We start from the raw sequence: 144179 nt of genomic DNA, 5'->3' as shown, positions 1-144179 counted from the left end.
GTAGACACATAATGTGCAAAAGCAATGACATTTAACACTTTGCGACGAGTGACCATAGTAGCATTTGGGTCTCCAATGACAATGGTAGGAGGATGAGCTTTTTGAATCCAAGATGGTGGACCTTTCTTGTATAACCGAGAGTGAGGTGAGGACACTGTGTCTTTGCTAGTAGACTGAGGGACGGAGATGACCTCATCTTCAATTAATTCGCAGTAGGGTGAAGTTTCATTCTCGGATGAGTCCGGTTGATCTTCGCATGAAGTTATCTCAGGATTATGTTGATTCAATGGAGCCGAGGGAATTGACATACTACATGGGTCCTGAGATTCTTCCTCTCCAACTGCATCCATAGTCCGACACTTCCAAGTCATCAAACTTAACGTTCATTGATTCCATGACCGTGAAAGTTTGTTTGTTGTACACTCGATATGCTCGACCGTTAGTTGAATATCCAAGAAAGACCCCTTCATCACTCCGAGCATCAAATTTCCCAAGATGATCACGATCATTTAGGATATAGCAGTACACCCAAAGATATGTGCATGACTCGGATTAGGAGTCTTGCCCTTCCACAGTTCATATGGAGTTTGAGTAGCACCAGTTCTCAGATGAACCCGATTACAAATATAGCATGCAGTATTCACAGCTTCGGCCCAAAAACGAATTGCAACTCCCTTTGCACACAGCATAACTCTAGCCATCTCCTGAAGGGTTCTATTTTTTCGTTCCACTATCCCATTTTGCTGTGGAGTCTTTGGTGCAGAGAACTCATGACTAATGCCCATTTTATCACAAAATTGAGCAAAAATCTCATTTTCGAATTCCTTCCCATGGTCACTTCTGACTCGATAAACCTTACCTATGGTGGCATCCTTTTCGGTCTGAAGCTTTAAACAGAGAGAGGAGAAAGCCCCAAAGGTGTCAGATTTTTCTTTAAGAAAATTTACCTGTGTAAATCTAGAGAAATCATCTACACATACCATGACATATCTTTTTCCACAATGCTTGCGGTTGCATAGGACCCATCAAATCGACATGCAATAGCTCAAGCACCTTGGATGTAAGTAGAGCATTAATACGAGGATGAGAAGCCTTGATTTGTTTACCTCGTTGACATGGACCACACACTCGATCTTTTCCTACCTCGAACTCCGGTATCCTCGAACAAATTTTGATGGAGACAATTTTCTTCAAATCTCGCAGTAGGTTGAGATGCCCAAGTCTGTAGTGCCATAGGTCTGGTTTATCCAAGAATACTCTGTGACATTTCACTTGGTTGGTTAGTACATAGCAATGGTTAGCAGTTCTATTTCCTGTGAGAACTGATTTTCCTTCAGATGAGACTAAACATTGAGTCTTGGTGAAGCTCACATCATAGTTGGCATCACATAGTTGGCTGATGCTGATTAAGTTAGCTTTTAGACCTTTTACAAATATAACTCTAGTTAGGGGAAAACACTCAGAGAGATCCAAGTCACCTTGTCCCATTATTTCCCCTTTATTACCATCACCAAATGTGACAAATCCTTCTTTGGAGAAATGGAAGTTACGTAGACCATTGCAGGAACCTGTCATGTGACGAGAGCATCCACTATCAAAATACCAGCAATTATCTTTCATGGCAGACAAGGAGGTGTGAGCAACAAGAGCAAGATTTTCACGTTTGGTTTTTTTCTTCTTCGTAGGTCCATGTTGAGGGATAAATGGGAATTTATTCTGGCCAGATTTCTTGTTGATGATGTTGGTCAAGTAAGTTCGAAGCTTGTAGCATCTTGGCACGATATGACCCTTTTTATTACGAAGTGACATATTGGGACAAATCGATCACCGCTTCGACACCTAACTTTTCACTGAATTTGGACCTCTTTTATTGAGATGAGTCTTAGGTTCATCTGATTCTTTCTCAGGTTGATCATCCTTGGGAGTTGATGATGCAGATACAAACTTTATTTTGTCACTAGAGGACGGGGCAGAGTTATCATCAATAGACAGGTCATGGCCTTGATTGTATAGCAGTTTGTATCCTATAGAGGTTCTGTCTCCATAAGGTTTCTGATTTTGAAGAGCTTGATTCAAGGCAGCAGTACCCGAGGGCACATGGGAAAGGGATTGCTTGGCTCTAGAGATGGAAATTTATACCGCGGGGATGGGTAACCGCGGGGACCCGCCCCTAATGGGGTGGGGATTCCCCATCTTAGTGGTTAATGGGGCGGTGGTGGGGGACAATTTCAATACTCGAAGCGGGGATGGGGCAGGGGCGGGGATAATACTATCCGCACCATATCCGACCCCGATATAGATATATATAATTTTTTTTGTTTTTTTTTCAAACTTTGACACATATTTAGTTTTTATTTTCTATTAGGTTATGCTTTTTTTAAGTAGGTTTATTTTTTATCTTCTATGAATTATGAATGCATAATAAATATTTGTGAGAATATTGGTTTAATTTATTTTTTTCAATTATTTTAAATTAATTTGTTTTTTCATTTTACCTTAATGGATACCCGATGAGTTTCCCATAACCGATGGGTATTCTCCTACCCCGAATCCGTTGGTTATTAGACGGGGATGGGGCGGGGATGGGGGTATAAATAGGTAGCGGGGATGGGGGCGGGGATTGCATTCCCCGTAAATTAACCGACCAATTTCCATCTCTACTTGGCTCTCACAAGTTCTGCAGTGAACTTGTATATCTCACTATCTTTGGAACACAACTCCAAAGTGAGTTTCTTCAGTTTATCTTCAAGTTCACATTTGCTGTCATCAAGAGTTTTGTTCAAATCCTGTAATTCCTTCACTCTCCTAGCCATATAGGTCCATTGTGCAAACATCTCCTCATAGGCCTTATTCTTTTCATCAATAAGTGGATCTCGCATCTGAATTAAGTTCCTCACCCTCAGATTCTTCAGGGACAGACTCCCTAGCCATAAAAGCCATCACTGACTTATCCTCCTTGGATTCATCACTAGTCTCTTCTTCTTCACTGTCACTCCAGGTAACAGCTAAGGCCTTCTTTTTCTTGAGAGTATTAGCACATTCTGCCTGAATGTGGCCAAAACCCGAACATTCGTGACATTGTATTCCCTTCCCTTTCTTTTCATTTTGTTGAGACTGTCTGTTAAGACCAATGGAATTCCTCCCCGAAGAGTTCTCTTTATTGCCTGGATTAGATTTCTTGAAGTTCTTCTTTAGGAAACGAGCATAATTCTTTGCAAGAAGGGCCAGATTAGAGTCTGAAAAGGACTCGGACAGATCAATATCTTTAGAGTTCTCTTCCTTATGAATGAAAGCAACACCCATCTCGGTTTTCTCTTTCTCAGAGCTCTTGAGTTTCTTCCTTTTTTCCCATCTTTCAAGAGTTAACTCATAATTTTGGAGAGACCCAATCAATTCATCTAGATCAAGAGCTTCAATATCTCTACTTTCTTCTATCGAAGTCACTTTGGACATGAATCTCTTTGGAAGAACACCAAGAAGCTTCCTCACAAGTTTCTTGTTAGAGTAAGTCTTACCAAGAGCATACGATTCATTCGAGATGTCGCACAGCTTAGCATGAAATTCTGAGACGGATTCATCTTCCTCCATTGACAGATTCTCAAAGGATTTAGCTAACGACCGAAGACGAGCCTTTTTAACAGCATCAGTTCCCTCATTCTTGATTTTCAACTTTTCCCAAGCATCTTTAGCAACTTCACAATTCGAGATCACTTTTAATTTATTAGTGGAGACAGCATTGAATAGAGCATGCAGAGCTTTGGAGTTGAAATTTGCTCGTTCCATCTCATCAGTAGTCCATTCACTTGATTTCTTGACCTTATCTCCTTCCTCGTCAACAACAGTAGGGGGTGACCAACCTTCGGCAACAGCCATCCAGACCCTTTCATCCACTGCTTTCAAGAAAGCCCTCATCTTTGTCTTCCAGTAGGGATAGTTAGACCCCTCTAGCATGGGAGGTCTGGAAGTTGATCCTCCTTCTCTGAACATTTCCATACCCTGTTGATCTGCACACACTTAACAAGAAACTATGATGCACAACGAGATGAGACTCGCAGTGGGTCAGTTTTCCAAAAAATCGCAGAAGATTCAGATTGACAGAAGAAGGTAAATGAAGATTAGAAATTAGGACAAAACCAAGATCACAATTTCTTTACATGAAAAGTTAGCTCTGATACCAATTGAGAGTCCTAATTACTACTGATTTAGTACAAATTATCTAAATTGATTATTTCTGTGAATTAAGCAAAGAGTAAATCAAAGAACACAAAATTTACAAGCTTCCTCTGCATTGGAAACGCATTCCAACCGAGTAGTGCTTGGGTTCCCTTGAACCGGGTAAAGTAACATCCACTATAAAATCAATTCAATTACAATTACCAGTTCTGATTCTACAAATCAAACAATGTAATCTAAATTGACTTTTATACAATGTTACCTAATACTTGAACACACTCAAGTATCAAGATCTAATCACCAAAAGATCTCTGTAAACACGAACTCTGAACATTCGCAAACTCGAATCACTTTCGTGCAGATTGATCTGAACTCTCTTCAGATCAGGCAGATTCTATCTCCATCTTCGACCTCAAGAAGATCTTCGAAATAACAATCTGCACATTCAAGAAACAAACACAGAAAAAAGATGCCCTAGCAGAGCAAGAATCCAGAAGAAGATTCTAACATAAGAGAGTTAGTTAGTACAACAGTTCTCACAGTATTTATATGCTGAAGATAATAAACCTAACTAACCAAACAACCAGCAAGGTACAGCTGGCACAAACTAACAAACTTGCAGAAAGCTGACATGGCACTAAAATGAGATTAGTGAAGACAGATGCAACTAACAGCTGAAAAGATGTTAGAAAAACAAATGCAGTTTCAGAATTACCAAACAACAGTAATATCTAATTTGCCACACAAAACACGACACTTACAAAATGCATGACATGAAGTGATGAATAAGTAATAATGAGAGAGTCAAAGGTTAAAAGAAGCATCACAAATATATATATGTGCTATAAAATAGGAATAGACAACATCTAATCGAATTTAATTGAATTCAATCCATCCATTTTAATTTAATTACAAAAAAAAAATTAGATATTCAATTACAATTGAATTGAATTAAATGTTCAAAGTTAAATTCTAATTAGAACTGAATCGATTATAGGATGTTAATTAACTAAAAACTGATCCAATTCAATTACATGCTAAAAAATTATTTATATAATAAAAAATATTAAAAAAATAATATATATTATACTTTTATTGAATTTTTTTTGTATTGAATTTACAACACTAGTTGTTTTGTGTATTTATTTTCATGATGTTTTGTTCTATTTTATTACTTAACAATGTTGTTATTTTAATTATTTTAAACTTTTAATTGCATTACGTACACTTGTAAGGAATGTATCTTTATAGAGTATTAATCTTAAATAAGTGATAATATTTAATTTTTATTTATTTTTTTCTTCATATTTTTAAGTTAATATTAAAATTTAGATGTGTAATTAGATATCCAATTAAAAGAATCAATTCAATTCAATTAGTAATTGAATTATATTGAATTTTAAGATCTAACTGCATTGGATCAGATGATAATTTTCTAAATCAAATTACTAATTGGATTGGATTGGATTGAATGAAATGAGAAGAAAAATATTAAATTAGATCGAATAAGATGAAGAAAAATGTTGAATTAGATCAAATATCTAACCCCACTGTAAATATAATACATAGAGAAGAAGAAACTCATTATATATGTAAATTGCAGCAATGAAAGCATGTGAGTTTAATCACAATGATGATCATTTTATGAATTGATAGACCAAATTAAGAGACTAGAGAATCAATGCATCCTCATTCCTCAATCAAGTTCAGCTTTATCATAACACTTGAAATAATAATCGAATGTACTATTAGTACAAGATTATGGTAGAACTTAACATAAATATTCTATCAGTAAGAAAAAAAAATTGTTAATTTTATATCCAACGTTTCCAGTCCTATCAATAAATTGAGATCATTGGAGGACGTAATGGGAATTGAGGCAATTGATTTCTCTAAGGAAGAATCAAAAAATGATCTGGGTGAAGAACATGAGATTTTATCTTCCAAAGCGACTAAGAGTTTGTTGAAGAGACAATTTGAAGCTATTGGGTTCTTAGAGCTAACCCTCCACTTCAGGTTAGGAAAGAATATTTTAGAAAAAATTACGTGGTGGATAAAATTAGGATTCTGAAACATGAAATTTACATAATTCAATTTTGCACTATGGAAAGTCGAGATAAGGTGTTGAGTGGAGGATAATAGTTTTTTGATAAAAGAACCCTGATTATTAGGGATTGGGATTTAAAAAATGTTCTATTTGAGAAGAACAATTCCTGTTTAGATTCACTTGGAAAATTTGGAACAATTGTCTCTTTCGTCACCTCAAGCTCTTTCTTTGCCTTTTGGCATTATCGAGCAGGAATTTCTTCAATCATATAATATAGTTGTTGAATAAAAGTGATATAATTATAACAATACTTAGTGAGGCAACAACATCATAAGTTCATCTGATCAAGATAAATGAGACATTTATATAATATGAAGGGATGAACCATTAGAAAGGGTAAATAACAAGTTCTTTAAGAGTTTGCAACTCATTAACCCACGTACTCGTGAGTATATTGAAAGACTAAGGGATATGAGCAAAATAATAAATTGTGGTTAATAAAATAATAAATTGTTTGTTCCATGAGAAGCATTTGAGGAATGAGGACACATGTTTAACAAATATGATTTGTGAGGAGCCTTAAAAAGATAATTAGAAGAACAACTCGTTAAAATAACCACTTTCAGATAAGGACAAAAACAAGCACTATCAGTTAATTCATTTATTTCACATGTTGTAAATATGAAACGTGAAACTTTTTCACGTTTCACAAACGGTTATCTAGATAAGACTAAAAAGAAATAACTCTCATTCTTAAAAACTATGTAAATGTGGACAAGACCTATGATAATAAAATGGACAAATTAATTTGGTTCGAAGAAATCATTCCAAAAGAACAGGAGTAGAAACTCAGTATTTCATGTAGTTTATATTGATATACTTAACAAAAAAATATATATATATATATAGTTTATATTGATATTGAATATCTTGTATTTTATAAAAATTTATAACTCAGAAATAATATGAATTCGTGAATTATGTAGATTTAACTACAAAATTACGTAAAAATCATCTTGGCTTATTCATTCTATAAAAATAACTCTTTACAAATTTTTGTGTTAGCACTTCAAAATTTAAAAATTAATTTATTTATATAAAAGAATGAATTTTTTTAAAAAAATATATTATTTTGTATTTAATAAATAGAAAATACATATATTAATATTTTATATGCAAAATGCTTAAATTAATCTAGATGAGATAATATTTACCTATAATTAATATAGTTATAAATAGGTTTTAAGCATCTTAATTTTAGTTATGAACTTGTGATTAGTTTAGTTTTTCAATACTAAAAGTATTTAATAATTTAATCAAAACAATTCAATGTTTGTAAGATAATATATTAATTAGTGAAAACTCTTTCTTTCATATTTCTAAGAATATAATAACTTTATAGCTAATTAATTATTTATAGAAATGTAATTTACATTATTTATTAATTAATAAAAAATTAATACTATGTAATTTAAAACCAATCACCAAAAGTACTAGTAAGTAGGTCCAAGTAAGAAGAATATACTAAATTATTATAAAAAAGAAGTCTTTTCTCAAAAAATTAGAAAAGTGTATAAAATAGAGAAAATTAAGTAGAATACAGGGCCGGCCAGAGGGTGGGGCAGTCGGGGCCTCGGCCCCAGGCCCCATAATTTTGGAGGCCCCGAAAAAATTAAAATTGATATAATTACACATATAAAAAATATATAACATATAAATATTTAGCTTACAAAAGTATATGAAAAACACATAGCACAAATGGTAAGTGAATCATTTATTAGTAATCATTTATTACTATTAATAATATATTTATTATTATTTTTTAAAAAAAATATAGAATTTAAACACATTTTTTTCAAATGTGTTAAAATATATGGTACTTTAATAGAGATACTCTTAGTAATTAAATATTACTTGATCGAGTTAGCTTACGTTGTAAAAATTATTTATTACATAGAGATAAAGAATTAAAATTAACATTGTGTCAAAATTTAATTAAAATTTATTTTAATTTTATAAAAAAAAAAGGCCTCGTTTTAAATTTTGCCCTAGGCCTATCATCACCTTAAGACGACCCTGCTAGTATAGTATTATAACTACACCTAAACCATTAAAAGAAGCATGTGTGAGAAATCGTGTGAAAATAATTTAAGGGAAAAATAATACAGTTATGTCATGGATCCAGGGCCGGCCCTAGGCATAAGCGGGCTAGGCCCGTCCCTAGGGCCCACATTTTTCGGGGGCCCAAAATAAAAAAATAAAAAAAAATTATTAGGCTTTTATTTAAGTAAAATTAAGTGTATTATAAACAATAAATATTCGTAGCTTAGTTGGTTGAGGTGGAAGTTATAATGTTCAAGGTCATGGGTTCAAATCCCATAACACTCTTTTTTTTATATATTTTTTTTAATATATTTTTGAGGGCCCAAAATTTATTTCGTCTTGGGCCCATATATTTTTAGGGCCGGCCCTGCATGGAAGTTAGCTATACATGTGTAAAATTAGTAAGATTTCTTTTGATGGTTGCTGTTTTCTTTCTTTTTGTAACAACAATCAGGAATTATCAGCTACTAAATATATATACACATATCATATATAAATGGATAATATGTACAGTTTTGAATAATGATGGTACAAAATAGTAGTGTAATTAAAAAGGAAGAAAAGAAGAAGAAGAAGAAGAAGAAGAAAATAGAAACCGTTTGAACGTAACGGCTATATAGTAGTGATGAGGTATATACGACCAGGGCCGGCCAGAGGGTGGGGCAGCCGGGGCCCAAAATCCCATAACACTCTTTTTTTTTTATATTTTTTTTAATATATTTTTGAGGGCCCAAAATTTATTTCGTCTTGGGACCATATATTTTTAGGGCCGGCCCTGCATGGAAGTTAGCTATACATGTGTAAAATTAGTAAGATTTCTTTTGATTTGCTGTTTTCTTTCTTTTTGTAACAACAATCAGGAATTATCAGCTACTAAATATATATACACATATCATATATAAATGGATAATATGTACAGTTTTGAATAATGATGGTACAAAATAGTAGTGTAATTAAAAAGGAAGAAAAGAAGAAGAAGAAGAAAATAGAAACCGTTTGAACGTAACGGCTATATAGTATATGCAGAGGTATATACGACCGGGGCCGGCCAGAGGGTGGGCGGCCGGGGCCCAAAATCCCATAACACTCTTTTTTATTTTTTTTAATATATTTTTGAGGGCCCAAAATTTATTTCGTCTTGGGACCATATATTTTTAGGGCCGGCCCTGCATGGAAGTTAGCTATACATGTGTAAAATTAGTAAGATTTCTTTTGATGGTTGCTGTTTTCTTTCTTTTTGTAACAACAATTAGGAATTATCAGCTACTAAATATATATACACATATCATATATAAATGGATAATATGTACTGTTTTGAATAATGATGGTACAAAATAGTAGTGTAATTAAAAAGGAAGAAAAGAAGAAGAAGAAGAAAATAGAAACCGTTTGAACGTAACGGCTATATAATAGTGATGAGGTATATACGACCAGGGCCGGCCAGAGGGTGGGGCAGCCGGGGCCCAAAATCCCATAACACTCTTTTTTTTTATATTTTTTTTAATATATTTTTGAGGGCCCAAAATTTATTTCGTCTTGGGCCCATATATTTTTAGGGCCGGCCCTGCATGGAAGTTAGCTATACATGTGTAAAATTAGTAAGATTTCTTTTGATTTGCTGTTTTCTTTCTTTTTGTAACAACAATCAGGAATTATCAGCTACTAAATATATATACACATATCATATATAAATGGATAATATGTACAGTTTTGAATAATGATGGTACAAAATAGTAGTGTAATTAAAAAGGAAGAAAAGAAGAAGAAGAAGAAGAAGAAAATAGAAACCGTTTGAACGTAACGGCTATATAGTAGTGATGAGGTATATACGACCAGGATCCGGCCGTAGGTGGGCGCAAAATGGCCCAAAAATCCCATAACACTCTTTTTTTTTATATTTTTTTAATATATTTTTGAGGGCCCAAAATTTATTTCGTCTTGGGACCATATATTTTTAGGGCCGGCCCTGCATGGAAGTTAGCTATACATGTGTAAAATTAGTAAGATTTCATTTGTGATTTGCTGTTTTCTTTCTTTTTGTAACAACAATTAGGAATTATCAGCTACTAAATATATATACACATATCATATATAAATGGATAATATGTACAGTTTTGAATAATGATGGTACAAAATAGTAGTGTAATTAAAAAGGAAGAAAAGAAGAAGAAGAAGAAGAAGAAAATAGAAACCGTTTGAACGTAACGGCTATATAGTAGTGATGAGGTATATACGACCAGGGCCGGCCAGAGGGTGGGGCAGCCGGGGCCCAAAATCCCATAACACTCTTTTTTTTATATTTTTTTTAATATATTTTTGAGGGCCCAAAATTTATTTCGTCTTGGGACCATATATTTTTAGGGCCGGCCCTGCATGGAAGTTAGCTATACATGTGTAAAATTAGTAAGATTTCTTTTGATGGTTGCTGTTTTCTTTCTTTTTGTAACAACAATTAGGAATTATCAGCTACTAAATATATATACACATATTATATAAATGGATAATATGTACTATTTTGAATAATGATGGTACAAAATAGTAGTGTAATTAAAAAGGACGAAAAGAAGAAGAAGAAGAAAATAGAAACCGTTTGAACGTAACGGCTATATAATAGTGATGAGGTATATACGACCAGGGCCCGCGTAGGGTGGGCGGCGGGGCCCAAAATCCCATAACACTCTTTTTTTTATATTTTTTTTAATATATTTTTGAGGGCCCAAAATTTATTTCGTCTTGGGCCCATATATTTTTAGGGCCGGCCCTGCATGGAAGTTAGCTATACATGTGTAAAATTAGTAAGATTTCTTTTGATTTGCTGTTTTCTTTCTTTTTGTAACAACAATCAGGAATTATCAGCTACTAAATATATATACACATATCATATATAAATGGATAATATGTACAGTTTTGAATAATGATGGTACAAAATAGTAGTGTAATTAAAAAGGAAGAAAAGAAGAAGAAGAAGAAGAAGAAAATAGAAACCGTTTGAACGTAACGGCTATATAGTAGTGATGAGGTATATACGACCAGGGCCGGCCAGAGGGTGGGGCAGCCGGGGCCCAAAATCCCATAACACTCTTTTTTTTTATATTTTTTTTAATATATTTTTGAGGGCCCAAAATTTATTTCGTCTTGGGACCATATATTTTTAGGGCCGGCCCTGCATGGAAGTTAGCTATACATGTGTAAAATTAGTAAGATTTCTTTTGATGGTTGTTGTTTTCTTTCTTTTTGTAACAACAATTAGGAATTATCAGCTACTAAATATATATACACATATCATATATAAATGGATAATATGTACTGTTTTGAATAATGATGGTACAAAATAGTAGTGTAATTAAAAAGGAAGAAAAGAAGAAGAAGAAGAAAATAGAAACCGTTTGAACGTAACGGCTATATAATAGTGATGAGGTATATACGACCAGGGCCTGCCAGAGGGTGGGGCAATGTGGCCCAAAATCCCATAACACTCTTTTTTTTTATATTTTTTTAATATATTTTTGAGGGCCCAAAATTTATTTCGTCTTGGGACCATATATTTTTAGTGGCCACCGCATGGAAGTTAGCTATACATGTGTAAAATTAGTAAGATTTCATTTGTGATTTGCTGTTTTCTTTCTTTTTGTAACAACAATTAGGAATTATCAGCTACTAAATATATATACACATATCATATATAAATGGATAATATGTACAGTTTTGAATAATGATGGTACAAAATAGTAGTGTAATTAAAAAGGAAGAAAAGAAGAAGAAGAAGAAGAAAATAGAAACCGTTTGAACGTAACGGCTATATAGTAGTGATGAGGTATATACGACTGTGGCCGCCAGCAGGGTGGGCAAATGGGGCCCAAAATCCCATAACACTCTTTTTTTTTATATTTTTTTTAATATATTTTTGAGGGCCCAAAATTTATTTCGTCTTGGGACCATATATTTTTAGGGCCGGCCCTGCATGGAAGTTAGCTATACATGTGTAAAATTAGTAAGATTTCATTTGTGATTTGCTGTTTTCTTTCTTTTTGTAACAACAATTAGGAATTATCAGCTACTAAATATATATACACATATCATATATAAATGGATAATATGTACAGTTTTGAATAATGATGGTACAAAATAGTAGTGTAATTAAAAAGGAAGAAAAGAAGAAGAAGAAGAAAATAGAAACCGTTTGAACGTAACGGCTATATAGTAGTGATGAGGTATATACGACCAGGGCCGGCCAGAGGGTGGGGCAGCCGGGGCCCAAAATCCCATAACACTCTTTTTTTTTATATTTTTTTAATATATTTTTGAGGGCCCAAAATTTATTTCGTCTTGGGACCATATATTTTTAGGGCCGGCCCTGCATGGAAGTTAGCTATACATGTGTAAAATTAGTAAGATTTCATTTGTGATTTGCTGTTTTCTTTCTTTTTGTAACAACAATTAGGAATTATCAGCTACTAAATATATATACACATATCATATATAAATGGATAATATGTACTGTTTTGAATAATGATGGTACAAAATAGTAGTGTAATTAAAAAGGAAGAAGAAGAAGAAGAAGAAGAAGAAAATAGAAACCGTTTGAACGTAACGGCTATATAATAGTGATGAGGTATATACGACCAGGGCCGGCCAGAGGGTGGGGCAGCCGGGGCCCAAAATCCCATAACACTCTTTTTTTTATATTTTTTTAATATATTTTTGAGGGCCCAAAATTTATTTCGTCTTGGGCCCATATATTTTTAGGGCCGGCCCTGCATGGAAGTTAGCTATACATGTGTAAAATTAGTAAGATTTCTTTTGATTTGCTGTTATCTTTCTTTTTGTAACAACAATCAGGAATTATCAGCTACTAAATATATATACACATATCATATATAAATGGATAATATGTACAGTTTTGAATAATGATGGTACAAAATAGTAGTGTAATTAAAAAGGAAGAAAAGAAGAAGAAGAAGAAGAAGAAGAAAATAGAAACCGTTTGAACGTAACGGCTATATAGTAGTGATGAGGTATATACGACCAGGGCCGGCCGTAGGGTGGGGCAATGGGGCCCAAAATCCCATAACACTCTTTTTTTTTATATTTTTTTTAATATATTTTTGAGGGCCCAAAATTTATTTCGTCTTGGGACCATATATTTTTAGGGCCGGCCCTGCATGGAAGTTAGCTATACATGTGTAAAATTAGTAAGATTTCTTTTGATGGTTGCTGTTTTCTTTCTTTTTGTAACAACAATTAGGAATTATCAGCTACTAAATATATATACACATATCATATATAAATGGATAATATGTACTGTTTTGAATAATGATGGTACAAAATAGTAGTGTAATTAAAAAGGAAGAAAAGAAGAAGAAGAAGAAGAAAATAGAAACCGTTTGAACGTAACGGCTATATAATAGTGATGAGGTATATACGACTGTGGCCTACGTAGGGTGGGGCAGCCGGGGCCCAAAATCCCATAACACTCTTTTTTTTTATATTTTTTTTAATATATTTTTGAGGGCCCAAAATTTATTTCGTCTTGGGCCCATATATTTTTAGGGCCGGCCCTGCATGGAAGTTAGCTATACATGTGTAAAATTAGTAAGATTTCTTTTGATTTGCTGTTTTCTTTCTTTTTGTAACAACAATCAGGAATTATCAGCTACTAAATATATATACACATATCATATATAAATGGATAATATGTACAGTTTTGAATAATGATGGTACAAAATAGTAGTGTAATTAAAAAGGAAGAAAAGAAGAAGAAGAAGAAGAAAATAGAAACCGTTTGAACGTAACGGCTATATAGTAGTGATGAGGTATATACGACCAGGGCCGGCCAGAGGGTGGGGCAGCCGGGGCCTTGGCCCCAGGCCCCACAATTTTGGAGGCCCCGAAAAAATTAAAATTAATATATACATATAAAAACATATAATATATAAATATTTAACTCAATAAATTACATGAAAAGCATCTAGCACAGATGGTAAGTAGATCTCGTGTTAGCCTTAAGGTTCAAGGTTCAATCCCTACGCTAGTCATCTTTAATACTTTTTTTGAAAATACACTTTTTATTCTTTTAGTTATTTGTGAAAAGTTTTACTTAGCATTTCAAAAATAAATAAATAATAATATTATAACTTAAATATTTGTATTACACTATATAAAAAAAATATATTAAAGTACTTTTAATTTTAAAATATTCACGTACATTTTTAATGCAAAAAATTATTTATTACATAGAGATAAAAGAATTAAAATTGATATTACGTCCAAATTTATTTAAAATTTATTTTAATTTTTATTAAAAGAAAAGGCCTTATTTTAAATTTCGCCCTAAGCTTCTCATCACCTTGAGACGACCCTGGTAGAATAGGAATATTAGAGGTGGGCATTATACACCAATCACGGTTTATATGTTTAGCTTTGTCATGTGGGCTATATTGACTTTTCTTCTTCTTCTTTAATTAATTAGTCCAATTCAAGTTAGGTTTTTTGGTGGCCATGGATACTAGCTAACATCTATCTAGCTACCATTAATATTATATATATATATATATGTTTTTTATATCACACAATTATGGAGAAGAAAAGTGAATTGGCTCCACACACATCCATTTTTGTGACTTCTACAAAAAAAAATTTTACGGAGGAGTGCTATCGTCAATCTCCTATTACAATTTTTTAGTCAACCTCCACGCCTAAAAACACATGTCGAAATATTTTTTTTCAATTTTTTTTCACGGCGGTGTTCGTTATACTTACAATATCATTCCTATAAATTTTTGAAAATTTTCGAATAGTCTACAATGTTGAAAATACGTTTGAAGTTTTTTGAACACATGTGGTAAACTGGAATATCAGGAACTTTATTTTCGGTACTGTAAATTATTCAAATTTTTTCAAAAATTTATAGGAATAATACTGTAACTTTAACGAATTACTGCTATGAAAAAAAAAATGAAAAAAAATATTTCGGCATATAATTTCGGACGTAAAAGTTAATTAAAAAATTGTAATAGAAGGTTATAATTAACAATTTTATTTTTCATAAGAATGAAAAGTTTGATAATGATAAAAGATAATAATAACACCCATAATGAGGTTTTTTTTTTCCTTTTTCCTCTTTGAGGGAACAATATAGTATGTTATTACAATATTTAAGTACAAAACATATGTTATGTTAAATCTTAATTTTACATATGGATGACCTTTGAAGTACCTGAGATTTGTGTATATATTGATAATTTAATTAAAGAAGAATGAGGTATAAAATCTTTATAACTGATACACTAATTATTGATAAAAAAAAAATCTCAATTTTACAATATCTAATCTCTAAGTTGAATATTATCCACTAGTAAAAGAAATTTAATTTAGGCAATTGTATTTTGATTTTATCTAGTTTTTTTATTTTTTATGTACAATTAAGTATTAACAAATGGCTTTGTTTCCCTCCAAACTTTCCCACTCTTAATTTAGTGGGAAAGTTTGGACAATCTCTACATGTTTTTTTTTTGCTCAAAAAGGTCAAAGCCAAAAATCATATATTTTTATATAGAATCAAAACACTACATGTGCACTATTTATCAAATAAATAAAAAATAAATAAACTATACATATTCTCTTCCAATTATTTAAAAGAGCATTTTGATACTTTGCTTGATTGTCAAGGACAAAGGAGTTGAAATTGACTTACCTAGAATTAATTCAAAGATTGATGTGTATTTATTTTATATATTAATTAATTATATAATATGATATGCACTAATATATATTTTACTGTATTTATTATTTAACAATAATATATTGCTCCCTTCCCCAAACATCATTTTCTAAAACTATTTTCTTGTAATAATTATATATATAAAAAAAAAATCCATGTTGATTAGTCAAGAGTATTAAAATTATGTATCAATGATGTCAAGTATACTACTATCATGGTAATTTGTGAATAATTAATTATTAAAATAAAATATATAAAATATTTAATTATACTAATAATAATATATATAATATTATTAGTATCTTATTAGTTAAAATATATAGTGTATTTATCAATGTCTATAATTTATTAATAAATTACACATCTTCTTGCAAATCTTAAACTAAATAAATTAAAAAAAAAAAAAGAACTAAATAAAAGATCTATCATCTTAATTATAAGTAAAATTTACTCAAAACATATATAGTGCACAATAGTTGATGATTTTATTTATAGATAAATTATCTCCATATAATATGTAAATTATTGCAAGTTGTTTAGAGTAAAATTACTAAAATGACCCTCTATAGCCCCCTCACCATCACCAATATCTAGCAATTATATATATATTTTTTGAAATGTAGCAAATATTTTTTATTATTATTATTATATAATAAATAATTAAATAAATTAAGAGGTAGGACAAAATAGTACTTAGTTAGTGGCATCAAGTTGTATGCAAAATTGTAGCTTTTACAAAATTGATTGGCTACTGCAAAAATCACATGCTTATTTAATATATTTACTTAAATAGTACTTATTGATTGGATATAATGAAATATAATTTACTTATATTGTGTAATATATTTATTATTTGTATTTATTTTCTAAAGTTCTAGTGTAAATACATTAAACTTTGTATATATATTTTTCGAGAATTTTCATTATTTTTTTTTTGTTTTTTATGTTTATTTATAATTTTACAATTTAAAATTTTTATTTATAAAAGTAAAAAAACAACCTATAACTATAATACAACTATAAACAAACTATAAAAAAACAATAAAAATAGTTTATTCTTTTTACTTAAGAGGTATTTTTATAAATTAAAAAATTCAAAACATAAAAAAAAAAAAAAAAATCTGTGTAAAAATATTTTTGTAATTTTTTCTTAAATTTTGGTCAATTAGTAAATATTTCTATATTAAAATCAAGATATATAGCGCATGAACGACACTCATACACATGTTTATTTGGTTTGAAAATTTAGTTTTCTAATTCACACTTTTTTTATGCTTGATCGTTGGAGGTTTATTGATCTTTAGTCGAGATTGCTATTAGGGTTTCTTTCATTTTTATTGTAAACGGCTTGGTGAGCCTAATATTGTTAATTATACTCTATAAGATATATCCTAATCTAATGAACTTTGCCTGATTTACTAATTAATTATAAAAATTTTAATTTTCTCTCAAAAAGAATTTGATTTTTGTAATATATGAAATGAAATGATTTTCTTTTTCATTATAATACTACTGATTTTGTAATATATTCATGAAAAATATATTTTTATACAAATAGAATTAATATCATAAATCTTGATATTATCTATAGCATATACATTTAATTAACAAGAAAAAAGAGAAAAAGGAATTTTGATTTACTCTGAGAGAAAATGTACAAAAGTAAGTAAAATAAAGAAAGGAAGGGGAGCTTTATAAAGAGCTCAGCCTAAGTCGGTTACAAACAAGAAAAGAAATAAAGAACCTAACTAACTAACAGAATTCCTAACTACTTCCTTATAATCAGAGGAGTAGACTAAAGAATACAAAGGGGAAAAAGAGATATGTTGCAGCGGAGTACAGGATAGTGTATATGTATTCCTTAATACCCCCTCCTCAAGATGGAGCGTGTATGTCATAAACGGACATCTTGGAAATATGGGAACTCAAAATAGGAAAGGTGAGTGGTTTGGTAAAAGCATCCGCCAATTGGAGTTTGCTGGATATGGGAATGAGCCTGATTGTTGAATTGTTGATCTTATCTCTGATGAAGTGACAGTCAAGCTCTATGTGTTTGGTTCTTTCATGGAAGGTTGGGTTGTTTGCAATATGGATAGCTGAGTTGTTATCACAGTAGATGAAGGCCGGATGTGGTTGAGGAATGTGAAAATCGTGTAACAAGTATTGTAACCATGTTATCTCACTAGTAGTGGCAGCAAGAGCGCGATATTCGGCTTCAGCGGAGCTTTTGGAGATAGTTGGCTGCTTTTTGGTGCGCCAAGAGATAAGACAATCTCCTAAAAAAATACAAAAACCGGTCGTGGATCGCCTTGTAGTTGGGCAAGACGCCCAATCAGAATCGGAGAAGCCACGGAGGTGTAATGTTGATGATTTTGAATACAGAAGTCCCTGTCCAGGATTTCCTTTAATGTAGCGAAGCAGATGGTGCACGGCTTGGAGGTGTGGAGTGCGAGGATTTGCCATAAATTGACTAAGAGAGTTTACGGCAAAAGTGATGTCAGGTCTAGACAGAGTTAGGTACAAGAGTTTCCCAACTAGCTGTCGGTAATGAGAAGGATGTTCCAATGCTTCACCATCTTCATTGTCAAGTTTGAGTTTGGGATCCATAGGTGTCTTACTAGGCTTGCTATTGATGTACCCAGAATCTTCAAGCAATTGGAGAGTATATTTTCTTTGGGAGAGAAATAGTCCTTCTTGAGCTTGAGCCACTTCGAAGCCGAGAAAATATTTTAATTTTCCAAGTGCTTTGAGCTTGAATTTATGGTGTAAGGAAATCTGTAGCTCGTGAAGTATATTGATGTTTGGTCCAGTTATGACGATGTCATCCACGTAAACTAAGAGAGCAATGAAAGTGTCTTCGGTTCCTCTAGTGAATAAGGTGTAATCGGCTTGAGACTGTTTGAACCCTTCTTGCATTAAGGCATCGGACAACTTTTTATACCATTGTCTTGATGATTGTTTGAGGCCATATATGGACTTGTGTAGCTTGCAAACCAGATTGTTTTCTGCATTAAGAGAAGAAGGAAGGGTTAGACCTTGTGGTATGGACATGTAGACCTCTTCATTGAGGTCCCCATTGAGAAAGGCGTTGTTAACGTCTAATTGTAAAATATGCCAGTTTTTGATAGTTGCAACAGCAAGAAGCAATTTAAGAGTGACCATTTTAGCAACGGGAGAAAACGTATCAAAGAAGTCTAATCCTTCTTGTTGCGTATAGCCTTGCGCAACAAGACGAGCCTTTAACCGTTCTATACTCCCATCACTATTATACTTAATCTTGTAAACCCATCTACATCCTATGGCCCTTTTGTTAGCTGGAAGTGGTACTATGGTCCATGTTTTGTTGTCGGTTAGAGCCTTTAGCTCGCATTGCATTGCCTTCAACCAACCAACAATTTGTATAGCTTCATAATATGACCTTGGTTCTTTGATAGAGGACACTGCAAGAATGAAGGCTTTATATGTGTCAGATAAATTTGAATAAGAAATATATTTATCTATAGAATGAGGAGTAGAAGAGGTGTCTTGGATGAGTGAATAACACTCAAAATCCCTCAAATGGGATGGAGGCTTGGTCTGTCTTTGGGATCTTCGTGGTGCATCCTGGGAACCGACTTGTCTTGCTGCAATATTTTGGTTGTCGTTCAGCCGGCACTTCAAGTGAAGCAACATGGAAGTGGCATGTTTTTCGTAGTTATTCTCATCCTCTTCATGTATGCTCTGATGTGGGAGTTGAGCGGCCATTTGAACTGCAGGTACTCAAGAATATGAGTATTATTAATCACAGAATTTGGTAAGACAATTTGAGTGAAAGGATCCATATTGTTGCTGTCAGTATTAAGTTTCTTAAAAGGAAAAACGTTTTCATGAAAGATAACATTTCTTGAGATAAAACATTGATTTGTATTCAAATCATAAAGTTTGTATCCCTTGACTCCTTGGGGATATCCTATGAAAACACATGTGCGTGCTCTTGGTGAAAACTTGGTCCTATGAGCAGTTAATGTGGAAGCAAAAGCGAGGCAACCAAAAGAGCGTAGATGATGGTAATTTGGTTGTTTCTTGAATAGGAGTTCATAAGGAGTTTTGTTCTTCAGAAGAGGAGTAGGTGTCCTATTTATTAAATAGGCAGCAGTAAGGATACATTCAGACCAGAATTTAATGGGCATTTTGGCTTGGAAAAACAATGCACGGGCAACGTTTAATAAATGTCGGTGTTTCCTCTCGCCTATGGCATTTTGTTCGGGCGTTTCGACACATGAAAAATCATGCATAATTCCATGTTTTGAGAAGAGATCTTTGAATGCTAATTCCGGTGCATTATCAGATCTGAAAACCTTAAAAATAGTATTAAATTGGGTTTGAACATATGACAAAAATTGAGGAACAACAAAAGACACATCAGATTTGTGCTGCAATAAATAAATCCAAGTAAATCTAGAGCTATCATCAACCAAAGTAAGAAAATATTTGTAATTTGTGTGTGAAACAATGTGATATGGTCCCCAAATATCGCAATGGATAAGATCAAAAATTTTATCAGCAAACTTTGCTTTATTATTGAAAGGAAGTTTCTTTTGTTTAGCAATAGGACATATGTAACAAGGTTCAATTTTGTGTAAACCAGAAGTGTTACAATTAAGAACATCCTTGAGTAAATCTAATCGTTTATGGGAGAGATGGCCCAGCCGTGAGTGCCAGGTTTCTGCAGCAACAGAGAGGACTTGAGGGGCTTCATGTGCAACATCAAGAATGTATAAGTCATTGACTGCACTCCCTCTTCCAATCATCATCTTGTCATAATCGTCCCGCATAATGAAATTGTCGTAATTGAATTGAATCGAAATGGGAGCATTCTTGGTAAGGTAGCTGACCGAAATGATATTATATTTGAAAGTTGGAGCATATAAAACATTGTTAAGAATTATGTTATTACCAAGATCGATAGTTCCACTTTGATTTACCATCAAAAAAATATTATTTGGAAGAATGAGTTTAGTTGGAGGAACCTTACATATACTTTGGAATAATTTGATATTGGAGCATATATGTCTTGTTGCTCCGGTATCAATAATCCAAGAGTTGCGTAAAGGAAGCATAGATATATGAGATAAGATAATACCTGAATTTCCAGAGGAAGTACCAGGTTCGGTCACATTGTTACCACTTTGTTGTGAAGCAAGTAAGTTCAACAGCTGCTGGTATTGGACACTAGACAATTGGGGAAGTAAGGTATGCGAATCTGTGGTGCTGTTTTCCTCTTCTTTTCCAGTTTGCACCTGGTTTGCGCCTGCTTCTTTTGGTTTATTCTGCTTGTTAAAACCAGGGGGGTAGCCATGGATTTTATAGCATTTTTCTATTGTGTGTCCATGGATGTTGCAGTGTGTGCAAAAGGGCCTATTCTTCTTCGGTGGGTGAGATCTTGATGTTTGATTCTCATCTTTCTGGTTTCCCCTTTTGTCACCTTGAAAAGCAAAAGCCATAGCTTGGTTAGAGACATTAGAATTGACAGAATTGTTGGTACCTCTTTGGTGTTCTTCTTGAGTTACAAGATGAAACACCCTATTAACTTCGGGCAAAGGATCCATGAGCAAGATGCTCCCTCGAACTTGAGAATAGGAATCCGAGAGTCCCATTAAGAAGGACATGATATACTCCATGTGGTAATGGTCTTGGAGCCTCTTGACTCCACCACATGTACATCCATTGCAAGTGCAAGATGGCCTGTAATTGGTTAGTTCTTCCCATATGGTTTTAAGCTTGGTAAAATACATGCTAATGGTTTGATTTTCTTGTTTAAGGTTCATGAGATCTTTCTTTAAATTGTATATATGTGGTCCATTTTTCTGGTGAAAACGAACCCTTAAATCATTCCAAATAGCTGAAGCACATTCATCATATAGTATGCTTGAAGAAATCTCTTTTGACACAGAGTTTAAAATCCAAGAAATAACTATGTTATTATTTCTATACCAAGCATTATAAAGACTTTGATCAGAAATAGAGGGTTTAGGAATAGAACCGTCAAGAAAACCGATTTTGTTCTTCACGGATATTGCGAGCTGCATAGCTCTGCACCAGGACACGTAGTTGTCTTGCCCCGTGAGTGGTTGTGATACCAAGGCATTCCCTGGATTATCTCCATGGTGAAGGAAGTAAGGACTCGATGGATCTTCGAGAGGGTTCTTTGATAACTCAGCTTGAAAGCCTTGATTGAACCGTCCTGGAATGTTTCCAGCTTCAGTACTTGAAGTTGAAATCTCAGTTTGATCTCCATCTGTTGCCATCGCAAGAAATCAGAGTACAGACAGAAGTGGAGAAGAACCACCGTGGAAGAAAGCAGAAGACACAGCTTCGCCGGAGAAGACTACGCAGCGAGCTGGAGGGAAGGATCGGACGGGAAAACCTATGTTTCCCGCTCTGATACCATAACAAGAAAATAGAGAAAAAGGAATTTTGATTTACTCTGAGAGAAAATGTACAAAAGTAAGTAAAATAAAGAAAGGAAGGGGAGCTTTATAAAGAGCTCAGCCTAAGTCGGTTACAAACAAGAAAAGAAATAAAGAACCTAACTAACTAACAGAATTCCTAACTACTTCCTTATAATCAGAGGAGTAGACTAAAGAATACAAAGGGGAAAAAGAGATATGTTGCAGCGGAGTACAGGATAGTGTATATGTATTCCTTAATATTAATAATTAACTATCAAGTATAAAAAGATCTTCAATTTAAATTTAGTGAACCAAGTAATAGCTACCATCTTGAATGGTACATATATATTAAAAGAATTAGAAGAAAATCTTGTTCTGTCAAATTCCATTAATTAAATCGCACTAATTAATTAATGAAATTATTATAATTAATTCAAAGTGATCATCATAGGTACAATAGTGTTAAAAATGTGTTTATATTAAATGCATTTTAGTAATCAAGGTTAATTTTATATGAAGGTGAGCTTAATTCCTAACTACGATTTTTATAATAATAGATATTTCTAGAATAATGATTAAATAAAGTTGAAAGATTGAGTTTAATAAGTTTTAATTAGTGGGGTCTCAAAGAATATATATATTAATAAAAAGTCCAATATTTAACACCAATTCATGCATGTGTGTGTCTAGACTCTAGACACTACCAACACAATACCCCACATCACACCTTAGTTTGTCACTATAACAATATACAAATATATAATGTGTAATTATTTACAGCATAAATACTTAATAATTCGTGGCATAAATATTTAAAATTAATTCTCAGTTGCATATTATAATTATCTAAATTTAATTTTTAAAGGTAATAATACTTAAGTTATATTTCTGAAACATTCGTAAATAACTGACTGTTAAGTGTCAAATTATTATTCACGTATTATTTTTTTATTGGTATATTTAAATTAATTTTTAAATAAAAAATAAAAATTTAATAATTTTGACTAATCAAAAATTGTTACGTGGCTATTGACTTGACACTTAATGGTTAAAAATTTCGAAAATATAACTTAATTAATATTATTATTGTCAAAAATTAAACTTTAGTATGGGAGTTATACTTAAGTATTTATGTCGTAAATTATTCATATATAAATAGATTTTCTTAGTTATATGAGTATCATATCGGGAGTTAAACTTATGTATCTATACCGCAAATTACTCATATATAAATGAATTTTCTTAATTATACGAGTATCATTTTTGCTCTTATTATTCAGGCATTTTTATTTTTTATATAATAGTGTATATACAAAAAATATTTTAATTATTTTTAAAAATAATTTATAGTATCGAAAAATAAAATTTAAAATATTCATTTACATTTTTAAAAGAAACTATGTACAAATAATTGTTTAAATCTTATTAACTACACTAAATAATTCAGAATTATTTCTCAAAAATTAATAAGATATCTCCTTTAACAATAATATATGTTTTTTTTTTTTTTTGAAAGCAACAATAATATATTTTGTCATGTAAAGAAAATTAAGCTATAAATTTTTTCATATATATGCCAGAAATAAAAAAACATATCCCTACCTACAATAAAAATAACCACTTGGGGCTAGCTCAAGTGGCCATAGGTGGGTGTGTGAGTGTTGGAGGTCCTGGGTTCGAGTCCCAGGTAAAACATGATGTAATATATAAACGCTTGAATCAAAAAAAAAATACCTACAATAAAAATAAAAATATATAAAGCTCCTCAATAAAGTAATTTTTGTACTAGTTGTTTTATGATTATCAATTTTTTGTCACCTTTTTCTCACATTCTTTTTATTTTTATTTTCTATTCTATACTATACCTTTTGCATAATTAATTTGTCTCCCATAATAATCTAGTGGATATTCATCTACATTACCTGTCTTAAACCTTTTGACTCTTCTTGTTCCAATATTACCCTTGTACTTTGTTTTTTTTTTTCAAAGTTCATCTTATATAGTGATCATTATTACTCTGAAAATGGAAGATTTTAAGTAAATGGGATTGAAAATAATAACTAAAATTTAATGTACATATATATTATCTCCATGGAGGGTTTTTGCAAGATATATCAAATTAATGATAATTTTTCAATTACTATTATTTATAAAAATATGTAGAATTAATAGTGTACTATATACTGGTGACAAGAATTACAAGATCCATCAAAACCAATTAGTTATGAATAGAATAGTCTTTATGTCGAATAATATTATTCAATATCTTTGCGATGGTAATTATTTTTTTGCTCACTAATTTTGAACGACCTTATCACGACTAGCTCATTATAGGATATAACACTGATACCATGACAAAAATTATGAGATTTTATCTCAAAACCAATTGGTTATAAATAAAAGTAGTCCATATTCTTATATATTTTTACCTAAGACAATATTATACAATAGAAATATATATTTTAATTTGTAAGCTAATAATTACAATTCTCTCATTAAAACTTGTGACATAAAAAAGATATTGTTATATATATTGGCTCAAGAATCTGAAGAATAAGGTATATTCTGTTATATATTTATTTATTTATATGTATATATTTATATGAAAGGTATATACATAAGCTTTTGAAGCTTGTGTGAACAATATTATATGTGTATATATATGTATTATATAGAACTACCAACCAAATAAGAAGCCTATCATATGTGTGTGAAAAAAGCTGATTTGTTTTCTGTTTTTAGTTTTCTGATACATGTGATTATCATCAATGATCTTAGGACCAGAAAAAGAAAAAAAAATACATATTTTTCTCTAATATGTTTCCTCAAAAAAATAAATAAAAAGATATAGGTGAAATTATTATTAAAAAAAATAAAAATAAAAAATACATATACCTACACCAATAAAAACAAGTTGTTTGTTCTATATGTATGTCATTATGTCTGTAAAATAATATAATATTTTATTTTAAATTTATTTATATAATTATACATATATAAATTTTATTTTATTTTTACATTAGAAAATTTATCGCTCCATCTTCAATGGGATATGAGAATTAAAATTCTTAATGAGAATGAGAACGAGAGAATACTATTAATTTTCTGTCCCGTGTGCATTCCAAAATACAGCCAAATACATTTCTATTAATCTATAACCTCAAACCAACTACAAATTAGGGGTGTTCATCCGATCCAATCCGCACTTTTTTGGTCAAACAACATCCAATCCGCACTAAGTGCGGATTTCATATTTTGGATCCAATCCGATCCGCATAAGAGTTTAAATCCAATCCAATCCAATCCGCAATAATGCGGATTGGATCGGTTACTTTTTTAATAATAAATTATTTAATATTTCATAGAAAAAAAAATTAAAAAAAGACTATTGTTTCTTAATCTCCAATACTAATATCTATTTCCATCTCTATTTATATACAAATTAAACCAATATACATATATATCAATATATATATACTTATTTTTAGATTTACACTAAAATATATATGTATCTAATTACTAAAATAAATAAACTAGTATATATATATTTAAACTTTATGTGTATGTGTCTATGTGGATAAGAATTATTTTTCTCGTGTTTTTTATTACAAAATAAATAAAATGCACCAACTCAATATATTACTAAAAAAGATTAAGAAATTAGAAGTTTGTGTCTTTTTTTAATTAATATATATTACATATTATAATTTTTTAAAAATATATATAATTAAGTGCGGATTGGATTGGATCGGTTACTTTTTGAGGTCAAACAACATCCAATCCGCACAAGTGCGGATTTTAGATTTTTCAATCCAATCCAATCCGCACAAGTGCGGATATCCGCATTTTGCGGATTGGATTGGATTGGATCGTGCGGATTGGATTGGATCGAATACTTTGTGAACACCCCTACTACAAATTCAGTATACTATAGTAATAATAACCATATTAATATAACTAATATTATATGATTAAATAACAAATGTATACAATTAATTACTCATTTGCAAACATTTCATATACATATTTATTCCATTAGTTGTATTATACAAATTGATCAATAATATATAAGGTGATATAGTATAGGGCCAACAAATTGTTGCTTTATTAATTAAGTTTGGCCATTATTAAAAAAAAAAATCATTATTTTACAAGACATTGACAAATAATGATATAGATATAGGATTAACCCTATAATATACATATATATATAGCTAGGGCTTATGCTCATATATCAAATCCTAAAAACTTTTTCTAATATAGGTTATATAGGTTTACATAATTACCATAATAATTTGGAAGATGATTTTTATTTTATGTATTTATTATATATATATATTAATTGTGAAAGTTCCAAATCAATTTTCATTATTATATATGATGATGATAATAATTGACAAAGATATGCCGCAATTTACTATAAGAGAAATATATAATTGGTCAAAAGCTATTTAGGGTTTTATATGAAGTGATGAAGAAATACATATATATACACACTAAAGTTGCTTTTGATGGAAACCTTTTTATGATTTTATTTATTGATCTTTAATTATTTCAATGACCAAAGTATCCATCATTTTTTTTTCTCTTTTTAATTTGATTCCCCCCACATAAAAAAGGTTTTTCTTTTAATATTATTTCAAGAAAGAAAAAAAGACCTTTTTTTAAGAAAAAAGTGCAAAAATAATAAAATATATTAATTAATTTATTTATTATATTATTTATATTTATATATTCAATATAATCAACCAAGCACCAATTGGGGGTTGGAATATTTTATATATCTTTTTATGTGTTATTTCTTTAAGAATGAAATAATTAATTATGTACATAAAGTATTATATATATACTTTTATTTTTCAAAAAACAAAAGAGAGAGTAATGAAAATCAAAAGGCACTTTTTTTAGTAGGCCATTAACAAAAAAATTAAGATGAAGAAGCACTGACTGTGTTTCAACTTTTTTTTTTGAAAAATAAATTAATTCAAAAAAAGAAAATTAAAAGGAAAAACTTTTAGTTTTTTTTTTAATTATTATGGGCAATGAACTTTGTAAAAGAGTAGGTATGTAAATCATCATTAATTAAACAAGTTATTTTACATTATATATCCTATTATTTAAATATTTAACCCTTTTAGAAAGTTATTAATTAATTAAAGTTACAACTTTACCCCAATCAGAAAACAAATAATAGTGTTTATTGGCACATAATAATTTTAGGGTATAATACTATTGATTTTGGCATCTATTTTTCTTTGATTTCATGATTAATTTAATTAATGAGTGGTAAATAAATGAAGTTGTAATTATAATTATTTCATCTCTTATTTCACTTATAATAATAATAATCAATTGCTCAATTTAAATCACAATTATTTAAGAACATCATAATTTTTTTTAATTAGCATATAATTTGGAGATTTTATTTTATTTTATAAATTATAGGACTTTAATTCAAGGATAATAATGATATAGAATTAATGAGAAGTGGAATAATTAATATATAAAGTTGAAAAACATTCTTAAAATGTGTTCTAGATTCCAAACCAAATTATCATGGTAGTGTTATATCAGAATATTTTTAGTGTAATTATGATTGTATTTTTAATAACAAATTAAATAGTGTAGGGATATACATGTCATTTTATTATGGTATTAATAGAAGAATTAATGGACTTGAGAGGAGACAAAATATGCAAATAACAATAAATAAAAATACACAACAAAAAAGAGTGGAGTCTTTATTATTATTATTTTCCAAAACCCTAGAAAAAATTATGTCACCAAATCTAAAAAACAATTTTTTTTCTTAGAGAATGTGAAAAAAGTTTTGTAGAAAAACAAGTACGTGCATGGTGAAACGTAATTTTTTTTTTACATAATATACTTGTTTTGGGTAAAAATTAAATTAAATAATTGAGCCATGAATTTAAAAATAAAAAAAAAATGAAGTAAATAATAAATAATAATAGTCAAACGAGGATAGAAATTGAAAGTGGGACCCACTCCCACTCCCATAAAAGAAAAGAACGCATGCATAGGTAGACACGTGTACTGTGAAAGCAATGAGTGATTGTGGGCCCAACTATGGGCTCTACTCTGTCATCTCTTTCTCTGCCTCTTAATGGGCTATGGCCCATGTGTCATGTGTGCATGTGCATGTTCTTCTCACACCTTATCATCATTCATCACACATACAAAAACAATACATAACACACATTATTTGATTATTTTCTACAAATTATTTGTTAGTATTTTCTTAACACTTGTCTCTTTCATTTTATTTTATTTTTGCAAAATTTAGAACATTGAAAAAAAGTGAAATTAATAATTTTAATTTTGATAACCTTAGCCAATTTTTTGTTATGCCTAAATTTTGAGCTAATTTTTCAAGTATTATAAGATCGGAGAGACGATGAAATTTAGGGAACTCGAAATTCACTCGGTCCGGAACTTGAAAAATTCGAAAAAATTGGATGTCAATTTTAGTACACCGAGTTGGTTCGGGTGTAATCCGGTTATCTAGGCTGGATTCAAGTTTAATATTTTTGAAAACACAAAACCCAAAGCCCACCCAAAACTCGATTAGCATTTTCTTTATTTTTTATGTATATTTTTCTAGTTGTGAATTTGTGAGTGTGTGTTAAACTGTTAATATGTCAATTTATTTAATATGTATACATATAATAATATATATATTTTATAATTGTATGATTTTGTAGTTTTTTAGTTAAAAAAAATTGATATTTAGAAAGAAAAAAAAAAAAGCCTAAGCTAACTCGAAACCTGACCCAACCCACCCAAACCTGAACTTGACCCATCCGAACCCGAAACTCGAAAAAATCCGGTCTCCATATGGGTAGGTTCAGTCCCAAGATTTCAAAACTCGAACCCAAAAACTTGAAACCTGTTAAAACCCACTTAATATACACCCTGATGAAATTAGGTTAGAATATTAACATGCACTCACACATAAAGTGAAATAAGTCATGCGTGAAATGGTGTCACTCAAGTTGTGTCTTCACTAGACCAATGCAAACTTGGGTAAGCGTCGATCCTTTCTTTGGTGACATTTAAAAGTTAGCATTCATAAGAGTAGTTTCACATTATAAGGAATAACTCTAAATATAATGTCTAATGTGAAGTAATTAACTTACTCATTGACAAACTAGAAACACTATTTTACTACATATTTTAATTTAAGAATAACATGTGTAGCATATTAAGTATATTCCTTTCATACATTATAGCAAAATACAATATTTTTTTTGTGTATTAATTTGTATGTGATACTAATTAAAACACGTACACACTCTAAGTTATCTATTTTGGACTCGTTTGGTACGTCGTATTATAATGTATTGTATTGTATTGTATTAGATTGTGTTGTATTGTATTGTATTAGTATTATTTAATACAATACAATGTTTGGTATTGACTTGTATTAATTCATTGTGTAAAGTTATAATATATTTTTAGTATACTCGATCCTAACACCAACTACGGGTCCGGGGTCCGAGTCCGGGTCCAGGTCCGGGTCCGGGTCCAGGGATTGGGGTCCGGGGTCCGGGTCCGGGTCCAGGGTCCGGGGTCCGGGGTCCGGGATTCGGTTTCGGGGTCCGGGTCCGGGTCTGGGTCGGAGATTGGTGTTGACCCCAAATCCTTTGTAAATATTATAATACAAGCTAATATAGATAATTTATTATGTATTAAATAATACAACATGCATTGTATTAAAAAATTTAGTCGTATTAACTAATACAATACATTACTTAATCCAAACATTGTGTTATTTATTATTTAATACAATACGACATTTATACGACGTATTAAACGAGCCCTTTGTTTCTTATTTTGTAAGGACTGCTGTCTAATTTTAGAAGATAGGCATTTGTTCCAAAGTTCGAATCCCACTTACTTAAAAGAATTCGAGACCCTTTCGATTGAACTACCAAGCTGAAAAAAAAAAAAAAAGTGAAATTTTTTAATTAATTCACAAATCAAATAAAAAAAATAATAAAAAGGTTAAAATTTTCTAGCTATATAACCTTCAAATCAAACCAACATAACAAAATCAATATAGGCAATGCATGTTTATTAGAAAAATTTACAATGCAACCCTTAAAAGGATGTTCAGATACATTCTTATTTGTTTTGGCATTCGAAATTATTTGTTAGTCAATTTTTTTCTTATATTCATCATACGTTATAGTTATTTAAGACATTTTGAAAAATTTTAAGAAATTAAAAAAAAATTAATATGTCAAAAATAAAATTCAAATAGTATGTTACACGTGTGATTATTTTATTGTACACGTGTATAAAATAAATTATTTGAACAATACTTTTTATATTATAAATTATTCTAAATTTCTTAACATTTTATAAAGATGAAAATTTTAAATTAAAAATTATTCTAAATACCTAAACAAGTAAGGAGTGAATAAGTAAAGGGAAATTTGAATTTTTATGCTTACATTTGGTTAAATTTTTTTTTCTAAACAAATAATAACTAATATTTGTAAAATATGACAATTTTTATGATATCCCTAAAATACCCCCATTTACATCACCCCATTTACACTATCGGACCACCCATCGGACCATCCATCGGGCCACCCCATCGGGCCACCATCGGACCACCCATCGGGCCACCCATCGGACCCATCGGACTACCCATCGGACTACCATCGGACCAAATCTGCTACCAATTTTTTTTTTTATGTTTTTGTACATACAAAAGTAGCATCAGGTGACCATCGGACCCCATCGGACTACTAATTTTATTTATTTTTTTTTTTATGTTTTTGCACTAAAAAAAAAGTATGGAAAATTTGAGAGGGGTATTTTTGAGGTTTAAATAAAATGGTCATATATTTTCAATGATGATATGTATTAGTTTAGAAATAAAATATTAGGTATATGTAAGTATAGTAAATCAAATTATTTAAGATCTTAAAATTACATTATAAAAGCAATTCATGTTCATATTATCATAACAATGCATACATGATACATACACATCATAGTAATAATAATAATTAATTAATTAATTAATTTCACAATATTCTTTTTCTCAAAACAAAAATAGTAAATAAAAAGACACTTTTGTATAGACAGAAAAAATGGGTCAGTGAATATTGGTACAATTTTGAATCCCATCAATGAACACCAAACCTCATTGGATTCTCTCACTTCAATTGTTTTTTTTTTTTACCGTTGAAGTCATTTTTCTTATTTTTAATTATTTTTAATTTTATATTCATTGTAATTCGTGCATTGATTTAATTGATTTTTTTATTATTTTTTAAATAATAAATAAAAAAAAGAGCTCTCATCTCACGGTCACGGGGCTAAACTCTGTTGACTGATATAGTTATTAGTTGAAGGAATCTCTCTTTTTCTCTAATCTGATCTTTTTTCTGTCGTACACGTGTACGGTTCTGATCTAACCGCACGGGGTTTAATCATAACAGTTTCATTTCGTCATGGGCTGGGCTGGGCCTCGTGTGCGGTGACGGAGGTTTCGGTCACCTGCGTGTGAGTTTAAATAACGGCGTTAAGTTACGGCGTTAAGGCTTATTGCATGCCCATGCTGTTTTGTAATTACGAGGAAGCTCTACGACAAACATTGGGAAGAAGAAAGTTAGGCTTTTAAATTACTAAATTACCCCTGTGCTTTGTTACAATATAAATTTTTATGAACTCATAATTTTTATTTATTTATTTATTTTGAAAAAAAAACGTTTGAGCTACCAAGGTTGTCTCAAACTACAAAAGTGTAATAAAAATAAAAATTATTAATTATTTTTAATATATATTTTAAGAAGTTTAATATTATCTAAAATACTATACCTTATACCTTATCATCATTATGTATTATTAAGGTGAAAATAGGTATATAAATTATAAGTTAATTTAGATTTTTGACATTGAATTAATTTAACATGTACTAAATTATATCTTTGAATTTTTTTGACGTTAAAATTTTTCTCGAAATATTAAGATTCTTGAATTTAAAGACTTTTATCCAATTTTACTAAAAAAATTCTAATGTGAATAAAAATTTAGGAGACGTAATTCTGTACGTATTAAAGTTCGGGGATATTATTTTGTAAATATCAAGTTTAAGGGGTACGATTTAGTATATGGACAATTGCCATATTAGTAAAATCAAATAAAATTAGATTAAAATCTTTAAATCCAACAACCTCAATAGTTCAAAGAGAATTTTTAACGACCTGAAAAGTTCATGGGAAAAAAATCTTAATCAACCTAAATTAATTAAATGAAAAATAAAATTTGATGCAAATATAAAAAAAAATATACATATTGCAAGTGTTCATTGGATCACATCCAATGGATTTGGACCCAATTGATCAAATCTAATTATTTATTGAATATTGAATTTCGCCATCCGATCCAATCCAATTAAATTAAGTCATCCGATCCGATCCAATGGATGTATTGGATTAGATTGGTTCCAATCATTGGATGAATTGACTGATTTTTTATTAGATTGGATTTGATTCATCCAATCTATTTTAACTATCATTAAAGTTGATTTTATTAAAAAGAAAAATATGTATAAAGCAACATAATTTTAAACTTAATAGTCCAACATACATAATAAACATTAGTTTAGTTTAACTCAATTCTCATGATCTCATAATAAAACTGCTAAAAAATAAAATTTATTTAATACACATTGATAATTTTATTAGCGTTTTAGGAAGATGAGAATTAATATTTTAGATAATCACTGGATGATAATTGGATCGGTTTGGTCGATTACCCATTTGGATTTTCAAAATTTACATCCGATCTAATCTAATTATGATGGATATCCGTAACTATTGGATCGATTGGGATTAGATCAGTCGGTTGTAATTGGATTGGATAATTTTCTGCACACCCCTTGCACATTAGATTGACAATTTTTTCTCCATTATGATAAAAAAATATCAATTTTTTTATTTAAGTGAAAAAAATCATTTCATTTACGTGAAAATAAGCTCACAAAATAATGAAATTGGACTCAATTTTTTATTTTGTTTAATTTCTATCTCACAATTTGTTGCGTATATTAAATTTATTTTGGTGTGATTAAATTTGTATATATAAAAACTTATGTACGTGTTTCTTACATTGCTTATGTGTGAGTAATTTGTGAAATTTATATTATAGTAACTATCAAACTATAACTCCATTAGTTTTGATAATTAGATAAATATTTATTTAGTGTGAGTAAGATTTAGTAACAAATAATTGTGAGGATAATGAAATGATATATATGCTAACTCTAGTTTTAGTAACAAATATATTTTATAAAAAAATAAAGAATTTGTGTTTGAATAGAATTCTCGATTTAACAGAAAAAAAAAAAAATCTAAATTTCTCTTTGTTAAATAATATGTCACTGTGATAGTTAGCATGTTTGTTCTTATAGTTAGTTAGAATCTATTTTAGTTTCTAGTTGTACTTTAACTACTTTTAGTTAACTAAACTATGTATATAAGAGCTAATTCTCTCCTTTCGAGCTTTAATGAGAATCACACTTTTTGTTTTTCTTTTTTCTCTTTTCGTTTCTCTCAACACGGTATCGGAGCTGACATATAGGTCGAGAGCCAAGAGTTAAAGAAGCATTTTGAGCAACTAGGATGTTCAATGAAGAACTACGACCAACAGAGTAATTTGAAGAGGATGAACCAATCTGACTTGATCTTCGAATTCTTCTCTTCTCATATGTGGCATCGCTTTTTGCACGTGCATTGTGGATATGTATAGCCTATAGAATTTGTTTCGTTCATGTACTAGGAAGTCAGTTCTGATTGATGTGCTTGTGTATTTTTATGATGGTATTTTTCTAAAGGCGTTCACTTAGCTTGTTTTATAATTCTCCCTTAGTCTTTGCATTTTGACCCATTGACAACAATCGCACGTGGTGGTGCTCTTAATGGTGTTAAGATCTCGTTTTGGCAAAGGTCCTACTTAAGGTGGTCAATGGTGGTTTTGTACGTATGATTTGGGGTTTTTACCCGGCTTGGGGATGATGTTACAAACTTAATCTCTAGTGTAAATTTGACAAAATTACCTATATTTCCATTGAAATTATTATCATTATTTCTTATAGAAATATTGTTTTTGTATGTAGCTTTTCTACACCACCAATATAAAATCCTTTAATTTTATTTTATTTCGAAATTAGCTTATTATTCAAAGTAGAGAAGATGTGAGTAAGGGGTGTTCAATAAAATTTACAAACCGCCCAACCCGAATAAACCGCTCAAACCAAACCGAATAAACCGACAAAAAATACAACCCGAAATAATATAATGAAAATCCAACCCGCCCAATGAATATATTGGGTGGTTTACAAATTATTCTAAACCGCCCAATTAACCCGAATAAACCGAATTAAACCGATTTATATATTTTTTAATAAAAGTGTATATCTTATATTATATAAATAACATTTATTAGTTAAATTATTTTGTATTTAAAGTTTGGACATTTTAATTTTTAACTTAAAACTTAGATTTTATAGTTAATAATTTTTAATGTATTTGGATATTGAAGTTAAAGTTTAAAATCTACACCATATTATCACTTTTTTTTTATTATTTTATTCAATTATTTTATGTTTACTCAATTATATTTATCTTATATTAAAGTTCTTAAAATTAATTTAAACTATAGCATTATTTAGCTTGAAATATAAATAATATATTTTTATTTTTAACTTTTTTATTACTTGAATTCTAGAAACTAACAATAATAATTATAAAAAAAAAAATGAAGAACGGTTTGGACGGGTTAACCCGACCAAACCGACAAAATCATTGGGCGGGTTGAACTTTTTCTAAATTTTTATTGGGCGGGTTACGATTAAATTTTGCAACCCGATATTTATATTGGGTTAATAAAAATATGCTATAACCCGACTAAACCGACCGACGTACACCCCTAATGAAAATTGAGAACCAAACAAAGTGGGATTTTACACCTCATGCAATATTCTCTTATATCTATTATTATTAAACATAACATGTTATGCAAAGAATAAAGCTATATATACATTAACATTCTTCATTTAATTATATATCTAATTAAATTGTAATATATATGTTTTTTTATGTCACATGATTATTTTATACATAATTAGTGCATAAATAAAAACACATTAATACATGTAAAGATTGAAGATAGTTACCCTAACTAGGGCATAAACTACCTCAATTAATCATAATCCTAGTTGTCTTTATTTTCAAATTAAAAATAATTATTTATTTATTTTGGCAAAAAAAAAGTAACATATAAATATTTTCTCTGATGTTTTTGGAAAGTTGTGCCTTTTTTTTATTTCTATTTTAATTTTTTCAGATTAAAAAGGTCCTTATTTGACCATTGTTTTGAGCCTTTATAAATACTTTTCAATTTTTAATATTATAACCCATGCATGAGTTACAATATATTAAAATAAAATCAAAGCATAATTATATGCTAAATTATTATTATTATTATTATGAGATAATTTAGAATAGAGAGAAGTGGAATATAAGAATCTTTGTCTTAAAATAATATTATTTAAAAAAACATGATCGTGGATGAGACTCCACGCTGTCAGTAGATTCTTTCTACAATTAAGTTCAAAATTTCAATGTTATTAATTTTATTTTTCATATTAATTTCATTGGATTTCATGTATATTATATGTATATTTATTTATTTATACACTAATTATTAAGGATAAAAAATATGAAAATTGTATTTGAAGAATAAGGAAGAGCAGTTTATCGTGTCCAACACTTTTTATAAGTAGTACTTTATGATTGATTAATGGTATTTTCTTTTTTTTTAAAAAAAAAATTAACGATATTTTTTAAAAATTATTTTGTTATATTATATGAAAGTTGATATTTTTTTTTTTTTGCTGAAGAAACCTAAAAAAGTTTATTCAAAAGAAGAAAAGATGTTGATGAACACATAGAAATTCACCTCCCAGAAATTGAGAAAACCCTTACGATCATTGTTTACCCTTGTTTAGCCAAAACACAAACTGGGTTATTGAAAGATCTAAGCACCCATTTAATACTGTTACATTTTGCTGTATTATGAAATCTGATACTTAATTACTCTAATAATATAGTATGATATCGAGAAAGGTATTAGGCACCAATAGTAGGGGTGTTCATCAAACTGCCCAAACCGCCCGCACCGCACCACACTGCAAAAAAAAAATGCGGTTTGAAATTCTTTGCGGTGCGGTTGCGGTTTGAATTTTTCTTAAACCGCGCGGTGCGGTGCGGTTTGCGGTTTTGAATTGTTAATATGCGGTTCAAACCGCACCGCACCGTACATTATAAAAATACCAAATTTTTATTTTTATTTAGGTCCAATATGTGAATGTTCAACTCAAAGTCCACTAATTATTGTATTATTGACACTTAATTTTTTTTTTCATATTTATATTCAAGCTTTATGGTATTTTGACAAGTTTTGCTCAAAGTTTGTTGTATTTGTGATAGTTTATTTATTTAGTGATAATCCAAACCGCATAAACCACAAAAATCGCACCGCACTGCACTATTTTTTGCTGTGCGGTTTTTGCGGGTTTTTAGTTTTGCGGTGCGGGTACAGTTTGGAAAATTAGAAAAACCGCATGTACAGATTAGTTTGAAAAAATGGTCAAAAACCGCACCACCCGCACCGCGAACACCCCTAACCGATAGTACCATTTAAAAACTATCAATAATAAAGGGTGAAAAAGAACCCAATTATTCATATCAATCAATAGTCTAAGACCATATGTAATAATATCAAATAGTCAATGACCACACAAATATGTATATATGTATTTATTTATTTTTATTATAATAAATAAATACATTATTTCATTACAACTTTACAAACCCTTTAATGCCATAAATATATGTATAGATAATGACCTTTATGTCATTGTCATATACATAAATAATACACCTTTATTGAAATGAATTTTGTAATTGTTACTAAATTTTATGTTTTAATTAGTAAAAAGAGAATGAAAATTAGAAAGTGATAATTAATAATTTTGTAAGAAAAATATTATCATTATGGGAAAAAAATCATAACCTTGTAGAGTATAGTAAACTTTAGCAATAATTAACCTAAAATATATCTATCTATTTTGTAGTAAGTAACAAAAGTAATTATTCCCTTCAAGAAAAAAAAAAAAGAAGAAAAGTAATTATTCCTATAAACAAAAACAATAATAAAAGTAATTAGTGTGTTAATTATTGCATACTCTTTAAATTAATTAAGAACTTTCTTTTCTCATACTAAAGTAATTGAAATGTTTATTGTATTTATCTAGTTCATTATTATTATAAAATGTCATATTATTATAATTATAATTAAATATTTTTATTTATTAATTATTATAAAAAATACTAATTATTCATAACATCATATAGTTAGTTACTACCAATTTAAGCATAATTAGTTTATAATTAAAATTGTAAGAGAAAAAAAAAGACGAAGGGGGCAAATCTGAAATTCTAATTGAAGATAGGGGTAAAATGGTAAAACAAAGAGAATGGTGGCATTTTATATAATGAAGGGCAAAATTGGAAAAAATGAAAAAACGACACACTTAGAAAACGACAAGTGTAGGTGTTATGGAAACATTGCAAATGTTTTTCTTTCTCTTCTTTTCATTCTCTTTTTCCCTTTTTACCCCTCGTGTGTAATAAAAATCCCATTTTTAGAGAGAGAGGGAGAGAGAGAATGAGAGGTGGGTGTTTAACAAAAGTAGATGGAAAATGACAAGAAAGAGAGAGAGAGAGAGTATAAAGGATTTAATGTGAAAAGAGAGATAAAATATATATAAATTTTGACAAATTTTATTTAGATTTTAGAGTGAGAGAAAGTGGGGTGTGTGGGTGAGTGAGCATTGAGGCAGTTTTATTGGAATTTTGTGAAACCAGAGCTAAAAAAATCCAATCTTTACACCAAAGTTCATAACTTTGACCCTTTCTCTTGAGTAAGAGAGAGAGAGAGAGAGAGAGAGAGAGAGAATGGTGATGAATGTGGTTTGAGCTTCAAGTTTTTCAACTTGGGTAGTAGAGAGTGAGCTAAGCTAAGCTAATCTTCTTCTTCTTCTTCTTCTTCTTCTTCTTCTTCTTGTTTTGATCTTTTGGCTTTGAGAGTCATTTTTCCTTGGTGGGTTTTTGAAAAGATGGGAGATTTGAGTAGAAAGATGAGAAGTTTAATGGCGGTTATATGTATATGGGGTTTGGTTTCTTTCTCTTCTTCTTCCTTTGCTGCTCGGTTAAATCCATCAAGACAGAAGCTTGAGGTTCAGAAACACCTCAATCGGTTGAACAAGCCTGCCGTGAAAAGCATTGAGGTCCCCCACTTTCACTCTCTCTCTCTCTCTATCTCTCTTTTTCTCACCTTTACTTTTTACTCATTTAACTTTCTCGTGATGCTCCATAATACTACCTTTTCCCACCACCTCCTCTTGTGTTTGGTTTCTGGGAAAGTGGTGGGAAAATGAGGTTGGAATAATGATGATAGGAATTAACCCCATTTGGTAAATTTTTTGTTTAGATTTGAATGTTACAAGTTGGGTTTTTTCAGTACCCAAATGGGGTTATTTGCTCAAATGAGTCTTCTTTAGCTTTCATCCTATGTTTCCACCATTTTTTCTTCTTGGTCAATTTCATTGTTCTTCTTCTCTCTCTCTCTCTCTCTCTCTCTCTCTCTCTCTCTCTTCAATAATTTCTTTTGAGTACAGAAAGCTTTAATGAGAGTTCCTCAATAAATTTTCTTACTTCCTAAGCTAAAAAATTTAATGCTACTAGTTTTTGAGTCAAGCATTTCTCCTTATGAAAATAAAAATCAGATTTTTCAATGTACTTGATAATAACCTATTTTCTCAAATGTAAACTAATGACTGTTTTTGTACTAAAAATCTTAACTTTATTTAACTTTAATGGTAAGTGCAGAGCCCAGATGGAGACATAATAGACTGTGTTCATATCTCTCACCAGCCTGCTTTTGATCATCCTTTTCTCAAAGACCACAAGATTCAGGTTCACAAACTCTCCTATCTTTTTTTTTTTTTTAATTTTTTTCCATAATTTTTTCATTTTTATTCAAATGGGGTTTGGTTGAATTTTCAGACTAGGCCAAGTTACCATCCAGAAGGACTATTCCAAGACAATAAGGTCTCTGAAAAGGCTAAGGAAAAGACAAACCCAATGACTCAGTTATGGCATGTGAATGGTAAATGTCCTGAAGATACTATTCCTGTGAGAAGAACTAGAAAAGATGATGTTTTGAGAGCAAGTTCAGTTAAAAGATATGGTAAGAAGAAGCATAGATCTATTCCTAAGCCAAGGTCTGCAGATCCTGATCTTGTCAATGAGAGTGGTCATCAGGTAATAATTATAACAATAATAAAAATCCAATCTTTAATTCTTGTTCTTTATTATTATTATCATTATTGGGTAAGTCTATAAGTTTATTTTGGGAGACTTCTATCTATTTTGCTATTTAGTAAAGTTTTTTTTAACTCAATTGAAAAATTAGACTAAAAAGCTCATTTTAGAGGGTGTACTAAAGATTTTTCGATTATTATTTATCTCATTGTGGTTCTGATATTTGTGTTTTTTTATCTGGTTTGAATCAGCATGCAATAGCTTATGTAGAAGGAGACAAGTACTTTGGAGCAAAAGCAACTATTAATGTATGGGAACCTAAGATTCAACAACCAAATGAGTTTAGCTTGTCTCAGCTATGGATTCTTGGTGGATCTTTTGGTGAAGATCTTAACAGCATTGAAGCTGGTTGGCAGGTACTAACTTAACTAGCTTTTAAGTAACCAAAATTGAAAGTTAAAAAAGAAGTGTTTTATATTTGACTAAATTCAATTTTGATGACACAATCAATACACAAACAACAGGTCAGCCCAGATCTATATGGTGATAACAACACAAGACTTTTCACCTACTGGACTGTAAGCTTCTTCTTCTAACCCCCTTTTGATAGTTTCTTTTGTTCTCATTCCCAGCAAGATGAAAAAACCAGCCCAAGAGAACTTTCTCTCTCCAATCAAAGGTTAATTCCTTTTTCCTTTGATTACTTCGGCCCACTAAGCGAAAAGCAGCCCAATTAAATGCAACCCTAATATTCTTATGTATAAAAGATAATGATCTTTTCTAACCCTAACACTCAACCTACGGCAGCCATTATTCTTTCAAAAGAATTCAAATTCTTTCAAACCTTTTTCTCTCTATCTCTCTAACGGCAGAAGCTAAAGAAAAACCTAGGGTTAGGGTTTGTATAATTCTTTCTTCTCTTTTCTTTCTCTTCAACACAAATGGCAGCTAGGGCTTTCTAGGGTTAGGGATTATTTCTCTTCTTCTTCTCTTTGCAGCCGCACTTAGGGTTAGGGTTCTTCAATATTATATTTTTCTTCAAGCTTCTTCTTTTCTCTACTAATGGCAGCAACTAAATGGTAAGGTTTTCTATCTTTTCTTCTTCTACTTACATCAACTAAAAATTCTATGGGATCTTCTAATATTTTTCTTTTTCTTTCTTGCTACAGGTTCTAAGGTTGGGGTTCTCCAAAATGTTTCTTTTCTTCTTTGCAGCCTCTACCCGAACCAAGAGGAAACCAAAAAACCCACAAAGTTTCTACCCGAAACTATGCCTAGAAAACTCACTCACTCAAAACCGAACCCCAAAAAACCCTCTCACCATCTCTTTGGCCGAAACACAACAAACCCGAAAATCAAAGGTCAACTATTATTTCTCTAATGTGTATTTGGTCAAAGCAGAAGCCTTTGTTTCCTTCAAAGTTTCGGCCCACAAAGTATTCAGCCCAAGAAAATCAAACCCTAACAAGCCTTAACCTAATATATATATAAGGTGATGTATTTTCTAACCCTAGATGAAACACACGGCAGCCACAATCATTTCTTCACCAAAATTAAACTTTTCAAATATCTTTTCCTTCTCTTTCTCTCTAACGGCAGAGACACAAATTAGGGTTAGGGTTTCTCATCTTTTCTCTTCTTTTCCTTTAACAGCCACACTTAAGTTCTAGGGTTAGGGTTCTAAGATTTTCTTTGTTCTCTTCTACTTCTTCTCACTCTAATGGCAACAATGAAATGGTAAGGTTTTTCTATCTTTTCTTCTTCTTCTTACAGCAAGCAAACTTCTATGGGATCTTCTAATATGTTTTTCTTTTCTTGCTACAGGTTCTTGATTTTTTGCTCTTCTCTACTTACCCGAAACTACACCCAAAAAAAACACAAAGCTTCTACCTTTTATTTTCGGCAGCAGTTAGAAAAATAGTGTTCTAGGGTTTTCTAGGTTTATTTTCTTCTCTTCTAAATGTTCTACCCGAAAATACAAACCAAGAAAACCTAAGCTCTTTCTACCCGAAATAATCAACCCCAAATACCCACTCACGGCTAAATCTCACCAAACCCGAAAGTCTCAAGATCACAAATACACACAAACACAAAAATAAACAATATAGAGATTAGGGTTAGAAATACAAACAGAAATGGTAAAGATGGAGACACCAAATTTGATCTCGGAGTTCGCCCAAAACAACCAGCTACTTCTCCGTCAAGCCCTCAGCTTGATTCCACTAATCATCAAACAAAGGTTACACTTTTGATTTACAACAGTTTGTATTTCTCTCTGGCTGTGACTATTTTCTTTTGTTGTATCTCTTATTTTGCTTTGTATCTTATTTCTATAGCCGAAATACAAGGGTTAGGGTTCTAACAAGCTCTCTTATTTTTCTCTTCAAATGGCAGAAACGAAATGGTAAGGTTTTCTATGGTTTTGATTTCTTAAAGCTTCTTCTTTTCAATTTAATGGCAGCAAGAGTTTTATGGGTTATTCTAATATTTTCTTTCCTTTCTTTGCAGCTACAACCCGAGACAAGAACAACCCAAAAAACTCACTCACTAATGGCTTTACTCACTCAAAACCGAACCCCCAAAAATCCCCTTTAACTTTCGGCCAAAACACATCAAACCCGAAAACTCAAGAACATGAACACATACACAAATACAAATATTGTCGTTTTTATAAATATGTGCTTATCGAAATGTGTCGTTTTTATAAATATTGTCGTTTTAGTTTTCCCGTGTTTAAATTAATATATAGTTTTGTTAAACAAGTGTCGTTTTTGAAAATAATGCTAGTTTATTTTGTTTTCTTTGAAATTTGTCGTTTTTTCCGAATAATGTCGTTTATGGAAACGATTTCTTAGTTTATGTCGTTTATCGGAAATAATGCCTTAATTTATGTTGTTTTCTGAGAAAATTGTCGTTTTTTATAAATATTGTCGTTTTGGTTTTCCGTGTTTAAATGAATATGTCGTTTAAGAAGTGTCGTTTTTTGAAGATAATGCTAGTTTGTTTCGTTTTCTTGGAAATTTGTCGTTTTTTTTGAATAATGTCGTTTCTAGAAATGATTTCTTACTTTATGTCGTTTTCTCTGAAACCTGTCGTTTAATGAATAATGTCGTTAATCGGAAATCATGTCTTAATTTAATGTCGTTTTCTAGAAAAGATGTAATTTTTCTAAAACATTGTCGCTTCCGTTAAAAAATGTCGTTTTATTTAAAACATGTCGTTTATCCGAAAAAAGTCATTTCTCCGAAATGGTGTTGTTTTAATGAAAAGATGTCGTTTTCTGAATAATGTCATTTTTACGAAAAATTATCGTTTTCCGAAAACAAGTTATTTCTCCGAAATGATGTCGTTTTCTTTAAAAAATGTCGTTTATTACGAAAAATTGTCGTTTTCTTGAAAAACTGTCGTTTTTTTATAAACCTGTAATATATCAGTTAAATTTTATTGTAAGCAAAGAAACTCTAAGAGGAGAAACGAACAATTAAATTAAAGGGCAAAATAACAACAACGAGGAAACAAGGAAAGAGTTTTCATACAATTATAGATGGCAAAAACATATATACACTCTTTATGAAAGTAGGTAGAGAGGAGAGAGGAGAGAGGAGTGTATATAAGTTATAGGAGTTTGTATTGGGAAAACTACAAGAAACCTCTGCCTTCTTATATACACTCCTCTAACTCATTCGAACCAGTAAATACAAACTCATTCGCCTACTTATATACACTCCTCTAACTCATTCGAACCAGTAAATACAAACTCATTCGCCTACTTATATACACTCCTCTAACTCATTCGAACCAGTAAATACAAATTCATTCGAACCAGTAAATACAAACTCTAACTGCATACCTCCACAGCTCTAACGCGACGATCACCAATATGAGTCGATCTTCATTCTCTGATTTATAGAGAAGTCTAAGCATGACTAGAGCTTCATTCTCTGATCTAAGGAGGAGGACTCTAAGTACAAGGAGGTCATCCTTTTCTGATGGTGTACCAACAACTGTAAGTACAAGGAGGTCGTCCTTCTCCGATGTACCAACAAGGAGGTCGTCTTTCTCCGATATGCCAAAATCTCAAAGTATGAGATATGCAGCGACATCACCAAAGTTTACTGATGTTCGAAGACGAGAGGCCAAAAGAAGAAAGGCGCTCTAAAAGAAATGAAAGGAGCTCTTAATAAGATCTTCAAAGGTCTTTTTAAGAGTAAAAAAAACACCTTTCCGAGAAAGCGGAGACGGGAATTCCAAGAGCGCCCGCAAATTCAGAGGCAAGTGATCACGATCCTATCCCCGATAATATAACGGAAGAAGAAGAGAGTTTCGTTACACCTAGGAATAGCTTTGAATTTGTTATTCCTAGGAATCTTGAGATTGAAGAGCATCCTAGGAATAACAAATTCAAAGCTATTCCTAGGTGTAACGAAACTCTCTTCTTCTTCCGTTATATTATCGGGGATAGGATCGTGATCACTTGCCTCTGAATTTGCGGGCGCTCTTGGAATTCCCGTCTCCGCTTTCTCGGAAAGGTGTTTTTTTTACTCTTAAAAAGACCTTTGAAGATCTTATTAAGAGCTCCTTTCATTTCTTTTAGAGCGCCTTTCTTCTTTTGGCCTCTTGGCCTTTGAACATCAGTAAACTTTGGTGATGTCGCTGCATATCTCATACTTTGAGATCTTGGCATATCGGAGAAAGACGACCTCCTTGTTGGTACATCGGAGAAGGACGACCTCCTTGTACTTACAGTTGTTGGTACATCATCAGAAAAGGATGACCTCCTTGTACTTAGAATCCTCCTCCTTAGATCAGAAAATGAAGCTCTAGTCATGCTTAGACTTCTTTTTAAATCAGAGAATGAAGATCGACTCATATTGGTGATCGTCGCGTTAGAGCTGTGGAGGTATGCAGTTAGAGTTTGTATTTACTGGTTCGAATGAGTTTGTATTTACTGGTTCGAATGAGTTAGAGGAGTGTATATAAGTAGGCGAATGAGTTTGTATTTACTGGTTCGAATGAGTTAGAGGAGTGTATATAAGTAGGCGAATGAGTTTGTATTTACTGGTTCGAATGAGTTAGAGGAGTGTATATAAGTAGGCAGAGGTTTCTTGTAGTTTTCCCAATACAAACTCCTATAACTTATATACACTCCTCTCTCCTCTCTCCTCTCTACCTACTTTCATAAAGAGTGTATATATGTTTTTGCCATCTATAATTGTATGAAAACTCTTTCCTTGTTTCCTCGTTGTTGTTATTTTGCCCTTTAATTTAATTGTTCGTTTCTCCTCTTAGAGTTTCTTTGCTTACAATAAAGTTTAACTGATATATTACAGGTTTATAAAAAAACGACAGTTTTTCAAGAAAACGACAATTTTTCGTAATAAACGACATTTTTTAAAGAAAACGACATCATTTCGGAGAAATAACATGTTTTCGGAAAACGATAATTTTTCGTAAAAATGACATTATTCAGAAAACGACATCTTTTCATTAAAACGACACCATTTCGGAGAAATGACTTTTTTCGGATAAACGACATGTTTTAAATAAAACGACATTTTTTAACGGAAGCGACAATGTTTTAGAGAAATTACATCTTTTCTAGAAAACGACATTAAATTAAGACATGATTTCCGATTAACGACATTATTCATTAAACGACAGGTTTCAGAGGAAACGACATAAAGTAAGAAATCATTTCTAGAAACGACATTATTCAAAAAAAACGACAAATTTCCAAGAAAACGAAACAAACTAGCATTATCTTCAAAAAACGACACTTCTTAAACGACATATTCATTTAAACACGGAAAACCAAAACGACAATATTTATAAAAAACGACAATTTTCTCAGAAAACGACATAAATTAAGGCATTATTTCCGATAAACGACATAAACTAAGAAATCGTTTCCATAAACGACATTATTCGGAAAAAACGACAAATTTCAAAGAAAACAAAATAAACTAGCATTATTTTCAAAAACGACACTTGTTTAACAAAACTATATATTAATTTAAACACGGGAAAACTAAAACGACAATATTTATAAAAACGACACATTTCGATAAGCACACCATTAGAGAAAAAGAACAATTTATGTGAAATCTCTCTCTGTAAGCCCTAATTGTACAATTCACAATCTGCAAAATTATTATTTTTGGATTGAAATTAAGCTTATTTTTGTTTAGGATTAGTGAATTAAGCTTATTTTATATAAAAAGAAAGATACATTAATTCAACCTTAGAACAAGATTAATCAAATTACTAATACTTCATTAATTAGATAAAACAGTAATAATAATTAACAACATGAGCTAAACTAATCTAATAATCATCCATTGGATTCAACAACAACAAAAAAAATAAAAAAAACAATGATCTAAAAGCAATTACAGAAGAGAAATGCAAAACCCTAAGCTCTCTCACCTCTAATCCTACGAGCCAACTGAATATCCTTTGGCATGATTGTAACTCTCTTAGCGTGGATCGCACAGAGATTAGTATCTTCAAACACACCGACCAAGTAAGCCTCCGCAGCCTCTTGAAGAGCAGACACAGCGCTGGATTGGAATCGAAGATCGGTCTTGAAATCCTAAGCGATTTCTCTCACCAATCTCTGGAACGGAAGCTTTCGGATCAAAAGCTCAGTACTCTTCTGGTACTTTCTGATCTCTCTCAATGCAACGGTTCCTGGCCTGAATCGATGTGGCTTTTTCACTCCTCCGGTGGCTGGAGCAGACTTTCTTGCCGCCTTGGTTGCCAGTTGCTTCCTTGGAGCCTTTCCTCCGGTGGATTTTCTTGCTGTTTGCTTGGTACGAGCCATTGAGGGGATGAAATTGAGTTGTTTGTTTCTCGGGAAAATTGAAAGAGAAAATGGAGTTTGTTGTGGAAAGTGTGGGATTTGAGTTTGGTATTTATAGTAGTGGTGAAATGAAGAGGATGAATCTTGAGCGTTGATTTATTCTTAATGGACGGTGTAGATTCATTTTAGTGTGTTCATGCGGATCTTCAATCAAATTAAAAGTTTTGGCGGGTTTTCAAATTTTTTGTTTAAGCGCGCTAAAATTTGTAATTTCTGATTTTAAAAATATATAGGAAAGGAGGAAAATACATGCAAATGTATTAACATTTTTTTTTTTGAAGGATGTAATAGTAATACTAATTTTTTTATTTAAGCAAATATATTAAATATTTAAAATAACAACAACAAAAATTAGTGATATAAAAACCTAATTATAGTTCAATTACATAAATATTTAAATATAATTTTTAACGGTAATAATAATTAAGTTATATTTTTTTAGAATTTTTGTAAGTACCTAACTATTAAGTATAAGTCAATAGTCACATGGCAGTCCTTGATTTATTTAAAAATTAATTTTAATATACTAATAAGAAAATGACACGTAAATAATGACTTGCACTCTGGTTATAAATCTAATTTATGATGATGATGTTTTGTTATGATTTATGTATGAATTTATGTGTCGAGATATATATGAGAGAGAGCTATGGAAAGTAATAGATAAGATGAACAAGTAAGTTTTGTCACAAAGCAGAACAACTCAAAACAACAGTAGAACACCAGTAAAACACCAGTGAAAACTTAACACAGTATACTGCAGTATGAAACTTATAAAAAAATACAGTAAAAAAGTAAAAAATACCGTCTGACAATATTTTTGTAAAAAAATAACAAAAGTTAGTATACTATCTAAATTTCCTAAAGATTTTTGACATTCAACTCATACACTAAAAAAAAATTCAGCCAAAAAAAATAATAATAATAAAAAATCTTAAATTAAAATTGTTAAGATATATAGTAAGTTCAGAAAAAAACAAAAGGCATATACTTTTAAAATAAAAGAAATATACATTAACAATAATGTTAAAACTAAACTTCTTTATTTCAATTTTCCAAGTTGACATTAAAATTGAAATTATGAAACTTGGTAAGGTAAATATTGATGATCTAAATCATAATTTACGTTCCTCTACTTCTTTTTCCAAATTGAAAATCAGAGAGTTTTCCAGAGCTGATGCAGAGCCCTGTGCCTCATTCACGAAAATAGGCAAATTCACCAAATGCTCTTTATCACCATCAATACCAGAAATAGGAACTCAGATCGAGACTTAGGGAATTCTTCTTAGAGCTCAAGGATCCATGCTCACGCAAGGTCACCATCGGCCGACCAGCATGGGGAACCCCCAATCCTTTCAATGGAGCAAGAAAAGAACACGCGACTTCACTCCTCGATTCATGCCCATATATATAATCAAAAAACACTACATATGTTATGCAAAGAATAAAGCTATATATACATTAACATTCTTCATTTAATTATATATCTAATTAAATTGTAATGTATATGTTTTTTTATGTCACATGATTATTTTATACATAATTAGTACTTCAATAAAATGGTAAATACCATTTTCGACCCTGTGTTTTGCAAAAGTTACAGATTGGACTCTGTGTTTTGTTAAATGACAAAATGGACCATGTATTTTCTAAAATAGTAAAAGTAGGACCCTGAGTTTAATTTTTGACAATTTAATACAACCAACTTGAAGACAATGCTTAATACAAACAAATACAAAAAATGTAAACAATTTGGTCATAACACTTTTAGATCGGATTATAATTAAACTTTATTTTGACAAAAAATTAATTCAGAGTCTTATTTGTACTATTTTAGAAAATACATGGTCCATTTTGTCATTTAACAAAACACAAGGTCCAATTGATAACTTTTGTAAAACAGAAGGTCTAAAATAGTATTTACCCTAAATAAAAACACATTAATACATGTAAAGATTGAAGATAATTACCCTAACTAAGGCATAAACTACCTCAATTAATCATAATCCTAGTTGTCTTTATTTTCAAATTAACAATAATTATTTATTTATTTTGGCAACAAAAAAGTAACATATATATATAAGGATATGACTTTGTCGCGTGATGTACTTTCACGAAATGTATTCCGTGGTCATTAGATGGGTCTCAAGGTACATTAAATGAGTATCAGGGTACGTTTTTACTTTTTAACCCTAATTACCCCTAAATCAATCTCAATCGTCAGATCAAATAACTCCTTGACGGCTGTCATACATCACGAATTACAATCTGTGAAAGTACAATAACGGGACAAAATCTTATCAATATATATATATATAAAGATATATATACTTTTAAATTTTGAATAGTATATATAACGTACGTACCCATGCATGAGTTGCAAGTAGCTTCTATATATCGTTCCAAACCAATTGATGATTTGAACTCTTTCTTTTAAGTTTTCCTAGTTTGAGAAATTAATGGCGTTAGATATAGCGTCTACGGAGAAGGTAGTGCTAGGTTCGATTTCATTTGTAATTTTCTGGGTGTTAGAAGTATTCCCTTCACTTCCATTACTACGTACCTATAGGCAGAACAGCAGGATCCCTCCTTGGAGCCATACTTATGATCATCTTTAAGGTCATCACTCCAGATGAAGCATATGATGCCATTGATCTCTCAGTCCTTGGATTTCTTTTTGGAACCATGGTCTTTCTTGGTATCTATCTTGACAAAGCTGACATGTTTAAGTATATCGCTCAGTTGCTGGAAACTTGTCGCTACCTGGTTCGGCTGCTAATCTAATCGTGTGTGAGCAAGCTCGTCTAGCTGATCCATCTTTCAACTACACACTCTCTTTCTGGACTCATCTCAAGTTTGGTCTTCCATCCACAATCATTGTCACAACTATTGGCCTCACCCTCCTCATAAGGGGTTGATATATAGAGCTAATTAAGGTTTAATTAGTCCTTTGTTAGTGTAATTGTAAGTAGAAATTAATGTGTGAGTATAATTGGCTGATGATATACCACACTGGAAAGATGTTTAATCTTTCTTTAGTTATCTTTGCAACTGTATTAATTGTTAAATGAAAGAATAGATCAGCCTCATCAAATATTCTGTATTTCTTCTTCTTTCAAGAAATAATTTACTCAAAAAATAAGACCACAAGACATATTTGCATGGGAAAAAATGAGCTTTAATATTCAAAAATGGAAAGATATTGTAGACTGAGATTACCTCAGTTATTTAAGAGACACATTATTTGAATACTACATTTATAAATGAAAAAAGTAATCTACACAATCTTAAACCAACTTACATAGAGAGTTAATTTTTTCAGTTCATATTGTGAGTGAACAAGACAAATTTTGCAAGAACTTTCACTGGAAATGCCACATTATACTAGATATTATAATGTACAATAATATACTAAATAAATAATATATTTATACTAGAGTTAATCAATAATATGTATATCCCATTTAGTGCAATAATAAAATATTATAATGTACAATAATATACTAAATAATAATATATTTATACTAGATATTACAAAACCAATATCACATAGAAAAAGATATCAAAAAATATCTGATTTGTTTCACCAAGACCCAAGTTATCCTTGCAAAACTCCACACTTTGATCCTATATATGAGGCAAGGCAAGCATTCCCATGTTCAATATCCCATAGCTCACACTGCATTATTAGTGCCAACTCTCTTCCAAAGTGAAAAAACCCAAATAGCTAGCATTCTAATTAATATCTAAAGGATACAAAAGTTGTCAAGAAAAGATGAAAGAGAAAGACATGTAGAGAATATCAAAAGTAACATAGACGCGAGCATGGGCAATGTGGATGAGTTTGGAAGCAGTGACTTCGCCATTCTTTCAGCTCGTTCTGTTGTACAGCCATAGGTCCGCCGACAATGGATTCTTTGATGCAGCTTCTTTGGATTCACCTTGAGTTTTCTTAGCAATCAATGGTGGAGATGAGTAACTGAGGCTACGAATGCAATTGGATTGATAATAAGGGTTTTCGAGTTGGAAATAAGAAGATTTATCAAAAACGTGAAAAACGAGAAAATTGGATTTTTAGCTCTCTCTCTCTCTCTCTCTCTCTCTTACTTGTTTGGCGGGAACTAAGGAGAAAATCAGTTTTGTTCTACAATTTAAGGGGGAAAATAGCAAGGTTTTAGTGATTCTAATCCAATGTAAGCTCCCATGCTCACCCTTTTGTGATTTCTTAGGTTTCAAGTTAAGTTATGCATGATTTTAGAAGTAGGGTTTTGTGATGTTTAAGGATATTTGATTTTGTATATAGAACTTAAATTAAAGTTATTTAAGTTGATTTACAATAGGTTTGATGTTTGGTGTGGTGATTGAGCAAGGTTTGAGTTGATGAGCTTAAGCTTTGCTCTCTAATGGTGATTTTTGCTTCAAGGGTTATTCGTTGGTTTTATTATATAATTTCTATTTATTATGACGTAATTAGATGTTTTGGAGGTTCTTGTGAAATTTGGGGTCGAATTGAATTATTTGCAAGGAGTTTTATGTTTCCTGCATTGAGCAGGTCAACTAGTTCGGTGGGACTGTAGGAGCGGAATTCGGTTGGTCCCCAAGAAACCTCACGAAGCTGGACTTTCAGTTGGGGAACCGGTCTGCTGTTTGGGGCAGTTTAGGGAACCCTAATTTTCCCCCCTTTTGTAATATTTATGGTATTGCCATGTTATCCATCGATAGGGAAACTTTTAGTTTCGATTTTAAGTCTCCGAAAAGTAATTTAGCGTGTCACTCATCAGTTTCACAAATATTGTGATTTAGGGGCCTATAAATCGTCGAGCAGCAGTTCTACTCAGGTTGAACGACAGACTTGAATTCAGAAACGAGGTAAGACTAGTGTAATGATATGCATGTGTGTTTACATGTTTAGCGTACATGTTTATTAAGCCCGTTAGATTACATCGATAGCGGTATCAATATACGTAGATTTATATTGGATGCTGATAGATGTATGTTTGGCTTAGATACCGATCGACGCTATCGCATCGGTACGACTAGAGTATGACTAGCATACCGAGTGTAGGTTGATAGTATTATCGTACGAACGTTTTAGCTAGACTCGATGCGTGTTGAGCCTTTGGAATAGGGTTATGGTTGGGTGTATTGGCGCTTGCTTATAATTTGAGTTATATTTATGTTATTGATTATGCTTTTCTTACTCAGTCTGTCGACTCACAGATATTATTTGCATGTGTAGGTAAGGGCAAGGCTAAGGTTGAGCAGTCGTGAAAGCGAGCAGATGAAGATTGTGCATGTCGAGGCAGTTAGACTTGGAGCGTACGATCTTTGGGACAACTAGACATATTTTGTATAGTCGTTATGTGGCAACTTTTGTATTAAATACCAGAAACGGTTGTAAATATTTTATACTCGGGATCTTGGTTATATATATGTTATTTATTTTGGTATTTATAAGTATTTAAATAAGGTTTTAAATATTCACAATTTTCAATAAACTCGTTGATTAGCAACGAGTAACGGAGAATTATGTTAAAATCACGATAGCACGCCTAAACTAGTAGGGTGTTACAAATATTGATTTGGAAAAGATATGAAGCTAAGTTTATGATATTTTTTCTACTTTCAATATCGGTTCAGTCCAATGTAAATCTTATATATCTGATCCAAGTTTAGTTTGTTAATGCCTTGAAAATAACATTCCACTTAGCCAAGTGTAAGTGAACCACATTGCTAATTATCACGTCAGTGTAAGTATAACTGAATATAATTTTTTAGAAAATAATAAAAAAAGCAAGTATACTTTTTCTTTTAAACTAAAAATATATACATATTATGTTAAAAAAAACAAAATTGGGATGCTTCAATAAAATTTTGGAATATTAATATAATTTATTTAATTATTTTTACAAATATTTAAATTTGCTCATATTTTTCTCATCAATATTTAGATTTGATTATAATTTTTCCCCTATAATTGTTCATTTTTTTTACCATAATAATTGAAAAAAAAATATAATTCACATATTTTTGTAAATAGGTGAGAGTCATAAAGATGAAAAACTTCTCTATAATCAATCATGTTACAAATCCCTAAAAATAACCTGAAAGTGATTTTCTAAGGTTGCATTTGGTAACATTTTAATTTTTTAATTACAAAATGAAAGTAAAATTTTTATTTTTAAAAATTTTGTTTTTGAAAAATAAAAATGACATCTGTAACCACTTTTGTTTTTCAATTTTAAAAACAGAAAATAAAAGTGTGTTTTATAAAGTTAAATTTTTTTTTGATTTTATTTGAGACGGGTCTAAGTTTGTAGTCGGATTTGGATTCGGGTTAGAGGTCAGGTTCAATGCTAGGGCTGTGGGGAGAATTTGGATCCGGGTCTGATCGGAGTTCAAAATATTAATTAAGAAAAAAAAACTATTTAAAAATGATTTTTTTTTATTTTTAAAATTTTGATTCTTAATTAAAAAATTAAAAAATAAAAGCAGTTTTATAGAACATGTGTTTAAAAAATATTTTTACTTTTTTAATTTTAAAAATAAAAAATTGATTAAAAAAGTGTTATCAAACACCACTTAAATATTTTTAAAATAAAAAATATAATATCCTAGTGTTTGGTTTGATAAATTCAAAAATGTTAACAAAATATACGAGACTGGTTTTAAGTTTAACTATTAATTCGTTATTAATAACATATAACCAACAAAATGAGAAAGTGATGATCATTATTTTATTCTAAATTTATAAGATACTATTGTTATTGAATAATCAGAAGAGGAAGAAAGTAAGAAAGAAATAAAAAATATATATTTAATATGTACTGGTGATTTCGGTTGCCTGTTTTGAAATAGTAAATGTCCCTATATATCTATTCTAAATTGATCAATGGTCAGATAACTATTAGTTTTATTTGGATGGCTAAAAATGAATGAGGGATTACATCTTTCATTTTCAACTGAGGAATTACATAAGACCCCTTTTAATTTAAATAAATAATAAATAAAATATCAATCCAATACAAGGTACATTAGAAAACTTAATATTTTTTAATAAAGAATAGCAAACTTATTGTTTTATGTATTTATTTATTGAGAAAAAAAAACTTAGGGTGTGTAATTTGGAAGTAATTGGGTAATTATTAGATAGGGTTTTTCTATTATTTTAATCTATAATTATCTAATTAAATAAAAATTATATTTAATTTTTTAAAAGGTGATATTTTTGTTAGTGGGAGCTATAGCCCCCACATTAGTGTTAGTGGGTACACCTAATATTACTATTTGAAAATTATTTCAAAATTAAATAAAATTATAAAGATAAAAAAATTAAATAATAATATTAGGTATACTAATGTAAATATATAATATATATATAAGTAATTCATGTTGGTAATTACCTATAAAAATAGATATCATCACTTTAAATTTATTGATAATTCAATTTTTTGAAAAATTTTACTACTAAAATTTAAATTTAGAGAGTAAAATACAAGAATGATAATTGAGGGTTTAGCCGAAATAATAATAGAGTAATTTGTGGCATAAATACTTAAATTTAACTCTTAGTTGTAAATAAATACCTAAGTTTAATTTTTAGCGGTAATAATACCTAAGTTATATTTCTGGAACTCTGTAGGTACCTAACTGTTAAATGTTAAGCTATTATATCTACTTGTCATTTTTTTATTGGTATATTTGAACTAATTTTTTTTTTAAATAATAAAAATTTAATGAGGTCAAAATCCCCTGGGCCTGATGGGTTTCCGGCAAAGTTCTATAAGTCACACTGGGATGTGGTGGGCCATCAGACGGTACAATTTGTTCAGGAATTCTTTGCTGAGGGCAAATTCACAAAGGAGGTCAACCGAACTTTCATTGTCCTCATTCCCAAGAGGAGTAATGCTGTAAGTTTGATGACTTTCGCCCTATTAGTTTGTGTAATGTTTGTTATAAGATAATTGCCAAGATTGTGGCAAATCGAATCCGTGGAGTTCTTGATAATTTGATATCTCCGTACCAATGTTGCCTTTGTTAAGGGGAGATGGATTGCTGAGAACTCAATTATAGCCCATGAGATTGTGCATGACATGGAGCGAAGACATGGTGGGGAGTCTTTCATGGGGATTAAATGTGATATGTCTAAGGCCTACGATAGGCTTGAGTGGAATTTTGTGAGAAAGGTTCTTCATGCTTTCGGCTTTCATGAGAAGTTATGTGCTATGATTATGGAGTGTATCACCACGGTCTCGTTTCAAGTTACGTTAAATGGTGGATTGACTAAGATGTTCGGACACGAGAGGGGTTTGAGGCGGGCGATCCTCTTTCCCCCTATTTATTCATTATGTGCTGCGAAGTTCTTTCCGAATGGTGTGTGAAAAGGAAAGGAGTGGGTTAATTACGGGTTATAAGTGCTCTTCGAATGGCCCAAGCGTTTCGCATCTTATGTATGCGGATGACACTATTTTCTTTGTGAGAGCATCGATTGAGGAGGCAACAACTCTAAAGGAGGTGATGGATACTTACGCCTTTGGTCGGGGCAACGGATCAATGTGGGGAAGTCTAAGGTCTTCTTTTCCAAGAATTGTAATGTGAACACGGAATATGTATCTCGGATTGGCTCGGGTTTGACTTAATGAATGGGGACGAAACCTTCCTAGGCAATCCGCTGTTTGTCTCTGGGAACAAATCCAAGGATTTTGAATATGTTGTGGATAAAGTCAAATCTCGCCTAGATGGCTGGAAAGCAAAACTCCTCTCACAGGCGGCTAGAACGGTCCTAATAAAAAATGTGGCCTCAGCTATACCAATCTATACTATGTCAGTTTTTCTTCTCCCAAAGAATATTAGCAACTCTCGGATGCGGCGGTTCGCCGGTTTTGGTGGACAGGGAGTGTGGACGGAGGTAAGTTTTTAGCGCTTCTAAATTGGGATAAGATTTGCAAGCCGAAGGTGCTTGGAGGTTTGGGGATTCGGAAATTCAGGGATATGAATCTATGTCTTATAGCGAAATTGGGGTGGATGATTGCCAAAGACCATTCGGCTTTGTGGATTCGTGTAATCACAAGCAAGTATTCATTCGAATCCTTTTTTTGGTGTGACATGCCCCCTCGGGGTGCGTCAACTGGGGTGCGTGGAATTTGGAAGACTCGGCAATTTATCCTTAGTCACAGTGCGTGGATTCTTGGTCATGACTCAAATATTGACCTTTGGAAATGGAATTGGGTGTGTTCTGATGGAGTGGTTATGGGGCCCAAGGACTTTAATCCTAGAGTTTGCTCTCATCTCTCCACAGGCGATACGAAAAGGAATAATGGAAACGGTTGGGACGGAGAGTTGATAGCAAGAGTTTTTACTGAAGCGGCCAATTCTTTGGTAAATTGTAATGCTGAAGAATCTTTAGAGAATGATCGTTTGATTTGGATGTCCAACTCTTCGGGGGATTTCTCGCTCAAATCGGCTTATTGGAATCTCTGTTGTAAGGACTTATCTCCTATTTCTATGTTCTCTTCTTTGTGGCGGTCCCCTCTTCATGAAAGACTCAAACTTTTCCTATGGAAAGTTGCACATGACTGTCTATTGTTTGGAGCTAGATTGAGCAGAATTTTTGGGAATGTTATCGAGGAAGGTGAAGATTCGGCCTCTCATTTTTTCTCTCGGTGCTCTATTACCAGAAGTCTTTGGCTTCAAAGCAAATGGAATGTCAGGGTGGATTTGATTCCTCTCTCTAGTGGGGCAGAGGTTGTTTCTTGGATTCTGAATCCAAATGTGGTGGGTGATGTTATCTCTCCTTCTGATTGTAAAGAATTCTCCTTGTATGCATCTGTTCTTTATCACTCTCTTTGGTTTTTAGAAATGATGCTTTCCATAACAATGTCCGGTGGACATTGGCGAGATGAAGAAACGGATTGAGAATCAATTTATGGGGTTCTGGAAAGTGCTGGTGAGACTGGATGCTGGTGGGGAGGAAAGAGCCATTGTTGTGCACAGATGGACTCATCCTCGGCCGGGACGAATACGGATTAATGTGGACTATGCCACTAAAGATAACTGAGAAGCTGTGGGAGTGGTGGTTCGTGACGAAAGTGGTTCGATACTTGCTCTGTTTGCTTCCAAAGTGCATGCCTCCTCTCCGATCCACGGTGAGCTCCTGGCGATGTCCTGGGGCCTAAAGGTGGGGCGGCATCTCGGGGTTACGGCGGCGGACATTCTTTCAGATTGTCAAGTTCTAGTGTCGGCCATGTCTTCCTCCACTTTGCCCCATTGGAAACTCTGGTCTCTGTTTGGTAGTGTTATGAGGTTGTATTCCTCCTATGATGTTGTTTCTTTTTGGATACCTAGAGAGTCTAACGAAGCCGCCCATCTCCTTGCTAAATGGGGGCTTAGTCATGACTGTAATTGTTACTTGAACTTTTGGGAGGTGAGTCCCCATGTACTCACCAACATCATGTTGTTTGATAAATAAATGGTTCTCCTTTTCAGTAGCAAAAAAAAAAATTTAATGACTTGGACCAATCAAGAATTTTCACGTAACAATTTATTTAATTAGGTACTTATAGAAGTTCCAAAATTATAACTTAAGTATTATTACCACAAAAAATTAAATTTAAATACTTATTTATTAGGTTAATTTAAGTATTTACTCATAATAATAATTATAATAATAATAATAATGGTAATAAAAGGTGTTACTTAACTATTTCAAAAAAAAAAAAAAAGGTGTTAGTTAAAGAAAATAAAGAAGTCCATCAAAAAATAGACAGTGTAGAGGTGGGCCACCTATTTCACTTTTTATTTATTATACTGATTTTTTTACTATTTACTTGTTATTCTCTGCAACTTATATAGGTAACGTATACACACACAGTATAATTAATGAATACTATGTTGACTCATTAAAGAGTGTAGAAAGAGGGTAAATTAACAAAAAAGTAAACACAAATCATATAGGACAATTAATAATGACAAAACAACACTAACACGCTTCTAATTAGCAAACCACACTATCATTTCAACAAAAAAAAGAAAGAAAAATTAGCAAAACCCCACACAATTAAATTCTAATATTAATAATATATAATACTGTTTATATATAAGTACCAATTCTAAACAGTATTATATATATATTAATGTATATACTGTTTATATATATATTAATATATATATTAATGTATATACTGTTTATTAATATATATACTGTTTATATATATATTAATAATATATATACTGTTTATATATATTAATATATATATTAATGTATATACTGTTTATTAATATATATATTGTTTATATATATATATATTAATAATATATAATACTGTTTAGAATTGGTACTTATATATATAAACAATATTATATATTATTAATATTAGAATTTAATTGTGTGGGGTTTTGCTAATTTTTCTTTCTTTTTTTTGTTGAAATGATAGTGTGGTTTGCTAATTAGAAGCGTGTTAGTGTTGTTTTGTCATTATTAATTGTCCTATATGATTTGTGTTTATTTTTTTGTTAATTTACCCTCTTTCTACACTCTTTAATGAGTCAACATAGTATTCATTAATTATACTGTGTGTGTATACGTTACCTATATAAGTTGCAGAGAATAACAAGTAAATAGTAAAAAATCAGTATAATAAATAAAAAGTGAAATAGGTGGCCCACCTCTACACTGTCTATTTTTTGATGGACTTCTTTATTTTCTTTAACTAACACCTTTTTTTTTTTTTTTTTGTAATAGTTAAGTAACACCTTTTATTACCATTATTATTATTATTATAATTATTATTATGAGTAAATACTTAAATTAACCTAATAAATAAGTATTTAAATTTAATTTTTTGTGGTAATAATACTTAAGTTATAATTTTGGAACTTCTATAAGTACCTAATTAAATAAATTGTTACGTGAAAATTCTTGATTGGTCCAAGTCATTAAATTTTTTTTTTTTGCTACTGAAAAGGAGAACCATTTATTTATCAAACAACATGATGTTGGTGAGTACATGGGGACTCACCTCCCAAAAGTTCAAGTAACCATTACAGTCATGACTAAGCCCCCATTTAGCAAGGAGATGGGCGGCTTCGTTAGACTCTCTAGGTATCCAAAAAGAAACAACATCATAGGAGGAATACAACCTCATAACACTACCAAACAGAGACCAGAGTTTCCAATGGGGCAAAGTGGAGGAAGACATGGCCGACACTAGAACTTGACAATCTGAAAGAATGTCCGCCGCCGTAACCCCGAGATGCCGCCCCACCTTTAGGCCCCAGGACATCGCCAGGAGCTCACCGTGGATCGGAGAGGAGGCATGCACTTTGGAAGCAAACAGAGCAAGTATCGAACCACTTTCGTCACGAACCACCACTCCCACACCTCTCGCTATCTTTAGTGGCATAGTCCACATTAATCCGTATTCGTCCCGCCGAGGATGAGTCCATGCGGGCACAACAATGGCTCTTTCCTCCCCACCAAAGATCCGGCCTCACCAAGACTTTCCGTAACCCCATAAATTGATTCTCAATCCGTTTCTTCATCTCAGTCAATGTCCACTGGACATTGTTATGGAAAGCATCATTTCTAAAAAACCAAAGAGAGTGATAAAGAACAGATGCATACAAGGAGAATTCTTTACAATCAGAAGGAGAGATAACATCACCCACCACATTTGGATTCAGAATCCAAGAAACAACCTCTGCCCCACTAGAGAGAGGAATCAAATCCACCCTGGCATTCCATTTGCTTTGAAGCCAAAGACTTCTGGTAATAGAGCACCGAGAGAAAAAATGAGAGGCCGAATCTTCACCTTCCTCATTACATAAGTGGCACTTACCGATAACATTCCCAAAAATTCTGCTCAATCTAGCTCCAAACAATAGACAGTCATGTGCAACTTTCCATAGGAAAAGTTTGAGTCTTTCATGAAGAGGGGACCGCCACAAAGAAGAGAACATAGAAATAGGAGATAAGTCCTTACAACAGAGATTCCAATAAGCCGATTTGAGCGAGAAATCCCCCGAAGAGTTGGACATCCAAATCAAACGATCATTCTCTAAAGATTCTTCAGCATTACAATTTACCAAAGAATTGGCCGCTTCAGGCAGAAAAACTCTTGCTATCAACTCTCTGTCCCAACCGTTTCCATTATTCCTTTTCGCATCGCCTGTGGAGAGATGAGAGCAAACTCTAGGATTAAAGTCCTTGGGCCCCATAACCACTCCATCAGAACACACCCAATTCCATTTCCAAAGGTCAATATTTGAGTCATGACCAAGAATCCACGCACTGTGACTAAGGATAAATTGCCGAGTCTTCCAAATTCCACGCACCCCAGTTGACGCACCCCGAGGGGGCATGTCACACCAAAAAAAGGATTCGAATGAATACTTGCTTGTGATTACACGAATCCACAAAGCCGAATGGTCTTTGGCAATCATCCACCCCAATTTCGCTATAAGACATAGATTCATATCCCTGAATTTCCGAATCCCCAAACCTCCAAGCACCTTCGGCTTGCAAATCTTATCCCAATTTAGAAGCGCTAAAAACTTACCTCCGTCCACACTCCCTGTCCACCAAAACCGCGAACCAGCCGCATCCGCAGAGTTGCTAATATTCTTTGGGAGAAGAAAAGCGACATAGTATAGATTGGTATAGCTGAGGCCACATTTTTTATTAGGACCGTTCTAGCCGCCTGTGAGAGGAGTTTTGCTTTCCAGCCATCTAGGCGAGATTTGACTTTATCCACAACATATTCAAAATCCTTGGATTTGTTCCCAGAGACAAGCAATGGATTGCCTAGGAAGGTTTCGTCCCCATTCATTAAGTCAAACCCGAGCCAATCCGAGATACATATTCCAGTGTTCACATTACAATTCTTGGAAAAGAAGACCTTAGACTTCCCCACATTGATCTGTTGCCCCGACCAAAGGCAGTAAGTATCCATCACCTCCTTTAGAGTTGTTGCCTCCTCAATCGATGCTCTCACAAAGAAAATAGTGTCATCCGCATACATAAGATGCGAAACGCTTGGGCCATTCGAAGAGCACTTATAACCCGTAATTAACCCACTCCTTTCCTTTTCACACACCATTCGGGAAAGAACTTCAGAGCACATAATGAATAAATAGGGGGAAGAGGATCGCCCGCCTCAAACCCCTCTCAGGTCTGAACATCTTAGTCAATCCACCATTTAACAGAACTTGAAACGAGACCGTGGTGATACACTCCATAATCATAGCACAGAACTTCTCATGAAAGCCGAAAGCATGAAGAACCTTTCTCACAAAATTCCACTCAAGCCTATCGTAGGCCTTAGACATATCACATTTAATCCCCATGAAAGACTCCCCACCATGTCTTCGCTCCATGTCATGCACAATCTCATGGGCTATAATTGAGTTCTCAGCAATCCATCTCCCCTTAACAAAGGCAGATTGGTACGGAGATATCAAATTATCAAGAACTCCACGGATTCGATTTGCCAGAATCTTGGCAATTATCTTATAACAAACATTACACAAACTAATAGGGCGAAAGTCATCAAACTTACAGGCATTACTCCTCTTGGGAATGAGGACAATGAAAGTTCGGTTGACCTCCTTTGTGAATTTGCCCTCAGCAAAGAATTCCTGAACAAATTGTACCGTCTGATGGCCCACCACATCCCAGTGTGACTTATAGAACTTTGCCGGAAACCCATCAGGCCCAGGGGATTTTGACCTCATTAAATTTTTATTATTTAAAAAAAAAAATTAGTTCAAATATACCAATAAAAAAATGACAAGTAGATATAATAGCTTAACATTTAACAGTTAGGTACCTACAGAGTTCCAGAAATATAACTTAGGTATTATTACCGCTAAAAATTAAACTTAGGTATTTATTTACAACTAAGAGTTAAATTTAAGTATTTATGCCACAAATTACTCTATTATTATTTCGGCTAAACCCTCAATTATCATTCTTGTATTTTACTCTCTAAATTTAAATTTTAGTAGTAAAATTTTTCAAAAAATTGAATTATCAATAAATTTAAAGTGATGATATCTATTTTTATAGGTAATTACCAACATGAATTACTTATATATATATTATATATTTACATTAGTATACCTAATATTATTATTTAATTTTTTTATCTTTATAATTTTATTTAATTTTGAAATAATTTTCAAATAGTAATATTAGGTGTACCCACTAACACTAATGTGGGGGCTATAGCTCCCACTAACAAAAATATCACCTTTTAAAAAATTAAATATAATTTTTATTTAATTAGATAATTATAGATTAAAATAATAGAAAAACCCTATCTAATAATTACCCAATTACTTCCAAATTACACACCCTAAGTTTTTTTTCTCAATAAATAAATACATAAAACAATAAGTTTGCTATTCTTTATTAAAAAATATTAAGTTTTCTAATGTACCTTGTATTGGATTGATATTTTATTTATTATTTATTTAAATTAAAAGGGGTCTTATGTAATTCCTCAGTTGAAAATGAAAGATGTAATCCCTCATTCATTTTTAGCCATCCAAATAAAACTAATAGTTATCTGACCATTGATCAATTTAGAATAGATATATAGGGACATTTACTATTTCAAAACAGGCAACCGAAATCACCAGTACATATTAAATATATATTTTTTATTTCTTTCTTACTTTCTTCCTCTTCTGATTATTCAATAACAATAGTATCTTATAAATTTAGAATAAAATAATGATCATCACTTTCTCATTTTGTTGGTTATATGTTATTAATAACGAATTAATAGTTAAACTTAAAACCAGTCTCGTATATTTTGTTAACATTTTTGAATTTATCAAACCAAACACTAGGATATTATATTTTTTATTTTAAAAATATTTAAGTGGTGTTTGATAACACTTTTTTAATCAATTTTTTATTTTTAAAATTAAAAAAGTAAAAATATTTTTTAAACACATGTTCTATAAAACTGCTTTTATTTTTTAATTTTTTAATTAAGAATCAAAATTTTAAAAATAAAAAAAAAATCATTTTTAAATAGTTTTTTTTTCTTAATTAATATTTTGAACTCCGATCAGACCCGGATCCAAATTCTCCCCACAGCCCTAGCATTGAACCTGACCTCTAACCCGAATCCAAATCCGACTACAAACTTAGACCCGTCTCAAATAAAATCAAAAAAAAAATAACTTTATAAAACACACTTTTATTTTCTGTTTTTAAAATTGAAAAACAAAAGTGGTTACAGATGTCATTTTTATTTTTCAAAAACAAAATTTTTAAAAATAAAAATTTTACTTTCATTTTGTAATTAAAAAATTAAAATGTTACCAAATGCAACCTTAGAAAATCACTTTCAGGTTATTTTTAGGGATTTGTAACATGATTGATTATAGAGAAGTTTTTCATCTTTATGACTCTCACCTATTTACAAAAATATGTGAATTATATTTTTTTTTCAATTATTATGGTAAAAAAAATGAACAATTATAGGGGAAAAATTATAATCAAATCTAAATATTGATGAGAAAAATATGAGCAAATTTAAATATTTGTAAAAATAATTAAATAAATTATATTAATATTCCAAAATTTTATTGAAGCATCCCAATTTTGTTTTTTTTTAACATAATATGTATATATTTTTAGTTTAAAAGAAAAAGTATACTTGCTTTTTTTATTATTTTCTAAAAAATTATATTCAGTTATACTTACACTGACGTGATAATTAGCAATGTGGTTCACTTACACTTGGCTAAGTGGAATGTTATTTTCAAGGCATTAACAAACTAAACTTGGATCAGATATATAAGATTTACATTGGACTGAACCGATATTGAAAGTAGAAAAAATATCATAAACTTAGCTTCATATCTTTTCCAAATCAATATTTGTAACACCCTACTAGTTTAGGCGTGCTATCGTGATTTTAACATAATTCTGCAGCTCGTTGCTAATCAACGAGTTTATTGAAAATTGTGAATATTTAAAACCTTATTTAAATACTTATAAATACCAAAATAAATAACATATATATAACCAAGATCCCGAGTATAAAATATTTACAACCGTTTCTGGTATTTAATACAAAAGTTGCCACATAACGACTATACAAAATATGTCTAGTTGTCCCAAAGATCGTACGCTCCAAGTCTAACTGCCTCGACATGCACAATCTTCATCTGCTCGCTTTCACGACTGCTCAACCTTAGCCTTGCCCTTACCTACACATGCAAATAATATCTGTGAGTCGACAGACTGAGTAAGAAAAGCATAATCAATAACATAAATATAACTCAAATTATAAGCAAGCGCCAATACACCCAACCATAACCCTATTCCAAAGGCTCAACACGCATCGAGTCTAGCTAAAACGTTCGTACGATAATACTATCAACCTACACTCGGTATGCTAGTCATACTCTAGTCGTACCGATGCGATAGCGTCGATCGGTATCTAAGCCAAACATACATCTATCAGCATCCAATATAAATCTACGTATATTGATACCGCTATCGATGTAATCTAACGGGCTTAATAAACATGTACGCTAAACATGTAAACACACATGCATATCATTACACTAGTCTTACCTCGTTTCTGAATTCAAGTCTGTCGTTCAACCTGAGTAGAACTGCTGCTCGACGATTTATAGGCCCCTAAATCACAATATTTGTGAAACTGATGAGTGACACGCTAAATTACTTTTCGGAGACTTAAAATCGAAACTAAAAGTTTCCCTATCGATGGATAACATGGCAATACCATAAATATTACAAAAGGGGGGAAAATTAGGGTTCCCTAAACTGCCCCAAACAGCAGACCGGTTCCCCAACTGAAAGTCCAGTTCTGTGAGGTTTCTTGGGGACCAACCAGAATTCCAGTTCCTACAGGTCCCACTGAACTAGTTGACCGGTTCAATGCAGGAAACATAAAACTCCTTGCAAATAATTCAATTCGACCCCAAATTTCACAAGAACCTCCAAAACATCTAATTACGTCATAATAAATAGAAATTATATAATAAAACCAACGAATAACCCTTGAAGCAAAAATCACCATTAGAGAGCAAAGCTTAAGCTCATCAACTCAAACCTTGCTCAATCACCACACCAAACATCAAACCTATTGTAAATCAACTTAAATAACTTTAATTTAAGTTCTATATACAAAATCAAATATCCTTAAACATCACAAAACCCTACTTCTAAAATCATGCATAACTTAACTTGAAACCTAAGAAATCACAAAAGGGTGAGCATGGGAGCTTACATTGGATTAGAATCACTAAAACCTTGCTATTTTCCCCCTTAAATTGTAGAACAAAACTGATTTTCTCCTTAGTTCCCAGCTAAACAGAAGTAAGAGAGAGAGAGAGAGAGAGAGAGCTAAAAATCCAATTTTCTGTTTTTCCTGTTTTTGATAAATCTTCTTATTTCCAACTGAAAACCCTTATTATCAATCCAATTGCATTCGTAGCCTCAGTTACTCATCTCCACCATTGATTGCTAAGAAAACTCAAGGTGAATCCAAAGAAGCTGCATCAAAGAATCCATTGTCGGCGGACCTATGGCTGTACAACAGAACGAGCTGAAAGAATGGCGAAGTCACTGCTTCCAAACTCATCCACATTGCCCATGCTCGCGTCTATGTTACTTTTGATATTCTCTACATGTCTTTCTCTTTCATCTTTTCTTGACAACTTTTGTATCCTTTAGATATTAATTAGAATGCTAGCTATTTGGGTTTTTTCACTTTGGAAGAGAGTTGGCACTAATAATGCAGTGTGAGCTATGGGATATTGAACATGGGAATGCTTGCCTTGCCTCATATATAGGATCAAAGTGTGGAGTTTTGCAAGGATAACTTGGGTCTTGGTGAAACAAATCAGATATTTTTTGATATCTTTTTCTATGTGATATTGGTTTTGTAATATCTAGTATAAATATATTATTATTTAGTATATTATTGTACATTATAATATTTTATTATTGCACTAAATGGGATATACATATTATTGATTAACTCTAGTATAAATATATTATTTATTTAGTATATTATTGTACATTATAATATCTAGTATAATGTGGCATTTCCAGTGAAAGTTCTTGCAAAATTTGTCTTGTTCACTCACAATATGAACTGAAAAAATTAACTCTCTATGTAAGTTGGTTTAAGATTGTGTAGATTACTTTTTTCATTTACAAATGAAATCGAACCTAGCACTACCTTCTCCGTAGACGCTAACTCTAACGCCATTAATTTCTGAAACTAGGAAAACTTAAAAGAAAGAGTTCAAATCATCAATTGGTTTGGAACGATATATAGAAGCTACTTGCAACTCATGCATGGGTACGTACGTTATATATAATATTCAAAATTTAAAAGTATATATATATATATAAAGGCTCAAAAAACAATGGTCAAATAAGGACCTTTTTAATCTGAATAAATTAAAATACAAATTAAAAAAAAGGCACAACTTTCCAAAAACATCAGAGAAAATATATATATATTGATAAGATTTTGTCCCGTTATTGTACTTTCACAGATTGTAATTCGTGATGTATGACAGCCGTCAAGGAGTTATTTGATCTGACGATTGAGATTGATTTAGAGGTAATTAGGGTTAAAAAGTAAAAACGTACCCTGATACTCATTTAATGTACCTTGAGACCCATCTAATGACCACGGAATACATTTCGTGAAAGTACATCACGCGACAAAGTCATATCCTTATATATATATGTTACTTTTTTGTTGCCAAAATAAATAAATAATTATTGTTAATTTGAAAATAAAGACAACTAGGATTATGATTAATTGAGGGAGTTTATGCCTTAGTTAGGGTAATTATCTTCAATCTTTACATGTATTAATGTGTTTTTATTTAGGGTAAATACTATTTTAGACCTTCTGTTTTACAAAAGTTATCAATTGGACCTTGTGTTTTGTTAAATGACAAAATGGACCATGTATTTTCTAAAATAGTACAAATAAGACTCTGAATTAATTTTTTGTCAAAATAAAGTTTAATTATAATCCGATCTAAAAGTGTTATGACCAAATTGTTTACATTTTTTGTATTTGTTTGTATTAAGCATTGTCTTCAAGTTGGTTGTATTAAATTGTCAAAAATTAAACTCAGGGTCCTACTTTTACTATTTTAGAAAATACATGGTCCATTTTGTCATTTAACAAAACACAGAGTCCAATCTGTAACTTTTGCAAAACACAGGGTCGAAAATGGTATTTACCATTTTATTTATGTACTAATTATGTATAAAATAATCATGTGACATAAAAAAACATATACATTACAATTTAATTAGATATATAATTAAATGAAGAATGTTAATGTATATATAGCTTTATTCTTTGCATAACATATGTAGTGTTTTTTGATTATATATATGGGCATGAATCGAGGAGTGAAGTCGCGTGTTCTTTTCTTGCTCCATTGAAAGGATTGGGGGTTCCCCATGCTGGTCGGCCGATGGTGACCTTGCGTGAGCATGGATCCTTGAGCTCTGAGAAGAATTCCCTAAGTCTCGATCTGAGTTCCTATTTCTGGTATTGATGGTGATAAAGAGCATTTGGTGAATTTGCCTATTTTCGTGAATGAGGCACAGGGCTCTGCATCAGCTCTGGAAAACTCTCTGATTTTCAATTTGGAAAAAGAAGTAGAGGAACGTAAATTATGATTTAGATCATCAATATTTACCTTACCAAGTTTCATAATTTCAATTTTAATGTCAACTTGGAAAATTGAAATAAAGAAGTTTAGTTTTAACATTATTGTTAATGTATATTTCTTTTATTTTAAAAGTATATGCCTTTTGTTTTTTTTCTGAACTTACTATATATCTTAACAATTTTAATTTAAGATTTTTTTTTATTATTATTTTTTTTGGCTGAATTTTTTTTTAGTGTATGAGTTGAATGTCAAAAATCTTTAGGAAATTTAGATAGTATACTAACTTTTGTTATTTTTTTACAAAAATATTGTCAGACGGTATTTTTTACTTTTTTACTGTATTTTTTTATAAGTTTCATACTGCAGTATACTGTGTTAAGTTTTCACTGGTGTTTTACTGGTGTTCTACTGTTGTTTTGAGTTGTTCTGCTTTGTGACAAAACTTACTTGTTCATCTTATCTATTACTTTCCATAGCTCTCTCTCATATATATCTCGACACATAAATTCATACATAAATCATAACAAAACATCATCATCATAAATTAGATTTATAACCAGAGTGCAAGTCATTATTTACGTGTCATTTTCTTATTAGTATATTAAAATTAATTTTTAAATAAATCAAGGACTGCCATGTGACTATTGACTTATACTTAATAGTTAGATACTTACAAAAATTCTAAAAAAATATAACTTAATTATTATTACCGTTAAAAATTATATTTAAATATTTATGTAATTGAACTATAATTAGGTTTTTATATCACTAATTTTTGTTGTTGTTATTTTAAATATTTAATATATTTGCTTAAATAAAAAAATTAGTATTACTATTACATCCTTCAAAAAAAAAAAATGTTAATACATTTGCATGTATTTTCCTCCCTTCCTATATATTTTTAAAATCAGAAATTACAAATTTTAGCGCGCTTAAACAAAAAATTTGAAAACCCGCCAAAACTTTTAATTTGATTGAAGATCCGCATGAACACACTAAAATGAATCTACACCGTCCATTAAGAATAAATCAACGCTCAAGATTCATCCTCTTCATTTCACCACTACTATAAATACCAAACTCAAATCCCACACTTTCCACAACAAACTCCATTTTCTCTTTCAATTTTCCCGAGAAACAAACAACTCAATTTCATCCCCTCAATGGCTCGTACCAAGCAAACAGCAAGAAAATCCACCGGAGGAAAGGCTCCAAGGAAGCAACTGGCAACCAAGGCGGCAAGAAAGTCTGCTCCAGCCACCGGAGGAGTGAAAAAGCCACATCGATTCAGGCCAGGAACCGTTGCATTGAGAGAGATCAGAAAGTACCAGAAGAGTACTGAGCTTTTGATCCGAAAGCTTCCGTTCCAGAGATTGGTGAGAGAAATCGCTCAGGATTTCAAGACCGATCTTCGATTCCAATCCAGCGCTGTGTCTGCTCTTCAAGAGGCTGCGGAGGCTTACTTGGTCGGTGTGTTTGAAGATACTAATCTCTGTGCGATCCACGCTAAGAGAGTTACAATCATGCCAAAGGATATTCAGTTGGCTCGTAGGATTAGAGGTGAGAGAGCTTAGGGTTTTGCATTTCTCTTCTGTAATTGCTTTTAGATCATTGTTTTTTTTTTTTTTGTTGAATCCAATGGATGATTATTAGATTAGTTTAGCTCATGTTGTTAATTATTATTACTGTTTTATCTAATTAATGAAGTATTAGTAATTTGATTAATCTTGTTCTAAGGTTGAATTAATGTATCTTTCTTTTTATATAAAATAAGCTTAATTCACTAATCCTAAACAAAAATAAGCTTAATTTCAATCCAAAAATAATAATTTTGCAGATTGTGAATTGTACAATTAGGGCTTACAGAGAGAGATTTCACATAAATTGTTCTTTTTCTCTAATGGTGTGCTTATCGAAAATGTGTCGTTTTTATAAATATTGTCGTTTTAGTTTTCCCGTGTTTAAATTAATATATAGTTTTGTTAAACAAGTGTCGTTTTTGAAAATAATGCTAGTTTATTTTGTTTTCTTTGAAATTTGTCGTTTTTTCCGAATAATGTCGTTTATGGAAATGATTTCTTAGTTTATGTCGTTTATCGGAAATAATGCCTTAATTTATGTCGTTTTCTGAGAAAATTGTCGTTTTTTATAAATATTGTCGTTTTGGTTTTCCGTGTTTAAATGAATATGTCGTTTAAGAAGTGTCGTTTTTTGAAGATAATGCTAGTTTGTTTCGTTTTCTTGGAAATTTGTCGTTTTTTTTTAATAATGTCGTTTCTAGAAATGATTTCTTACTTTATGTCGTTTAATGAATAATGTCGTTAATCGGAAATCATGTCTTAATTTAATGTCGTTTTCTAGAAAAGATGTAATTTCTCTAAAACATTGCCGCTTCCGTTAAAAAATGTCGTTTTATTTAAAACATGTCGTTTATCCGAAAAAAATCATTTCTCCGAAATAGTGTCGTTTTAATGAAAAGATGTCGTTTTCTGAATAATGTCATTTTTACGAAAAATTATCGTTTTCCGAAAACATGTTATCTCTCCGAAATGATGTCGTTTTCTTTAAAAAATGTCGTTTATTACGAAAAATTGTCGTTTTCTTGAAAAACTGTCGTTTTTTTATAAACCTGTAATATATCAGTTAAACTTTATTGTAAGCAAAGAAACTCTAAGAGGAGAAACGAACAATTAAATTAAAGGGCAAAATAACAACAACGAGGAAACAAGGAAAGAGTTTTCATACAATTATAGATGGCAAAAACATATATATACACTCTTTATGAAAGTAGGTAGAGAGGAGAGAGGAGAGAGGAGTGTATATAAGTTATAGGAGTTTGTATTGGGAAAACTACAAGAAACCTCTGCCTACTTATATACACTCCTCTAACTCATTCGAACCAGTAAATACAAACTCATTCGCCTACTTATATACACTCCTCTAACTCATTCGAACCAGTAAATACAAACTCATTCGCCTACTTATATACACTCCTCTAACTCATTCGAACCAGTAAATACAAACTCATTCGCCTACTTATATACACTCCTCTAACTCATTCGAACCAGTAAATACAAACTCATTCGAACCAGTAAATACAAACTCTAACTGCATACCTCCACAGCTCTAACGCGACGATCACCAATATGAGTCGATCTTCATTCTCTGATTTAAAGAGAAGTCTAAGCATGACTAGAGCTTCATTTTCTGATCTAAGGAGGAGGACTCTAAGTACAAGGAGGTCATCCTTTTCTGATGATGTACCAACAACTGTAAGTACAAGGAGGTCGTCCTTCTCCGATGTACCAACAAGGAGGTCGTCTTTCTCCGATATGCCAAGATCTCAAAGTATGAGATATGCAGCGACATCACCAAAGTTTACTGATGTTCAAAGGCCAAGAGGCCAAAAGAAGAAAGGCGCTCTAAAAGAAATGAAAGGAGCTCTTAATAAGATCTTCAAAGGTCTTTTTAAGAGTAAAAAAAACACCTTTCCGAGAATGCGGAGACGGGAATTCCAAGAGCGCCCGCAAATTCAGAGGCAAGTGATCACGATCCTATCCCCGATAATATAACGGAAGAAGAAGAGAGTTTCGTTACACCTAGGAATAGCTTTGAATTTGTTATTCCTAGGAATCTTGAGATTGAAGAGCATCCATTTTGGAAAAAAATGTAATAATAAATATTTTATTATAATATATATATATTTATGTTTCTGTTATAAATTTTATTAATATATATATATTTATGTTTCTTTTTTTTTTTTGCTTTCTGAAACAGTGTTCATTTATGCATTATCAATAAAGATTTATTTATTTTGGTTCTAATTCCTGTTTTTAAATTTTTTTTTTTTTTGTGATTTTCTTGCAAATTTGGTGGAGCCGCTAAAAAGAAGAAATGATAATTCTTTGTTCAAGTTATATGTGGGTTACCATTACAATCCAAGTTCTTTTGAAATGAGATAGACTTTATTTTGAATATTTATCTATTAAAGTGATGTTAACTCTAGAAATTATAAAATGCAGCCTTTATGTTTGGTTTTATATTTGTGTAAGCAGAGTTTTCCTTAGTAATGAAAATATATTTTTTTTAGTAATGAATCTGATTTCTTTTTATTATACATTCTCTAGAATATAATTAAAATTCTAAATATTCATAATAACCCAAGACACTTTTTACATGGGAAATGAGAAATGAAAGATGATAACATATAACCTCAAATCTGTAAATCTGTAGCCCAATTTCCCAAAACCAATCAAAACAAAAACACTAAAATGGAAAGTGCTCTCAGGAGGACTTTCATAAATGAAAATATATTTTTTTTTAGTAATGAATCTGATTTCTTTTTATTATACATTCTCTAGAATATAATTAAAATTCTAAATATTCATAATAACCCAAGACACTTTTTACATGGGAAATGAGAAATGAAAGATGATAACATATAACCTCAAATCTGTAAATCTGTAGCCCAATTTCCCAAAACCAATCAAAACAAAAACACTAAAATGGAAAGTGCTCTCAGGAGGACTTTCATAAATGAAAATATATTTTTTTTAGTAATGAATCTGATTTCTTTTTATTATACATTCTCTAGAATATAATTAAAATTCTAAATATTCATAATAACCCAAGACACTTTTTACATGGGAAATGAGAAATGAAAGATGATAACATATAACCTCAAATCTGTAAATCTGTAGCCCAATTTCCCAAAACCACTCAAAACAAAAACACTAAAATGGAAAGTGCTCTCAGGAGGACTTTCATAAATGAAAATATATTTTTTTAAGTAATGAATCTGATTTCTTTTTATTATACATTCTCTAGAATATAATTAAAATTCTAAATATTCATAATAACCCAAGACACTTTTTACATGGGAAATGAGAAATGAAAGATGATAACATATAACCTCAAATCTGTAAATCTGTAGCCCAATTTCCCAAAACCAATCAAAACAAAAACACTAAAATGGAAAGTGCTCTCAGGAGGACTTTCATAAATGAAAATATATTTTTTTTAGTAATGAATCTGATTTCTTTTTATTATACATTCTCTAGAATATAATTAAAATTCTAAATATTCATAATAACCCAAGACACTTTTTACATGGGAAATGAGAAATGAAAGATGATAACATATAACCTCAAATCTGTAAATCTGTAGCCCAATTTCCCAAAACCAATCAAAACAAAAACACTAAAATGGAAAGTGCTCTCGGGAGGACTTTCATAAATGAAAATATATTTTTTAGTAATGAATGCGATTTCTTTTTATTATACATTCTCTAGAATATAATTAAAATTCTAAATATTCATAATAACCCAAGACACTTTTTACATGGGAAATGAGAAATGAAAGATGATAACATATAACCTCAAATCAGAATGCGTAGCCCAATTTCCCAAAACCAATCAAAACAAAAACACTAAAATGGAAAGTGCTCTCAGGAGGACTTTCATAAATGAAAATATATTTTTTTTAGTAATGAATCTGATTTCTTTTTAATATAATTAAAAAGGAACAAAAGAAACATTAAAATTCTAAATATCTATGTTTATAAAAAATAATAGAACAACCGCTAAGCCACATAATAACCCAAGATTATAAATAAGTTGGACAAAAATAAAATTATAAAATTCATCTCTCCAATTTGGGTGCTGAAAAAATCTAGAAGCAACACAAATATTATCAAAAACTGTTACAAAAATCAAATATCTTTTTCAAAAATTGTCTATTCATTAATTTATAAGCAACCAAACACACATAATAATCAAAGAGAGAGTTTATGAGCAGAGTTAATCAACGAAATTTGGTTGATGGTTCTATTATCTATTTTGATATTTCTATTCAACACGAGTCACAATTGCTATATAAAAAAATATATATTTAATTAAATTAAATAAGCTATATAAATGTAGGTAATAATTAAAAAATTATTACATAATTGGTTTTTATATAAATAAAATTAAATTAAATTTATTTTTTAATTAAAATTAAATAATAAATTATAGAAATAAATTTTAGTGGCCTTTTAGGAAAATGTCACCAGTATAAGTTTTGGCATTTTCAAAATGACACTAAATTATTTTTTAAATATTAAACAAATATATAGTAAATATTATAGTGACATTTTAAATTACCACAATTTATATTTAGGTGACATTTTAAGATGCCACTAAAAAATTAATTAGTTACACTTGTATTTTTAGTCACATTGGTATAGCTTACAATTTATACAAATGCCACTAAAATATAAAATGTCACTAAATATTAGTAATAGTGGCATTTTAAAATATTACTGATTGGGGTTTTTGGTGTAGTGACTCACTTCCTTTATTAATTCCATCATTAATTATTAATAATTAATAATGCAAATATTGCAATTAAAGTGTAACAAAACCATATCGTGAGAGTTTAGTGATGACTAATGAGTACCATTAGTTAATTCCATAAGAGATTTTTACACAAAATGACTATTTTGACCAATTTTTAACATTTATATTATCCTTTCTAATTTTTAACATTTTTACTTTTTAAAATTTTCTTTAATACTTTTTAAAAGTTTTATAATTACATATTTACCTTTTGTTCTTCTTCCTCATATCTAACCTCATTCAGATCTAGGTTCAACAAATCATCTCTTACTCTCTCATCAAGCTTATCGAGCTTTCACGGTCGTCTTCGCACAATCACCATATGTAGCTTCTCGTCATCACGCAAAGCCTCTTCTCAAGCCACCATTGTCGTTCAATTGATGTTTGTAAGGTCTTCTTCTTCTTCTTCTTCTTCTTCTTCTTCTTCTTCTTCTCATTTTGCTAAAATTACAAAAATAAAAGTTTGGATTTGATAGTTTTTATAAGAGTTTGTTGTTTATTTGCTTATGTATTATTGATTTTTCTATTTTTCTTACAGATTTTAGAAATTTTGTTCTTATTCTGTTAGTTGAGTTCTTATATATATATACATATAAAAGTACACTTGCTAGGTGTTTGATGAAATGCCCAAAAGAATTCTTTACTAGCTTAAAGAATAAGGCACATTCAAATATAATTTTATTTCAATTTTAAGTTAGCATTTTCGTGGTATTGTTTAGATATTACTTTTGTTGATCTATATTTTATCTTTTTTATGAATCAAAAATTTTATCTAAATATTTTAATGGTTACGTTGATTTAACGTTGTTTATAAGTTGTTTTATAGTTGTTTCATCTTTTAATTTTTTTATTGTTGCTGTTTCACCAAGTCATCCATTGAAGAGGCTTTTCAGGGAAAAATGTGAGGTAATAATGATGAAGTTGTATTAGTTTTTGTTGTCTTTATCTAGTTTCAAAGACTTGTTTTGCTATGTTTATATTTTTTTTTTTGATGTATTTAGTTACAAGAATTGTTCAACCTTAAATAGTTTATGTCTCTCATTTTTTTTCTGTTTCTAATTAGTTATTTTTTAGTTTTAATTTAGTTATTATACGATTCTTATTCTAAGGTTCTTAAGTTTTTTTTAAAAAACTAGATCATTAGGCTACGTACATTTATCAATTGTATTTGAATTATAATTGGAATTGTTTTAGTTGCATGTTTATTAAATTTTATAAATTACATTATTTTTTAGTTGTTATATTGTTGTTTTAATGTTGTTCGGTACATGATATATTGTAGTATTATATAGCTATTAATCGTATTTTTATTGGTTCATTGTTTTATTAATTTTGTCATCCTAATATTTTTAGGTGCATGATAAGACCTCTGACGTTGTTGACAAGTTGAAGCTTTCAAAGAAAAATATTGTCAAGGTTTATAATTTGCTTTTTTAATTTGTCTTGTTTGAAATGTTCTCTGATTGTTGTTCATTCATTTGAAAAAAAAATAATAGCAGAAAGTTGTTTTATAGTTTGTTTAATGTTGTTTTGATGTTGTTTTAACTGTTGCAGGACTTGATTTTTAGTGATGATGAACTTCAAAGTTGATCAGAATAGACTTGTTGTTCATTTCTATTCCTTTAGTAGAATGAAGTGAGTTGCAAACATTGAAAGTGTACAAGAAAATGTTTCAAAATCTTTTAAGAAAGTTGAAGCCACTGTACATGAATTAATGATTGAGCAGTGTATTTGGAGTTATTTTATGATGCCTATTTATATATTCTGTTACAGTGGAGTTATTATATATTTATTTATTTATTGTTATTTAGTTGTTCAATTAAGAAAAACTAAATATATATATATATGTTTAATTTTACATGGAAACATATATAAAGATTGTTGTTGTGTTATTTTTCTAAGATTATTTATGTTTTTCAAGTTAACACCACATGTTGATGTCTAATAACTTTTCATATTAGAATAGGGTTGTTATCTAATTATTTGCTCGTTGTTATTTAGTTGTTTAACTACGTAAAAATATTAAATGAATATATGTTTACTTTTTTATGGGTATATAATTTTTTTAAGTTAATGCACTAGTATCTTGTAGTTTCTTTTACTTTTTTCTTAAAGTTTATTTATCAGTAATTTTTGAATTTCTTTTGAGTTAATGCAATGCGTTGTTAATTAATTAATTTACGTATTAATATGAAGTTGTTATCTAGTTATTTTATTTTTTCATGTATAATTGTTCAATCAAGAGAAAAATAGTTTATGTTTTACTTTTTCATGGTTCATACTTTTTGTTGTTTGTTGGTTTCTTTCATATTTTATACACTATTAGTTGATGTACAATTGATTTTTATGTTAAAATAGAATTGTTATTATGTTGTTTATTCGTTGCTATTAGGTTGTTTAACAAAAAGAAAAATGAATATATATTTATCTTTTTAATGTGTAGATATATTTTTAAGTTGGTGTACAATGTACGTAGTTGTTTTTAAATTTATTTTATAGATTATTTGTGTATTTTTTTTCTTAGATCTAATGTAATTTATGAAGTTGTTTTCATGTCTATTTAACTTGCATATTATAATAAGTTGTTATGCAGTTATTTATTGGTTGTTATTTAGTTATTCAACCAAATAAAAATTAATATATACACATGTTTATTTTATTTTATACATTAGTGATGTTTTTTACTTTTTTAGAGTTATTTTTATGCCTATGTAATTTGCATATTGTAGTGGAGTTTATGCAGTTGTTTTTTTTTGTCATTATTTAGTTGTTTAACTAAGAAAAATAAATTTATATATATATATATATATTTTTATTTGAGTGTTGTTTTTATTTTATTTTTTAAGTTGGCGTAAGTGTTGATGCTCAATTAATTTTTATATTAAAATAAAATTGTTATCGTGTTGTTTATTCGTTGCTATTAAGTTATTTCAGTATTGTATTTTTTGAAGTTTTTGTCTTATAAATTTATTTTTGTTTGCATAATATGATAAACTTTAATTGATTTATATGCTATGGTTGAGTTGTTTTCTAGTTGTTTTTGTGTTGTTGTTTAGTTGTTTTGCACTGAGAAAAGAAGCCTTATACGTTAAAATTTATTTTGTCCGTATTCGCCACGTGGCAAACACTGCTGCGTTCTGACGCTACAGTTTGTGAGCGTCAGGCAAGTCTGAATGCTTTGTCCCTCACTCGCGTGTGAGTCTCACTCGCCCACATAGCCACATGTGTGCCACACATCTCCTTGCGCATCTGGGGGAGTTTTTCAAGTGTATTTTTGTAAATAAGAAACTTTAAAAATAGTATATTTGAAATTAATAAACAATATAAATGTTTATTTTTGCTTATTATAGTATAAATGTTTATTTAAGGTAATTTTAACCCAAAATAGAAAAAATCCCATTCCATAATCACTAATCAATTTTAATTGATCATTGTGTGTATTATTATTGCTTATATACTATATATACATCTCAACTTAATCAATACATTGTACATATATAAATATACACTATATTTACATATACCGACTCTGCTTTCTCATATTTCCTTCGCACTACTAATAAATTATTATTACAAAAATTACTTTCTGTTAGAAAATTTGAACATTGAATAATGACAATGTAAGAATTAAATATAGGGTGATTCTACAATGCACCCCCTTAAAAGGGATGTACTGGTGCACCCTTAACTTGTTTCGGCATCCAGAAAAACTTTTTAGTCTGATTTTTTTTCATATTCATGTACGTTATAACTATTTAAGATATCCTACAAAATTTTGAAAAATTCGGAATAATTTAAAATATAGAAAACAATGTTCAAACAGTCTATTTTACACGCGTATAAAATAAAATAGTCACGCGTACAACACACTGTTTGAACATAATTTTCGACATGTCAAACTTTTTCAAATTTCTTAAAATTTTGCAGGATGTCTTAAATAACTATAATGTACATGATCATGAGAAAAAATTTGATTAAAAAATTATTTCGGATGCTAAAACAGATAGGGGTGCATCAATATATCCATTTTAAGGGTGTGCATTGTAGAATTTTCCTTAAATATATATATATATGTTATAGGAAAATTCTATAATCGCACCCCCTTAAAATGGATATATTGATACACCTCTATCTGTTTTAGCATCCGAAATAATTTTTTAGTCAAATTTTTTCTCATGGTCATGCATGTTATAGTTATTTAAGACATCCTGCAAAATTTTAAGAAATTTAAAAAAGTTTAACACGCCGAAAACTATGTTCAAACAGTGTATTGCACGCGTGACTATTTTATTTTATACGCGTGTAAAATCGACTGTTTGAACATTATTTTCTGTATTGTAAATTATTCCGAATTTTCCAAAAATTTGTAGGATATCTTAAATAGCTATAACGTACGTGAATATGAAAAAAAATTAGATTAAATTTTTTTTCTGAATGCCGAAATAAGTTAAAAGGTGCATCAATACATCTCGGGGGTGTATTGTAAAATCACCCTAAGTTATAAATTAAATATATGATGCTCTGAGCTTTTATATTTCTTTTGTCCACCGAGAGAAATTTTTTTATTTTTTTTTATTTGTTCTTCAATAATTAATTACTTTTATATATAAAAAAAAAATAAGTATTTAATTATTATATATAAAATTAATTAATGATGCATTAATTAATATTATATATTTTGTATATGTTGTCTTTAATTTATATATCTATCCAGCAATGTTAGTCAATTCCTAATTGATTAGGAATACATTTAAAGCATTTTAATTAATGCTCACTTTTACTATTGTTTTTCTTTTAAAAAAAAAACTAAAAAAAAATAATATTTCAAAAAAATTATGATATACCTACGTAATAATATTTAAAGCTTCACAATGTATATAAACATATATACACTCTTTATGAAAGTAGGTAGAGAGGAGAGAGGAGTGTATATAAGTTATAGGAGTTTGTATTGGGAAAACTACAAGAAACCACTCATTCGCCTACTTATATACACTCATTCGAACCAGTTACAAACTCATTCGCCTACTTATATACACTCATTCGAACCAGTTACAAACTCATTCGCCTACTTATATACACTCATTCGAACCAGTTACAAACTCATTCGCCTACTTATATACACTCATTCGAACCAGTTACAAACTCATTCGCCTACTTATATACACTCATTCGAACCAGTTACAAACTCATTCGCCTACTTATATACACTCATTCGAACCAGTTACAAACTCATTCGCCTACTTATATACACTCCTCTAACTCATTCGAACCAGTAAATACAAACTCATTCGCCTACTTATATACACTCCTCTAACTCATTCGAACCTGCATACCTCCACAGCTCTAACGCGACGATCACCAATATGAGTCGATCTTCATTCTCTGATTTAAAGAGAAGTCTAAGCATGACTAGAACTTCATTTTCTGATCTAAGGAGGAGGACTCTAAGTACAAGGAGGTCATCCTTTTCTGATGATGTACCAACAACTGTAAGTACAAGGAGGTCGTCCTTCTCCGATGTACCAACAAGGAGGTCGTCTTTCTCCGATATGCCAAGATCTCAAAGTATGAGATATGCAGCGACATCACCAAAGTTTACTGATGTTCAAAGGCCAAGAGGCCAAAAGAAGAAAGGCGCTCTAAAAGAAATGAAAGGAGCTCTTAATAAGATCTTCAAAGGTCTTTTTAAGAGTAAAAAAAAAACACCTTTCCGAGAATGCGGAGACGGGAATTCCAAGAGCGCCCGCAAATTCAGAGGCAAGTGATCACGATCCTATCCCCGATAATATAACGGAAGAAGAAGAGAGTTTCGTTACACCTAGGAATAGCTTTGAATTTGTTATTCCTAGGAATCTTGAGATTGAAGAGCATCCATTTTGGAAAAAAATGTAATAATAAATATTTTATTATAATATATATATATATATTTATGTTTCTGTTATAAATTTTATTAAAATATATATATATTTATGTTTCTTTTTTTTTTTGCTTTCTGAAACAGTGTTCATTTATGCATTATCAATAAAGATTTATTTATTTTGGTTCTAATTCCTTTTTTTAATTTTTTTTTTTTGTGATTTTCTTGCAAATTTGGTGGAGCCGCTAAAAAGAAGAAATGATAATTCTTTGTTCAAGTTATATGTGGGTTACCATTACAATCCAAGTTCTTTTGAAATGAGATAGACTTTATTTTGAATATTTATCTATTAAAGTGATTTTAACTCTAGAAATTATAAAATGCAGCCTTTATGTTTGGTTTTATATTTGTGTAAGCAGAGTTTTCCTTAGTTTTATATTTGACTGGCATGAGTCAACATAGTATTCATTAATTTATAAGCAACCAAACACACATAATAATCAAAGAGAGAGTTTATGAGCAGAGTTAATTAACAGACCAATAAATGCACCATAACAATTAAAGAGTGTAGAAAGAGGGTAAATTAACAAAAAATTAAACACAAATCATATAGGACAATTAATAATGACAAAACAACACTAACACGCTTCTAATTAGCAAACCACACTATCATTTCAACAAAAGGAAGAAAGAAAAATTAGCAAAACCCCACACAATTAAATTCTAATATTAATAATATATAATACTGTTTATATATATAAGTACCAATTCCAACCATATCATGAGTACAATGTTAACTTCAATACCTGGTAGCATAAGAAAAAGAATGAAACATTAATGACTCTACACCAAAAATCACAATTAGTGACATTTTTTTAAAAAAATGTCACAATAATGATATTTTAATGACATTTGTTAAAAAACGTAAGAATAAATGACATTTGAATTAGTGACTTTTTTTTTGAAAATGTAACTATTGATATATTTTAGTGACATTTTGTAAAAAGTGTCATTAATTGGTCAATATTTAAATTTAGTAACATTTTTAAAAATGTCACTAGAATAAATTAATAGTGGCATTTATAAAAATGACATCAAATATTAGATATAGTGACATTTTAAATTGCCATCTAATTAAGTACTTTTAGTGACATTTCAAAAGTGTTACTAGTAAAAAAAAGTTAGTGGAATTTTTAATTTTAATTTATTTTTTGAAGTTATATTTATTATACAAATTTATAAAAAAAAAAAATATTTAAATCTAATTAATTTTTTAGACGTAGATAAAAAAACTTAATAAATAAGCATCGTATCATAATAAAAAAAATTTAATAAATAAAATTGATCTCCATAACAAAAGAATTAAAATAAATAAAATTTATAAGCAAAGTATTATTAATAATAATAAAATAATAAAATAATAATAATAATAGTAATACTGGAATTTAGGTTAACTTTTACAAAAATACTGTCACATGGAAATTTTTACAAAAATACTGTGTTTTTATAAAACACCAGTAAAACACAAAGCAGAACAACTCAAAACAACAGTAGAACACCAGTAAAACACCAGTACAACACCAGTGAAAACTTAACATAGTATACTGCAGTATGAAACTTATAAAAAAACACAGTAAAAAAGTAAAAAATACCGCCTAGCAGTATTTTTGTAAAAAAATGACAAAAGTTAGTATACTATGTAAATTTCCCTTTTTTTTTATCAGTTAACCAAAAATAATCTTATTTTAAATTCAATTGAAATTTTATAACTCAATTACTGATTATACCCTCACATAAGGTACTGTTTAGTGAGGTGAGGAAAGTTTTTTCATTACGTAAGGGTATAATCGGAATATAAAGGGTATAAATTAAAGGGATATTTTATTTACACCCAAAAATTTCTAAAGAAACCCCATTTTAATAATTTTTATTTTATATAAAATTTATATCTTTAGTTTTATTAAGTTTTTTTAACTTTTTTTTTTCAATTTATATTTTTAAAAAATATACCTATCAAACAAAAATAAATTATATTTTAAATATTATGACAAAAAAATTAAAATAAAAAATTAAATGAAATTTTTTTAGAAAAAAAAAAAAAATATATACATAAGTTAGAAAAATTATGAAAATAAAATCATAATAAATATTGAAATTAACATAAAATAGTGTGAGGAAAAAATATTTTAAAAAATATTAAGAGTAATTTTTTAAAAAATTGTTTAAGTTTATATTTTTTTAATAATAGCTGTATTTATAATATTATGGGGTTCAAATAGAACTCCCCAAAATAAATATATAGAAAATAAAAGTAAAAATGAAATTGATTAACAAAAAAAGGTATAGGGAGTAATTTCTACCAGAAAAAAACTTAGAAGAAAGAAACAAGTGAAGCCCACAAAGACGATATAGTGACCCATGAACCCAAAGTCACCGAGTTGGCCCGACCGGACCCCTCAACAGCCCAGGCACCAAGGACAAATGAGAGGTTTAATTTTTATTTGTATTTGTTTTTGAATTAAAATGGCTATTTTCAAAATTTAGTATAACAAACAGAAAATGGATAAAATGTATCTTATAGTGCTGTAAATATAGGTGGGATTTTTTGACACGGCACGAAGTCAGCACGAGCCCAAGAGGTACGAGAACAACCCGACACGAAAAAAAAAATATGCGCTTAAGTACGACACGACACAACACGACATGAAAAAATATAGGCTTAGACATGACAGGGCACGAAAAAATATGAATTTAGACACGACACGGAACGAAAAACCCGAAAATACGGCACATAAATACGAATAAATTAGCTCGAAAGCACAGCACAGTAAAATGTCCAATAATTTGATAATAATAACAATGATGAATATTTATTTATCAATTAAAATGGTAGTAATATTTAAATTAGTGACAACTTGTATCTAAAAACTATATTTTAGTCACAAGATAACTTTTTGTTGTGACTAAAAGTCACATTTAGTCACAAAAAGTTTATGTTGTAACTAAAAGTTTATCACTAAGAGTAGCTATTTTTTGTAGCATAATGAAATAAAATTAAGATATATTTTCTAGACAAAATTCTTGATCTTAGGGGGAAAAGAAGCTTCTGAAGAAAATTCTACTACTATGATGGCCCTGAAGAAGAAAAATATAATAACTCAAAATTATATATTTTTACCAATTTTAATAAATAAGTTTTTGACAATAAATTTTTCATTCTTCCATTTAAATTATTTTCAAATCTAAAATATATTTACAAAATCAAAAATTAAAAAAAGATAAAAAAAAAAAATAATCTTGCATGTTAGAATTATTAATCTCACACTGCTATCTCACATAAATGGAATTTAACTGGATTAGTTATCTCGTCTTTCAGCATGGCCTAACACTGAATTAGTGACATTATTCAATCTAGTCCAACCCAATTATGTCAATCGAACCCTAATAAATTTTTATCATATGTGTAGAAAAGTTTGTCACTAAGAGTAGCTGTGTTTTTATAGTGGAATGAAATAAAATTAAGACATATTTTCTAGATAAAATTCTCAATCTTAGGGGGAAGAGAAGCTTCTGAAGAAAATTCTACCAGTATGATGGCCCTGAAGAAGAAAAATATAATAACTCAAAATTATATATTTTTACCAATGTTAATAAATAAGTTTTTGACAATAAATTTTTTATTCTTCCATTTAAATTATTTTCAAATATAAAATATATTTACAAAATTAAAAAAAAAAAGATTAAAAAAATAAATAATCTTGCATGTTAGAATTATTTATCTCAAACTGTTAGATGGGATAAACAATCTCACATAAATTAATTTAAGTGAAATAAGTCATTTATGGAAATAGAGTGAGCCCACCTCTACTCTGTCTCATGTAATAACTAAACCAATAATAAATAAAGGAATTAATATTTTTTTTTCTTTTTTTAAATAATAATAATAATAATTAAATTTAAAATAAAAAATAATAAAAAAGAGTGACCTTGGGAAGGTCAATTGTCCCATCCTTTCCGTCTAAAACTTGACAGAAACCCCTAGGATGATGTCAATTGTCCCATTCTTTATTTTCTTTAATCCCGTTAAGTAACACCTTTTATTACCATTATTATTATTATTATTATAATTATTATTATGAGTAAATACTTAAATTAACCTAATAAATAAGTATTTAAATTTAATTTTTTGTGGTAATAATACTTAAGTTATAATTTTGGAACTTCTATAAGTACCTAATTAAATAAATTGTTACGTGAAAATTCTTGATTGGTCCAAGTCATTAAATTTTTATTATTTAAAAAAAAAATTAGTTCAAATATACCAATAAAAAAATGACAAGTAGATATAATAGCTTAACATTTAACAGTTAGGTACCTACAGAGTTCCAGAAATATAACTTAGGTATTATTACCGCTAAAAATTAAACTTAGGTATTTATTTACAACTGAGAGTTAAATTTAAGTATTTATGCTGCAAATTACTCTATTATTATTTCGGCTAAACCCTCAATTATCATTCTTGTATTTTACTCTCTAAATTTAAATTTTAGTAGTAAAATTTTTCAAAAAATTGAATTATCAATAAATTTAAAGTGATGATATCTATTTTTATAGGTAATTACCAACATGAATTACTTATATATATATTATATATTTACATTAGTATACCTAATATTATTATTTAATTTTTTTATCTTTATAATTTTATTTAATTTTGAAATAATTTTCAAATAGTAATATTAGGTGTACCCACTAACACTAATGTGGGGGCTATAGCTCCCACTAACAAAAATATCACCTTTTAAAAAATTAAATATAATTTTTATTTAATTAGATAATTATAGATTAAAATAATAGAAAAACCCTATCTAATAATTACCCAATTACTTCCAAATTACACACCCTAAGTTTTTTTTTCTCAATAAATAAATACATAAAACAATAAGTTTGCTATTCTTTATTAAAAAATATTAAGTTTTCTAATGTACCTTGTATTGGATTGATATTTTATTTATTATTTATTTAAATTAAAAGGGGTCTTATGTAATTCCTCAGTTGAAAATGAAAGATGTAATCCCTCATTCATTTTTAGCCATCCAAATAAAACTAATAGTTATCTGACCATTGATCAATTTAGAATAGATATATAGGGACATTTACTATTTCAAAACAGGCAACCGAAATCACCAGTACATATTAAATATATATTTTTTTATTTCTTTCTTACTTTCTTCCTCTTCTGATTATTCAATAACAATAGTATCTTATAAATTTAGAATAAAATAATGATCATCACTTTCTCATTTTGTTGGTTATATGTTATTAATAACGAATTAATAGTTAAGTCTCGTATATTTTGTTAACATTTTTGAATTTATCAAACCAAACACTAGGATATTATATTTTTTATTTTAAAAATATTTAAGTGGTGTTTGATAACACTTTTTTAATCAATTTTTTATTTTTAAAATTAAAAAAGTAAAAATATTTTTTAAACACATGTTCTATAAAACTGCTTTTATTTTTTAATTTTTTAATTAAGAATCAAAATTTTTTAAAAAAAAAAAATCATTTTTAAATAGTTTTTTTTTCTTAATTAATATTTTGAACTCCGATCAGACCCGGATCCAAATTCTCCCCACAGCCCTAGCATTGAACCTGACCTCTAACCCGAATCCAAATCCGACTACAAACTTAGACCCGTCTCAAATAAAATAAAAAAAAAATTAACTTTATAAAACACACTTTTATTTTCTGTTTTTAAAATTGAAAAACAAAAGTGGTTACAGATGTCATTTTTATTTTTCAAAAACAAAATTTTTAAAAATAAAAATTTTACTTTCATTTTGTAATTAAAAAATTAAAATGTTACCAAATGCAACCTTAGAAAATCACTTTTAGGTTATTTTTAGGGATTTGTAACATGATTGATTATAGAGAAGTTTTTCATCTTTATTACTCTCACCTATTTACAAAAATATGTGAATTATATTTTTTCTTCAATTTTTATGGTAAAAAAAATGAACAATTATAGGGGAAAAATTATAATCAAATCTAAATATTGATGAGAAAAATATGAGCAAATTTAAATATTTGTAAAAATAATTAAATAAATTATATTAATATTCCAAAATTTTATTGAAGCATCCCAATTTTGTGTTTTTTTTTTAACATAATATGTATATATTTTTAGTTTAAAAGAAAAAGTATACTTGCTTTTTTTATTATTTTCTAAAAAATTATATTCAGTTATACTTACACTGACGTGATAATTAGCAATGTGGTTCACTTACACTTGGCTAAGTGGAATGTTATTTTCAAGGCATTAACAAACTAAACTTGGATCAGATATATAAGATTTACATTGGACTGAACCGATATTGAAAGTAGAAAAAATATCATAAACTTAGCTTCATATCTTTTCCAAATCAATATTTGTAACACCCTACTAGTTTAGGCGTGCTATCGTGATTTTAACATAATTCTGCAGCTCGTTGCTAATCAATGAGTTTATTGAAAATTGTGAATATTTAAAACCTTATTTAAATACTTATAAATACCAAAATAAATAACATATATATAACCAAGATCCCGAGTATAAAATATTTACAACCGTTTCTGGTATTTAATACAAAAGTTGCCACATAACGACTATACAAAATATGTCTAGTTGTCCCAAAGATCGTACGCTCCAAGTCTAACTGCCTCGACATGCACAATCTTCATCTGCTCGCTTTCACGACTGCTCAACCTTAGCCTTGCCCTTACCTACACATGCAAATAATATCTGTGAGTCGACAGACTGAGTAAGAAAAGCATAATCAATAACATAACTATAACTCAAATTATAAGCAAGCGCCAATACACCCAACCATAACCCTATTCCAGTGCCCAACACGCATCGAGTCTAGCTAAAACGTTCGTACGATAATACTATCAACCTACACTCGGTATGCTAGTCATACTCTAGTCGTACCGATGCGATAGCGTCGATCGGTATCTAAGCCAAACATACATCTATCAGCATCCAATATAAATCTACGTATATTGATACCGCTATCGATGTAATCTAACAGGCTTAATAAACATGTACGCTAAACATGTAAACACACATGCATATCATTACACTAGTCTTACCTCGTTTCTGAATTCAAGTCTGTCGTTCAACCTGAGTAGAACTGCTGCTCGACGATTTATAGGCCCCTAAATCACAATATTTGTGAAACTGATGAGTGACACGCTAAATTACTTTTCGGAGACTTAAAATCGAAACTAAAAGTTTCCCTATCGATGGATAACATGGCAATACCATAAATATTACAAAAGGGGGGAAAATTAGGGTTCCCTAAACTGCCCCAAACAGCAGACCGGTTCCCCAACTGAAAGTCCAGTTCTGTGAGGTTTCTTGGGGACCAACCAGAATTCCAGTTCCTACAGGTCCCACTGAACTAGTCGACCGGTTCAATGCAGGAAACATAAAACTCCTTGCAAATAATTCAATTCGACCCCAAATTTCACAAGAACCTCCAAAACATCTAATTACGTCATAATAAATAGAAATTATATAATAAAACCAACGAATAACCCTTGAAGCAAAAATCACCATTAGAGAGCAAAGCTTAAGCTCATCAACTCAAACCTTGCTCAATCACCACACCAAACATCAAACCTATTGTAAATCAACTTAAATAACTTTAATTTAAGTTCTATATACAAAATCAAATATCCTTAAACATCACAAAACCCTACTTCTAAAATCATGCATAACTTAACTTGAAACCTAAGAAATCACAAAAGGGTGAGCATGGGAGCTTACATTGGATTAGAATCACTAAAACCTTGCTATTTTCCCCCTTAAATTGTAGAACAAAACTGATTTCCTCCTTAGTTCCCAGCTAAACAGAAGTAAGAGAGAGAGAGAGAGAGAGCTAAAAATCCAATTTTCTGTTTTTCCTCTTTTTGATAAATCTTCTTATTTCCAACTAAAAACCCTTATTATCAATCCAATTGCATTCGTAGCCTCAGTTACTCATCTGCACCATTGATTGCTAAGAAAACTCAAGGTGAATCCAAAGAAGCTGCATCAAAGAATCCATTGTCGGCGGACCTATGGTCGTACAACGTAACAAGCTGAAAGAATGGCGAAGTCACTGCTTCCAAGCTCATCCACATTGCCCATGCTCGCGTCTATGTTACTTTTGATATTCTCTACATGTCTTTCTCTTTCATCTTTTCTTGACAACTTTTGTATCCTTTAGATATTAATTAGAATGTTAGCTATTTGGGTTTTTTCACTTTGGAAGAGAGTTGGCACTAATAATGCAGTGTGAGCTATGGGATATTGAACATGGGAATGCTTGCCTTGCCTCATATATAGGATCAAAGTGTGGAGTTTTGCAAGGATAACTTGGGTCTTGGTGAAACAAATTAGATATTTTTTGATATCTTTTTCTATGTGATATTGGTTTTGTAATATCTAGTATAAATATATTATTATTTAGTATATTATTGTACATTATAATATTTTATTATTGCACTAAATGGGATATACATATTATTGATTAACTCTAGTATAAATATATTATTTATTTAGTATATTATTGTACATTATAATATCTAGTATAATGTGGCATTTCCAGTGAAAGTTCTTGCAAAATTTGTCTTGTTCACTCACAATATGAACTGAAAAAATTAACTCTCTATGTAAGTTGGTTTAAGATTGTGTAGATTACTTTTTTCATTTATAAATGTAGTATTCAAATAATGTGTCTCTTAAATAACTGAGGTAATCTCAGTCTACAATATCTTTCCATTTTTGAATATTAAAGCTCATTTTTTCCCATGCAAATATGTCTTGTGGTCTTATTTTTTGAGTAAATTATTTCTTGAAAGAAGAAGAAATACAGAATATTTGATGAGGCTGATCTATTCTTTCATTTAACAATTAATACAGTTGCAAAGATAACTAAAGAAAGATTAAACATCTTTCCAGTGTGGTATATCATCAGCCAATTATACTCACACATTAATTTCTACTTACAATTACACTAACAAAGGACTAATTAAACCTTAATTAGCTCTATATATCAACCCCTTATGAGGAGGGTGAGGCCAATAGTTGTGACAATGATTGTGGATGGAAGACCAAACTTGAGATGAGTCCAGAAAGAGAGTGTGTAGTTGAAAGATGGATCAGCTAGACGAGCTTGCTCACACACGATTAGATTAGCAGCCGAACCAGGTAGCGACAAGTTTCCAGCAACTGAGCGATATACTTAAACATGTCAGCTTTGTCAAGATAGATACCAAGAAAGACCATGGTTCCAAAAAGAAATCCAAGGACTGAGAGATCAATGGCATCATATGCTTCATCTGGAGTGATGACCTTAAAGATGATCATAAGTATGGCTCCAAGGAGGGATCCTGCTGTTCTGCCTATAGGTACGTAGTAATGGAAGTGAAGGGAATACTTCTAACACCCAGAAAATTACAAATGAAATCGAACCTAGCACTACCTTCTCCGTAGACGCTAACTCTAACGCCATTAATTTCTGAAACTAGGAAAACTTAAAAGAAAGAGTTCAAATCATCAATTGGTTTGGAACGATATATAGAAGCTACTTGCAACTCATGCATGGGTACGTACGTTATATATAATATTCAAAATTTAAAAGTATATATATATAAAGGCTCAAAAAACAATGGTCAAATAAGGACCTTTTTAATCTGAATAAATTAAAATACAAATTAAAAAAAAGGCACAACTTTCCAAAAACATCGTAGAAAATATATATATATATATATTGATAAGATTTTGTCCCGTTATTGTACTTTCACGATTGTAATTCGTGATGTATGACGGCCGTCAAGGAGTTATTTGATCTGACGATTGAGATTGATTTAGGGGTAATTAGGGTTAAAAAGTAAAAACGTACCCTGATACTCATTTAATGTACCTTGAGACCCATCTAATGACCACGGAATACATTTCGTGAAAGTACATCACGCGACAAAATCATATCCTTATATATATATGTTACTTTTTTGTTGCCAAAATAAATAAATAATTATTGTTAATTTGAAAATAAAGACAACTAGGATTATGATTAATTGAGGTAGTTTATGCCTTAGTTAGGGTAATTATCTTCAATCTTTACATGTATTAATGTGTTTTTATTTAGGGTAAATACTATTTTAGACCTTCTGTTTTACAAAAGTTATCAATTGGACCTTGTGTTTTGTTAAATGACAAAATGGACCATGTATTTTCTAAAATAGTACAAATAAGACTCTGAATTAATTTTTTGTCAAAATAAAGTTTAATTATAATCCGATCTAAAAGTGTTATGACCAAATTGTTTACATTTTTTGTATTTGTTTGTATTAAGCATTGTCTTCAAGTTGGTTGTATTAAATTGTCAAAAATTAAACTCAGGGTCCTACTTTTACTATTTTAGAAAATACATGGTCCATTTTGTCATTTAACAAAACACAGAGTCCAATCTGTAACTTTTGCAAAACACAGGGTCGAAAATGGTATTTACCATTTTATTTATGTACTAATTATGTATAAAATAATCATGTGACATAAAAAAACATATACATTACAATTTAATTAGATATATAATTAAATGAAGAATGTTAATGTATATATAACTTTATTCTTTGCATAACGAGCATTGCTATTAGGCATTAGTGGTGCCTAGCACCTTTGCGACATGTCGCGTTGCGATTGGCTAGCGATACTCCCTAAAAACTATTATATTAAATTATATGGGACCCGATACTTAGTTGTACCAATAGCGATATTGACACATAGGAAGGTGCTAGGCACCACTGGTGCCCTTTAGCATTTCTCTTGCATAACATATGTAGTGTTTTGATTATATAAATGGGCATGAATCGAGGAGTGAAGTCGCGTGTTCTTGCTCCATTGAAAGGATTGGGGGTTCCCCATGCTGGTCGGCCGATGGTGACCTTGCGTGAGCATAGATCCTTGAGCTCTGAGAAGAATTCCCTAAGTCTCGATCTGAGTTCCTATTTCTGGTATTGATGGTGATAAAGAGCATTTGGTGAATTTGCCTATTTTCGTGAATGAGGCACAGGGCTCTGCATCAGCTCTCGAAAACTCTGTGATTTTCAATTTGGAAAAAGAAGTAGAGGAACGTAAATTATGATTTAGATCATCAATATTTACCTTACCAAGTTTCATAATTTCAATGTTAATGTCAACTTGGAAAATTGAAATAAAGAAGTTTAGTTTTAACATTATTATTAATGTATATTTCTTTTATTTTAAAAGTATATGCCTTTTTTTTTAACTTACTAAATATCTTAACAATTTTAATTTAAGATTTTTTTTTATTATTTTTTTGGCTGAATTTTTTTTTAATGTATGAGTTGAATGTCAAAAATCTTAGGGAAATTTACATAGTATATTAACTTTTTGTTATTTTTTTACAAAAATATTGTCAGACGGTATTTTTTACTTTTTTACTGTATTTTTTTATAAGTTTCATACTGCAGTATACTGTGTTAAGTTTTCACTGGTGTTTTACTGGTGTTCTACTGTTGTTTTGAGTTGTTCTGCTTTGTGACAAAACTTACTTGTTCATCTTATCTATTACTTTCCATAGCTCTCTCTCATATATATCTCGACACATAAATTCATACATAAATCATAACAAAACATCATCATCATAAATTAGATTTATAACCAGAGTGCAAGTCATTATTTACGTGTCATTTTCTTATTAGTATATTAAAATTAATTTTTAAATAAATCAAGGACTGCCATGTGACTATTGACTTATACTTAATAGTTAGGTGCTTACAAAAATTCTAAAAAAATATAACTTAATTATTATTACCGTTAAAAATTATATTTAAATATTTATGTAATTGAACTATAATTAGGTTTTTATATCACTAATTTTTGTTGTTGTTATTTTAAATATTTAATATATTTGCTTAAATAAAAAAATTAGTATTACTATTACATCCTTCAAAAAAAAAAATGTTAATACATTTGCATGTATTTTCCTCCTTTCCTATATATTTTTAAAATCAGAAATTACAAATTTTAGCGCGCTTAAACAAAAAATTTGAAAACCCGCCAAAACTTTTAATTTGATTGAAGATCCGCATGAACACACTAAAATGAATCTACACCGTCCATTAAGAATAAATCAACGCTCAAGATTCATCCTCTTCATTTCACCACTACTATAAATACCAAACTCAAATCCCACACTTTCCACAACAAACTCCATTTTCTCTTCCAATTTTCCCGAGAAACAAACAACTCAACTTCATCCCCTCAATGGCTCGTACCAAGCAAACAGCAAGAAAATCCACCGGAGGAAAGGCTCCAAGGAAGCAACTGGCAACCAAGGCGGCAAGAAAGTCTGCTCCAGCCACCGGAGGAGTGAAAAAGCCACATCGATTCAGGCCAGGAACCGTTGCATTGAGAGAGATCAGAAAGTACCAGAAGAGTACTGAGCTTTTGATCCGAAAGCTTCCGTTCCAGAGATTGGTGAGAGAAATCGCTCAGGATTTCAAGACCGATCTTCGATTCCAATCCAGCGTTGTGTCTGCTCTTCAAGAGGCTGCGGAGGCTTACTTGGTCGGTGTGTTTGAAGATACTAATCTCTGTGCGATCCACGCTAAGAGAGTTACAATCATGCCAAAGGATATTCAGTTGGCTCGTAGGATTAGAGGTGAGAGAGCTTAGGGTTTTGCATTTCTCTTCTGTAATTGCTTTTAGATCATTGTTTTTTTTTGTTGTTGTTGAATCCAATGGATGATTATTAGATTAGTTTAGCTCATGTTGTTAATTATTATTACTGTTTTATCTAATTAATGAAGTATTAGTAATTGGATTAATCTTGTTCTAAGGTTGAATTAATGTATCTTTCTTTTTATATAAAATAAGCTTAATTCACTAATCCTAAACAAAAATAAGCTTAATTTCAATCCAAAAATAATTACTTTGCAGATTGTGAATTGGACAATTAGGGCTTACGAGAGAGAGATTTAACATAAATTGTTCTTTTTCTCTAATGGTGTGCTTATCGAAATGTGTCGTTTTTATAAATATTGTCGTTTTAGTTTTCCGTGTTTAAATTAATATATAGTTTTGTTAAACAAGTGTCGTTTTTGAAAATAATGCTAGTTTATTTTGTTTTCTTTGAAATTTGTCGTTTTTTACGAATAATGTCGTTTATGGAAATGATTTCTTAGTTTATGTCGTTTATCGGAAATAATGCCTTAATTTATGTCGTTTGAGAAAAATTGTCGTTTTTTATAAATATTGTCGTTTTGGTTTTCGTGTTTAAATGAATATGTCGTTTAAGAAGTGTCGTTTTTTGAAGATAATGCTAGTTTGTTTCGTTTTCTTGGAAATTTGTCGTTTTTTGAATAATGTCGTTTAGAAATGATTTCTTACTTTATGTCATTTTCTTCGAAACTGTCGTTTAATGAATAATGTCGTTAATCGGAAATCATGTCTTAATTTAATGTCGTTTTCTAGAAAAGATGTAATTTCTCTAAAACATTGTCGCTTGCGTTAAAAAATGTCGTTTTATTTAAAACATGTCGTTTATCCGAAAAAAGTCATTTCTCCGAAATGGTGTCGTTTTAATGAAAAGATGTCGTTTTTTGAATAATGTCATTTTTACGAAAAATTATCGTTTTCCGAAAACATGTTATTTCTCCGAAATGATGTCGTTTTCTTTAAAAAATGTCGTTTATTACGAAAAATTGTCGTTTTCTTGAAAAACTGTCGTTTTTTTATAAACCTGTAATATATCAGTTAAACTTTATTGTAAGCAAAGAAACTCTAAGAGGAGAAACGAACAATTAAATTAAAGGGCAAAATAACAACAACGAGGAAACAAGGAAAGAGTTTTCATACAATTATAGATGGCAAAAACATATATACACTCTTTATGAAAGTAGGTAGAGAGGAGAGAGGAGAGAGGAGTGTATATAAGTTATAGGAGTTTGTATTGGGAAAACTACAAGAAACCTCTGCCTACTTATATACACTCCTCTAACTCATTCGAACCAGTAAATACAAACTCATTAGCCTACTTATATACACTCCTCTAACTCATTCGAACCAGTAAATACAAACTCATTCGCCTACTTATATACACTCCTCTAACTCATTCGAACCAGTAAATACAAACTCATTCGCCTACTTATATACACTCCTCTAACTCATTCGAACCAGTAAATACAAACTCTAACTGCATACCTCCACAGCTCTAACGCGACGATCACCAATATGAGTCGATCTTCATTCTCTGATTTAAAGAGAAGTCTAAGCATGACTAGAGCTTTATTTTCTGATCTAAGGAGGAGGACTCTAAGTACAAGGAGGTCATTCTTTTTTGATGATGTACCAACAACTGTAAGTACAAGGAGGTCGTCCTTCTCTGATGTACCAACAAGGAGGTCGTCTTTCTCCGATATGCCAAGATCTCAAAGTATGAGATATGCAGCGACATCACCAAAGTTTACTGATGTTCAAAGGCCAAGAGGCCAAAAGAAGAAAGGCGCTCTAAAAGAAATGAAAGGAGCTCTTAATAAGATCTTCAAAGGTCTTTTTAAGAGTAAAAAAAAACACCTTTCCGAGAATGCGGAGACGGGAATTCCAAGAGCGCCCGCATTGCCTCTGAATTTGCGGGCGCTCTTGGAATTCCCGTCTCCGCATTCTCGGAAAGGTGTTTTTTTTTACTCTTAAAAAGACCTTTGAAGATCTTATTAAGAGCTCCTTTCATTTCTTTTAGAGCGCCTTTCTTCTTTTGGCCTCTTGGCCTTTGAACATCAGTAAACTTTGGTGATGTCGCTGCATATCTCATACTTTGAGATCTTGGCATATCGGAGAAAGACGACCTCCTTGTTGGTACATCGGAGAAGGACGACCTCCTTGTACTTACAGTTGTTGGTACATCATCAAAAAAGGATGACCTCCTTGTACTTAGAGTCCTCCTCCTTAGATCAGAAAATGAAGCTCTAGTCATGCTTAGACTTCTCTTTAAATCAGAGAATGAAGATCGACTCATATTGGTGATCGTCGCGTTAGAGCTGTGGAGGTATGCAGTTAGAGTTTGTATTTACTGGTTCGAATGAGTTTGTATTTACTGGTTCGAATGAGTTAGAGGAGTGTATATAAGTAGGCGAATGAGTTTGTATTTACTGGTTCGAATGAGTTAGAGGAGTGTATATAAGTAGGCGAATGAGTTTGTATTTACTGGTTCGAATGAGTTAGAGGAGTGTATATAAGTAGGCTAATGAGTTTGTATTTACTGGTTCGAATGAGTTAGAGGAGTGTATATAAGTAGGCAGAGGTTTCTTGTAGTTTTCCCAATACAAACTCCTATAACTTATATACACTCCTCTCTCCTCTCTCCTCTCTACCTACTTTCATAAAGAGTGTATATATGTTTTTGCCATCTATAATTGTATGAAAACTCTTTCCTTGTTTCCTCGTTGTTGTTATTTTGCCCTTTAATTTAATTGTTCGTTTCTCCTCTTAGAGTTTCTTTGCTTACAATAAAGTTTAACTGATATATTACAGGTTTATAAAAAAACGACAGTTTTTCAAGAAAACGACAATTTTTCGTAATAAACGACATTTTTTAAAGAAAACGACATCATTTCGGAGAAATAACATGTTTTCGGAAAACGATAATTTTTCGTAAAAATGACATTATTCAGAAAACGACATCTTTTCATTAAAACGACACCATTTCGGAGAAATGACTTTTTTCGGATAAACGACATGTTTTAAATAAAACGACATTTTTTAACGGAAGCGACAATGTTTTAGAGAAATTACATCTTTTCTAGAAAACGACATTAAATTAAGACATGATTTCCGATTAACGACATTATTCATTAAACGACAGGTTTCAGAGAAAATGACATAAAGTAAGAAATCATTTCTAGAAACGACATTATTCAAAAAAAACGACAAATTTCCAAGAAAACGAAACAAACTAGCATTATCTTCAAAAAACGACACTTCTTAAACGACATATTCATTTAAACACGGAAAACCAAAACGACAATATTTATAAAAAACGACAATTTTCTCAGAAAACGACATAAATTAAGGCATTATTTCCGATAAACGACATAAACTAAGAAATCATTTCCATAAACGACATTATTCGGAAAAAACGACAAATTTCAAAGAAAACAAAATAAACTAGCATTATTTTCAAAAACGACACTTGTTTAACAAAACTATATATTAATTTAAACACGGGAAAACTAAAACGACAATATTTATAAAAACGACACATTTCGATAAGCACACCATTAGAGAAAAAGAACAATTTATGTGAAATCTCTCTGTAAGCCCTAATTGTCCAATTCACAATCTGCATAGTTTCGGCCAAAGAGATGTTTCGGCCAAAGAGATGGTGAGAGGGTTTTTGGGGTTCGGTTTTGAGTGAGAAAGTTTTCTAGGCATAGTTTCGGGTAGAAGCTTTGTGGGTTGTTTGGGTTGTTCTTGGTTCGGGTAGAAGCTGCAAAGAAGAAAAGAAATATCTTGAAGAACCCTAACCTTAGAACCTGTAGCAAGAAAGAAAAAGAAAAATATTAGAACCCATAGAATCTTAGCTGCTGTAAGAAAAAGAAGAGATAAAAAGCCTTACCATTTCATTGCTGCCATTAGTAGAGAAAAAGAAGAAAGCTTGAAGAAATCTCTAGTAGTAGATTCGGCTGTGAGAAAGCAAGAAGGAAAAATAAAGTTTTAGAACCCTAGAAACCCTAAGACCAAGAGAAGAAGAAGAAGAGAAAGGAAAATTTTTGTAACCCTAACCCAAAAATTTTCTTTGCTGCCGTTAGAAGGAAAGAGAGAATAGAGTTTGAAATATTTTGAATATTTCTTTGAGAAAGTGTGGCTGCCGTGATAGTGAATATTAGGGTTTGTGTCATTACATTATATATTAGGGTTAAGACATAGGGTTTCTTTAGTCTTGTGTGCCGAACTATTAATTGAGAAAAAGGGGCTGTCCTTTTGATTTGATTGAAGAGAGAATATTGAATTGGGCTGCCTTTGATTATTTGGGCCGAACCAATACTGTGAAAAAGGGAGTTTTGACTTGGTTTTTTGTTGGTTTGACCGAAGGTATATATGTATCAAAGAAGGGCTATTTACAAAAATATGGGAAAATAAAGATAAGTTTTGATATATATGGCATAAAAACTTAATTACACTAAATATGGTATTTTTTTTAAAAAACTTACAAATATGGGAAAAAGTCTTGAGTAATGCCATAAAAAACTTAAAATTTGTGTTTCTTTTTATTTATTTTTTATTTTTTAAAAAAATAAAATACTAAAATAAATAAAAAATGATCTCAACTATAGATATTATTTTTTTTACAGAAATTAAACTTGTTTTTTTTTATTTAAACTACTATTTTTTTTCTTTGTTTTTTTGTTAAAAACTAATTATTTCATTAAAAGCAACAGAAAAAAAAAAACCAGTTTCATCAACATCATCCTGAAGAAAAAACAATATAAAAAATTATAATCTAAAGATAATATAAACTTTAAAAATCAGTTTCATCAACATTGAAAGAAACTATTAATTTCATTAAAAGAATAAAAAAAATAGTTTCATTATGTTATTAGAATTTTTTTTCAAGTTACTTTTTTATTATTTTGTTTCTAGGTTGGAAACTTACACTTATATTTTGTTATTAAATTATTGGTAGGCATTATGTGTTGTTTTGATTATATTTGTGATTAGTATTTTTTTTTTTGTATATTTGTGTGTGTGTATGTTTTTATTTGATTGTCTGATGAAACTGGTTTCAATTAACTTTATTATTAACATTTGTATTTTGTTATGATTTTTTATAACGTCAAAACTGGTTTCACATGTCGAAACTGGTTTCAGATGTTTTAACTATTCTGTAATGGGGTTGCTCAATTTTTATGATATTATTATATATTTTTTCGTTTGTATAAAACCAGTTTTATTATTGTATGATATTTGAACAAAAATTTTTATTTTATTTTAATTAATCAGTTTCTGACATACATATTATTTTATTATTTTTATAACTGGTTTTTTTAAGTAATTAATTTTTTTTTATTGTTGTTCATAATTGAGTTTTATTCAATTTTTTATTAATTTATCTCAAGAAACTGGTTTTTATTTGTTTGTTTTTATTTTGGTTGTTTTACTAACTGGTTTCTCACATTCCACTGTTTTTTTTTTGTTATTCTTTTATGGTTTTTATTGCACTTTTGTCTCTTTAATTTTCTTTGTTTCTTTTTTTCTCTTTGATTTTAATTTGTGATTCTCTTTGTTATATTTGCTGCATATTGTATGTTTAAATTAACTCTAATTTTTGAGCAAGCAAATTAAAAATTAAATGCCAAAATAAAGAATGAAGTTAGAAGTTTGATTATTAGGTATTGATATAAATTTTATATGTTCGAAACTGGTTTTTAAATTTAGTATCGTTAATTTGTAAAAGTTTAGTTATTAGGCATTGTGTATTTTTTATTATGTTATTGTTGAAACTATTTTTTTTTTTTTGCCTCTTTTAATGAAATAATTCGTTTGTTTTAATATTGATGAAACTGGTTTTTAAAGTTATTATCGTCTTTAGATTGTAATTTTTTTCATTATCTTGTTGATGAAACTATTTTTTGTATTCTTTAAATGAAATTATTAGTTTCTTTCAATGTTGATGAAACTAGTTTTTAAAGTTTGGATTCTTTTTAGATTATGATTTTTTATATTGTTTTTTTTCAGGATGATATTGATGAAACTGGTTTTTTTTTTCTGCTGTTTTTAATGGAATAATTAGTTTTTAACAAAAAAAAACGAATAGTAGTTTAAATAAAAAAACAAGTTTAATTTTTGTAAAAAAAATGAAATATAAAAATGTACACTTATTATATATTAAGAGAAAAAAATTAGGTTGAGAAAAAAATTGAAAAAAAAAAGAGAGACACAAAGAGAAATTAGAAAAAAAAAATAGAGAGAGATAAGCGAAAGAAAGAAAAAAAAAGTAGCAACTGACTTAAAAGTTGAAAAGAAAAAAGAGAGCCAAAATTGACTAAAAAATATATAAAAAAGACAAAAAAAAAACTTTTTGAAGTTTCAATAAGTAAAAAAGAAAAAAAAAATTAATAAAAGTATAAAAGTAAAATGTTCTTGTCAAATTAAAAATGTAATGTTTGAAAAAAAATGTAGTATTTGGTGTAAATTTTTCAAATAAAAAGAAACCCTAAAATGTAAGTGTAAAATAAATTAAAAAAATAAATAAAACAAATTAAGCTAAAAACAAAAACATAAAATATGGGATTGGATAATAAGTTTATAAAAATATGGCATATCAAATACCATAAAAAACTTAAATGTGAAAAAATGCCATAGAAAAGTGGCAAACCTAAAAATGCCATATTTTTCTAACTTTGTTATGAAATCCCATATTTCATGTAATTTTCACATCAAAGAAAGGGTGCTTGATTGGAGAGAGAAACTTTGTTTCTCTTTGGAATTGATTAGTGTGATCCGAACCTTTATTGGTTCTTTGTGTGTGTGATCTTTAACTTGTTGGGCTTTTAACATTGGGCCTGAAACAGAAAGTGTAGAAATTTTTAAAAATATCACTTTTGCACTAGTATTAACTTGTTTCTTTAAGTGTGTTGGTTAGAACAAATAATTTCCAACAATGATTGTAACTCTCTTAGCGTGGATCGCACAGAGATTAGTATCTTCAAACACACCGACCAAGTAAGCCTCCGCAGCCTCTTGAAGAGCAGACACAGCGCTGGATTGGAATCGAAGATCGGTCTTGAAATCCTGAGCGATTTCTCTCACCAATCTCTGGAACGGAAGCTTTCGGATCAAAAGCTCAGTACTCTTCTGGTACTTTCTGATCTCTCTCAATGCAACGGTTCCTGGCCTGAATCGATGTGGCCTTTTCACTCCTCCGGTGGCTGGAGCAGACTTTCTTGCCGCCTTGGTTGCCAGTTGCTTCCTTGGAGCCTTTCCTCCGGTGGATTTTCTTGCTGTTTGCTTGGTACGAGCCATTGAGGGGATGAAGTTGAGTTGTTTGTTTCTCGGGAAAATTGGAAGAGAAAATGGAGTTTGTTGTGGAAAGTGTGGGATTTGAGTTTGGTATTTATAGTAGTGGTGAAATGAAGAGGATGAATCTTGAGCGTTGATTTATTCTTAATGGACGGTGTAGATTCATTTTAGTGTGTTCATGCGGATCTTCAATCAAATTAAAAGTTTTGGCGGGTTTTCAAATTTTTTGTTTAAGCGCGCTAAAATTTGTAATTTCTGATTTTAAAAATATATAGGAAAGGAGGAAAATACATGCAAATGTATTAACATTTTTTTTCCTGTAATAGTAATATTGATTTTTTTATTTAAGCAAATATATTAAATATTTAAAATAACAACAACAAAAATTAGTGATGTAAAAACCTAATTATAGTTTAATTACATAAATATTTAAATATAATTTTTAACAGTAATAATAATTAATAAGTTATATTTTTTTAGAATTTTTATAAGTACCTGACTATTAAGTATCAAGTCAATGGTAACATGGCAGTCCCTGATTTATTTAAAAATTAATTTCAATATACTAATAAGAAAATGACACGTAAATAATGACTTGCACTCGGATTATAAATCTAATTTATGATGATGATGTTTTGTTATGATTTATGTATGAATTTATGTGTCAAGATATATATGAGAGAGTGCTATGGAAAGTAATAGATAAGATGAACAAGTAAGTTTTGTCACAAAGCAGAATAACTCAAAACAACAGTAGAACACCAGTAAAACACGAGTGAAAACTTAACACAGTATACTGCAGTATGAAACTTATAAAAAAATACAGTAAAAAAGTAAAAAATACCGTCTGACAATATTTTTGTAAAAAAATAGCAAAAATTAGTATACTATGTAAATTTTCCTAACATTTTTGACATTCAACTCATACATTAAAAAAAATAATAAATAAAAAAATCTTAAATTAAAAGGGAAATTTACAAAAATACTGGAATTTTGGTTAACTTTTACAAAAATACTGTCACACGGAAATTTTTTCAAAAATACTGTGTTTTTATAAAACACCAGTAAAACACAAAACAGAACAACTCAAAACAACAGTAGAACACTAGTAAAACACCACTAAAACACCAGTGAAAACTTAAGACAAGATATCGTTAAAGATGAAACTTATAAAAAAATACAGTAAAGAAGTAAAAAATACCGCCTGACAGTATTTTTGTAAAAAAATGGCAAAAGTTAGTATACCATGTAAATTTCCCAATTAAAATTGTTAAGATATTTAGTAAGTTCAAAAAAAAAGGCATATACTTTTAAAATAAAAGAAATATACATTAATAATAATGTTAAAACTAAACTTCTTTATTTCAATTTTCCAAGTTGACATTAAAATTGAAATTATGAAACTTGGTAAGGTAAATATTGATGATCTAAATCATAATTTACGTTCCTCTACTTCCTTTTCCAAATTGAAAATCACAGAGTTTTCGAGAGCTGATGCAGAGCCCTGTGCCTCATTCACGAAAATAGGCAATTCACCAAATGCTCTTTATCACCATCAATACCAGAAATAGGAACTCAGATCGAGACTTAGGGAATTCTTCTCAGAGCTCAAGGATCTATGCTCACGCAAGGTCACCATCGGCCGACCAGCATGGGGAACCCCCAATCCTTTCAATGGAGCAAGAAAAGAACACGCGACTTCACTCCTCGATTCATGCCCATTTATATAATCAAAACACTACATATGTTATGCAAAGAATAAAGCTATATATACATTAACATTCTTCATTTAATTATATATATATCTAATTAAATTGTAACGTATGTGTTTTTTTATGTGACATCATTAATTATTTTATACATAATTAGTACATAAATAAAATGGTAAATACTATTTTTGACCCTGTGTTTTGCAAAAGTTACATATTGGACCATGTGTTTTGTTAAATGACAAAATGGATCATATATTTTCTAAAACAGTAAAAGTAGGACCCTGAGCTTAATTTTTGACAATTTAATACAACCAACTTGAAGACAATGCTTAATACGAACAAATACAAAAAATGTAAACAATTTGTTCATAACACTTTTATATCGGATTATAATTAAACTTTATTTTGACAAAAAATCAATTCAGAGTCTTATTTGTACTATTTTAGAAAATACATGGTCCATTTTGTTATTTAACAAAACACAAGGTCTAATTGGTAACTTTTGTAAAACATAGAGTCCAAAATAATATTTACCCTAAATAAAAACACATTAATACATGTAAATATTGAAGATAATTACCCTAACTAGGGCATAAACTACCTCAATTAATCATAATCCTAGTTGTCTTTATTTTCAAATTAACAATAATTATTTATTTATTTTGGCAACAAAAAAGTAACATATATATAGGGATATGATTTTATCGCGTGATGTACTTTCACGAAATGTATTCTGTGGTACATTAGATGGGTCTCAAGGTACATTAAATGAGTGTCAGGGTACGTTTTTACTTTTTAACCCTAATTACTCCTAAATCAATCTCAGCTGTGAGATCAAATAACTTCTTGACGGCTGTCATACATCACGAATTACAATCTGTTAATAACGGGACAAAATCATATCAATATATATATATTTTTTCTCTCATGTTTTTGGAAAGCTGTGCTTTTTTTTTATTTGTATTTTAATTTATTCAGATTAAAAATGTCCTTATTTGACCATTGTTTTTTGAGCCTTTATATATATACTTTTAAATTTTGAATATTATATATAACGTACCAATGCATGAGTTGCAAGTAGCTTCTATATATCGTTCCAAACCGGCCAATTGATGATTTGAACTCTTTCTTTTAAGTTTTTCTAGTTTCAGAAATGGCGTTAGAGTTAGCATCTACGGAGAAGGTAGTGCTAGGTTCGATTTCATTTGTAATTTTCTGGGTGTTAGCAGTATTCCCTTCACTTCCATTACTACCTATAGGCAGAACAGCAGGATCCCTCCTTGGAGCCATACTTATGATCATCTTTAAGGTCATCACTCCAGATGAAGCATATGATGCCATTGATCTCTCAGTCCTTGGATTTCTTTTTGGAACCATGGTCTTGGTATCTATCTTGACAAAGCTGACATGTTTAAGTATATCGCTCATTTGCTTTCATGGAAGTCTAAAGGTCCGAAAGATGTGGTTTGCAGAATCTGCATAATTTCTGCTCTGTTAAGTGCATTGTTTACTAATGACACCACTTGCATTGTCCTAACAGAGTTTGTTTTGAGAACTGCAAAGCAAAGTAATGTTCCACCCCATCCTTTCTTGTTGGCCTTGGCCTCAAGTGCAAACATTGGCTCTGCTGCAACTCCTATTGGCAATCCACAAAACTTGGTGATTGCCATACAAAGCAAAATTTCTTTCGGACAATTTCTATTGGGACTCCTTCCTCCCATGCTAGTTGGTGTCACTGTCAATATCTCAATTCTCTTATGCATGTATTGGAGGGTCTTGTCTTCTAACAAAGATGAGGAAATCACTACTTCAAATTGTCCTGTTTCAGAAGTAAACTCATCTTCTCAATCTTTGGAGGGAAAGAATGGAAGATTTGGATGGAAGAGTAGGTGTGTTTACCTTGTCACTGCTGGTATGGTGATTGGGCTACTGATGGGTTTGAACATGTCTTGGACTGTGATTACAGCATCTCTTCTCCTAATTGTGATTGATTTCAAAGATGCAGGGCCGTGCCTTGAAAAGGTTTCTTACTCTCTCTTGCTACTCTTTTGTGGAATGTTTATTACTGTAGAAGGATTTAACAAAACTGGAATACCAACCACTCTCTGGAACATGATAAAGCCTTATTGTAAGATTGATCATGTTTCAGGAATGGTAGTACTTTCAGTTGCCATACTTGTCCTCTCAAATCTTGCTTCAAATGTACCAACTGTGCTTCTACTTGGAGGAAGAGTAGCAGCCATGGCAGCAGCTATATCGCCACATGAAGTGAAAAAATCATGGCTTATCTTAGGGTGGGTGAGCACAGTTGCTGGAAACTTGTCGCTACACCGGTTCGGCTGCTAATCTAATCGTGTGTGAGCAAGCTCGTCTAGCTGATCCATCTTTCAACTACACACTCTCTTTCTGGACTCATCTCAAGTTTGGTCTTCCATCCACAATCATTGTCACAACTATTGGCCTCACCCTCCTCATAAGGGGTTGATATATAGAGCTAATTAAGGTTTAATTAGTCCTTTGTTAGTGTAATTGTAAGTAGAAATTAATGTGTGAGTATAATTGGCTGATGATATACCACACTGGAAAGATGTTTAATCTTTCTTTAGTTATCTTTGCAACTGTATTAATTGTTAAATGAAAGAATAGATCAGCCTCATCAAATATTGTGCATTTCTTCTTCTTTCAAGAAATTTACTCAAAAAATAAGACCACAAGACATATTGGGTTTTTCACCACTTCTGCATGGGAAAAAATGAGCTTTAATATTCAAAAATGGAAAGATATTGTAGACTGAGATTACCTCAGTTATTTAAGAGACACATTATTTGAATACTACATTTATAAATGAAAAAAGTAATCTACACAATCTTAAACCAACTTACATAGAGAGTTAATTTTTTCAGTTCATATTGTGAGTGAACAAGACAAATTTTGCAAGAACTTTCACTGGAAATGCCACATTATACTAGATATTATAATGTACAATAATATACTAAATAAATAATATATTTATACTAGAGTTAATCAATAATATGTATATCCCATTTAGTGCAATAATAAAATATTATAATGTACAATAATATACTAAATAATAATATATTTATACTAGATATTACAAAACCAATATCACATAGAAAAAGATATCAAAAAATATCTGATTTGTTTCACCAAGACCCAAGTTATCCTTGCAAAACTCCACACTTTGATCCTATATATGAGGCAAGGCAAGCATTCCCATGTTCAATATCCCATAGCTCACACTGCATTATTAGTGCCAACTCTCTTCCAAAGTGAAAAAACCCAAATAGCTAGCATTCTAATTAATATCTAAAGGATACAAAAGTTGTCAAGAAAAGATGAAAGAGAAAGACATGTAGAGAATATCAAAAGTAACATAGACGCGAGCATGGGCAATGTGGATGAGTTTGGAAGCAGTGACTTCGCCATTCTTTCAGCTCGTTCTGTTGTACAGCCATAGGTCCGCCGACAATGGATTCTTTGATGCAGCTTCTTTGGATTCACCTTGAGTTTTCTTAGCAATCAATGGTGGAGATGAGTAACTGAGGCTACGAATGCAATTGGATTGATAATAAGGGTTTTCAGTTGGAAATAAGAAGATTTATCAAAAACAGGAAAAACAGAAAATTGGATTTTTAGCTCTCTCTCTCTCTCTCTCTCTCTTACTTCTGTTTAGCTGGGAACTAAGGAGAAAATCAGTTTTGTTCTACAATTTAAGGGGGAAAATAGCAAGGTTTTAGTGATTCTAATCCAATGTAAGCTCCCATGCTCACCCTTTTGTGATTTCTTAGGTTTCAAGTTAAGTTATGCATGATTTTAGAAGTAGGGTTTTGTGATGTTTAAGGATATTTGATTTTGTATATAGAACTTAAATTAAAGTTATTTAAGTTGATTTACAATAGGTTTGATGTTTGGTGTGGTGATTGAGCAAGGTTTGAGTTGATGAGCTTAAGCTTTGCTCTCTAATGGTGATTTTTGCTTCAAGGGTTATTCGTTGGTTTTATTATATAATTTCTATTTATTATGACGTAATTAGATGTTTTGGAGGTTCTTGTGAAATTTGGGGTCGAATTGAATTATTTGCAAGGAGTTTTATGTTTCCTGCATTGAACCTGGTCAACTAGTTCGATGGGGACTGTAGGAACCGGAATTCGGTTGGTCCCCAAGAAACCTCACGAACCGGACTTTCGGTTGGGGGAACCGGTCTGCTGTTTGGGGCAGTTTAGGGAACCCTAATTTTCCCCCCTTTTGTAATATTTATGGTATTGCCATGTTATCCATCGATAGGGAAACTTTTAGTTTCGATTTTAAGTCTCCGAAAAGTAATTTAGCGTGTCACTCATCAGTTTCACAAATATTGTGATTTAGGGGCCTATAAATCGTCGAGCAGCAGTTCTACTCAGGTTGAACGACAGACTTGAATTCAGAAACGAGGTAAGACTAGTGTAATGATATGCATGTGTGTTTACATGTTTAGCGTACATGTTTATTAAGCCCGTTAGATTACATCGATAGCGGTATCAATATACGTAGATTTATATTGGATGCTGATAGATGTATGTTTGGCTTAGATACCGATCGACGCTATCGCATCGGTACGACTAGAGTATGACTAGCATACCGAGTGTAGGTTGATAGTATTATCGTACGAACGTTTTAGCTAGACTCGATCGTGTTGGGCCGGAATAGGGTTATGGTTGGGTGTATTGGCGCTTGCTTATAATTTGAGTTATATTTATGTTATTGATTATGCTTTTCTTACTCAGTCTGTCGACTCACAGATATTATTTGCATGTGTAGGTAAGGGCAAGGCTAAGGTTGAGCAGTCGTGAAAGCGAGCAGATGAAGATTGTGCATGTCGAGGCAGTTAGACTTGGAGCGTACGATCTTTGGGACAACTAGACATATTTTGTATAGTCGTTATGTGGCAACTTTTGTATTAAATACCAGAAACGGTTGTAAATATTTTATACTCGGGATCTTGGTTATATATATGTTATTTATTTTGGTATTTATAAGTATTTAAATAAGGTTTTAAATATTCACAATTTTCAATAAACTCGTTGATTAGCAACGAGTGCGTAATTATGTTAAAATCACGATAGCACGCCTAAACTAGTAGGGTGTTACAAATATTGATTTGGAAAAGATATGAAGCTAAGTTTATGATATTTTTTCTACTTTCAATATCGGTTCAGTCCAATGTAAATCTTATATATCTGATCCAAGTTTAGTTTGTTAATGCCTTGAAAATAACATTCCACTTAGCCAAGTGTAAGTGAACCACATTGCTAATTATCACGTCAGTGTAAGTATAACTGAATATAATTTTTTAGAAAATAATAAAAAAAGCAAGTATACTTTTTCTTTTAAACTAAAAATATATACATATTATGTTAAAAAAAAACAAAATTGGGATGCTTCAATAAAATTTTGGAATATTAATATAATTTATTTAATTATTTTTACAAATATTTAAATTTGCTCATATTTTTCTCATCAATATTTAGATTTGATTATAATTTTTCCCCTATAATTGTTCATTTTTTTTACCATAATAATTGAAAAAAAAATATAATTCACATATTTTTGTAAATAGGTGAGAGTCATAAAGATGAAAAACTTCTCTATAATCAATCATGTTACAAATCCCTAAAAATAACCTGAAAGTGATTTTCTAAGGTTGCATTTGGTAACATTTTAATTTTTTAATTACAAAATGAAAGTAAAATTTTTATTTTTAAAAATTTTGTTTTTGAAAAATAAAAATGACATCTGTAACCACTTTTGTTTTTCAATTTTAAAAACAGAAAATAAAAGTGTGTTTTATAAAGTTATTTTTTTTTTGATTTTATTTGAGACGGGTCTAAGTTTGTAGTCGGATTTGGATTCGGGTTAGAGGTCAGGTTCAATGCTAGGGCTGTGGGGAGAATTTGGATCCGGGTCTGATCGGAGTTCAAAATATTAATTAAGAAAAAAAAACTATTTAAAAATGATTTTTTTTTATTTTTAAAATTTTGATTCTTAATTAAAAAATTAAAAAATAAAAGCGATTTTATAGAACATGTGTTTAAAAAATATTTTTACTTTTTTAATTTTAAAAATAAAAAATTGATTAAAAAAGTGTTATCAAACACCACTTAAATATTTTTAAAATAAAAAATATAATATCCTAGTGTTTGGTTTGATAAATTCAAAAATGTTAACAAAATATACGAGACTGGTTTTAAGTTTAACTATTAATTCGTTATTAATAACATATAACCAACAAAATGAGAAAGTGATGATCATTATTTTATTCTAAATTTATAAGATACTATTGTTATTGAATAATCAGAAGAGGAAGAAAGTAAGAAAGAAATAAAAAATATATATTTAATATGTACTGGTGATTTCGGTTGCCTGTTTTGAAATAGTAAATGTCCCTATATATCTATTCTAAATTGATCAATGGTCAGATAACTATTAGTTTTATTTGGATGGCTAAAAATGAATGAGGGATTACATCTTTCATTTTCAACTGAGGAATTACATAAGACCCCTTTTAATTTAAATAAATAATAAATAAAATATCAATCCAATACAAGGTACATTAGAAAACTTAATATTTTTTAATAAAGAATAGCAAACTTATTGTTTTATGTATTTATTTATTGAGAAAAAAAACTTAGGGTGTGTAATTTGGAAGTAATTGGGTAATTATTAGATAGGGTTTTTCTATTATTTTAATCTATAATTATCTAATTAAATAAAAATTATATTTAATTTTTTAAAAGGTGATATTTTTGTTAGTGGGAGCTATAGCCCCCACATTAGTGTTAGTGGGTACACCTAATATTACTATTTGAAAATTATTTCAAAATTAAATAAAATTATAAAGATAAAAAAATTAAATAATAATATTAGGTATACTAATGTAAATATATAATATATATATATAAGTAATTCATGTTGGTAATTACCTATAAAAATAGATATCATCACTTTAAATTTATTGATAATTCAATTTTTTGAAAAATTTTACTACTAAAATTTAAATTTAGAGAGTAAAATACAAGAATGATAATTGAGGGTTTAGCCGAAATAATAATAGAGTAATTTGTGGCATAAATACTTAAATTTAACTCTTAGTTGTAAATAAATACCTAAGTTTAATTTTTAGCGGTAATAATACCTAAGTTATATTTCTGGAACTCTGTAGGTACCTAACTGTTAAATGTTAAGCTATTATATCTACTTGTCATTTTTTTATTGGTATATTTGAACTAATTTTTTTTTAAATAATAAAAATTTAATGAGGTCAAAATCCCCTGGGCCTGATGGGTTTCCGGCAAAGTTCTATAAGTCACACTGGGATGTGGTGGGCCATCAGACGGTACAATTTGTTCAGGAATTCTTTGCTGAGGGCAAATTCACAAAGGAGGTCAACCGAACTTTCATTGTCCTCATTCCCAAGAGGAGTAATGCTGTAAGTTTGATGACTTTCGCCCTATTAGTTTGTGTAATGTTTGTTATAAGATAATTGCCAAGATTCTGGCAAATCGAATCCGTGGAGTTCTTGATAATTTGATATCTCCGTACCAATCTGCCTTTGTTAAGGGGAGATGGATTGCTGAGAACTCAATTATAGCCCATGAGATTGTGCATGACATGGAGCGAAGACATGGTGGGGAGTCTTTCATGGGGATTAAATGTGATATGTCTAAGGCCTACGATAGGCTTGAGTGGAATTTTGTGAGAAAGGTTCTTCATGCTTTCGGCTTTCATGAGAAGTTACGTGCTATGATTATGGAGTGTATCACCACGGTCTCGTTTCAAGTTCTGTTAAATGGTGGATTGACTAAGATGTTCAGACCTGAGAGGGGTTTGAGGCAGGGCGATCCTCTTTCCCCCTATTTATTCATTATGTGCTCTGAAGTTCTTTCCCGAATGGTGTGTGAAAAGGAAAGGAGTGGGTTAATTACGGGTTATAAGTGCTCTTCGAATGGCCCAAGCGTTTCGCATCTTATGTATGCGGATGACACTATTTTCTTTGTGAGAGCATCGATTGAGGAGGCAACAACTCTAAAGGAGGTGATGGATACTTACTGCCTTTGGTCGGGGCAACAGATCAATGTGGGGAAGTCTAAGGTCTTCTTTTCCAAGAATTGTAATGTGAACACTGGAATATGTATCTCGGATTGGCTCGGGTTTGACTTAATGAATGGGGACGAAACCTTCCTAGGCAATCCGCTGTTTGTCTCTGGGAACAAATCCAAGGATTTTGAATATGTTGTGGATAAAGTCAAATCTCGCCTAGATGGCTGGAAAGCAAAACTCCTCTCACAGGCGGCTAGAACGGTCCTAATAAAAAATGTGGCCTCAGCTATACCAATCTATACTATGTCAGTTTTTCTTCTCCCAAAGAATATTAGCAACTCTGCGGATGCGCTGGTTCGCCGGTTTTGGTGGACAGGGAGTGTGGACGGAGGTAAGTTTTTAGCGCTTCTAAATTGGGATAAGATTTGCAAGCCGAAGGTGCTTGGAGGTTTGGGGATTCGGAAATTCAGGGATATGAATCTATGTCTTATAGCGAAATTGGGGTGGATGATTGCCAAAGACCATTCGGCTTTGTGGATTCGTGTAATCACAAGCAAGTATTCATTCGAATCCTTTTTTTGGTGTGACATGCCCCCTCGGGGTGCGTCAACTGGGGTGCGTGGAATTTGGAAGACTCGGCAATTTATCCTTAGTCACAGTGCGTGGATTCTTGGCCATGACTCAAATATTGACCTTTGGAAATGGAATTGGGTGTGTTCTGATGGAGTGGTTATGGGGCCCAAGGACTTTAATCCTAGAGTTTGCTCTCATCTCTCCCTGGGCGATCTGAAAAGGAATAATGGAAACGGTTGGGACAGAGAGTTGATAGCAAGAGTTTTTCTGCCTGAAGCGGCCAATTCTTTGGTAAATTGTAATGCTGAAGAATCTTTAGAGAATGATCGTTTGATTTGGATGTCCAACTCTTCGGGGGATTTCTCGCTCAAATCGGCTTATTGGAATCTCTGTTGTAAGGACTTATCTCCTATTTCTATGTTCTCTTCTTTGTGGCGGTCCCCTCTTCATGAAAGACTCAAACTTTTCCTATGGAAAGTTGCACATGACTGTCTATTGTTTGGAGCTAGATTGAGCAGAATTTTTGGGAATGTTATCGGTAAGTGCCACTTATGTAATGAGGAAGGTGAAGATTCGGCCTCTCATTTTTTCTCTCGGTGCTCTATTACCAGAAGTCTTTGGCTTCAAAGCAAATGGAATGTCAGGGTGGATTTGATTCCTCTCTCTAGTGGGGCAGAGGTTGTTTCTTGGATTCTGAATCCAAATGTGGTGGGTGATGTTATCTCTCCTTCTGATTGTAAAGAATTCTCCTTGTATGCATGTTCTTTATCACTCTCTTTGGTTTTTTAGAAATGATGCTTTCCATAACAATGTCCAGTGGACATTGACTGAGATGAAGAAACGGATTGAGAATCAATTTATGGGGTTCTGGAAAGTGCTGGTGAGACTGGATGCTGGTGGGGAGGAAAGAGCCATTGTTGTGCCCAGATGGACTCATCCTCGGCCGGGACGAATACGGATTAATGTGGACTATGCCACTAAAGATAACTGAGAAGCTGTGGGAGTGGTGGTTCGTGACGAAAGTGGTTCGATACTTGCTCTGTTTGCTTCCAAAGTGCATGCCTCCTCTCCGATCCACGGTGAGCTCCTGGCGATGTCCTGGGGCCTAAAGGTGGGGCGGCATCTCGGGGTTACGGCGACGGACATTCTTTCAGATTGTCAAGTTCTAGTGTCGGCCATGTCTTCCTCCACTTTGCCCCATTGGAAACTCTGGTCTCTGTTTGGTAGTGTTATGAGGTTGTATTCCTCCTATGATGTTGTTTCTTTTTGGATACCTAGAGAGTCTAACGAAGCCGCCCATCTCCTTGCTAAATGGGGGCTTAGTCATGACTGTAATGGTTACTTGAACTTTTGGGAGGTGAGTCCCCATGTACTCACCAACATCATGTTGTTTGATAAATAAATGGTTCTCCTTTTCAGTAGCAAAAAAAAAAATTTAATGACTTGGACCAATCAAGAATTTTCACGTAACAATTTATTTAATTAGGTACTTATAGAAGTTCCAAAATTATAACTTAAGTATTATTACCACAAAAAATTAAATTTAAATACTTATTTATTAGGTTAATTTAAGTATTTACTCATAATAATAATTATAATAATAATAATAATGGTAATAAAAGGTGTTACTTAACTATTTCAAAAAAAAAAAAAAAGGTGTTAGTTAAAGAAAATAAAGAAGTCCATCAAAAAATAGACAGTGTAGAGGTGGGCCACCTATTTCACTTTTTATTTATTATACTGATTTTTTACTATTTACTTGTTATTCTCTGCAACTTATATAGGTAACGTATACACACACAGTATAATTAATGAATACTATGTTGACTCATTAAAGAGTGTAGAAAGAGGGTAAATTAACAAAAAAGTAAACACAAATCATATAGGACAATTAATAATGACAAAACAACACTAACACGCTTCTAATTAGCAAACCACACTATCATTTCAACAAAAAAAAGAAAGAAAAATTAGCAAAACCCCACACAATTAAATTCTAATATTAATAATATATAATACTGTTTATATATATAAGTACCAATTCTAAACAGTATTATATATATATTAATGTATATACTGTTTATATATATATAAACAATATATATATTAATAAACAGTATATACATTAATATATATATTAATATATATAAACAGTATATATATTATTAATATATATATATAAACAGTATATATATTAATAAACAGTATATACATTAATATATATATTAATATATATAAACAGTATATATATTATTAATATATATATAAACAGTATATATATTAATAAACAGTATATACATTAATATATATATTAATATATATATAAACAGTATATACATTAATATATTGTACTGTATATATTAATGTATATACTGTATAGTTTGTACCTCTGATTTTTCTTTTGGATATATGTACTGTATAGTTTGTCTTCATATTCTATAATATATTAATGTATATACTGTTTATATATATATAAACAGTATATATATTAATAAACAGTATATACATTAATATATATATTAATATATATATAAACAGTATATATATTATTAATATATATATATAAACAGTATATATATTAATAAACAGTATATACATTAATATGTATATTAATATATATATAAACAGTATATATATTATTAATATATATATAAACAGTATATATATTAATAAACAGTATATACATTAATATATATATTAATATATATAAACAGTATATATATTATTAATATATATATAAACAGTAAATATATTAATAAACAGTATATACATTAATATATATATTAATATATATATAAACAGTATATACATTAATATATTTTCATTTATGAAAGTCCTCCTGAGAGCACTTTCCATTTTAGTGTTTTTGTTTTGATTGGTTTTGGGAAATTGGGCTACAGATTCATTACTATGTTGACTCATGCCAGTCAAATGCACTGTCCCTTTTGTGTATGTACCTCTGATTTTTCTTTTGGATATATGTACTGTATAGTTTGTCTTCATATTCTATAATATAATAATAAGTAAAAACATGGGTCCTTTCTCTTAGGGATTTGAGGTCATGTATATATATTAATAAACAGTATATACATTAATATATATATTAATATATATATATAAACAGTATATACATTAATATATTTTCATTTATGAAAGTCCTCCTGAGAGCACTTTCCATTTTAGTGTTTTTGTTTTGATTGGTTTTGGGAAATTGGGCTACAGATTCATTACTATGTTGACTCATGCCAGTCAAATGCACTGTCCCTTTTGTGTATGTACCTCTGATTTTTCTTTTGGATATATGTACTGTATAGTTTGTCTTCATATTCTATAATATATTAATGTATATACTGTTTATATATATATAAACAATATATATATTAATAAACAGTATATACATTAATATATATATTAATATATATAAACAGTATATATATTATTAATATATATATATAAACAGTATATATATTAATAAACAGTATATACATTAATATATATATTAATATATATATAAACAGTATATATATTATTAATATATATATAAACAATATATATATTAATAAACAGTATATACATTAATATATATATTAATATATATAAACAGTATATATATTATTAATATATATATAAACAGTATATATATTAATAAACAGTATATATATTAATATATATATTAATATATATAAACAGTATATATATTATTAATATATATATAAACAGTATATATATTAATAAACAGTATATACATTAATATATATATTAATATATATATAAACAGTATATACATTAATATATTTTCATTTATGAAAGTCCTCCTGAGAGCACTTTCCATTTTAGTGTTTTTGTTTTGATTGGTTTTGGGAAATTGGGCTACAGATTCATTACTATGTTGACTCATGCCAGTCAAATGCACTGTCCCTTTTGTGTATGTACCTCTGATTTTTCTTTTGGATATATGTACTGTATAGTTTGTCTTCATATTCTATAATATAATAATAAGTAAAAACATGGGTCCTTTCTCTTAGGGATTTGGGGTCATGTTTAGGGATTAGTGGGGACCAGACTGTAAAATTATGTCATTTGGGGTCTTCCAATCGTATTGGAAAATTCTTCCAATGTTTAGGGAGTTGGACAGATTCATTACTATGTTGACTCATGCCAGTCAAATGCACTGTCCCTTTTGTGTATGTACCTCTGATTTTTCTTTTGGATATATGTACTGTATAGTTTGTCTTCATATTCTATAATATAATAATAAGTAAAAACATGGGTCCTTTCTCTTAGGGATTTGGGGTCATGTATATATATTAATAAACAGTATATACATTAATATATATATTAATATATATATAAACAGTATATACATTAATATATTTTCATTTATGAAAGTCCTCCTGAGAGCACTTTCCATTTTAGTGTTTTTGTTTTGATTGGTTTTGGGAAATTGGGCTACAGATTCATTACTATGTTGACTCATGCCAGTCAAATGCACTGTCCCTTTTGTGTATGTACCTCTGATTTTTCTTTTGGATATATGTACTGTATAGTTTGTCTTCATATTCTATAATATATTAATGTATATACTGTTTATATATATATAAACAATATATATATTAATAAACAGTATATACATTAATATATATATTAATATATATAAACAGTATATATATTATTAATATATATATATAAACAGTATATATATTAATAAACAGTATATACATTAATATATATATTAATATATATATATAAACAGTATATATATTATTAATATATATTATTAATATATATATAAACAATATATATATTAATAAACAGTATATACATTAATATATATATTAATATATATTAACAGTATATATATTATTAATATATATATATAAACAGTATATATATTAATAAACAGTATATACATTAATATATATATTAATATATATAAACAGTATATATATTATTAATATATATATAAACAGTATATATATTAATAAACAGTATATACATTAATATATATATTAATATATATATATAAACAGTATATTTATAAATATTTTTTCATTTATGAAAGTCCTCCTGAGAGCACTTTCCATTTTAGTGTTTTTGTTTTGATTGGTTTTGGGAAATTGGGCTACAGATTCATTACTATGTTGACTCATGCCAGCCAAATGCACTGTCCCTTTTGTGTATGTACCTCTGATTTTTCTTTTGGATATATGTACTGTATAGTTTGTCTTCATATTCTATAATATAATAATAAGTAAAAACATGGGTCCTTTCTCTTAGGGATTTGGGGTCATGTTTAGGGATTAGTGGGGACCAGACTGTAAAATTATGTCATTTGGGGTCTTCCAATCGTATTGGAAAATTCTTCCTAATTTTTTATTATTTCTCATTTCCCATGTTACTTTTGCTGAAAATATTCTTCTTGTCTTTTCCTTTTGATATCAAAAACAACCCAAAAAGTATTCCAATACTATCAGCTGATATTGTCATTTCCCATGTTACTTTTACTATTTACTTGTTATTTTATATAGGTAACGTATACACACACAGTATAATTAATTTTGATAAGACTATTTATTTAAAGTCTTCTTTTTTTTTTCAGAAAGAAAAATATATTGTTTAGGCTTTGGATTCCAATTTATTAGCAAAAAAAAAGAAAGAAAAATTCTAATATTAATAATATATAATACTGTTTATATATATATATATAAGTACCAATTCTAAACAGTATAATATATATATTAATGTATATACTGTTTATATATATATTAATATATATATATTAATGTATATACTGTTTATTAATATATATACTGTTTATATATATATTAATAATATATATACTGTTTATATATATTAATATATATATTAATGTATATACTGTTTATTAATATATATATTGTTGGAATAAATTGGAATCCAAAGCCTAAACAATATATTTTTCTTTCTGAAAAAAAAAAAGAAGACTTTAAATAAATAGTCTTATCAAAATTAGCAAAACCCCACACAATTAAATTCTAATATTAATAATATATAATACTGTTTATATATATATAAGTACCAATTCTAAACAGTATTATATATATATTAATGTATATACTGTTTATATACATATTAATATATATATTAATGTATATACTGTTTATTAATATATATACTGTTTATATATATATTAATAATATATATACTGTTTATATATATTAATATATATATTAATTTATATACTGTTTATTAATATATATATTGTTGGAATAAATTGGAATCCAAAGCCTAAACAATATATTTTTCTTTCTGAAAAAAAAAAGAAGACTTTAAATAAATAGTCTTATCAAAATTAATTATACTGTGTGTGTATACGTTACCTATATAAGTTGCAGAGAATAACAAGTAAATAGTAAAAAATCAGTATAATAAATAAAAAGTGAAATAGGTGGCCCACCTCTACACTGTCTATTTTTTGATGGACTTCTTTATTTTCTTTAACTAACACCTTTTTTTTTTTTTGAAATAGTTAAGTAACACCTTTTATTACCATTATTATTATTATTATAATTATTATTATGAGTAAATACTTAAATTAACCTAATAAATAAGTATTTAAATTTAATTTTTTGTGGTAATAATACTTAAGTTATAATTTTGGAACTTCTATAAGTACCTAATTAAATAAATTGTTACGTGAAAATTCTTGATTGGTCCAAGTCATTAAATTTTTTTTTTTGCTACTGAAAAGGAGAACCATTTATTTATCAAACAACATGATGTTGGTGAGTACATGGGGACTCACCTCCCAAAAGTTCAAGTAACAATTACAGTCATGACTAAGCCCCCATTTAGCAAGGAGATGGGCGGCTTCGTTAGACTCTCTAGGTATCCAAAAAGAAACAACATCATAGGAGGAATACAACCTCATAACACTACCAAACAGAGACCAGAGTTTCCAATGGGGCAAAGTGGAGGAAGACATGGCCGACACTAGAACTTGACAATCTGAAAGAATGTCCGCCGCCGTAACCCCGAGATGCCGCCCCACCTTTAGGCCCCAGGACATCGCCAGGAGCTCACCGTGGATCGGAGAGGAGGCATGCACTTTGGAAGCAAACAGAGCAAGTATCGAACCACTTTCGTCACGAACCACCACTCCCACAGCTTCTCAGTTATCTTTAGTGGCATAGTCCACATTAATCCGTATTCGTCCCGGCCGAGGATGAGTCCATCTGTGCACAACAATGGCTCTTTCCTCCCCACCAGCATCCAGTCTCACCAGCACTTTCCAGAACCCCATAAATTGATTCTCAATCCGTTTCTTCATCTCAGTCAATGTCCACTGGACATTGTTATGGAAAGCATCATTTCTAAAAAACCAAAGAGAGTGATAAAGAACAGATGCATACAAGGAGAATTCTTTACAATCAGAAGGAGAGATAACATCACCCACCACATTTGGATTCAGAATCCAAGAAACAACCTCTGCCCCACTAGAGAGAGGAATCAAATCCACCCTGACATTCCATTTGCTTTGAAGCCAAAGACTTCTGGTAATAGAGCACCGAGAGAAAAAATGAGAGGCCGAATCTTCACCTTCCTCATTACATAAGTGGCACTTACCGATAACATTCCCAAAAATTCTGCTCAATCTAGCTCCAAACAATAGACAGTCATGTGCAACTTTCCATAGGAAAAGTTTGAGTCTTTCATGAAGAGGGGACCGCCACAAAGAAGAGAACATAGAAATAGGAGATAAGTCCTTACAACAGAGATTCCAATAAGCCGATTTGAGCGAGAAATCCCCCGAAGAGTTGGACATCCAAATCAAACGATCATTCTCTAAAGATTCTTCAGCATTACAATTTACCAAAGAATTGGCCGCTTCAGGCAGAAAAACTCTTGCTATCAACTCTCTGTCCCAACCGTTTCCATTATTCCTTTTCAGATCGCCCAGGGAGAGATGAGAGCAAACTCTAGGATTAAAGTCCTTGGGCCCCATAACCACTCCATCAGAACACACCCAATTCCATTTCCAAAGGTCAATATTTGAGTCATGGCCAAGAATCCACGCACTGTGACTAAGGATAAATTGCCGAGTCTTCCAAATTCCACGCACCCCAGTTGACGCACCCCGAGGGGGCATGTCACACCAAAAAAAGGATTCGAATGAATACTTGCTTGTGATTACACGAATCCACAAAGCCGAATGGTCTTTGGCAATCATCCACCCCAATTTCGCTATAAGACATAGATTCATATCCCTGAATTTCCGAATCCCCAAACCTCCAAGCACCTTCGGCTTGCAAATCTTATCCCAATTTAGAAGCGCTAAAAACTTACCTCCGTCCACACTCCCTGTCCACCAAAACCGGCGAACCAGCGCATCCAGAGAGTTGCTAATATTCTTTGGGAGAAGAAAAACTGACATAGTATAGATTGGTATAGCTGAGGCCACATTTTTTATTAGGACCGTTCTAGCCGCCTGTGAGAGGAGTTTTGCTTTCCAGCCATCTAGGCGAGATTTGACTTTATCCACAACATATTCAAAATCCTTGGATTTGTTCCCAGAGACAAACAGCGGATTGCCTAGGAAGGTTTCGTCCCCATTCATTAAGTCAAACCCGAGCCAATCCGAGATACATATTCCAGTGTTCACATTACAATTCTTGGAAAAGAAGACCTTAGACTTCCCCACATTGATCTGTTGCCCCGACCAAAGGCAGTAAGTATCCATCACCTCCTTTAGAGTTGTTGCCTCCTCAATCGATGCTCTCACAAAGAAAATAGTGTCATCCGCATACATAAGATGCGAAACGCTTGGGCCATTCGAAGAGCACTTATAACCCGTAATTAACCCACTCCTTTCCTTTTCACACACCATTCGGGAAAGAACTTCAGAGCACATAATGAATAAATAGGGGGAAAGAGGATCGCCCTGCCTCAAACCCCTCTCAGGTCTGAACATCTTAGTCAATCCACCATTTAACAGAACTTGAAACGAGACCGTGGTGATACACTCCATAATCATAGCACAGAACTTCTCATGAAAGCCGAAAGCATGAAGAACCTTTCTCACAAAATTCCACTCAAGCCTATCGTAGGCCTTAGACATATCACATTTAATCCCCATGAAAGACTCCCCACCATGTCTTCGCTCCATGTCATGCACAATCTCATGGGCTATAATTGAGTTCTCAGCAATCCATCTCCCCTTAACAAAGGCAGATTGGTACGGAGATATCAAATTATCAAGAACTCCACGGATTCGATTTGCCAGAATCTTGGCAATTATCTTATAACAAACATTACACAAACTAATAGGGCGAAAGTCATCAAACTTACAGGCATTACTCCTCTTGGGAATGAGGACAATGAAAGTTCGGTTGACCTCCTTTGTGAATTTGCCCTCAGCAAAGAATTCCTGAACAAATTGTACCGTCTGATGGCCCACCACATCCCAGTGTGACTTATAGAACTTTGCCGGAAACCCATCAGGCCCAGGGGATTTTGACCTCATTAAATTTTTATTATTTAAAAAAAAAATTAGTTCAAATATACCAATAAAAAAATGACAAGTAGATATAATAGCTTAACATTTAACAGTTAGGTACCTACAGAGTTCCAGAAATATAACTTAGGTATTATTACCGCTAAAAATTAAACTTAGGTATTTATTTACAACTAAGAGTTAAATTTAAGTATTTATGCCACAAATTACTCTATTATTATTTCGGCTAAACCCTCAATTATCATTCTTGTATTTTACTCTCTAAATTTAAATTTTAGTAGTAAAATTTTTCAAAAAATTGAATTATCAATAAATTTAAAGTGATGATATCTATTTTTATAGGTAATTACCAACATGAATTACTTATATATATATATTATATATTTACATTAGTATACCTAATATTATTATTTAATTTTTTTATCTTTATAATTTTATTTAATTTTGAAATAATTTTCAAATAGTAATATTAGGTGTACCCACTAACACTAATGTGGGGGCTATAGCTCCCACTAACAAAAATATCACCTTTTAAAAAATTAAATATAATTTTTATTTAATTAGATAATTATAGATTAAAATAATAGAAAAACCCTATCTAATAATTACCCAATTACTTCCAAATTACACACCCTAAGTTTTTTTTTCTCAATAAATAAATACATAAAACAATAAGTTTGCTATTCTTTATTAAAAAATATTAAGTTTTCTAATGTACCTTGTATTGGATTGATATTTTATTTATTATTTATTTAAATTAAAAGGGGTCTTATGTAATTCCTCAGTTGAAAATGAAAGATGTAATCCCTCATTCATTTTTAGCCATCCAAATAAAACTAATAGTTATCTGACCATTGATCAATTTAGAATAGATATATAGGGACATTTACTATTTCAAAACAGGCAACCGAAATCACCAGTACATATTAAATATATATTTTTTATTTCTTTCTTACTTTCTTCCTCTTCTGATTATTCAATAACAATAGTATCTTATAAATTTAGAATAAAATAATGATCATCACTTTCTCATTTTGTTGGTTATATGTTATTAATAACGAATTAATAGTTAAACTTAAAACCAGTCTCGTATATTTTGTTAACATTTTTGAATTTATCAAACCAAACACTAGGATATTATATTTTTTATTTTAAAAATATTTAAGTGGTGTTTGATAACACTTTTTTAATCAATTTTTTATTTTTAAAATTAAAAAAGTAAAAATATTTTTTAAACACATGTTCTATAAAACTGCTTTTATTTTTTAATTTTTTAATTAAGAATCAAAATTTTAAAAATAAAAAAAAATCATTTTTAAATAGTTTTTTTTCTTAATTAATATTTTGAACTCCGATCAGACCCGGATCCAAATTCTCCCCACAGCCCTAGCATTGAACCTGACCTCTAACCCGAATCCAAATCCGACTACAAACTTAGACCCGTCTCAAATAAAATCAAAAAAAAAATTAACTTTATAAAACACACTTTTATTTTCTGTTTTTAAAATTGAAAAACAAAAGTGGTTACAGATGTCATTTTTATTTTTCAAAAACAAAATTTTTAAAAATAAAAATTTTACTTTCATTTTGTAATTAAAAAATTAAAATGTTACCAAATGCAACCTTAGAAAATCACTTTCAGGTTATTTTTAGGGATTTGTAACATGATTGATTATAGAGAAGTTTTTCATCTTTATGACTCTCACCTATTTACAAAAATATGTGAATTATATTTTTTTTTCAATTATTATGGTAAAAAAAATGAACAATTATAGGGGAAAAATTATAATCAAATCTAAATATTGATGAGAAAAATATGAGCAAATTTAAATATTTGTAAAAATAATTAAATAAATTATATTAATATTCCAAAATTTTATTGAAGCATCCCAATTTTGTTTTTTTTAACATAATATGTATATATTTTTAGTTTAAAAGAAAAAGTATACTTGCTTTTTTTATTATTTTCTAAAAAATTATATTCAGTTATACTTACACTGACGTGATAATTAGCAATGTGGTTCACTTACACTTGGCTAAGTGGAATGTTATTTTCAAGGCATTAACAAACTAAACTTGGATCAGATATATAAGATTTACATTGGACTGAACCGATATTGAAAGTAGAAAAAATATCATAAACTTAGCTTCATATCTTTTCCAAATCAATATTTGTAACACCCTACTAGTTTAGGCGTGCTATCGTGATTTTAACATAATTCTGCAGCTCGTTGCTAATCAACGAGTTTATTGAAAATTGTGAATATTTAAAACCTTATTTAAATACTTATAAATACCAAAATAAATAACATATATATAACCAAGATCCCGAGTATAAAATATTTACAACCGTTTCTGGTATTTAATACAAAAGTTGCCACATAACGACTATACAAAATATGTCTAGTTGTCCCAAAGATCGTACGCTCCAAGTCTAACTGCCTCGACATGCACAATCTTCATCTGCTCGCTTTCATGACTGCTCAACCTTAGCCTTGCCCTTACCTACACATGCAAATAATATCTGTGAGTCGACAGACTGAGTAAGAAAAGCATAATCAATAACATAAATATAACTCAAATTATAAGCAAGCGCCAATACACCCAACCATAACCCTATTCCAGTGCCCAACACGGTACTGAGTCTAGCTAAAACGTTCGTACGATAATACTATCAACCTACACTCGGTATGCTAGTCATACTCTAGTCGTACCGATGCGATAGCGTCGATCGGTATCTAAGCCAAACATACATCTATCAGCATCCAATATAAATCTACGTATATTGATACCGCTATCGATGTAATCTAACGGGCTTAATAAACATGTACGCTAAACATGTAAACACACATGCATATCATTACACTAGTCTTACCTCGTTTCTGAATTCAAGTCTGTCGTTCAACCTGAGTAGAACTGCTGCTCGACGATTTATAGGCCCCTAAATCACAATATTTGTGAAACTGATGAGTGACACGCTAAATTACTTTTCGGAGACTTAAAATCGAAACTAAAAGTTTCCCTATCGATGGATAACATGGCAATACCATAAATATTACAAAAGGGGGGAAAATTAGGGTTCCCTAAACTGCCCCAAACAGCAGACGGTTCCCCCAACCGAAAGTCCGGTTCTGTGAGGTTTCTTGGGGACCAACCAGAATTCCAGTTCCTACAGGTCCCACTGAACTAGTTGACCGGTTCAATGCAGGAAACATAAAACTCCTTGCAAATAATTCAATTCGACCCCAAATTTCACAAGAACCTCCAAAACATCTAATTACGTCATAATAAATAGAAATTATATAATAAAACCAACGAATAACCCTTGAAGCAAAAATCACCATTAGAGAGCAAAGCTTAAGCTCATCAACTCAAACCTTGCTCAATCACCACACCAAACATCAAACCTATTGTAAATCAACTTAAATAACTTTAATTTAAGTTCTATATACAAAATCAAATATCCTTAAACATCACAAAACCCTACTTCTAAAATCATGCATAACTTAACTTGAAACCTAAGAAATCACAAAAGGGTGAGCATGGGAGCTTACATTGGATTAGAATCACTAAAACCTTGCTATTTTCCCCCTTAAATTGTAGAACAAAACTGATTTTCTCCTTAGTTCCCAGCTAAACAGAAGTAAGAGAGAGAGAGAGAGAGAGAGAGCTAAAAATCCAATTTTCTGTTTTTCCTGTTTTTGATAAATCTTCTTATTTCCAACTGAAAACCCTTATTATCAATCCAATTGCATTCGTAGCCTCAGTTACTCATCTCCACCATTGATTGCTAAGAAAACTCAAGGTGAATCCAAAGAAGCTGCATCAAAGAATCCATTGTCGGCGGACCTATGGCTGTACAACAGAACAAGCTGAAAGAATGGCGAAGTCACTGCTTCCAAACTCATCCACATTGCCCATGCTCGCGTCTATGTTACTTTTGATATTCTCTACATGTCTTTCTCTTTCATCTTTTCTTGACAACTTTTGTATCCTTTAGATATTAATTAGAATGCTAGCTATTTGGGTTTTTTCACTTTGGAAGAGAGTTGGCACTAATAATGCAGTGTGAGCTATGGGATATTGAACATGGGAATGCTTGCCTTGCCTCATATATAGGATCAAAGTGTGGAGTTTTGCAAGGATAACTTGGGTCTTGGTGAAACAAATCAGATATTTTTTGATATCTTTTTCTATGTGATATTGGTTTTGTAATATCTAGTATAAATATATTATTATTTAGTATATTATTGTACATTATAATATTTTATTATTGCACTAAATGGGATATACATATTATTGATTAACTCTAGTATAAATATATTATTTATTTAGTATATTATTGTACATTATAATATCTAGTATAATGTGGCATTTCCAGTGAAAGTTCTTGCAAAATTTGTCTTGTTCACTCACAATATGAACTGAAAAAATTAACTCTCTATGTAAGTTGGTTTAAGATTGTGTAGATTACTTTTTTCATTTACAAATGAAATCGAACCTAGCACTACCTTCTCCGTAGACGCTAACTCTAACACCATTAATTTCTGAAACTAGGAAAACTTAAAAGAAAGAGTTCAAATCATCAATTGGTTTGGAACGATATATAGAAGCTACTTGCAACTCATGCATGGGTACGTACGTTATATATAATATTCAAAATTTAAAAGTATATATATATAAAGGCTCAAAAAACAATGGTCAAATAAGGACCTTTTTAATCTGAATAAATTAAAATACAAATTAAAAAAAAATGCACAACTTTCCAAAAACATCAGAGAAAATATATATATATTGATAAGATTTTGTCCCGTTATTGTACTTTCACAGATTGTAATTCGTGATGTATGACAGCCGTCAAGGAGTTATTTGATCTGACGATTGAGATTGATTTAGAGGTAATTAGGGTTAAAAAGTAAAAACGTACCCTGATACTCATTTAATGTACCTTGAGACCCATCTAATGACCACGGAATACATTTCGTGAAAGTACATCACGCGACAAAGTCATATCCTTATATATATATGTTACTTTTTTGTTGCCAAAATAAATAAATAATTATTGTTAATTTGAAAATAAAGACAACTAGGATTATGATTAATTGAGGGAGTTTATGCCTTAGTTAGGGTAATTATCTTCAATCTTTACATGTATTAATGTGTTTTTATTTAGGGTAAATACTATTTTAGACCTTCTGTTTTACAAAAGTTATCAATTGGACCTTGTGTTTTGTTAAATGACAAAATGGACCATGTATTTTCTAAAATAGTACAAATAAGACTCTGAATTAATTTTTTGTCAAAATAAAGTTTAATTATAATCCGATCTAAAAGTGTTATGACCAAATTGTTTACATTTTTTGTATTTGTTTGTATTAAGCATTGTCTTCAAGTTGGTTGTATTAAATTGTCAAAAATTAAACTCAGGGTCCTACTTTTACTATTTTAGAAAATACATGGTCCATTTTGTCATTTAACAAAACACAGAGTCCAATCTGTAACTTTTGCAAAACACAGGGTCGAAAATGGTATTTACCATTTTATTGAAGTACTAATTATGTATAAAATAATCATGTGACATAAAAAAACATATACATTACAATTTAATTAGATATATAATTAAATGAAGAATGTTAATGTATATATAACTTTATTCTTTGCATAACGAGCATTGCTATTAGGCATTAGTGGTGCCTAGCACCTTTGCGACATGTCGCGTTGCGATTGGCTAGCGATACTCCCTAAAAACTATTATATTAAATTATATGGGACCCGATACTTAGTTGTACCAATAGCGATATTGACACATAGGAAGGTGCTAGGCACCACTGGTGCCCTTTAGCATTTCTCTTGCATAACATATGTAGTGTTTTGATTATATAAATGGGCATGAATCGAGGAGTGAAGTCGCGTGTTCTTGCTCCATTGAAAGGATTGGGGGTTCCCCATGCTGGTCGGCCGATGGTGACCTTGCGTGAGCATAGATCCTTGAGCTCTGAGAAGAATTCCCTAAGTCTCGATCTGAGTTCCTATTTCTGGTATTGATGGTGATAAAGAGCATTTGGTGAATTTGCCTATTTTCGTGAATGAGGCACAGGGCTCTGCATCAGCTCTCGAAAACTCTGTGATTTTCAATTTGGAAAAGGAAGTAGAGGAACGTAAATTATGATTTAGATCATCAATATTTACCTTACCAAGTTTCATAATTTCAATGTTAATGTCAACTTGGAAAATTGAAATAAAGAAGTTTAGTTTTAACATTATTATTAATGTATATTTCTTTTATTTTAAAAGTATATGCCTTTTTTTTTAACTTACTAAATATCTTAACAATTTTAATTTAAGATTTTTTTTTATTATTTTTTTGGCTGAATTTTTTTTTAATGTATGAGTTGAATGTCAAAAATCTTAGAGAAATTTACATAGTATACTAACTTTTTGTTATTTTTTTACAAAAATATTGTCAGACGGTATTTTTTACTTTTTTACTGTATTTTTTTAAAAGTTTCATACTGCAGTATACTGTGTTAAGTTTTCACTGGTGTTTTACTGGTGTTCTACTGTTGTTTTGAGTTGTTCTGCTTTGTGACAAAACTTACTTGTTCATCTTATCTATTACTTTCCATAGCTCTCTCTCATATATATCTCGACACATAAATTCATACATAAATCATAACAAAACATCATCATCATAAATTAGATTTATAACCAGAGTGCAAGTCATTATTTACGTGTCATTTTCTTATTAGTATATTAAAATTAATTTTTAAATAAATCAAGGACTGCCATGTGACTATTGACTTATACTTAATAGTTAGGTACTTACAAAAATTCTAAAAAAATATAACTTAATTATTATTACCGTTAAAAATTATATTTAAATATTTATGTAATTGAACTATAATTAGGTTTTTATATCACTGATTTTTGTTGTTGTTATTTTAAATATTTAATATATTTGCTTAAATAAAAAAATTAGTATTACTATTACATCCTTCAAAAAAAAATGTTAATACATTTGCATGTATTTTCCTCCTTTCCTATATATTTTTAAAATCAGAAATTACAAATTTTAGCGCGCTTAAACAAAAAATTTGAAAACCCGCCAAAACTTTTAATTTTATTGAAGATCCGCATGAACACACTAAAATGAATCTACACCGTCCATTAAGAATAAATCAACGCTCAAGATTCATCCTCTTCATTTCACCACTACTATAAATACCAAACTCAAATCCCACACTTTCCACAACAAATTCCATTTTCTCTTCCAATTTTCCCGAGAAACAAACAACTCAACTTCATCCCCTCAATGGCTCGTACCAAGCAAACAGCAAGAAAATCCACCGGAGGAAAGGCTCCAAGGAAGCAACTGGCAACCAAGGCGGCAAGAAAGTACGCTCCGGCCACGGAGGAGTGAAAAAGCCACATCGATTCGGGCCAGGAACCGTTGCATTGAGAGAGATCAGAAAGTACCAGAAGAGTACTGAGCTTTTGATCTGAAAGCTTCCGTTCCAGAGATTGGTGAGAGAAATCGCTCAGGATTTCAAGACCGATCTTCGATTCCAATCCAGCGCTGTGTCTGCTCTTCAAGAGGCTGCGGAGGCTTACTTGGTCGGTGTGTTTGAAGATACTAATCTCTGTGCGATCCACGCTAAGAGAGTTACAATCATGCCAAAGGATATTCAGTATTAGAGGTGAGAGAGCTTAGGGTTTTGCATTTCTCTTCTGTAATTGCTTTTAGATCATTGTTTTTTTTTGTTGTTGTTGAATCCAATGGATGATTATTAGATTAGTTTAGCTCATGTTGTTAATTATTATTACTGTTTTATCTAATTAATGAAGTATTAGTAATTGGATTAATCTTGTTCTAAGGTTGAATTAATGTATCTTTCTTTTTATATAAAATAAGCTTAATTCACTAATCCTAAACAAAAATAAGCTTAATTTCAATCCAAAAATAATTACTTTGCAGATTGTGAATTGGACAATTAGGGCTTACAGAGAGAGATTTCACATAAATTGTTCTTTTTCTCTAATGGTGTGCTTATCGAAATGTGTCGTTTTTATAAATATTGTCGTTTTAGTTTTCCCGTGTTTAAATTAATATATAGTTTTGTTAAACAAGTGTCGTTTTTGAAAATAATGCTAGTTTATTTTGTTTTCTTTGAAATTTGTCGTTTTTTCCGAATAATGTCGTTTATGGAAACGATTTCTTAGTTTATGTCGTTTATCGAAAATAATGCCTTAATTTATGTCGTTTTCTGAGAAAATTGTCGTTTTTTATAAATATTGTCGTTTTGGTTTTCCGTGTTTAAATGAATATGTCGTTTAAGAAGTGTCGTTTTTTGAAGATAATGCTAGTTTGTTTCGTTTTCTTGGAAATTTGTCGTTTTTTTTGAATAATGTCGTTTCTAGAAATGATTTCTTACTTTATGTCGTTTTCTCTGAAACCTGTCGTTTAATGAATAATGTCGTTAATCGGAAATCATGTCTTAATTTAATGTCGTTTTCTAGAAAAGATGTAATTTCTCTAAAACATTGTCGCTTCCGTTAAAAAATGTCGTTTTATTTAAAACATGTCGTTTATCCGAAAAAAGTCATTTCTCCGAAATGGTGTCGTTTTAATGAAAAGATGTCGTTTTCTGAATAATGTCATTTTTACGAAAAATTATCGTTTTCCGAAAACATGTTATTTCTCCGAAATGATGTCGTTTTCTTTAAAAAATGTCGTTTATTACGAAAAATTGTCGTTTTCTTGAAAAACTGTCGTTTTTTTATAAACCTGTAATATATCAGTTAAACTTTATTGTAAGCAAAGAAACTCTAAGAGGAGAAACGAACAATTAAATTAAAGGGCAAAATAACAACAACGAGGAAACAATGAAAGAGTTTTCATACAATTATAGATGGCAAAAACATATATACACTCTTTATGAAAGTAGGTAGAGAGGAGAGAGGAGAGAGGAGAGAGGAGTGTATATAAGTTATAGGAGTTTGTATTGGGAAAACTACAAGAAACCTCTGCCTACTTATATACACTCCTCTAACTCATTCGAACCAGTAAATACAAACTCATTCGCCTACTTATATACACTCCTCTAACTCATTCGAACCAGTAAATACAAACTCATTCGCCTACTTATATACACTCCTCTAACTCATTCGAACCAGTAAATACAAACTCATTCGCCTACTTATATACACTCCTCTAACTCATTCGAACCAGTAAATACAAACTCATTCGAACCAGTAAATACAAACTCTAACTGCATACCTCCACAGCTCTAACGCGACGATCACCAATATGAGTCGATCTTCATTCTCTGATTTAAAGAGAAGTCTAAGCATGACTAGAGCTTCATTTTCTGATCTAAGGAGGAGGACTCTAAGTACAAGGAGGTCATCCTTTTTTGATGATGTACCAACAACTGTAAGTACAAGGAGGTCGTCCTTCTCCGATGTACCAACAAGGAGGTCGTCTTTCTCCGATATGCCAAGATCTCAAAGTATGAGATATGCAGCGACATCACCAAAGTTTACTGATGTTCAAAGGCCAAGAGGCCAAAAGAAGAAAGGCGCTCTAAAAGAAATGAAAGGAGCTCTTAATAAGATCTTCAAAGGTCTTTTTAAAAGTAAAAAAAAAACACCTTTCCGAGAATGCGGAGACGGGAATTCCAAGAGCGCCCGCAAATTCAGAGGCAAGTGATCACGATTAGAGAAACGACACATTTCGATAAGCACACCATTAGAGAAAAAGAACAATTTATGTGAAATCTCTCTCTGTAAGCCCTAATTGTCCAATTCACAATCTGCATAGTTTCGGCCAAAGAGATGTTTCGGCCAAAGAGATGGTGAGAGGGTTTTTGGGGTTCGGTTTTGAGTGAGAAAGTTTTCTAGGCATAGTTTCGGGTAGAAGCTTTGTGGGTTGTTTGGGTTGTTCTTGGTTCGGGTAGAGGCTGCAAAGAAGAAAAGAAATATCTTGATGAACCCTAACCTTAGAACCTGTAGCAAGAAAGAAAAAAGAAAAATATTAGAACCCATAGAATCTTAGCTGCTGTAAGAAAAAGAAGAGATAGAAAGTCTTACATTTCATTGCTGCCATTAGTAAAGAAAAAGAAGAAAGCTTGAAGAAATCTCTAGTAGTAGATGCGGCTGTAGAAGAAAATAAGGAGAGGAAGAAATCTTAGAAAGCCTAGAACACAACCTTGTTCTTGAGAAAAGAAGAAGAGAAAAGATTAGAAACCCTAACCCTATTTTGTGTCTCTGCCGTTAGAGAGAAAGAGAAAGAAAAGAAGTGTTTGAAAAAGCTTTGAATATTTTTAGAGAGGAAAAGAGAGCTGCTGCCGTAGTAGTGTTTTAGGGTTTGAGAGCTTTACCTAATAATATACCTTTTATATTAGGATATTAGGGTTATACATTTAGTTGGGCTGGGCCGAAATTGTTGAAAGGAAATGATGAGTCTTGTTTGACTCATTTCCTCTTTGACCGAATATATATTGATAAATAAAGAGGGGCTTGATTGGAGAGAGAAGATTTATTTCTCTTTGGGTTGATTAGTCTTTACTGGTTCTTTTGATATTGATATATAACTTGAATATAAAAGCTTGTTCTTGTTGGGCCTTTAACTTTGGGCCTGAAATAGAAATAGTAATATTGTGTGAGTTATAATATTAACACTATTATTTTGTGGATACATAAAATAATAAATTTTTGAAAAATACCAATTTGCATAACATAGTATTATTTTACTTCTTTAAGTGTGTTGGTTAGAACAAATAATTTCCAACAAAACATTAATGACTCTACACCAAAAATCACAATTAGTGACATTTTTTTAATGACATTTGTTAAAAAATGTAAGAATAAATGACATTTGAATTAGTGACTTTTTTTTTTAAATGTAACTATTGATATATTTTAGTGACATTTTGTAAAAAGTGTCATTAATTGGTCAATATTTAAATTTAGTAACATTTTTAAAAATGTCACTAGAATAAATTAATAGTGGCATTTATAAAAATGACATCAAATATTAGATATATATATATCTAATTAAATTGTAACGTATGTGTTTTTTTATGTGACATCATTAATTATTTTATACATAATTAGTACATAAATAAAATGGTAAATACCATTTTTGACCCTGTGTTTTGCAAAAGTTACATATTGGACCATGTGTTTTGTTAAATGACAAAATGGATCATATATTTTCTAAAACAGTAAAAGTAGGACCCTGAGCTTAATTTTTGACAATTTAATACAACCAACTTGAAGACAATGCTTAATACGAACAAATACAAAAAATGTAAACAATTTGTTCATAACACTTTTATATCGGATTATAATTAAACTTTATTTTGACAAAAAATCAATTCAGAGTCTTATTTGTACTATTTTAGAAAATACATGGTCCATTTTGTCATTTAACAAAACACAAGGTCCAATTGATAACTTTTGTAAAACAGAAGGTCTAAAATAGTATTTACCCTAAATAAAAACACATTAATACATGTAAAGATTGAAGATAATTACCCTAACTAAGGCATAAACTACCTCAATTAATCATAATCCTAGTTGTCTTTATTTTCAAATTAACAATAATTATTTATTTATTTTGGCAACAAAAAAGTAACATATATATATAAGGATATGATTTTGTCGCGTGATGTACTTTCACGAAATGTATTCCGTGGTCATTAGATGGGTCTCAAGGTACATTAAATGAGTATCAGGGTACGTTTTTACTTTTTAACCCTAATTACCTCTAAATCAATCTCAATCGTCAGATCAAATAACTCCTTGACGGCTGTCATACATCACGAATTACAATCTGTGAAAGTACAATAACGGGACAAAATCTTATCAATATATATATATATTTTCTCTGATGTTTTTGGAAAGTTGTGCCTTTTTTTTAATTTGTATTTTAATTTATTCAGATTAAAAAGGTCCTTATTTGACCATTGTTTTTTGAGCCTTTATATATATATATATATATACTTTTAAATTTTGAATATTATGGGTGACTATTCAATGGTTACATTTTTATTATAACCATATGGTTACATTTTTCTTTAACCTGTAATAGCAGGTTACTAACAGGTAGACTTTCCTTTTTTAGATTTAATTAATTATAATTAACTATTTTCTTAAAATAATTAATTAAATAGTAGACATTCCTTTTTTAGAATTATTTAATTATAATTAACTATTTTCTTAAAATAATTAATTAAATATTTAACAAGACCTCTTTTAGCAATTAATATTTATATTTAAATCCTTACTTGAATTATTTTAATAATTAAGTCATTTAATATAATATTTACAATAAAATTTATTTTTTTTTACAAAAATTAAACTTCTTTTGACACAAATTAAAATTCTCTTCTTATAATAAATTTTTAAATAATTAATTTTTTTTAAATGATATTTAATTATTTTGTTACAATTATATGAACTAAGTATGAGGTCTTAAGCTAATCAATCAATAACACGTGCATCTATTTTTTTTCTTTCTAAAAAATCCTTCAACTTATTTCATTTTTTACTTTTTAAATATTTAAATAAAAAAATTAAATAATTAAGTGTAATAATTTAAAATTAAGATTACAAGTATAATAAAATTTAAATTATGAAATTATATGTGTATAATTTTAAATTATAAAAAGTTTTGCTATAAAATTTTAAATAATTTAAGTATAGAAAAATAAATTGCTAAAAGATCCTTATATAGTAATAAATTGTAAAAAATTAATTAATAATTATAATTAATTTAATTTTAAAATATAATTAATCTTAATTAAAGTTTTTAAAGGAAATAAATGATTAGGTTACTTTCAGGTTACAAGTTATTTATTATTTATTTTTATTTAATTTCCAAATTAATCACAACCATTTAATAGTAATCCAATGGCTTAAAAAAATGTAACCATGATAGTTACAATAAAAATGTAACCATTGAAACCTCTTCCTTGAATATTATATATAACGTACGTACCCATGCATGAGTTGCAAGTAGCTTCTATATATCGTTCCAAACCAATTGATGATTTGAACTCTTTCTTTTAAGTTTTCCTAGTTTCAGAAATTAATGGCGTTAGAGTTAGCGTCTACGGAGAAGGTAGTGCTAGGTTCGATTTCATTTGTAAATGAAAAAAGTAATCTACACAATCTTAAACCAACTTACATAGAGAGTTAATTTTTTCAGTTCATATTGTGAGTGAACAAGACAAATTTTGCAAGAACTTTCACTGGAAATGCCACATTATACTAGATATTATAATGTACAATAATATACTAAATAAATAATATATTTATACTAGAGTTAATCAATAATATGTATATCCCATTTAGTGCAATAATAAAATATTATAATGTACAATAATATACTAAATAATAATATATTTATACTAGATATTACAAAACCAATATCACATAGAAAAAGATATCAAAAAATATCTGATTTGTTTCACCAAGACCCAAGTTATCCTTGCAAAACTCCACACTTTGATCCTATATATGAGGCAAGGCAAGCATTCCCATGTTCAATATCCCATAGCTCACACTGCATTATTAGTGCCAACTCTCTTCCAAAGTGAAAAAACCCAAATAGCTAGCATTCTAATTAATATCTAAAGGATACAAAAGTTGTCAAGAAAAGATGAAAGAGAAAGACATGTAGAGAATATCAAAAGTAACATAGACGCAAGCATGGGCAATGTGGATGAGTTTGGAAGCAGTGACTTCGCCATTCTTTCAGCTCGTTCTGTTGTACAGCCATAGGTCCGCCGACAATGGATTCTTTGATGCAGCTTCTTTGGATTCACCTTGAGTTTTCTTAGCAATCAATGGTGGAGATGAGTAACTGAGGCTACGAATGCAATTGGATTGATAATAAGGGTTTGTAGCACTTGAGCAGAGTAGACGTGTAGGAAATTTAGCTCTAATACATAAGAATTAACCTTTGTAATTCCAATTTCAAGATCACACTTAAACAAATAACAAAAAAAACCAACCAACACATTAAACCAGAAAAATAATACAGATGAATCTAGATAGCTTCTAGACACAACAATACACGAGATTTATACTAGTTACGATCTTAAGTTTAATGTGAACTTGGTCATACTCCAATTTAAAAGCATTGCCACCAATCTTTATTAATAATGAGAATTAGAGATAACAATCTCAAAAGCTACGAGGAAATAATCATTGTATGTCATTCATGGTAGGGTTGTACATCGGTCGGTTTGGGCGGTTTATCTTATATATTTTCTAACCCAATCTAAAGTTCGGGTTGCTAAAATTTAAGTGCAACCCGCCCAATTTTAAAAAAAAAATTCTATAAACCGACCAACGGTTTGGTCGGGTTAACCCGCCCAAACCGGCCAAACTTTTTTTTTTTTTTTTAGTTTTAAAGTTAAAATTAACAAAAATTTTAAAAATATCACATTCCACCAAAGTACAATACCATATATATGACTTTAAAACTAATAATTAAGTATATAACTTTATATTATTATATATTTAATCATTTATATTATATATAATAAAAACTAAAAAGTTTAAAAAAATAAAAAATAAAAGTGCAAAATCGGGTTGGTCGGTTTAATTGGGCGGGTTGGACCTATTTTCAACCCGCCCAATTAACAGATTGGGCGGTTTGTAATTTTTTCGGGTTATTTCGGTTTGTAATTTTTATCGGTTTTTTCGGTTCGGTTTGGGCGGGTTATTCGGTTTAGGCGGTTTACAAATTTTTTTGTACAGCCCTAATTCATGGTGTAATCTCTCAACACTCATTAACTCACTAACCCGAGCCAACATAATCGACAATATTGCTCAATACAATTTCCCAATCCCAGCTCTCTCTCTCTCTCTCTCTCTCTCTCTCTCTCTCTCTCTCTCTCTCTCTCTCTCTCTCTCTCTCTCTCTCTCTCTCTCTCTCTCTCTCTCTCTCTCTCTCTCTCTCTCTCTCTCTATTGTGTTGTGTCTCTTTTAAATTCATCTTTCTCTTCTTTCTATCCATCCTCTTTGAAATGAGTGTTGGAAAAGTTCTCATTACAAGAGAGAATATGAGAATTACAATCAAAATACTCAAAATAAAAATAAAAGTATTTCATCAAGATTACAAGAAAGCTAAAGAAGAAGAAGAAGAAGAATATCACACACAAAGCTTGACCAAGGCTCAACGACCTTTGTCCTAAAAGTTATGTAACGCCCCAATATTTTGCTTTATTTTACGAAGTGCTAATTTTGATGCATTAATTAAAAAGATTCAAATCTGTTTGAAAATACACAGAGGGTTTTACAATAAATATGCAAAAAGGTGAATGATCATTCATATTGAAACAAAATAAGTAGTTGAGTGTATTTTTCTTAAAAAAAATAAATAAATTTATAACATCCCACTGAGCTCAGATTACTTTATTATTAAAAAAAAAAAAACAAACAAACAAAACCAAGGCTCCACCGGCGTTCTAGACCGTTTGCTCGTCCATAGCCCCTCGCAGTATACATACCAAAACTGACCTAGCTCATCAAACTTACATTTAATGTTCCCTGTCTATTGCCTGTAGGGGGAAAGTAAGGGGGGTGAGCTAAAAGCCCAGTAAGAAAATGCTTAACATACAATAGCATACAATACACTAAACATATCTTAAAATTCACAATAATACGATTCTTTATAACATTAACGTATCCAGTCTTAACAAAATTATATGCCTTAGCTAATAATTGTAATTTAAATAACTTCATATATGGAAAGCTATATCATATACCATATAATTTGTACTAAACGAAACCATTACATATATGTAGGGATCACAACCCTAACATCATACTCATAGCACAATCATAGCAATAACATATAAAACTTATTTCAATCATATCATGTCTTTACCATAACATTGGCATATCATAGCCATTACTTACATAACTTGGGCCTAGCCTAGCCCTACAATATCCTGGGCCTAATCTGCCCATATAATAACCTGGGCCTATGTAGCCTGTTAGGCTAAAATTAGTCTAAGTTTCGGGTCGTATTTTCAGTTAGTTTTCACTCTTGTTTCTAGTTTTAGGGCTATTTTACGCTTGATTCTTTTGTTTCAGGTCCTTGGGTGTTTAAAGAAAGTATGTACAAGAATTGAGGAAAAGTGGTGAAAGAATCGAGAAGAAAAACCAAAGTTTGTGTCGGCACTGTTCCGGTCGCGGCGGGAACATGCCGATCGCGACGGAACCGCGAGAGAGGATCTCGAAGTTTCAAAGTTTAACCCCGTCGCGACGGGGGCTTTGCCAATCGCGACGGGGACCCCAGTGACGGGATTTTTGGGCAGTTTCGTAATTTCACGAATTTTAAAGATGAGAATTGGTTTAAATAGTGAGGGTTCGTGAAAATTAGGGATTATTCAGAATTAGAACCTTAGAAACAAAGGAGGAGGCTAGAAGAGCGGCGTGTGGCGACCCGGATCAATTGCTTCAACTAGTTCTTTCTCTTCTCTTTAATTTTTCTATGTTCTTTTCTATTTCAATGTTAATTATGGATTTGATTATGGATGTTTTGAACTAAACTCCTATTTAGGGAGAATGATGAATGTTGTTTAAGTTTTTCCTAGTTAATGATTAATTGTCATTCCTCCATCTTGATTGTGAATACTATTCATATTTGTGTTTAATTTCCATGTGCAAGATTGATCACCTTTTACATATTTTATGATCTCAATTCGAAATCTGAAAAGTGAGAATTGAGAATGCTAAAATTGGATAGTCTAGGTTTTGATGTGAAACGAAAGTATTTACATAGCCTTTGTGACATTTAGATTATTGCTTAATGCTGATTTCATGTTAGTTTAATTAAGAGATTAATTAGAGAGCATGAGATTTAGAACCTAGAAGATCTGAAAAGAGCTAGGTTAATTCATAATCTGTCATTCACTTCAAGAGAAGGATAGCAATTAGACATTAACATTGGTAACTTAACAACAGGATTCGTCTCCCTATTCTCTCATCTTGATTAATATTCACTTGTTTCTTTAAGTTTCTTGAATTTCTTTCTTCCTTTTTTAATCATAAATACTTTTGATTTGCCAAATAGAATTATAAGTATAGTTTAGTAGTAATTAATCCAATTCCCTGTGGTTCGACCTCACTTGCGTGAGTATACTACTTGATTGCGTGCACTTGCGTAGTAATTAATAATTTTCGCAACAAGTTTTTGGCGCCGTTGCCGGGGAATTGTATAAAGATTAATATTACCCAAAATTATACTAACTTCTACTTTGGTTTATTTTTCTTGCTAATTACTAATCTTTTTCTTGCAATATTTTCTTTATCTATTTCAGGAATCCTAGTGTATGCGCCGTCAAGGACAAGCAGTCATATTACCAGTTGATCCTGAAATCGAGAAAACTTGTAGGAGAAACCGAAAGAACAAGAGGCAAGAAAGAGTTTCAGCAATTGCTGAAACAACAGAAATCATGGCTGCTAATGTGAATGCGAATGTTGTAAATAACGACAATAATGGTGGTGCCGTGGAAGACCAAGCTAATGACCGTAGCTTGAGAGATTACATTCTCCCTACTCTGACGGGAGTGCAGTCATGTATCAGGCCACCGGCAGTGGATGCGAATAACTTTGAGATCAAACCTGCCATACTTCAAATGGTGCAGTCTTCAGTTCAGTTTGGTGGCCTCCCTTCTGAAGATCCTAATCTGCATCTCTCGAACTTCATGGAACTTTGTGAGACTTTTAAAGTCAATGGAGTTAGTGATGATGCCATTCGTTTGAGACTGTTTCCATTCTCACTTAGAGAAAGAGCCAAGAGTTGGTTAATCTCCTTGCCACCAAATTCCATAGCAACATGGACAGACTTAGCAACTAAATTTCTGTCTAAGTTCTTTCCCCCAGCAAAGTCTGCTAAGCTGCGAGGAGAGATCAACAATTTCTGTCAACAAGAGAATGAGTCTCTCTATGAGTCTTGGGAGAGGTTCAAGGACTTAATCAGAAAGTTTCCTCATCATGGTATTGAGAAGTGGATGCTGGTTCATAATTTCTATAACGGGTTGGTTGGTAACACTAGAACTCTAATAGATGCAGCAGCTGGCGGAGCCTTTATGAGAAAGAGTGCTAATGAGGCGTATGATCTATTGGAGGAGATGGCTCTAAACAACCAGCAGTGGCCAACTGAAAGGAGTCAATCTAAGAAGGTAGCTGGTGTGTTAGAGGTTGATGCCATTACAAAGCTGACAGCTCAGGTTGAGGCCCTAACAAAGCTGATCGCAGTGCAAGCCAAACAAGCTCAAGTGGTTTGTGAGATATGTGGAGGTCCCCATCACTTTTCTGAGTGTCAGGCAGATGTGGATGATTTGCCAATAGATCAAGCAAAAGCCATTGGAAACTATTCCCAAAACAATAATTATGGGCACAACCAATAGGGGTTCTACCAGCAGAGAAACCAGCCCCAATAAAACCAACAACAGCTGCAACAACAAAGTTCTAGTGGAGGCTCCACTATCCAAGCTGATTTATTGCTCCAATTCATGATGGAAACTAGAGCCTCTATTAAAACTCTAGAAACTAAAATGGAACAATTGGCTACTCAAGTGGAAAAACAAGCTCAAGGAAATTCGCCTAGCACTAATGATGCAAAAGGAAGAGAACAATGTAAAGCAATTTCCTTAAGGAGTGGAAAGAAATATGATGGGCCTGAGATGATACAACCAGTGGATGAAGAGATTAAAGATCAAACAGCACCAACTCAAGCATCATCAGATAAGAAGATTACTGATAGTCCAAAGACCACCACAACAGTCTCCACCAATCAATATTGATCATCATGTGAAAATACCCTATCCTCAAAGACTCCGAAAGACCAATCTAGACAAGCAGTTCACAAAATTTCTAGAGGTCTTCAAAAGATTACACATCAACATTCCTTTTGCCGAAGCCTTGGAACAAATGCCCCGTTATGTGAAGTTCATGAAGGAGATATTGTCTAAGAAGAGAAAATTGGAGGACTATGAAACAGTGGCATTAACTGAGGAGTGTAGCGCCATTTTGCAAAAGAAACTACCGCCCAAGCTTAAAGATCCGGGTAGTTTTAATATTCCATGCTCTATAGGGGGTTCGGTGGAAACTAAAGCTCTATGTGATCTGGGAGCAAGCATTAATCTAATGCCCTTGTCTGTCTTCAAAAGGCTAGGATTGGGAAAAGCAAAGCCCACAACAGTGACTTTACAACTAGCGGATCGTTCTTTGACTCATCCTCGTGGGATAATTGAAGATGTACTGGTGAAGGTTGGTAAGTTTATCTTCCCTGCTGATTTCCTAATTCTTGATATGGAGGAAGATTCAACTATTCCCATTATTTTGGGAAGACCATTCTTAGCCACAGGCCGAGCATTAATAGATGTTCAAAAGGGAGAGTTAAAGTTGAGAGTGCAAGATGAAGAGGTCAATTTTAATGTTTTTGCCCCAACCGACATTCCTACCTGTTGCAAGATTGAGATGGTGAAGGGTTCTTTTGTTAAAGCTGATAAGAAGAAAGCAAAGCCTAAAGAGCGACTTCGAACGATTCGGCGTCATTGGAAAAGATTGATGTGTGGTAGTTCTGAAGGTGAGCTTACTCTTGTGCGAAACTCTGAAATCAACACGATTGGTGGTAAATTTTCTTCATTTAGTACGAGGGCTCTTTTGGATGAAAAGGGTCCGCCCAACCCCTTCTGATGGGGGTTCAGGTAAGTCCTTCTCACCTTGAGTATAATAGCACATTGGGGACAATGTCATATTTAGTTTGGGGGGAGAGACTTAAAATTTTTAAATTCTGCACTTTAATTTCTGCATTTTAATTATCTATTTTAGTTTTTTTTTTATTTTAGTTAAGGAATGGCAATAAGCTTGACGATAGTTGTATACTGCTGATTAGTGTGATGTGATCTGAAATTATAAAATAACTGTGTGCTTGATTATGCTAACTCTTTGGATTAGTTTGGATGCATAGAAACCTGTGTTTATCTGCAAATACTCAATCTGTGAAAATTGTTATAATTGTTTTACGATGGTTTGTGGTAAGATTGACAGGATAGCTTAGAACTTGCATGTTTATTCTTTTGAGACGAAATCCTTGATAGTGTTCAATTGGAATATGACTTAGGCATTTGTTGGATAGTTTGAGCCTTTCAAGCCTACCGTAATAATGTGTATCCCTAGTTAACCTTTTGAGCCTAAACCTGTTATGTTTTTCACCCATCGATTTAAAAAAAAAATTGCAACCACACTATTAATTTTTCTTCACCATTTTATCCATGATATCATAAGCTACATAATTAGTTTGGGGGAGGAGAAACATTTAGTGTGAGGAAATAGTGAGAGGGAGAAAAACTTGTAAGATTGAGAAGAAAAAAAAAATTGTGTAATTCAATGTCACTGAAAAAAAATGGAATATGATGAAAAAAAAAACACAATAAAAAGTAAAAATATGTGTGAAAAAAAAAAGAGAAATTTTTTTTCAGTGATGTTGAAAAATAATAGAGATGTCTTCTATCAATCTTGGTAAATTCGGGAATATTATGGGATCTTAGAAAAAAGAAAAGTAAGAAGCTTGTGGGTTCTGTTTGTGTGCTTATGATATCTTGAGCCAAAATTGTCTTTTGCCTATCCCTGAATATCTGAGCCATATTACCCAAAGCCTTGAAAAGACCTAATGATTCCAAAGAATACTGTCAACATTAGTGGAGAAAGGTAAGCATGCAAGCTTATGAATTATCGGGCTGTGGAACTGTTGGAAAGAGTAAAACTTTTATAGCAATGTTTCACATTTGAATAAATTTTTGCAGTTGTACATAGTGTTATAAATTGAGCATCTGAGTTAATTGTTGGAAGAAAACAGAGCATGAGTCAGCAGCGTAGTGATTATCTGACAGCGTAGTTAGTTTTTTTTTTTTTTTACCTTACTCGGGGGCGAGTAAGAATCTAGTTTGGGGGAATTTGTTAGGCTAAAATTAGTCTAAGTTTCGGGTCGTATTTTCAGTTAGTTTTCACTCTTGTTTCTAGTTTTAGGGCTATTTTACGCTTGATTCTTTTGTTTCAGGTCCTTGGGTGTTTAAAGAAAGTATGTACAAGAATTGAGGAAAAGTGGTGAAAGAATCGAGAAGAAAAACCAAAGTTTGTGTCGTACTGTTCCGGTCGCGGCGGGAACATGCCGATCGCGGCGGGAACATGCCGATCGCGACGGGAAGCGCGAGAGAGGATCTCGAAGTTTCAAAGTTTAACGCCGTCGCGACGGGGGCTTTGCCAGTCGCGACGGGGACCCCAGTGACGGGATTTTTGGGCAGTTTCGTAATTTCACGAATTTTAAAGATGAGAATTGGTTTAAATAGTGAGGGTTCGTGAAAATTAGGGATTATTCAGAATTAGAACCCTAGAAACAAAGGAGGAGGCTAGAAGAGCGGCGTGTGGCGACCCGGATCAATTGCTTCAACTAGTTCTTTCTCTTCTCTTTAATCTTTCTATGTTCTTTTCTATTTCAATGTTAATTATGGATTTGATTATGGATGTTTTGAACTAAACTCCTATTTAGGGAGAATGATGAATGTTGTTTAAGTTTTTCCTAGTTAATGATTAATTGTCATTCCTCCATCTTGATTGTGAATACTATTCATATTTGTGTTTAATTTCCATGTGCAAGATTGATCACCTTTTACATATTTTATGATCTCAATTCAAAATCTGAAAAGTGAGAATTGAGAATGCTAAAATTGGATAGTCTAGGTTTTGATGTGAAACGAAAGTATTTACATAGCCTTTGTGACATTTAGATTATTGCTTAATGTTGATTTCATGTTAGTTTAATTAAGAGATTAATTAGAGAGCATGAGATTTAGAACCTAGAAGATCTGAAAAGAGCTAGGTTAATTCATAATCTGTCATTCACTTCAAGAGAAGGATAGCAATTAGACATTAACATTGGTAACTTAACAACAGGATTCGTCTCCCTATTCTCTCATCTTGATTAATATTCACTTGTTTCTTTAAGTTTCTTGAATTTCTTTCTTCCTTTTTTAATCATAAATACTTTTGATTTGCCAAATAGAATTATAAGTATAGTTTAGTAGTAATTAATCCAATTCCCTGTGGTTCGACCTCACTTGCGTGAGTATACTACTTGATTGCGTGCACTTGCGTAGTAATTAATAATTTTCGCAACATAGCCCTACCATTGTTATAGGATAGGGTATCTCTATATTCAACAGTAACATCACTGTATCATACCCCACTATAACAATGTCATACACGAATCAGACAAATGTAGGGTAGGGTATCTCTACATTCAACGGCCTTACCCCGTATCATACCCCACCATGGCCCCTCATTTGTACTTGAGACGTTAGCATACAACATACAACATACAACACACCACATACATCATACAACATACAACATACAATATACAAATCGTACCAACTATAATATATATCGATTCACAAACTCATATTGTGTCCATACCACACATTCTCAGTACTATGTACACATTCATAATAATACATCACAAATAATATTTCAATAGACAAATAATTTAACTTATGCAGTTCAACACATAAAAACTACTTAATTTCCTTACCTCAAATCCCGCTGCTTAAGACTTGTTATCTCATCACTACTACCTATAATAAGACATGGGTAAAGGCCCTAATATTAAAATTCGCACTCTTACAGTACAGCAGAAAGATCACTATTTTTGACCAACAACTACACTAATTCAATAAAAGTTGTCTTCATAAAAATTATAGGAAATTACATTATCTTTCCAATGATATAAAGATCATTAAAAATGGATTAAAATTGAGGTAGTTATGATTGTTTTACTGAAACTATTTCTGAGAAGGAATATGGAGTAACGAATTATACGACTTAGCGAAAATACAAACTTTTGGCATTGAAAGGTTCAAAACTAGAAGATAATATCTTCATGAAAGTTTTAGGAAATTAAATTCCCTTTCCAATGATACCAAAATCTTTGAAATTGAAATTATATTCAGAGAGATATTGTAATTTTACTAAAACAGATTTGCAAGAACATTATTCAAGAAACGAAGCAAATGATACAGAAGGAAAATAACTTTTCGACATAGTATAAATCCGAATTAACGAAATGTTTCTTCATGAAACTTATGGAAAATCAAATAAGCTTTGAAACCATATATAGATCATTAAAAATGGATGAGAATGAATTGAGAGAGTTATGGTATTTTAAGTGAAAGTACTTTTTCTGGGAATATGAAAAAAACGATTTACAACAATATCAGAAAGATGATAATTTTAGACATAGAATATCACCGAAATGGTGAATAGTTTCTTCATAAAAATTTTAGATCATCGAATAAGCTTTCTAACAATACAAAAATCGCTGGAAACGGATCAATATTGAGAGAGATATGACTATTTTACTAAGACAATAATTTTCAGAAAAAAATAAAAAACGAGATTTCATAGTTTAACCTAAAAGTTCACAACAATAAGTGGAAGAACTCTCTTACCTCTTGATGACTCTTCTTAATCAGTGCTAGATCTTGAAATCTCAAATTATTAGAATGGTGATGATGATCTCAATCTTATGTTGATGAAAATCATGAGTGTTGTTTGGCGAAGAGAACGAAACAAGAAGGAAAATTATAAATCTTTGATGGATAGCGAGATGAATAACTTGTAGGGTATAAGATTTTATGATCTCTAGGCGGAAAGAAAGAGATTGAGTTTTATTTTTCTTAGGGTTAGAGGCTCTGCATATTACGTATCAAGAATTTGATAGATTTAGGTCTTATAATCTAATTAAACCTATAAAAGAAAATAATAAAATAACCCCTATAATCTGATGCTAATTTAACTCTAAATAGAATAATTAAATAAAAATCTTATTTGTTAGATATAAGTTTTAAATTTGAATTTTAAAACTTAGGGTTTCTATACTAAACTTAACAGGTCGTCACTTTGTAGCTTAATTTTGACCCCAATAAAGTTAAAATTACGATAAATCTATTTCTACATAATTGATAGATCTTTGAATTATCTTTCCAACGCCACTGAAATCACCTCAATCTGAGCTCTAGAACTCCAGATATGATTGTTTTAGTAAAACAGTTTTTAATTTATCTAAACCTACGAATTTTTAACATTAATTCTATAATAATGTTATTTGATATCACTTATACCATTAATTAAAATCCACTAAATAATTTATAAAACCCTAATAAACTTTTATATTGGGCTTTAATTAAATGATTACCTACGTTGTAAAAATACCATAATATTTTACTTTCGTAGTTAATATAACTTTAACTCTCTCTAGAAAATTGGTACAATAATCTAAGCAATAATCTCAACTCACGAACAATACAAATATATAAGATAATTATCCTCACACAATTAATATCCCAAGGAGAGAAAAAAAAATTAAATACTATTTTAATCTGGATATTACAAGTTATTTCCTCGCTCATATAGACACTTAGGGAAACTCTAGATAGAAATGCTCTT

The 144179-nt window shown here is 30.7% G+C and overlaps 4 protein-coding genes, 2 long non-coding RNA genes, 1 other non-coding gene and 3 pseudogenes across 11 annotated transcripts; 6 read left to right on the top strand and 4 right to left on the bottom strand.

Moving 5' to 3' along the window:
- The first annotated feature begins 38149 nt into the window (after positions 1-38149).
- On the top strand, positions 38150-52242 carry LOC115725423 (protein neprosin-like). Of its 5 annotated transcripts, XR_009688560.1 has the most exons (8): positions 38150-38864; positions 39466-39552; positions 39643-39900; positions 40152-40316; positions 40425-40478; positions 41725-42139; positions 42237-42304; positions 42409-42708. XR_009688560.1 is itself a non-coding variant. In XM_061117802.1 (7 exons), exons 1-7 carry the CDS (start codon positions 38694-38696, stop codon positions 52101-52103), a joined length of 903 nt encoding a protein of 300 aa, XP_060973785.1. In that variant the 5' UTR covers positions 38150-38693; the 3' UTR covers positions 52104-52242. The 5 variants fall into 5 exon arrangements, 4 of the variants coding, with proteins under 4 accessions (XP_060973785.1, XP_060973786.1, XP_060973787.1 ...); XM_061117802.1 differs by lacking the exons at positions 41725-42139; positions 42237-42304; positions 42409-42708 and adding exons at positions 51566-51631; positions 52002-52242; XM_061117803.1 differs by lacking the exons at positions 41725-42139; positions 42237-42304; positions 42409-42708 and adding an exon at positions 52002-52242.
- Positions 45330-47089, bottom strand: LOC115695616 (histone H3.2-like; annotated as a pseudogene).
- A 16120-nt stretch (positions 52243-68362) lies between the features above and the next one.
- On the top strand, positions 68363-69731 carry LOC133039012 (histone H3.2-like). The gene has a single exon (XM_061117805.1). It carries the CDS (start codon positions 68626-68628, stop codon positions 69034-69036), a length of 411 nt encoding a protein of 136 aa, XP_060973788.1. The 5' UTR covers positions 68363-68625; the 3' UTR covers positions 69037-69731.
- Positions 69732-73973: 4242 nt separating this feature from the next.
- LOC133039016 (uncharacterized) lies at positions 73974-75697 on the top strand. Its single transcript, XR_009688562.1, has 2 exons — positions 73974-75255; positions 75394-75697. It is a non-coding gene; the product is annotated as an uncharacterized LOC133039016 (long non-coding RNA).
- A 16050-nt stretch (positions 75698-91747) lies between these two features.
- On the top strand, positions 91748-92658 carry LOC133039013 (histone H3.2-like). Its single transcript, XM_061117806.1, has one exon. It carries the CDS (start codon positions 92022-92024, stop codon positions 92430-92432), a length of 411 nt encoding a protein of 136 aa, XP_060973789.1. The 5' UTR covers positions 91748-92021; the 3' UTR covers positions 92433-92658.
- Positions 92659-95384: 2726 nt separating this feature from the next.
- On the bottom strand, positions 95385-96865 carry LOC133039015 (uncharacterized). The gene is made up of 2 exons (XR_009688561.1): positions 96370-96865; positions 95385-96286 (listed from the first exon to the last, which is right to left on the bottom strand). It is a non-coding gene; the product is annotated as an uncharacterized LOC133039015 (long non-coding RNA).
- Positions 96866-98837: 1972 nt separating this feature from the next.
- On the bottom strand, positions 98838-100050 carry LOC133039014 (histone H3.2-like). The gene has a single exon (XM_061117807.1). The coding sequence runs from the start codon at positions 99774-99776 to the stop codon at positions 99393-99395; it is 384 nt and encodes a 127-aa protein (XP_060973790.1). The 5' UTR covers positions 99777-100050; the 3' UTR covers positions 98838-99392.
- A 2511-nt stretch (positions 100051-102561) lies between these two features.
- Positions 102562-105588, top strand: LOC133039011 (silicon efflux transporter LSI2-like; annotated as a pseudogene).
- A 21196-nt stretch (positions 105589-126784) lies between these two features.
- Positions 126785-127343, top strand: LOC115695904 (histone H3.2-like; annotated as a pseudogene).
- Positions 127344-137566: 10223 nt separating this feature from the next.
- On the bottom strand, positions 137567-137673 carry LOC115708456 (small nucleolar RNA R71). Its single transcript, XR_004009955.2, has one exon. It is a non-coding gene; the product is annotated as a small nucleolar RNA R71 (small nucleolar RNA).
- Between the last annotated feature and the right edge of the window lie 6506 nt (positions 137674-144179).

This window comes from Cannabis sativa, chromosome 6, assembly GCF_029168945.1.
Source record: "Cannabis sativa cultivar Pink pepper isolate KNU-18-1 chromosome 6, ASM2916894v1, whole genome shotgun sequence".
NCBI classification, from domain to species: domain Eukaryota; kingdom Viridiplantae; phylum Streptophyta; class Magnoliopsida; order Rosales; family Cannabaceae; genus Cannabis; species Cannabis sativa.
This window is presented reverse-complemented; position numbering and strand designations above follow the sequence as displayed.

Bases quoted from the DNA above. Each gene is read 5' to 3' on its own strand.
- LOC115725423 (XM_061117801.1), top strand. From the start codon at position 38,694: ATGGGAGATTTGAGTAGAAAGATGAGAAGTTTAATGGCGGTTATATGT. The intron at 38,865-39,465 runs GTCCCCCACTTT...TGGTAAGTGCAG, and splicing joins CTGCCGTGAAAAGCATTGAG to AGCCCAGATGGAGACATAAT. The intron at 39,553-39,642 runs GTTCACAAACTC...TTGAATTTTCAG, and splicing joins TCAAAGACCACAAGATTCAG to ACTAGGCCAAGTTACCATCC.
- LOC133039012 (XM_061117805.1), top strand. From the start codon at position 68,626: ATGGCTCGTACCAAGCAAACAGCAAGAAAATCCACCGGAGGAAAGGCT.
- LOC133039013 (XM_061117806.1), top strand. From the start codon at position 92,022: ATGGCTCGTACCAAGCAAACAGCAAGAAAATCCACCGGAGGAAAGGCT.
- LOC133039014 (XM_061117807.1), bottom strand. From the start codon at position 99,776: ATGGCTCGTACCAAGCAAACAGCAAGAAAATCCACCGGAGGAAAGGCT.